Raw genomic sequence first — 102,472 nt, 5'->3', positions numbered from 1 at the left:
TCCAAGAGACAGAAACCAGAAGCCCAGGAAGTGCTGGATCATTATAAACTTGGCCATCCTATGCCTCTCATTCTACCTATTCGATGACTTAAAAAAAAAAATCGAGTTGTAGTGGCACCAAGTCAAGATCTAAGAGGGTCCTTAAAACGTGTGTGCATATGATTACATCGCACGAGACGAGCCATGGGCAGCAGGCCTCCCCCGCAGAGGTCACGGCCCGGACCAGCAGAAACACTGTGGGGGTGACAACTCCCGTTGGCTTCAGTCAAGCCTCTTTCCAGCAAAGAAAGGCTTTGCCACCCATCTGCCGACACCCAACAGTTACCTGGGTTGGAATCCGAGTTCCCAGCCTGGCACCCCTAAACAACCGGAGCCGTGTTGGGAGTTCTCCTTGTCTTAGATCACTTTCTTCAGCCGAGCCTTTCCAGAAACACATTTCCAGAAAGAAATGAGTCATGCTGATGTGATATGCAATATTTTAGCTGTGCGAGAATTCCCTGGACTCTTTCCATTTAGTTGCTTAGAACTCAGGCTGAGGGAGGAACCAGCTTCCACTTACCATAAGATGAAGTCAGATCAAGCGGAGACTTGAAACTCTGGAAATGTGGGATGATCTGAACGGCGTTCAGGAAGGCGGGGGGAAGCTGCCGAGATTCGGATCGCCGGCCCCACTGCTCATTAGAAACACACAAAAAACCCAAATTCATATGATCTCATGTCTCTTCACGGAAACAGATCAATAAAAACCCAGAAGCCCGAACAGAAAAGATCCCACTGAAATCTCAGTGGGGTCCCACTGAGAAAGGCTGGATGTTACGGAATGATACGCCGTCTATCATCTCCCTGCCTCCCAAGGGCCTGCAGACTGAAGCTGGGTGTTGAGCAGCACCGAGCTTTGCAAGGAGAGAGGATTCCTCCTGCTTCCAGAACTGGGTGGAGCTACTCCTTGTCACAGCCAACTGCAGAAGCTTCTAGGTGGTAAGCAGCCTCCCCTAATTCCAAGCCTCCTGCTTCACCTCTTGCAGGAGGGAGAGTTTTCTCTTGCTGGGCTGCCGAAGGAAGGGCTTTCTGCACAGAGGAGTTTCTAACCGCAGCTAGCAGAGGGGAAACAAAAAGTTTGTTTTTTTTTTTTTTAATTTTAGTGGGAAAAACATTCTTCTAGTGCATAAAAAGCTGTTTTCCTTCCATATCGTTCCGGAGCATATATGCAAGAGCGGTTTATAAAGGTGCTAATTAGGCTGCAGGAGCTGTGTGGTGAGAAGTCAGGAAGAGTCCGGGGCTCTGGCCCAGTTTGCATCTTGTCTCTGCCCCTCGTTGTGACTTTGGAGAAACCGCCACGCCTGTGCAGGCCTCTGGAATGTTCAGCTGTGTAGTGAGAACAGTAGGATCGTCGTGAGCACGAAGTCCCGAGGCCCGGAGCGGAGAAGCTCTCAGCAGATGGCACCCACAATCATTTCCGTGGTTAACTTTCCGCGGTGCAGTTGCTGGTGAGCCCGGAAGCATCCGCGACCAGCCGGCAGAGGAGGAGCGCAGGGGCTCCCGCAGGGTATCTGTCAGCTGAGCCTTCTTCCACACCCCCACCCCATGAAGGATTTTCCTAAATCATCTTCTGGTCCTCGAGGTCCCTGGCAGCTTTGGGGGTCCATTATGCCAGCCGGGGAATTTACCTGGTTGCTTTGCCGGTCACGTCTGCAGCTCAGCACTGGGCCCGCTGGCCTGATGCCTGGGCTATGTCAGGGCCTATACGCTCATAGGGCACATTACTGCTCTCTTCCAGAACAAGAACCAGGACAGGACTTGTATGGCAATTCGAAGGTTTTAGAACTTTAGGAAAATGGACGATTTCCTATACTGTCATGTTAACATCAGTTCTTTTATCGAGCTAGAATACGGGTTCCGAGAAAGGGTGCACGTAGTAAGAGTGCCGCGTTATGAGTTATCCCAAAGTGAAGAAACCTGTATAACCATCATCCTAAGACTAAGCCATGACCAGAATCTTGGAACCTCACCCCCCACCCCTTCTCTCTCCAAATGACCAGTCCTCCCTCCCCTTTGGCTCAGAGGCAACCCCAGTACTGACTGCTAACACCATAAATTAGCCTTGCTGGGTCTGACGCTTAGATACATGGAATAACAGAGCACGAATGTTCAACTTTGGCTCTTTCATAGTAGAATGATAATAATCAGGTGTGCTGTTGCACGTAGCTTGCTCTAAACATTGATTTCAATGTCATTTGGTGCACTTACGTGAGCATTTTTCTTTTTTTTTCAGATTTTATTTGTTTATTTGAGGGAGAGAAAGTGAGCACAAGCTGGGGGAGGGGCAGAGGGAGAAGCAGGCGCCCCGCTGAGCAGGGAGCCCGACAGGCTGGATCCTAGGACCCTGAGATCAGGACCTGAGCTGCAGGCAGATCCTCAACTGGGAGCCCCGGGGCTCCCACGGAGGCATCTCTGATGAGTATATACCTAGTGGGGGAGATGATGCATCACCAGCTATGTGCGTGCTCAACATTAACAGATAACGGCAAACAATTTTACACAGTATTTGTAGCAAAGCGCACTCAGGCTCAACATGCATGAGTTTCAGTTGCTCCATATCCTTACCAAAACTGAGTATTGTCAGTCGTTTTATTTTTAATGTTAGCCATTTTAGGGTGAGAATAGAACAGTTTCACTGGGATTCTAATTTGCATTTCTCAGATGATTAACCGTGTGAATCATCAGATGCTTAATGAATCTCAGATGCTTATTTGCATGCAACCCTTTAAGATTATTGTACGTATTATATCATTTGTTCTTATTTTATAAATACAGCAGATCACATTGATTTTCAAAAGTGAAGCTGACTTCTCAATTTAGTGACCTTTATATTTTTGCTCAACTTGATAATTTAGGATTTTTTTTTTTAGGCACCAAAATTTTTATTTACCCACCTTCCCACTCTCTTTGAACATTATAAACATTAACTAAACATTATAAATAAAACTAATCTTTTTGATCCAGGGTTGTGATAAGAACCATCATGTTACAAAAAGGTGCCCAGATCTATGTCTGCTTTTATGATTCTCTGGCCCTTCTCAACCTCTGGCTGTCACTTCTCTCATCCTTTTTTGGCTGTCCCTTAGCCGTCTTTTTTAAACTCTGTAAAATAGAAACTGCAAGTACTAACCTCATTGTTCTGTGAAACCTCTTCAAGAGAATGCCCAGCACTAAGCCAGGCTCTCTGGGGCAAACTCTCAAAAGCTCCTCCCTTCCTTTTTTTTTTTTTTTTTAGATTTTATTTATTTATTCATGAGAGACACAGAGAGTAGAGAGAGAGAGACAGAGAGGTAGGGACACAGGCAGAGGGAGAAGCAGGCTCCATGCAGGGAGCCCAATGTGGGACTCGATCCCGGGTCTCCAGGATCAGGCCCTGGGCTGAAGGCAGCACTAAACCGCTGAGCCACCCAGGCTGCTTGTCCTCCCTTCCTTTTGATATAATCCATTCTCATCTCTCATGGGCTGAGGGACCAGTGAACCAGTAAACTAAGGACATGGGTACAAAGTTCATAGGCCAAGTGAGGGCCTAGAAGGTGATGTGTATGGGCTTTGGACCTTGACCACTGCTGACTTCCAACCTAAGTAAGGACTGACTGGGTGAGCAGTTCCCAAACCCCTGAGCTCAGGGTTCCTTGTGGGTTCCTCCTGGGTACCTCTATTATGACCAGGGCTTGAGAAGGGGCTTCTCAATTCCCTCTGCCACACCGAGAACAGTACGAGGGATGCAGCAGAGGCCAAAGACTGAGTGATCAGCCCTGGGGAGTCAGTGGGGGACATTAACAAACCTATCTCAAAGTTGGCGCCATTTGCTCTTGGGGAAGAGAGGTGGGACCCCAGCAAGGCCAGCAGTTATAAGGCAAATAGTAGGCCTGGTTCTCAGTAGAGGTAACGATTGGGCTTGAAGGGGCCATCACGGGACAAGCCCAGGTACTGGGCCTGCTTCTCAGTCAGCCTGGTCAGCTTCACATTCAGCTTACCCAGGTGAGCTTCAGCCACTGCTTCATCCAGCTTCTTGGGCAGGAAGTGAACCCCAACAGAGAACTTGTCTGGGTGGGTCCACAATTCAATCTGTGCCAGCACTTGATTGGTGAATGAGTTGCTCATCGCAAAGCTGGGATGGCCCATGGCGCAGCCCAGGTTGACCAGCCGGCCCTCAGCCAAAAGGAGGATAAGGCGCCCATTTTTCAGCCGGTAGCGGTCCACCTGGGGCTTGATGTTCACCTTCTCTACAGCATTTTCGTGCAGCCATTTGATGCCAATCTCCACGTCAAAGTGTCCAATGTTACACACAATGGCATCATCTTTCATTTGTTCAAAATGCCAGCCAAGGATGATGTCAACACAAACTGTGGTGGTGACAAATGTATTGCCATCCTGACAGGCCTCATCCATAGTGGTCACCTCATAGCCCTCCATGGCAGCCTACAGTGCATTGATGGGGTCGATCTCTGTGATGATGACGCGGGCCTCAAAACCCTGCAGGGCCTGGGCACAACCTTTGCCCACATCACCCTAGTCTGCTACCACTGTCACCTTGCCTGCAATCATCACATCCATAGTCTGCTTGATGCATCTATAAAAGACTCCTGGCAGCCATACAGGTTGTCAAACTTGCTTTCGGTGACAGTCATTCACATTGATGGCAGGCACCTTCAGCTTCCTGTCGGCCATCCCCTTGTATAGGTCATGAACCCCTGTTATGGTCTCTTCAGAAATGCCTGATAGGAGCTGTGGGTACTTGGTGTGGATGAGATTGGTAAGGTCACCTCCGTCATCCAGAATCATATTGAGGGGCCCGTCCTTGAAGTACAGTGTCTGCTCAAGGCACCACAGGTGCTCCTCGTCCGATTCCCCCTTCCAGGAATACACTGGAATGCCAGCCTTGGCAATGGCAGCAGCTGCATGGTCCTGGGTGGAGAAGATGTTGCAGCTGGACCACTGCACCTCAGCACCCAGAGCCAGATGCGGGCACCCTTCAGTGGCTTGGAGGCCGAGTACATCTCCCTCATGCGCATCAGGCCCGGCATCTCATTCTCCACAATGTCCAGGGCCTTGTGTCCCCAGGAGGCCAGCCTGACGTCAGTGACTTTGTAGGGCAGTTTGTCCAACATACTGGCAGCGCTTCCGCACAGCGTGATGGACACCAGCAAAGGGAGCTGGCCTTAGGGGGTAGGACCTGACACGGGAAGGGTGGTGGTGGACAGATAGTGATAACTTAGGATTTTTAAAGATTATTTATTTATTCCTGAGAGATACAGAGAGAGAGGCAGAGACACAGGCAGAGGGAGAAGCAGGCTCCCTGCAGGGAACCTGATGCAGGACTGGTCCTGGGGTCACAACCCGAGCCAAAGGCAGATGCTCAACCCTCTGAGCCACATAGGCATCTCAATAATTTAGGGTTTTTGTACCTATGTCATTAAAGAAATCGACCTCCAGTACTTTTTCTTGGAAAGCTCCTAGGGCACGATGATATTATAAAACAAGATCCAAAGACTTAGTGCATCTCTTCCTTAAATGTTTGGAAGAACTCATTGGTAGGGACATCTAGGCTTGAAGTTTTGCTTTCTTTTGCTTTGTAGGAAGTTTTTGCTACTTAACTTCTTAAGCAGAACATCAGGAAAGTGCACATCAGTAGACTGCAGTACATTTTCACAAGCTGAGTACATAGCCATGTGGCCAGCACTCAGATTGAGAAACATAATCAGCACATAATCAGCACATAATCAGCCTTCCAGATGCCTGTTTCTGGCCTTCTTCCAGCCATTATCCCCCTTCCCGAGGGTGATTGCTATCCTGAATTCCGAGACCATTATTTAGGTTTGCTGTTTGGGTACTTGATTGGAAATCTGTTGAGACTTACTTTTGATCCAGTATATGGTTAGTTTGGGTATTGTTTTGTGTTCACTTAAAAAAAAAAAAAACCAAAACCTGCCTATTTTGAAGTTGTTGAAAAGAGCACGCTATAGAAGTCAATTTAGTCAACTTTGAGAATTGTGTCATTCAAATGTTGGATATTCTATTTGTCGGCCCGTTCTATCCGTCAGTGAGAGAGATGGGATAAAACCTCCAACTATGTCAGATTTGTCAGTTTCTTCTTTTGGTTCTGTTACTTTTGGCTTCTTATGTTTTGAAGTCATGTTATTAGGTTCATAAGATTGAGAATTGCTGTACTTTCTTGATGGATTGAACATTTACAGTTATATAATATCCCTCCTGATAATTGCCTTGAAACCCACTAGGCCTAGTGTTAGAATTGCTTTAGCAGCCATGTCTTTGTTAATGTTTGTAATGACCCATCTTTATCTACCCTATTATTTAAATACTTTGGTATTTAAGATTTGCCTCTGGTAGGCAGCATATAGTTAGGGTGGTGGTGTCATTGTTCTGAAGACCTTTGTCTTTTACTTAGTGTAATTCATCCATTTGCAATGAATCTAATTATTAATTATTTGGGTTTACTTGTACCATCTTACTCTTTGTATTATATTATGTATCCTACATTTATGTCTTTTCTTTTTTTTTTTTTTTGGTTATCTCTTTTCTTCATTTTAATTAATTAGATTACTCCACTGCTTCTCTTTTATTAATTTGTCCTACATTCTTTACCATTTATATCTGATAGGATTTCAGTTCAGTCTGAACAGTTTCCTTTAATATTTCTCATACTACAAAACTGGGTAGTTGGGAACATATTTTCTTGATTTTCAGTTATCTGAAATTATCTTTGCCTTTATTCTTGACGGATTTTTCACTGAGTGTACACTGGAGGTATTGGTCCAAGGTCTTTTCAACTTCATTGTGTTTGATGAAGAGTGATGGCTACTGAAATGGTTGTTCTCCCCTATACAGTGTTTTGTTTTTTCACTCTGCTACTTCTGTGACTTTCTCTTTTCTTTGATTTTCAGCAGTTTGACTACAATGGGCGTAGGTATGGTCTTCTTCATATTTATCTTGTTTCAGGTTTCCTGAACTTCTTAAATCTGTAAATGTATGTGTTACACTAAATTTGGGGAAATTCCAGCCTTTGTTTCTTTGTGGGTTTTTTTCTTTTTGTCTCATTTTCCCTCTTTTTTCCATCTGAAATTCCAGTCATTTGTATGTTAGGTCTTTGCTGTTGTCCCATAGGTGCATGATCTTCTATTCATTTAAAATGTTTTTCCTGGTTCTCCATATTGGATTAATATCCATTACCTATCTTCATTTGCATTGAATCTTTCTCTTGTGAATTTTAAAAAATATTTATTTATTCATGAGAGAGACAGAGACAGAGACATAGGCAGAGGGAGAAGCAGGCTCCCTGTGGGATCCCTGGGATCAGTACCTTGGCCAAAGGCAGAGGCTCAATCACTGAGCCACCCAGGTGCCCCTCTCTTGTGAATTTTTAATTTCAGTAAAAGATACTCCTAGAATTCCCATTTGGTTGTATTTTATAGTTCCTTTTTTCTCTTGAGATCTTCCACCTTTTCCCTTATAATGATCATGTTTTCCTTTATGTTTTTGACCCAATTATAATATCCACTTTAAAATTCTTATCTAATTCTAACATCTGGATCACCTCAGGACCAGTCTCCACTGATAGTCTTCTCTTTTGAGATTTGGTTAGATGTTGCTGATTCTTCATAAGTTAAGTTAGTTGGGATTGTATCCTGGATATTGTGATTCTTTTGTTGTGGGAACTCTGGGTTCTGTTAAATTCCTCCAAAGAGTATTGATTAATTTGCTTAGATTCAAATAGCCAATTCTGTCTATTGTGTAGCACCTCAAAATGCACTTCAGTAGTTTTATCTTTAGCTCGGCTACTTGCAGACCACCCTGCAGACACATGGTTCAGGGATTAGTTTCAAGTTTGGGCACAGTTTATACTTAGAATTTGGGATTTCTCCCTTCTGGCTCTATTTCTGGGATCTCTTCTCACTTTCTAGAGGCTGTGGTTGCCCTAAAATCTGTCTTCTGGTTGAAAGGCTGTAGGTTTTCTATGAAAGTTTTACTCACCCCATGTGATGCAGACTGCGGCATAACTAAAAGCTAAAAAGCTAAACTAAAAGCTAAAAACAAAACAAAACAACAACAACAACAACAAACCCACCTTTTTCTGTCTCATTCTCTTAATCCAGGTGTCAACTAATCTTCAGACTCTGCCTGGTTTTGCTTACTCTCCTGTGCTTTCAGGTCATTATCTGCTTTTAATTTATCTACAGTATTTTATAATTTCTACCTATACATGTGGCTGCTTTTTAAGATTTTCTGTCTTTGTTGTTGTTTTTTTTTCAGAGGTTTTACTTGTATGTTGGTTTGCCTTTGTCCTGCTTGAGTGTTTGCAGCACTCTTGAACTGGGACTTCTTATCTTTCACTAGTGTAGGAAAATTCTTAAACATTGTTTTTAAAATATTGCCTTTGCCACGTTCTCTGTCCTCTTTTTCCAGGACTAAACTTGTTTGTATCTTAGACCTTTTCACTCTGCTGTAAATCTCTTGACTTATCTCTGTATTTTCCACTTTTAAAAAATTTTATTTTTAGTTTCTCTGTGCTTCAGTCTAGATTCTTTCTGACATATTTTTTATTCGTTAACTCTGTCTTTGTTGGGCTTAATTTTCTGCTAAATCCTATCCACTGAGTTACTAATTTCATTTATTAATTTTTCAGTTCTAGAATTTCCATTGGATTCCTTTTTTTATAGTCTCCACTTCTCTGCTGAAATTCTCTCCCATAAATGTAATTTAGAGTTATTTAAAGTCCACATCAGATAACTCTAATATCTAAATTTCCTATCAGTCATTTTTTCTATTGGTTTTCTTCTTTCTTAAAAAAAAGTTTAAAAAAAAAAGTCTTGTCCTGGGGCACCTGGGTGGCTCAGCGGTTGAGAGTCCCAGAGTCCTGGGACTGAGTCCCACATCAGGCTCTGAACAGGGAGCCTACTTCTCCCTCGCCTGTGCCTCTGCCTCTCTCTCTGTGTCTCTCATAAATAAATAAATAAATAAATAAATAAATAAATAAATAAATAAATAAAATCTTAAAAAAAAGAGGTCTTGTCATTTTTGTAGACTTGGTTATTTTTGAATGATTAACATTAAATAACATTGTGTACAAGAAATTACAGACATAGTAAAACGTTCTGTGTGATATTTCTTTAATAAATGAAAGATTAAAAAAAAAAGATTATTTCAAGGTTTCAATAGTCTTACAGACATTTAAAAATAGACATTAAAAAGTAGAGCAAAGCCAGCTGGGAAAATGGGTTCTGGTCTTGGAACTTTGAGGACTAAAAGCTGCTCCATCTGTCTTTCAGGGAACTGCACATCTCATAGCTGCTGCTTACTGCTGCTCTGTGCCAATCAGCTTTTTATTTCTGACTTATTGAAATATAAAATGGCAATCTACCCCAAATCTTCATGACATTATAGATCTCATACCCATCTATCTCCTCCTGATTTAGTATATTTTAGTTCAAATTCCTGAAGAAAAGAACACGGGGGGCTCAGTGAAGTCTATGGATTGGTACCCATTGGGACAGGTGTGCACGTCCCTGGCCTAGTTGGCCATAGCCATAGGTGTGAACTCACATATTCACAAAGGGCAGCAAGAGCAGGAAGTAAGTCTCAGCAGGGGTGCCTGGGTGGGTCAGCTAGTTGGGCGTCTGACTCTTGATTTTGGCTCATGTCTTGATCTCAGGGTCATGAGATGAAGCCCTCCATTGGGCTCTGTGCTGAGCATGGCGTCTTCTTAAGATTCTCTCCCTCTCCCACTGCGCCTCCCCCACTAAAAAAGATATCTGCAGCAGAAACCAAAGACGATCCTGTCTAGTATAGTCTGAAGGCATTCATGTCAATATCATTAAATTTTGTGTTATTTTCTTCATTTATTAGCTTTGCTGAAGATACATTACCTCTCACTGTTTTAAATTTGAATTCTTTTCCTATGAGCGAATAGTGTTTTATTTCATATATGTGTAACCCATGGATGGTCTATTTTTTTTTTTCCAGATTAGAATTTACTTCTGGTTCTGTCAGGCAGTTAGACTCAGGACATTCACTGCAATCACATCAGGGATTGGACTGATTTGAAACTGAGCTTTAGTCCTTGTGCTGGTCTATTTCTAGCTCATCCTTATTTGTAAAACCTTTCAGCTTCTCAGTGTCCTAACCATAAGTCTAGGGGTTTACCAGAACCCTTCCTCCTTGGCAGACTAAACTCACCCCAGTGAGACCTTCAAAAGATCTTCTGAGCTCCTCAGCCTCTGCTTTCACTCTCGAATGGACTACATCCTAAAGGAAAAAAGTAGCCTTGAATACTAGCTCATCAATCTTGGCTTCTTTCTTCCTCTAGATCTTTGCCCAACAAACGTTCACTTTCTTAGTAGCTTTTCAATTCCTTCAAACAGATTCTAAAACCATTTTGCCTAACTTTTTAAAGCTATCCTATTGAGGAGGTTGTCCAAGACAGCCACCGTAGGAAGCAAACTTCAGATGCTATCCACATACTTCCCAAGAATGTCACCAACTTAGAATAATTGGTCTTACTTCTCAAGACCTTTGATCCCTCCATACTATGGAAGACTTTATAGCTAACCTTTACATTAATTGTTGCATCTGATGATTTTTCTCAAGAGTTTTCTGAAAACATAGGCCATTATGGCACATCCTCTGCTCTTGCCCCATTGCCTCAGAGAGACCCCAAGTTCAGCCTAAGGAACTCATGAAAGTGGAAAAGAGCTACATGGTGTGATATATACATGTCCTCATCTACTCCAGCCATCACTTTTGTTTTTGATGAGGGTTGTGATTTCTTCCACTTTGCCTGGCATATGGGTAATGACAGATATTAAGCTAATGGGATATTTGGGACAAAGAGAGATGTTGAGTGGACCCTATCCACCACCACAGCATGGGTCTTTATATAATAAAAAAACTATCAACTCTCCTCTTGTTTCCTAATATGTACACAGAGCATGATGGCTGGTCTCCTACAATCACTACCACCAATGGCCAGCTTTTCAAGGACTCTTGGCTCTTACATGAGGTGTTCTTTAGCTCCCTCAGCAAATAGGAGACACATTTGGAAAGTGACAGGGGTTACCTGGTTATCATTTGATTTCTCGTACTGAGGGAACTTTCAGAATGTTTTCCAACCCTTCACTTCACTATCACATTGAGGTACAGCCTCCCATCTTCTGATGGATTTGGGTATTAGGACCACATAGATCCATGGAATTATTCCACCTCGTCTCCAAAGCTTGGGTTTGGGGAGTACCGGGTTGGAAAATGATGTGGAAAGTCAACCTCTGCTTATCTATATCTTAAATATAGTGTTGCAATGCCAATGATGTCATAGTATTGGGGTAAGGCCCACCCAAATCCATTCTTCAGCTTCCTCCCACTCACCATCAGTTCCATTTCTAGATTGTTCCCTATAGGAGTGATTGTCTCCTGCCTAGTTGACTCTTGGTCTCCTACTTCCATCCTCCAGAACATCCTTCAACATCTTCTGTATGTCAGGGGGGAAATCTTTTTTTTTTTTAATAAATTAATTTTTTATTGGTGTTCAATTTACCAACATACAGAATAACACCCAGGGCTCATCCCGTCAAGTGTCCCCCTCAGTGCCCATCACCCATTCACCCCCACTCCCCGCCCTCCTCCTCTTCCACCACCCCTAGTTCGTTTCCCAGAGTTAGGAGTATTTATGTTCTGTCTCCCTTTCTGATATTTCCCACACATTTCTTCTCCCTTCCCTTATATTCCCTTTCACTATTATTTATATTCCCCAAATGAATGAGAACATACATTGTTTGTCCTTCTCTGATTGACTTACTTCACTCTGCATAATACCCTCCAGTTCCATCCACGTTGAAGCAAATGGTGGGTATTTGTCGTTTCTAATGGCTGAGGAATATTCCATTGTATACATAAACCACATCTTCTTTATCCATTCATCTTTCGATGGACACCGAGGCTCCTTCCACAGTTTGGCTATTGTGGACATTGCTGCTAGAAACATCGGGGTGCAGGTGTCCCAGCGTTTCATTGCATCTGAATCTTTGGGGTAAATCCCCAACAGTGCAATTTCTGGGTCGTAGGGCAGGTCTATTTTTAACTCTTTGAGGAACCTCCACAGTTTTCCAGAGTGGCTGCACCAGTTCACATTCCCACCAACAGTGTAAGAGGGTTCCCTTTTCTCCGCATCCTCTCCAACATTTGTTGTTTCCTGCCTTGTTAATTTTCCCCATTCTCACTGGTGTGAGGTGGGATCTCATTGTGGTTTTGATTTGTATTTCCCTGATGGCAAGTGATGCAGAGCATTTTCTCATGTGCGTGTTGGCCATGTCTATGTCTTCCTCTGTGAGATTTCTCTTCATGTCTTTTGCCCATTTCATGATTGGATTGTTTGTTTCTTTGGTGTTGAGTTTAAGAAGTTCTTTATAGATCTTGGAAACTAGCCCTTTATCTGATACGTCATTTGCAAATCTCTTCTCCCATTCTGTAGGTTGTCTTTTAGTTTTGTTGACTGTATCCTTTGCTGTGCAAAAGCTTCTTATCTTGATGAAGTTCCAATAGTTCATTTTTGCTTTTGTTTCTTTTGCCTTCATGGATGTATCTTGCAAGAAGTTACTGTGGCCGAGTTCAAAAGGGTGTTGCCTGTATTCTTCTCTAGGATTTTGATGGAATCTTGTCTCACATTTAGATCTTTCATCCATTTTGAGTTCATCTTTGTGTATGGTGCAAGAGAGTGGTCTGGTTTCATTCTTCTGCATGTGGATGTCCAATTTTCCCAGCACCATTTATTGAAGAGACTGTCTTTCTTTCAATGGATAGTCTTTCCTCCTTTATCGAATATTAATTGACCATAAAGTTCAGGGTCCACTTCTGGGTTCTCTATTCTGTTCCATTGATCTGTGTCTGTTTTTGTGCCAGGACCACACTGTCTTGATGACCACAGCTTTGTAGTACAACCTGATATCTGGCATTGTGATGCCCCCAGATATGGTTTTCTTTTTTAAAATTCCCCTGGCTATTCGGGGTCTTTTCTGATTCCCCACAAATCTTAAAATAATTTGTTCTAACTCTCTGAAGAAAGTCCATGGTATTTTGATAGGGATTGCATTAAACGTGTATATTGCCCTGGGTAACATTGACATTTTCACAATATTAATTCTGCCAATCCATGAGCATGGAATATTTTTCCATCTCTTTGTGTCTTCCTCAATTTCTTTCAGAAGTGTTCTATAGTTTTTAGGGTATAGATCCTTTACCTCTTTGGTTAGGTTTATTCCTAGGTATCTTATGCTTTTGGGTGCAATTGTAAATGGGATTGACTCCTTAATTTCTCTTTCTTCAGTCTCATTGTTAGTGTATAGAAATGCCATTGATTTCTGGGCATTGATTTTGTATCCTGCCACGCTACCAAATTGCTGTATGAGTTCTAGCAATCTTGGGGTGGAGGCTTTTGGGTTTTCTATGTAGAGTATCATGTCATCGGTGAAGAGGGAGAGTTTGACTTCTTTGTCAGGGGGGAAATCTAACTCCGGAGACAGTCCATAGGAAGAAACTAGAGCACCACTGGATGAATCCTCTTTACTTAAGGGGTCATAAACTGTCCTTCAACCTTAGCAGCTTACTCTCTGTAGGGCTTACTGTATTATTCCTGGGAAAAACTGACCTCCTCTGATGTTTGTTCCAAATTAGTAAGGAGCAGTCTGATATTCCTCATATTGCAACTCTGAGGCACAATGTGCCCCCTTGTCCCATTTTTGCTTTTAATCCACCAGATGACCCACTCCAGCATCCCAGAGTAATCACATGTATGTCATCATCCAGTGTGCCTGCAGCTCGAAAGTCACAGAAAACCCCTGGCTGGATGGCACCACTCTAATAACTAGGCAGTTTCTCATGTTTGTCTTAGTCTTTCTCTGCTCTCTTCTCACACATGAGGTCATTCTGCCCGAGTCTGTTGGCCATTTACAGGGACAGGGCTGACCACAGGGCTGGTCTGGATTTGAAGACTAGTAGGAATGGCACAGCAACTCAACTATGGAAACTTCCACTTTGTTTCACCATCTCTTCACCCAGAAAACAATGCAAAGTATATGCAAGCATTCAAGGACCCATGGTAGTTTCAAGCCAGTGGACATGGTGTCACTGGGTTTCCCTTATTTTTCAAAAGGTATCTCTGCAGGCTGGAAAGAGAGGAGTTTCCTAGGTCCGAGGAGCCCAAAGCCCAAATCCTGCTGTCTTCTATATCAATTTTGGCTAGGGGCCGGAGCCCGTCAGCCGTGTCACCTAGACCTCATGTCAAGGTCCTGGATTCACAACTTCTTGCTGTGCCACAGTTACATAACCTAAACTTATTCTTATTTTTCTTGGGACAATGAGACTCACTCGTTAATCATCTTTTCTTATTCTCCTCTTGGACTCTTCCACACTTCCATCTCTTTGAACCCACTACCTCTCCCTTCTCTTGGTAGAAATCTTTGAATCAGTTCCTGAGAAAACCAAGGCCATAAGGTTAGACCTCTTAACCACCTCCTACTCATTTACAGACGACTCCCCTCTTGTCTCAGGGGAAAACTGGTCCCTTGCCCTAAACCTCCACTTGGCTGTAGGGTCCCTCCTCCTGCTTCCTCCAGTTCTTCATTCCACCACCATCTCCATTCCCCTGCTTTTATCTTGAGGATGAAAAGTTCCTAGCCCTCTCTTCAAGAAAGGAGGGAAAAGCAACAGGATCATTGGCCATAGTAACATGTCAGTCACTACTAGAACTGGTTTTAAACTTGGCTCTGTTGATCAATGACAGCTTTGTATCATCAGTACCCACATGTGATATTGTGATTGATGATAAGAAATATATATTTGGTCTTGGTCCCAGATCCTGGTAGAGTTCCTAAACCCCTCAGAAATTTCCTAAGTGATAAAAGAATTAAGATGCCTTTGTGATGTTAATGAGGTGACTTAGAAAGTCCCTAGGTAACCTGAGGATGGGGTTGGCTTCCTGGGGAGCCCATCCTGTGATTACAGGATTGCCTGATTAACTGCCAGAGGCGGAGACATCCACCTGGGTTTAATCCTCACTCTTGCACCTTCCAGCTGTGGGAATTAGCACATGTTACATACACGTTCTGAACCTCAGTTTCTTCTAGTTCCCATGATTGTTGAAAGGTGTCTCGGGAGACCAGTGTAGAACACACTGCCTCACTGGCCTTCTTCTCTTCTGAAAGGAGCTAAGTAGTGTCAGTAAGCCACCAACTGGCCTTCCCGTCCACATCCCTTGAATCCATGACAGCTTGCTGGCAGTCAGCTCTCAAAATCCATGAATACACACATGACATCAGTGTATAAAGTACCAAAGATGATGGCATTGAACCAGAAAGTCTGATTTTTTTTTTTCTTGCTCACTACCATGAGTCTGTCACCTGCAATGTCATCTCATTGTGGTCAGAATTCAAAAAGTACTTGGCCTAAAAGACCCATCAACGTCTGCTCCTTTATATCCCCAAATTTCCACGCAGAGCACGAGGGAGATGGTTGCAGGTGCCTTCTAGCAAGTTACTCTTTCCGCAAGGAGGGTGGTGGTGGGATAGGGCGACACCTAGGTCACACAACCGCTTCGCTGCAAAGATTTTGACGGTCAGACTGCACAGAAAAAACATGCTGTTTGGAGGCTGGATGGATTCGGAGCCAGTGGGGAGGGCGCAGGGTCTCTGCTAACCCGCACATCCTCCCTGCAACTGAGAGTTGTCAGCAGGTGAACTCCCTGCTTTCTGAGCCCTGTCCACACCTCGGCCAGCCTGCTCCCCATGGAGGTTCCCCTCCCCTAAATCTCTCCCCCACACTGCCTGACCCTTCTCACTTCCCAGCACCTCAGCTTCCCATTCCCCTTGCACAACCTTGGGCGGGGGTGGGGGGGGGTGGGGGGGCGGTCTTCCTCCCATGGGTCTCCTCCCTTCTACAAAAATGACCAGAGGCTGGGCCTGGGAAGGACACTCCTGAACAACTGATCTTCCTGTGTCCCTCCTGTGAGGAGAAGGCTGGGGTGCTCTGCACCCCTTACTATCATCAGGTGAGTGGGCAGGCTTAGGGCCAGAGGACATCAGAGGGGTACGCCCTCTGGGAGAGGGCCAAGAGGCATCTCACACTTGCTAGAAGCCTCACGCTGTGTGGGGGTTTTCAACCATAGTTGGACAGCCCAAGTGCACTTTGGGGATCTGGAACCATCTCCTGCTTGAGGTAGCTGCCTCAATACATCCCATATCTTTTTTTCCTGAGACATTTCTCCTCATCAGTTTTACTGTTCTCTCTTGATGGCAACTACAAACTCCTCTGTCCTGAAAAGCCCAACTTCTGTGCTGCCACCACAAGCTTTGTGTACACTGTTAGGCACCCCTGAGAGTCATCCATGCTCAGTTCCCATCTACCCCAGTAATGCCCTACTCTCCAGAGGAACTCTTGGCACCCAGTGTCCTTCTGGTCTACCACTTACTAAGTGGCTGACGCCACTTACACCCAATGGGCATGAGACCCCACACCCAGGGGTCCTTCCAAATTTTTCAATCTGTTGATTTTCTCTTTATCCCAGTCCCCACTCTGCACACTTACAAATTTTAATGCCCGTGTTCCCAATTTCACATAATGGTTCTGCCTAACAGACAACTGAAGTTTGCTGATAAATGATTACACTGAGAATTTGAAAATCCACCTCGATTAGTTACATAAAGGAGGAACAAAAATTTGGAGCACTTATGAGACATGCCGAATAGGGTGCTAAAAGGCACGTGTTATTCGATTGGGATCATCTGTGGTGGGGTCATAACGCTTGTCCAAGTCCCACTCTCAAGGTGGTGCAAGTAGGAGCGCCACAGGTAATGGAGCCAAAATCAGTAATAAGCAAGTAGATATGAAATGCGGTGGCTTTTTTTTTTTTTTGAGAAGGGGGAGAGAGGGAGGGTGAGACAGAAGTGGGGAGAGGTAGAGGGAGAGAGAGAATCTTAAGCAGACTCCAGGCCCAGCATGGATGGAGCCCACCATGGGGCTCACTCTCAGGACCCCAAGATGATGACCTGAGTCAAAACAAAATCAAGAGTTGGACGTTTAAGCAATGGAGCCACTTGAAAGCAGTGACTTTCAAGGCACTACCGGAAGTTGGCCAAAACTTTTAGGTTAGTCCACTGGTTGGGAGTACAGCTGCAGCTCTCCTGATCATCACATTCATCCCAAGATTTCTAGAGAACACTAGTTTGAATTTCAGATATTCAAATTTAGGCAATTCTGAGAAATCTCTGCTAGAAAGTGCTGGAGGAAAAACAAAACGAAACAAACCCTCCTCAGCTTACTTTCTTATTGCCCTGGTTCTTCACAACCCTCAGGCTTCAGAGTGATTGCAAAGGAATTTTTTCCAAAGGACTGAGCGCATTTCTTCAGGAGAGGAGATTACATTTGAAATGATGCTTTAAAAAAAATTTCCATTTAATGACTATAGACAATTTGCATCTTTCAGTTTCCAATTATTATTCTCAGCATAGCTACTCACTCGCTCTAGTTTCTAAGCAAGTACTTGTACACACTTTTTTTTTTTTTTATAATGGCAATTGAAGATAAATGTCAGGAGTGAGTTCCGGGGGCGGGGGGGGGGGTGGACACCAAACTATCTTCTGCTGAATGTGTCCACCGTGGTGAACGTGCTCTATTTCAGGTTACCTTGCACTACAAGCTTAGGGGAGTAGACAGGGCCAGAAAGCTCATGTATTATTTCCTCCCGTGTTAGGCTTTTTCCCCTTTCTAGCTGTAACTAAGTTCCGTGGGCAACTCTTTTCTAGAAGGATCATAGAAGCTTTTCTCTCATCTTGTGGCTGGAAGTTACTCTTCACACGGAGATACGCGGTTAACGTTCAAGCGAGTCATACAGGCCATGAGGCCCACGGCACCGTGGAGAACAGGTCCTGCCTCCCTGGGGGGCTCACACAGGCCAAGAGAGGTGTTGTCCAGAAGCAGCTCTCGTCTTCACTGCTGTGGCCCTGGGACGGACTCAGGAACCTTCCATCTTTTCCTGTGGGTGATGTTGTTCATTTTCAGTTCACTTTCCTTTCTGTCCCATTATTTAAAAAGCTGCTTATTAGAAATGCCCTTCCTTTGGGGCAACCTTCCTGGAACCTTCTCCCTTCACTGGTCTGCCTGCCATGCACCTCGAGTTGGCTTTTTTTTTTTTGGTCTGAGACAGGCATCAGTGATTTATTCTGTCCCCAGTCTACCCTGCTCGTTACACTGCTGGAGAACTCGATTTCAACTCACTTTCCTATTTTGTAGCATCGGATGAAGTGCCTCATGCCTCCCCATTGGCTGTAGCCCAGGCTGGGTGCCCTGTCCCGACACTGGCCATCCCCCATTGCCTGCCATCCACGTGCAATTAAGCTTTTCCTTCACCTCCGCCTACTATCTTTGGAGGAGTCTGCAAGAGTATTTTCTTGAGTCCATCCTCAGCTTTGGGTCCAAAGTAAGAGTCGGAAGACCATCTACATCACCAATTTAAACGGAGTGTTTGGATTCTGTGTTGTAGGAATCTTGTCTTCTCCCTCCTGTCGAGCTTCTGGGAGTCTTAAAGTCTAGATCTTCAATCTTCAGGTCTACGTGGGTCCTTGTGGGTTCTCTAATCTTTACGTGGTTTCTCAGGTCCTGATAATCCATCGTCAAGCACGAGCTCCGTGACTTGCTTCCTCCCACATACATTTCCTGGGCACCCACTCGTGCCAGATGTCCTGCCATCGGGGGGGGCTGAGGTTCTAGTGTAAGACAATTTCAGAGAGGGGGTGACCGGGGCTGATACACACTAGAGGTAACCAGATGGCAGCGTTGGACGTAGTAAAAATGGGCATCTCTGCCCGACGCTGGCACATGGTAACCACTCAGTTATTAGCTCAGTCTTTTGGAAACATAAAATGTGGTTGTTTATCCTTTTAACTCACTGTTCGGCTGAGGCGTGTATTCCATCTGGAACTGTTCCAGATTAAAAGAGACTGAAGAGACAGGACAGCTCAGTGCAATGCTTTCCCCCAGATTACGAATAAAATCGCCGTCAAGGCCAATACTGGTACAAACGGAGAGGTTTTAATCTAGACTGTGTATCAGGTAATACAACTGTTATCAATGTTAAATTTCTGGAGTGTGATCATTGTAGTGTTGTTACAAAGATGTCCTTGTTTCGACACACTAAGTAAGAAGCATCATAATGTGATTTACTCTCAGTTCGGGGGAAAAATGTATCTATCTGCAGGGAGAAGTGTACCTGCACACACATGCACACACACACATGCACACACACACACACACGCACACTCAGAGTGGCATGGAGAAGGTGGCAAAATGGTAACAGGCAGAAAGTCTAGGTGAGAGGTACACGGATGGGTGCTCAATATACTACTCTTGCATTTTTTTTCTGTAGCTTTGAAATTCTTCAATATAAAGAGCGGGGTGTGGGGGTGGGGGTGGGGAGGGAGCCAATAAATAAAAGATAAAATACTTTAAAACTATCTTAACTGGTTTTTTGAAGCACAATCCTGAGAACAAAGAAGTCACCAATCAGTTCTGAAACCAAACACAAATACTTTTTATTTATGGGATATCATTTTACATCAATTCCATTAAAACCTAAAACCAGTTTGCTGTACTCAAGTTAGGTGGCATAACAGTGTTTTAGTTAAGCTGGAGTCACAGGTTTATGGACGTAATGCAGATACCGACGACACGAAGCGTTCACAGTTACAGGTTGGCTGCTGTCCGTTTAACAGTAACCCCCAGGGGAAAGGTTTTTTTATGATAAAAAGCAACCCACGTTTTGGTCTCATTTACAGACACCCAACATTTAGTTGGTCAATGGATTCTATACATTTATTATACAACATATGAAAGAATAAAAGATAAGGCTTACAGAGGTATTTTAGCAGTTTTAAGAATAAAAACCAAGGGCACAAACTAACTTGGAAAGCTTTCTGGATAAACTTCAAAAGCACTGTTAAAATGGAGCCGGAGAGGCAGCAGACGTGTGTCGTGAAATGAGAAGCTACAGGTTTGTCAAGTCAGATCTGTACGAACTTAATTCAGAGTTCATGCTTCGGGAAAGCTGCGCGCTACGTTACCGTGGGTGTTTACGGCAAATCAAATCATGGACTTTCTGACCTACCAGTAAACACCGAAAGGCTGTATTCCATGACGACAGAGTATTGCAATGGGTAGTTCAAGACACAGTGGCAGGAGAGAAGGGGTGTAGACAGGTAAGAAACAAAAACCAGAAGAAGGCACCCTAATTTCTTTAACATTAGCCAGTAAGTGTCTGATGACTGACTGCTCAATTTTATGTAACTTAGGGACATTTTTAAGAGAAAAGTATCTTATTACTATGCGTTTGGCCCCTTTTCCTCTCCCTAAAAATAGCTGCATAAAATCAAGAACCAAGGGCAAGCTCTCCACAGTCACAGAGGTTTATTTTTCAAGGCAGCTTAAAAATTATTTGGAGTCTTCTAAATATGCAAGATTATCGACACCTTGGAATACTTACTTTCATATTCTAATTCACGCATAGTTTTTCCCCCTATTATCAAAATGTTCGCTGTGGATGAAATGTAACAGCTCCCCGTAACAATCCTTTTATGTTAGGATTAACTGTGCTTAGTGTTTTAAAAACATTCTCCAGTTCCTAACCCTAACTTTTAAAATAATTTCATCTATGATTTCTTTAAGCAAAAACCATAGTTGACCGAATCTAAGAACTGTTGCCTTTAAAGTGTGATTTTTTTCTTCTTTTTTAACTTTACCAGATACTTCTGAAAATGAATCACGTCTTTCACAAATTCAAACCTGCCTCTGGCCCATCGCCACTGGAATACCAGGCACCTGTGGGAATGGAACCCCTTGCAACACATCGGTCCCAAGAGCTGTGCTTTGCCATCAACATCTTCTATTCTCTTCAGATATTAATTTGTGCAAACTGGTATGAAGTTGTAAGGTAGAGGCGAGTCTACAGTTCCTAAGCAAGGAATGATTAAGTCTGCTTAATCACTACAGAGTTTTCCACACTTCTGGTTTATTTCACAGCAAACCACACCTTTCTATTTGGTAGAAAAAGGAAGTGATTTCCTTCTACCATTATCATGATCTTGTATATGCACACACACCGTATATACATACAAAATTTTCTGTCTTTGGTGGTTCAGTTAGGGGAAAAAAATAATATGAAAATCTGAACACTGTTTGCAAAGAAACTGTGAAATAGTGGTCAGGAGTAGCATTGTCTGTGTGCTTTACTCATTTAATGCCATTTAAAGGTTCACATTTAATCCGAAAGATTTTTTTGGCCAGATTTTGCAGTAAGCCGAACCTCTTCCAATCATTATTCCATCATGGGTCTTGCTCACACCTACAGCATTCACTTGTTCAAATGCACCATTAGCTTTTTACTTGGTTTAAATCATTAGACTTTTATGTTTTCACAAAACTTTAGGGACTAAATTAGTCATTCAATAGCACCAGATAGTTGAGGGGAAAACATGTTATCTAGACATTTCCTCAAGAAGGGTAAGGCAAGGAAAAAAAAAAAAAAGACACAAAATACAAACCTAAAAATACCGTCCTGTTTACTCTTGTTTCCTCATCCACATAAATAATGGCTATCACCTTTCTGTACAAATTACTCGGGTAATGAATGACGAGTGGCCCCTCCAGGAAAGGTCCTACTGTGTAATAAAGTTAGCTCAATGCTGGTGGTTTCGTGTCCACTGCCTGCAATGGACATCCTGCCAGGAAAAGCCTAGCATGAAAGAAAGAAAACAAAAGAAAACACCTCTCACTTACAGTATAGTTCTTTTTTCCGAAAAATTAGAAAATTAGACACCATGAAAGCTTAACTAAAAATCCAAACCACAACTGAAAGTGCTCTGCGGTTACAAACTGCCAGCAAACCATTAGGTTTCCGCGGAGGAGGCAAAATCAATGTTACTTGAATGGCACGGGAAGCATCGGCAGACCCAACACTGACTAGGAGAATGCAAAAGGAAAAAGAAGACCGTAAAGGAAGTTTACGAGAGTTTCAAACTCATTTAAAAAAAGGTGCAATTTTAATTTGTTCATTTGTACCTATATTCAAACTACTACGGCTTTAACATCAGAGAATAGAAACCTACACCTTGCGTGGTGAAAATCATTTGTGGCATGTGGGACAAGTCTATATGCTCAAATAATTGTAACTTTCATCATTTAAAAAACGCTCATATTTAAGGAAATCAAATTATATTTGGCATATGCCTCTGGAAAAGTTCTGATTCCCACCTCCTTCCAAAAGTTGGCCTCTTTAACAATGAGGTTAATTCTGGCAACATTTGCTTATGGTAACAGCTGTTCTCTCTTGTGTTCTGAAATGCTACATTTGAGACCAAATAAAGTATAATCGGTTCATCTGAAAAAAGGGACTAGAAATATGCCACAAAAATTATTTTTACAATACAGTTTTGCAGAAATAATCTCTAGGTGAAGCTTTTTCTTTTTATACACATATACAAAATTTAAACAGCAATATACACATCATCACAGTGAGGACGTTGGCAAATTCACCAATCTGTAGTGTAAATACAAACTGCAAAGCAGCCTTCCAAGAGAACAATGCTACACAGCAAGCAGAGCTGGCCCATTCAATAGCAAACACCAAAACGTCCCTGCAAAAGGGAGACAGTGCAAGAAAAGCAGCATGCGCTTTGATACAAACAGCAATTTATGGCTAATGGTTGACATATCTGTGGTAACAGTGACTCTCTCGCTGCTATGCATAAAGTCCTAGGACATCTGTTTGTCTTTATACCACTCCACAAACTCGTCCAACAAAACTGGCCCTAAAGAGAGAGAGAGAGAAAAAAAAACACGGCTATAAGGCTCTTCCCAGTGAGGAGGGTGTGCGAATGTATAGCGATGGGGGTGGGGTGGGGGTGGGGGTGCGTGTGCGAGAGCGCCCAGCGCCGGTACTTACACGCTCCATCTTCGTCGTAGTTGCTGAGGTCAAGGTTAATTGTCCTGCTAAACTCTAGCACATTGCACCACTGGTCTTTGTTAATAACTTTATATTTTGATTGCTGATGGGAGGGAAAAGTAATATGAATTACTGACACAATTAACAAATGGCACGGTTTCAACTGCTGTATGAATCAACTTAATAAAGTTCATGAAGGTTAACTCTTTCCATTTGAGGTATGCTAAGCACCAATCTGGGAGAAGGATGAGAGAGAGCAAGAGTAGAACTTAAGATGACAATTTCCATTAGAAAAATACCATGAGGGCTCAACACAAAATGACAAGCACATCAAAGAAACATGATTTTTATCCCTAGAAGTGAAATTTCTAGACTGCCAAAGCCCTTTTATTAAAAGGAGACACAGAGAGAGAGATAATTAGCCTACTTCATAGAGATCTTGTAAGAATTAAAAGAGATAATTTATGTAAAGTACTTCATTCAGTGTTTGGCAGAAAGCAGGTGCTAAATAAAGAGTAGCTCCCACTAATAACCCCTGCCCTGATCAGCACGCTCCCTGTCAAGCTGTCAGCGTCAAGCACACCCAGCAGCGAGGCACCCTTCGGGAACTCACCAAGGGCTCCCGGCGGTCTCAGCACTAGGTGCTCTGGCCGTTGGAAAAAAGTTACTGTTCTAATCACTCAGAACCTGAATCTCATCTTCAAAGTAATAAATTAGAAGACCCATGAAGTAGTTTTCCTATTCCTCTTAGACAAGAAATATGCCAGAGGCATTACTTTTTTTAAAGTACACAATTCCTGTATAAAGACTGAAAAATAAAACCCAGATTCAACAGTTTTTATATCCTATCCATGAAAACTCAGCAACACCGGGGAATAGCACGAGTAGGTAAAAAAACTAAGAGAGCTGAGCCCCTGGTTTGGGGACACAGACGCAAGAGAAGCTCAAACCAAAGGACTGCGGTGTCCTTTGAAAAGAAAAAAAGCAAACTAACGTAAAAGAGAGAACAAAGCCCGGACTACAAGTTTGACTCTAAGCAACTCAAAGCAAACACCAGTCAGAGACAGCCGAAGATGCTCCTGCAATTGTGCAAAGTCGGACTTGCTCACAGCAAGGTCTTTCAGCTAAAAAAAAAATTCCTCCTCTCGCTGGGGCTCAGATTTCTGCTATCCCCTGAGAACAAGGACCTATTTCTACTCATTTTCCAAAGAAAGCTGATGTTTCATGGGATAACCAGAGAAATCAGAACAGATCATCTGTAGACGTGGATTGGCGTGTAAACACCTCGTACAGTAAAACTAGTTTCCAGACTTGTCTTGAGGAGTCCTGGTTAGTGACGCTAAAAGCAATTTTTAGTGACAGTCCTCAAAGAATCCGGTCAGCTGGAAGTTCTTCTGGACCAGTGTGTCAAGTGAATTGTAAGAAAGAGGGTGGCAAGAGGGAGGCCGGAGTCAGGGTAGGGCCCAAGCTTTTCTCAAAGACCCAGCACCTTCATCCTTCTGGGCAGAGGGTGCTTTGTAAGGGGTTTGGGTCTGGAGGGCAAGAAAGATGCCAAGATACGAGACAAGCCAAGCAGCTCAAACTCCCATCTCAGACATTTCCAGGTCCTACAGTATCACCTGGCATCAAAACCAGCTCCTGATAAACCAGCAGCTCAAAACTTTGGATCATTAATAGTTAGAGCAAGCAACAACAGTGAAGTGCTGGATTTTCTTCTATCGCAAACATGAAGGAAAACTGAAACTGAGGGAGATATTGCCAGTTTGCCTCACACTTAGGTTGACCTAGGTCCCCATGTTCTCGGGGACAAGAGTGGATAACAACACATGACAAGCTTCTTTTAGTAAGAAGGCAGATGGCTGTTCTTTTAACGAAAGTGGAAGTTCATCGTTGTATAGAGCAGGAAATCCTAACGGAGGGAAAGCTGTTAAAGTGGGGTGACAGAGAGGAAAGGACAGAGCTGTGGCTGTCTCGGATGCGCCTGCACTGGGAAGCCATGTGGCACATACACCCCCCGCCCCAGACACACCCAGAGAAAACCGGTGACTGCTAACGGACAGCGATTACGTCACCATCATTCCTACGGGCAGAAGGGGACAACACACAGAAAGTTACGTGAAATGGTTAAATAAAAGTATACTTGGTAGTTCTAAGCAAGCAAACATACATTCCATAAAATAACAATTTGGTACCTCTAAGAATTGGTGAAAAACTGGAAAAAGGGGCCAGATTTTTCCTAATAACAGTCCCAACATGCACTTGGCAGTGTTTATGTCTAGGCTGCGCTGGTCCTTTTCCTGTTTAACAAACAAAAACAAGGATGAGCCAGGTGCCCCCAAATAATAATTTCCAATCATCCAAATTTCTATTTCACTTCGACACAAAATTAGTAAACAGCTCATTTATCATACACCATAAAAACCCTGAACCAAGCCTGAGGTGGGGGAGGGGAGGCGGGCAAATGCAATGGAAGGGCTTAATCGGTTGAGTGCTGTGTCAATTTACCATGGGAGAGATTCACGTCAACTGAGTGATCGCCCTGATGCAAAACCAATTAGTTATGTAGTAACAGTAGCTATGATTATTTCATGGGATAAAGAAAAATCTCCAACTCAATCACTTGCTGTGATGTTTATGATAATTGTCCATATCATGATCATTGACCCCAAAGCCCACATCTTAACTAAATGGAATGTTAAAGGTTTCAATTTCCATGCCTAGAAATCAGGTTTCCTTAAGAAAAATCATGTTTTTCCAATCATTTTATTTCACTAAGTGTTTTTCTTGAACCTAACGTTGGAATTAAATTCAACTCCTAGTAAATGCTGGGGCTCTGGAGACTCTGAGAGGATGAACTCTTCCACCCACCACTGGGGGGAACAGGGTCTGGCCTACTGCAATCCTCCTTACCTTGGATTTACTAGTTGTGGAATCTCTTAGCGGAATACCCCTACCCAGTAGCCAAGTGAAAGACAACATCTTATAAGGAAACCAGAAAGGCAATAGTACATAAGCCTGAATACGGGCAGATTAAGTTCTATTCACTTCTACTTGCAATTCAAGATCCTACTTTCTCCTTCTCACCTTTCGTACAAGTTCCCATTCCAGAACTACAAGCAGGCCGCTTCAAGGTAAGGGGACAGCACCTGGGACCATAAGCGGTGGCCTCACATATCCAACGCTAGCCTCCTGGTGGTATTTTAACTACAGTGGAAATGTGCAACAGTAGTTTTCTACAAAAGAGAGAGTGCCTGGCTAGCCCACTCGGGGTGGAATCTAAATGTTCGCCAAACTCAGGCATGATGCTGTGACCACCACCGTCGGCCACGTGTGCAGCCACACATAAATGACCTTCCGATAAAATTGACTGTTACCTCAAGGACTCCGACCCTGGAGTGCTCTTTAGCACACACCGAATTTCTGGTCATGACACTGGATTTAAAAGTGAAGGACTTAAACAATACAGCAAATGTGAGGGCCTCACTCGACAACAGCAAACAAGGTAGATGCAGATTCGGGAACCTATGCAGTAGGTCCGTCCTTCTGGTCCCAGTCATATAAAGCGTTAACGACCGTTCACGGACAGACCAGGGCAGAGGGCTCCATGTCACCCCTTCTCTGTTACAGGCCACACAACTGAGTCTGCTGATGGCGGGGGCCCGATTCCACGGTTCCGTGCAAACAGGTGGGACCTCCCTTCCACCGCTTTCTCTGCCTGTCTCCTGGCCACATCTACGGTCTTGCTCAGGGCTTGTAGGACTCTCCCATGGAGAGGAGGACAGCAGAAAAGGTGCTCCCGAGATTGCCCACCTTTTGCCAACCACCTCACCGGTTTGTACATTTCAGGGGCTCATCCTCCTGTGATGCACCCTGCAAGCAGAGGGGAACCTCCTCTTACCCGGTAACATAGGTGTGGCACACAGCAACAGCACACCACACTATAAAGCAATCCACAAGAAAATTTAAAAAATAATAATAATAAAATAACGAGTATTGAAAACACACGCGGCACCACAGGACCGGGCCCAAAATTCATTTGTTGCACAATAGCTCCAGTAGCACAGGGCCGACGCCACCAGCGCTCAGCCAAAGCTGCCCCTCTGAGGGGTTTGTAGTCGTTCACTACACTTGAAATCACTAGTCTTGCCTTGATAACGTTTGTGCCTTCTTCCAACATCAATGCCTCTGTCCCCATCACAATGGACATACACTAAGGTGACAAAAAAAAAAAAAGAAAAAAAAGAAAAGAAAAGATACAAAGGACCTGGACAGACTCTTTGCAACAATATAATCATCTGACAAACTGATGATCATGAAGGATTTCAATGCATGTGTTTGGCAGTGAGGCCAAAACATGGAGGAAAGGCATCAGACTCACAGGACCGGAAGCTGAACAGCACTCACTTACTCCTGCTTTGCAAGGGTGCCAGCCGGTGGCTCGCAATCACTAACACCATCTTCTGCCTAGCAAATAAGAGAAAGATATTATGGATGCACTCATGGTCTGAATGGTGGCATCTCACTGATAACCAACATTGCCGGTGGGTGGACACAACTAAGTGCAAATGACCATGACTGGAGACACTCAAAATTCCTGCGAACAGCACAGTTGAGCTATCCCACAGCAAACATCTCCTAAACAGGAAAACTGGAGACACACCCAGGGAGTTCTTGGACAATGCTCCTAATGGCAGTCTCTGCAAAAGGGATCCCAATCAAAAAGGAAATGAATCTTCTAGGATGCTAGGAGGTAGCCGTCAACATCATGGGCAGTGAAGAAGAAAAAAAAAATCACCTTAATGAATTCAAGGAGTATGGTGAAGACATACAGAAGCTCCTTGAAAGAAATTAAACAGTACACTGTCAACACCGACCCTATGATCCTCCGCTCCTGGAGCACCAAGGAGCAAGGGACAGACTTCTGCATCTCAAGGTCAGAATCTACGCAGGAAGGACCTTGAGACAGACGGTCAAGAGTCGATCGGCGTCCCCCGAATGCCCATCAAGGTTAAAGAAGAAGAAATGAAACTTCCCTTCCTGACTACTCCTGACCCAAGATGTGGGGGGTATGTATTTCATGAACTTTCATTTTCTAGGATAACAACTTAAAAAACAATTTTATTTTTCAAATAATAGGAACTGACACCAAAGATGTACTAACTCCCCACAATACACAACTAGACTGCCTTGTTGTCTTCCTTAAACAGAGATTTTAAAAGAGCAGCTACAGATGAATCAGGCCTCTCGGTGATGGTACAACCGTAAAACCAGAGGAATGTACTCTGAAGATCTGAGGACGTTACCTGTTGTACCTGGAATAAAAGGATTCCTCAATCTAAAGTCTAACAACAGCTAATACAGAAAGGGATGACATTTTTATTAAGGTCTGATTTAAAGCTTCTAATATATACATATATAGATATACGTGCATTTACTATATCTCATATATGTATGTATAGGTGTGTAAAGCACCTTTGTTCATGTAAGACTATTCCAGTATAAACCTTCTTATAAAATGTCAAAATGAAGCATTTTTTTCTTAAATCGCTCAAATGACTTAAGTAACAAGAACAGAAACAAAGCAACTTAAATATATAAATATTGTATTAGAAAATTAATCTTCCAACATCCAGGTATCCAGATATGCTGTATCAGAGGTGCCCAACTGGCTCCAGATGATTTCTAGTTTTCATAAAGTGTTAATAGCTTAAGACTTTGTATGTGAAAAGGGGAACCTTGAATTATTAAGATTATAAAGAAAATAAAATTCCAAAAAAAAATCCCAAACATTTTCAAAAGAGACTAGATCAACTCAAGAAACAATATATGTGACCACAATTCACAAACATAAACGGCAAAAACCAGTCCGAAGTTGGTACATGAAATCAAAAGGCCTAAACTGAAGACCTATGATACACGTTCTGCAATTCTCCCTTGATACCACAGGGATTACAAAAGATAAAGAGAAAACGCGGTCCTCCTTAACACAGCTCCCTACGGAAACAAATATAAGGTAAAAATAGTGCTAAAGAACTTATGAATCCTAATCTGGTTCAGTTTCTAAAACTGAAAACACAGTAAAATCAGTTTTTGGAGTGGGAGTCCTTTTTTTTAAAAGAAAAAAAAAAAAACAACCTCATTAAAAACAAGTAAAAAACCCAAGACTGCCCTCTCATTGGGAAAAATAGAACTAAATAATCTGCTCTTAGAACTTACCCAGCATTCAGTTACAGGTAACAATGTTTGCAAGGCAATTACTTAAATTAAGTGAGACTATTGACACTTCTTTTAAAACAAAAGAAAAAAAAATCTGCCCACAGGAGTCTTTCCTTGTCATCTTATTTGGCAAAGATTCTATTACTGTAAGCACGACTCTTGGAAAACAAGTCATTATTTGAAACCTGAGGTTTGCAGACAACCTACATAATGTCAGCACAGAATAATTCAACCACTATTCCTAAATCTATGGGCAACATTTCTGGAGAGCTCGATCTGCACCAAAATCTCTTAAAGGTGCCTTATACTTAGACTCATTTCATACAATAACCCTGTTAGGTCACGCATTACGATAACCCCACTTTATAAATAAGGAAACTGAGGCCCAGGGAGCTGACTTGAGCCGGCAAGTACCATGGCGCTCTCCCGAGAAGGGGTGGGGGCGGAGGCTGCCGGCCAATCCCTTCCACGAAGAGCTGCGTGACCCCATACCCTATGAGTCATCCCCGAAGACAACACTGACAAGATGTTCGGGGTCATGACCTCGGGGTTGGAAGGCGCCACATTCTTCCTACTTTTGTCCTCACCCAGGACCATTTTCTGTTTTCTTCCTAATCCACCATGAAAACAGGAGAAAAAAGGGGAGAAAAAAGGGAGGGTTGGTGCGTGTTGGGAAGGGAGGCTGTGGGGGGAAACTAGATAGCCGTGTGCTTGAGAAGGGAGACTCGGCCGCGGGAGAAGAGGAAGTGGCCCCGACGACGGGGGCACGGGCTGAGGTCAGTCAGGGCACACTCTCTGCCAGCATGGTTGCTGAGGAAGGCCTGGAAAATTTTCCTGAGCAAATCCTACGGGTAACCCTCATCGTCGTTTCTGGTCGCGTGGGATGACTCAGTGGCCCTTCCACTCAGAGGAAGGTGACACAGAGGCTTCCTCAGGCTCTTGGGCCTCCACGGAACCTTCCGGCACATCCTCCTAAAGCTGGACTTGAGGGCCCCCGCCCACTCTAGGAGGACCCCCCACACCTGGCTCCGCACCCAGTCCACGCCCTGTCTCTCCTCGGCACCCAGGCCCGGCGCCCCCCACAGCCCGACACCTGTCCCCCGCCCAACGCCCAGTGTCTACTCACTCCATGACCTCAGCTCGCTACCTGCCTCAGCACTGAGCATGGAGAAAAACCAGTCTAACAGATTTAACTATTCCCAGATCCACAGCAATCACTAATCTTTTACCTCATTCCATTTCTCCACTTTGATGCTCCCTAGGTCCTTTAAAAAAAAAAAAAAAGGAATCAAGAAAAAAATGACCATTTTATTTTAAATGAGTTCATAAAAGATACTTGTTTATATAATATTATTTACGTTGTGGGGGGATTCTCTCTGCATAAATCCCACTTGTATGAAGGAACTGGCCATTTCCGCCCTTGAATGTGTACCCCACTCTCTTCCTCCCCCAAGACATCATGGGACGGGGGCAGCTTCAAGTCAGGGAAGGCAGTGTGGCTCTGTGAGGGCCCCGTGCTGTCCTGCCGTTGTCCCCTCCTCTCTGGCTCTCCCGTCTCATCATCTGCAAAATGGCAACACTGGACCAAGTGGCCTCTATGGTTTCTTTCAGCTCTCAAGTTTCACAATTCTATGGCATCTGTAAGACTATAAATAAGTTCTAGTCAAAATAAAATTAGAAGAAAAATAATGTAACTTTACAGCCTACCAGTATTTTAAATTGGCTACAAATTTGAAAGTGAAGGATAAAAAAAAAAGAAACACACCCACTGGACTATAATCTGGGTGGAGAGATGTCAAAGAGGTCATCTTACCGTTTTCCGGTACTGTATCATAGTTTTTTTTCCCTCCTATATTAAAGCATAATTGAAAATATTTAACTTATGCTATTGTTACGACAGGGAATATTTAGGATATTTAAACTATTAAGAAAGCTTAATTTCCATTAAAAGTTTGGTTATAAAAGGTCTGCTGCATTAATTATATGTTATTACCTCTAGGAGTCCTTTGTTAGTAGGGAAAAAATAAATACTACAGGGAGAAAAGAGGAGATGGAGTTCTGCTTCCAACCAAGATGGAGTTGGAGAAATCAGATTTCCCCTTTCACTTCGAACAATCAGAAAACTGGACCAATGATCTGAAAGAATGGCCGTCACACAGCGGACAGCAGGCATCTGGAAGCCCTACAGTGATCTCTGCTCACTGTTCAGAGGTGGTTTCCAGGCCAGAGCACGGGAGGGAGAACCCAAACCGAGCCCAGCAGTCTTGCTGAGTTGGAAAGGACAGAGTCTGGAGATCAAGGAGGCAAAGGTGACTATAATTTGTGGGACAAAATATCAGCAAGGTGGGAGCTACACAGGGAGAGATCTGGAGATACAGAAAGTGTCTCCCTCGCTGTGGGCCAAGGACTTATCTGTGTTAAGTGCGAGAGGAGCCTGAGTTCAGGGAAGTAGCCACTCACTGCAAAGGAGTAAGCAGAAATTCCCAGACCTCCCACAGGGCTGGGGAAGACCTTGTGTTCCACCGGCTGCAGTGGAAAGACCCAGACTGCAGGCTGCTCCAGACCAGTCCTTTCAAAGGATCAATCTGGTTCCAAGTAACTGTAACTATACACCAGGAAAATTTTTAAATTGATTCTTATTTAAAGGAACATAACAAGACCCAGGAGCCAACAACATAAAATTCACAATACTCAGCATCCAATCAAAAAACAAACAAACCCAGAAACTACTAGGAATGCAAAGAACTTATCAAATATGACCCATAATCAAGATTAGAAATTTAAAAAAAGGAAAGAGACCCTGAAGTGACAGATGTTACAGTACCAGAGGACAAAGCTGTTAAAACACCTGTTATAACCATGTTCTAGATGTTCAAGAAGATAGAGGAAGATACTATCACATAATGAAGAGAGAAATGGGTATTAAAAAACCTCAAATAGAACATCTACAGCTGAAAAATACAGCACCTAAAATGAAAAACATACAGGCTAGGATTACCAGCAGAATTAGACACTGTAGAAGAAAAGATTAAAATTAGCAGATGTAGTAAGAAATATAACAAAGGGTAGGGGGGTGGAAACGCCAAAACCCTAAACATGGCATCACTGGCTTGTGGGACAATACCAAGCATCCAACATAGGTGTAACTGCAGTCCCAGAAAGATGGAAAGGGAGAACAAAAGTAATATGGAAGAAACAACAGCTGACAAACTTCCTAACTTCGTACCAAGTATAAGTCCACAGATTCAAAAAACTGAACGAACCCTAACCAGAATACACACAAGGAAAATTATGCCAAGGCGTATCACAACGTGCCAAAAAGCAGCGAAAAAGAATAGAAGCTGTTAGAAAACAAGACACCGTGTTCAAAGGAAAAATGAACATCAGACTTATCGTCAGAAACTACACAAGACAGAAGACAAGGGAGACAGATTAAAGTACTGAAAGAATGTTAATAGTCAATCTATACTCTTTAACCCAGAAAAGCGCCTTCTAAATGGAAGGCAAATTAAAAGCTTAAGAGAACTCATCACCAGAAAATCTTCACTAGGAGAAATGTTAAAGGGAATTTTTTAGGCAGAAGGCAAACAACACCAGGAAGAAAGGTGGATCTATGCAAAAGAAATAAAAAGTACAAAAGTGGCATACAAAAGATATTTTTGCCTATGTAAAGCAAAAATGGGAACGGTTTATGGTATGGTCTGACGTTTGTGGCTCCCCCTAAATTCGTATGTTGAAATCCTAACCCCCACGGTGACGGCTATTAGGAGGTGCGGCCTTTGGGAAGTGGTTAGGTCCTGAGGCTGGAGAGGGGTGCCCTTATAAAAGGAGACCCCCGGGGGAGCTCCCTCCTCCCTCTGCCACCTGAAGTTACAACAAAGACAGCCATCCGAGGGCCAGGCTTTCGGGCAATCACCAGAGACCTAGCCTGCTGGTCACCTTGATGCTGGACTTTCCAGCCTCCAGAACTCCGAGAAACAGGTTTCTGTAACTTATGAGCTACTTAGTCTCTGGTACCTTGTTACAGCAGTCTGGAAAGACTGAGACAATATACTGTGAGATTTTCCTTTTTAAGGTTTTATTTATTAGAGAGATTCTGAAAGAGGGAGAGAAAGAGCACAAGCGGGGGGGGGAGAGGCAGAGGGAGAGGGAAAGCAGACCCCCCACTGAGCAGGGAGCCTGACACTGGGCTCCATCCCAGGACCCTACAATCATGACCTCAGCTGAAGGCAGATGCTTCACCGGCTGAGCCACCCAGGTGCCCCACTCTGTGAGGTTTCATAGTGTGTGTTTAAGAAAAATGTACAACGGCAGCAGCAGTAAAGTATGGAGGGGCAAAATCAGAGTCTACTGCTGTAAAGGTTCTTGCATTATCCATAAAGTGGTGTCACATTATTGGAAGACTGTGAACAGTTAAAGATGTATGTGTAAAGCCTAGAGCAACCACAAGGAAAATGAAACACAGAGGCAGCTATTAGGGCAATAGTGGAATGGAATGGCTAAAATGGAATCATTAAAAAAAAAAAAATACCCCAATCCAAGTAAGTCATGATAAAAGGGGAAAAGGAATGAAACAGATGAGACATATAGGGGGGGAAAAATACTAAGGGGGAGGTGTAAATTTAACCATACCAGTAACTACATTAAATGTACACGGTTTAAGCATCTCAAGACAAATACTGTCAGACTGTCTATATGCTAGTCATATGAAGCTATATCGTACCTACAGAAACCCACTTTAAAAATAAAGACATGGAAAAAAGAAAAAGACACGAATGGGTTGATGTTAAAAGGATGGAAAAAGACGTTATCATGTAGGCTTTAATCAAAAGAAAGCAGGAATGGCTCCACTGGTATCAAGGTAAATTTCAGAGCACGGAATACTAAGGCAAAGAGACGTTTCATGATGCTAAAGAGTCAATTCTTTAAGAGGACGTAACAAAATGAAGTGTATCTAATCCTAGTGTCTGCACTTCAAACCCCTTGACAGAAATGACAGGAGGGATACATGTTGCTGGAGACCTCCACATTCCTCTCTCCGTAATGGACAGAATCTGGCAGGCAGGCCCTGGGAAGGATACAGAAGACCCGACAGCACCATCAACCAATGTGACCTAATGGACAGCCATGGAACGCCTCGCCGAACAGCAGCAGAATACCCATTCCTTTTATGTGTTTTACGCAGAAAACATTCATCACGGCAGATTGCATTCTGGAGCACGGACCAAGTCTCCATACGTTTAAGTCAACTCTAATTACACAGGGTATGTTCTCCGACCACAGCGGAATTAAACTGGGTATCAGTAATAGGATTATTAAGAAAGTCCTAAATACTCGGGAAATAACACCACAACACACTTCTAAATAACCAGTGGGTCAAAGGGGAAAATCACAGCGGAAGATGGGAGAATATTTTGAACTGAATGCAAATGCAAATATGTACAATATCTCAAAACTTGTGAGATCCAGCTAAACAAACCAAACCAAGGGATTCGATAACGAATCCATCTGAGAGCACAGGTCGGCCCGGCGAGCCTATCTGGCAGTGACTGAATGTGGGTGGCAGTTATTCATCCTACATACAAGGGCTCATTAACTCACTGGTAACGCTCACTAAAAGCAAAGAACTCTGCTGGCCGTTACTGGGGCTGCAAAGAAAGAAAACACACAGTCCCTTGGTCTGTCAGAGAAAAAACGAGGGCCTGCACCCAAACCACAGCCCCGCCAGGGCAGGTGGCAGGGCCCCGCAGGGAAGGCGCACGACCCCCTCCGGGCCGGGAAGGCGGGGTGCGGGGGACCTGTGGGCGGGGTGGACGCGGGAGGGGGCTGTGCTGCGGAGCGCCGGCGGCTCCGGGTGGCCGTCCGGCATGACGGCTGGCAGAGAGCAGGAAGGCCGAGAGGGCGGGCAGTGGACAGCCGCCCGGACTTCCCCACAACACAGGCGTCCTGCGAGAAAGGAAGCCCGGGGCTGCCCGCGGCCTAGACTTGGGGCCAGAACTTGGGTCTGGGTCCTGGATCTCCCCCTGATGAACAGCAGACCCGGGAGAACGTCTCTACTTCTCTGAGGACCACTCTCCTCCACTGCGAAGTAACTGAAACCACCCTGGCCTGTCCCTCAGACAGTGGGGGGCGGGCAGCTGCACCCCACACGTGGGGAGGCACGGAGGCACCGGGGCTGAAGGCCTTGGTGAGCTGGAAGGTGGCCCAGCGACCCTGGGGCTGAAGGCAGACGAGGGACACCCTGCTGACGGGACGCTGGACGAGAAGGGACGGAATGTGGAGATCAGGTGACTGAGGCAGCAGAGGCAGGGAGTGACAGGGGCCTCGGTCGGCCAGGCTGTGGTGGAAGCACCGAGAAAGAGGCAAGCCCAGGAGCCCTTCGGAGGCAGGCCCCACTGACCGACCCGGGGTCGGCGGGGAAAGGCCGGAGGAGCAAACGGAACCTGGGGTGAAGCAGCAGGTACGTGGCCAGCTCTGGCCCCAAACAGAAAAGCTAGAAAACGGGGCTTATCTTGGTGAGGAGATGGAATGCTGCTCAACAAACCTCACCCGCACAGTCAGAAACAGCTGACTTTGGAGGAAAGCAGTCCCGTGTAATAAAACATTTAAGCCTAGAAACCGCGTATCTACTCTAAAAGCATCTGGCAAATAACTCCTATTTACACTTCTACAAGCACCATTTAGTAGAACATCGTATCTGAACGTCACCATAGCATCTCTGACGTCCATAAACTTTCACGTGTCGTGATTTGAAGGTTCTGAAAATGCAAAACTTCACAAATGAGGACACCAGAGAGAATGAGCGCTGTTATCACAGGTGCACCAGAATTCACCATCAAGTCAACCTTCAGTGCTGAACCAGCAGAGCCAAAGCACGTAGAAAGTGAAAAAGATCAGCGTGGTGGTAAGAAGAAAAAAAAAAAAAGGTCTCTGCCACTGAACTCTCTAAAAACAATCAATCAAGGAAGCCTACTCACCTGAATCGACCAAACACGCTAACCTAACAGAAAACACCCCACCCTTCCTGACTAACGTAGAACTGCGTAGGCCGTGGACTGTGTGCGAATGAATACAAGCCAACTGGTGCCTCGAACTCGCTACCAGTGGTGACCGGGCTGAAAAAACAAGGCTTTATTTCACTCCAGTGGAACCACTGTCACACACTCGGGCGGGCCTCACTAGGTGACGAACAAGATGCTCAACTTTTCAAAACGATGACTGGAAACTATGTTTGAGTAACGTTCACTGAAATTAGCTTGGGTTTTGAAATTCAAACGATTTCCAAACACAACACAGCACCCAAAGTGAAACTGGATTGGATCTGAGTAGTTTATTGCAGTAACTCAATGGGTGAAGGTTTGTTGTTCCATGAGAATGAAAAGCTTTACCAAGCCTATCTAAAAGACATTTAGCCCATTTATTCACGACTTCTGAGCCAATCGCAAGAGCTATGAAGGTCGGCCACCACGGCTTTTCGCTAACATCCTATATTTCTTTGCCCAGAATCAGTTAGTTTAGAAAGCATACATGTAGAAGGAGATTCTAACTAGCACCCTGGGAGTAACTTACTCAACTTCTTTGCTTGCAGCATGTAAAAACAAATCTCAAAAGGAAATAAAAAGTGGGGGGAGAGGAAGGGGAGGGAGGAGAGGGAAACATCTGGATAGGCTCCAGAGAACTCACCCGTGCAAAGTCAAACGCGTATCTGTAAATAAGTTTAAAGTTTGTAGAATCATTTAATAATGATCTTAAGTAATCCAAAGTATTTCTGAGTTTTTCTGTTGTATCACATCTAGAAAAACAGAATAAAGACAAATTACAACCTGAGGTTTTTTTTTTTTTTTTTTTTTCTCTTTTTTCTTATTTGGGGCACTAAGATAAAACATATTACCAAAAGACAGAATAAAAACCCTAGAGCCGGAATGCATTCATGATGATATATTTTTTCCTACATTTTTGATTTTGAAAAAATTTCAAATGTACAGAAAAATAGGAAAGAACAGTAAATAAGCACCTGTACACCCATCCCCTCGGCTCAAAACAACTCCTGTCATATTTGTGCTCTCTCACATACATGCATTTCCTGTACCATTTGAAAGTAACGTGCCAGCGCTATGGCACTTCACTCCCGAACATTTAAACACCATCATCCCTCGTAATGTGTTATCAATGTGAACTTTCTTAGCTAATATACAACCCATTTACAAGGTTCCCAACTGTTCCCTCAATTTTCTTTATAGATGCTTTTTCTTGATGCGGGATCCCATCAAGGCTCAAGCACTGCTTTTAACTATCTCCTTAGGCCCTAGAAGGATATCCCGCCCTTTCTTCCATCTTTCTTGACCATGTCATCTTTGAAAAAAGTTGTTTTGTAGGATCCCACTTTGTCAGATAAGTTCACTGTATCCCATGAGGAGGCTCGTGATGTCGGTCTGTCCCATTACGAGTGACACTAAATTGATTCTTTCAATTAAGAGTAACATCCCCCCGCCCCCATTCTCCACTCACAGGCACTTTCCTTCCTCTGAAATAGTATGTAATCTATGGGATGCTACCTAGAGACTGTGAATCCTGTTCCTCAACAACCTTTCATCTGGTGGTTACAGCATCCATTGGTGGTACCTGCCTGCATCGACTTTACATTTGAAGACACAAAACGGTGACTCTTCTGACTCTATCTTGCTATTACCCTACTGCCTGGAGTTCTTCTGTAAAGCAAAGTTCTACTCACCACCTTTCTTCTTTTCTGGACTTAAGGCTTTTTGCTTCTTGACATTCAGTGTTATTAATCTTTAGCTGCCTTTATTCTTTTCGATGCACAAACTGTCCTCATTTGGGCAGTCGCCCCTTCAAGCTGGTGCTAGTGTCCTTCTGACGTGTCCCTGTCAGTCTCTGAGAGCATGTCCTTGCTTCTGGCACAACATATTCTAGCTCACCTTGTACTTTCTCTACCCTAGACTTGAAATCAGCCATTTCTCCAGGGAGCTTTGGTAGTGATAAAGCCCTATTTTTATAGGTAAGTGACATAACTGTTTATTTTTCCTGAGGAAGTAGACTAATTGGCTATTTCTACAAACTGATTTTCTGTTCCTAATATCTAGCCCTTAAAAATGAGAACTAAGAGTCACCATTTCCACCAGAGATATTAATGTTTTTCAAAGCTGGATGTGCTTCCTTATATTCCTCTGTAGAGCATTTACCTACTGCTACTAAGTATAAATAATACATATTATAAGTATCATCAATGTAAATATTTTATACAGTTTATAAACTAAAATATGGTTCATAGGAGAGCACACTGATCTATTTTTTAGCAATAAATTTGTGAAATTTGTGAAGGCTTTTTTGTTTTTTGCAGCTAACTACAAAACAGTCCCCATAATCTACTGAGATAATAAAATATCTAAAACCCCAAAACTAGAATAAATGCTTCATTTCTATGAATCTACAATAATTTAGAAGGTCTTTTATTTCTTCCTGATGTTTGTAAACTAAAAAAGATAACAATTCAACTATTTTAGAGAAGGCTTCTTTGAGGAATTGAAATGTTAGTTGACAACTAAAAGCAGAAGCTAGGTATTTTTAGCAGGGAGGTTTTCCTGATAACGGGAACAGCATGTGCAAAGGCCCAGTGGCAGAAGGAGGCATGCCAAAGACAGAAAGGAAACCACAGTGACTAGACAGGGTAGATGAAGAGGGGAAGTGGCTCTAAGATAAGGCTGAAAGGGAGGTGGGGCCAGGCCTTAAAGAGGTTTGTGGTCCATACTGTTTTGTTTTGTTTTGTTTTTAAGTTAAATCCTAGAAACAGTGGAAGCCACCTCCTGGGAGAGACCACAACCGCTGAACTTGCATCTCGAAAAGCTCACTCTGGATCTCTGTGGAGAAAGGCTGGGAAGAAAAAAAAAGATGCTGACAGCCTTGTTAGAGATCTAGTACCAGACTCCAAGTGAGGGGTGATGGAGGCTAAAAGGACACACAAGAAACAGGAGTGGAGGAGGCAGGAGGGGAGCAGGACTTACTCTGCATTGGACATTCTTCTGTATGATTTTTTAAATAGTATAAATAACTAATAATATTTTATTAATAATATGGGGGAGGGTCAAAGAAAACAGACACCAAAATATTTAAGGCCAAGGTCTCTGCTCTTCACTGGAAAGGAAGGTTAAGGACCAAAACCACAGGAAATTGGCCAGGTTTTGGCAGGTGGTTTAGTGTACTCCTGCCCAACGAGAGGAAGAACGGATGTTTGTCTCAACAGATTCAAGGGCAGGGACTCCTCACCTAGACAAGTGTTACTGCTACCCAGCTAAGAAAACGAGATAGCTGTGACTCTTTGGGTAGAACCGCAAGGCCACATGTGAAGTTCTGTAGCAAGCCCGGGAGTCCAGCTACCACCCTGGTCACAGATGTCCTTATGTTTGAAAGACACTCAGAGATCCTGTCCGGAGCGCAAAGCATAAAATGCCCAAAGTGAATTTTTCACTTCACGTATGTACTAAAGACAGTTAGCTACACAGGCTGGAGCTAATATCATCATTAAAGAGTTTCATCTGCTTTGAAAGGGGCCCGACCCCACAGAAGCCTCTGGCCTGACCCCACCAGGGAACAGGCCGCTGAGTCACCCGGCCCGGACCACACACTGCCACCTAGTGGTCGCTCAACGAGATCAAGTGCAGACGGAGTCCCTCCTAACCCGGCCTGGGAAGAAACTGGCAGGGGAAAAGCAGCCCCGTAAAGCAGCCCCGTCTTCAGCCCGTTCCCCTGCTTTTCCGTGCACCACACGTAAGGAAGCCCGTGGTAGCCTTAGAGGGGCAGACCGTGCCACACCACTCAGGGACTGTCCTTTCCCAAAACAAAACGTGCACATACCGTGGGGCCATTTCTTATGTGAGTTTTGCTCCTGCAACAGATTCAGAAGCACCAGGAATCCGGACAACAAGCCTCAGGTTATAAAACGGAAAGCAGTTCTCATGACCCACGGAGAGGCCTTCTTCACCCCTTCACTTAGCCAAAGGTCTTTTTCCAGCCCATCATCAGTTCTATGCAAAGTCAGCCACATCTCTAACACGCTTTTGTTCTGTTCTGCGTACACATCTCTATAAGCTTAATTCATCAGAAGCAACCAAGGCGATGAGTAAAACAAGTAGTCAACTGAAACGAGCTGGGCCTTCTCCGGACTGAGAATAATCTACGGAGCCTGGGGACGACTGCTCCCCACCAGCTGCTGTCAGCTGCTGTGGCTGCTCCCCGGCCCGGGTCAAAGAGGGGGAGTTCTCAGAGCCCAGGTGTGAGCCCCAGTGCATCACCGGCCCTTCATGGCTTTGGAACTGCGGCCAGACCCGCAGAAAGTGGTGGAGCAGATTCAAACCTCTGGTTCGAAAACCCGTGGCCCTTCCGTTTCTAGCACACACGCCCACTGTACAGGAGCCATTTCTTCAAACTTCGCATTTTAATCAAATAGGTATCGTATATACAGACACTCTCATGCACACTTTAATTCCATTTTGAGTTCAAAACACTTCACTGGACAGGTTTAATAAAACCAGAAAGAGATCAAACAAGAACAAAAATCCCAAACAGAAGACAAAATCGGTAACCCAGAAGATGGACTACTTCCCATCTTTACAGCACGTCAGTGATCACTTCTAAGCATTCTTACTTACAGAGCATGCACACCTTACACACACACACACACACTACTTAATTCAAGAAGTCAAAAGACTTTTGAGTCTTTTGATTGGACTTTGCTTCCAAGTCCCTGCCCTGAATGGACTGTCTAATTTGTGGATTTTATTTCCCCAGGATGTAGAACAGTGTGGTTGGCACCTCCCAGCTTCTTAAATACTTGCTGAACAAATGATGAATCTAGGGAGGTCAGAGGGAGGGGGAGCGGACGTTCTTAAAACTTGACATTGGACTATTCCGAACTACACAGAACCTTAAAGGTTATTCTAATGATGTCTTCCTCACTGATTAGGAAAGCAATCTCAGAGTTTCAGACCAAGAAAACAAAGCAAGCTCCTCAATGTCCCTAGAGGGGGTCGGGCTTGTCATTCCACCCTGAAGGGCGAGGACCAAGGGGCAGTCTCCTACAGGAACCCATCTGCCACCAAATGTGTCACACCAAGTGTTAAGCGGAGTTCCCAACAAAGACCCGGCAGGGTCCCTGCAATCCCCTTCTGACTGCCCCCTCCCCCCAAAAATACACAGACCTCCTCCAGGAAACTGCATACCTCCCAGGCAGCGTGACCCTCAAAACACAGGGGAAAAGGCCTGGCACTGTGTAACACTCTTTTGTAAAGACAAATATGAAAAAGAATGTAGAAGTACATAAAAATGGGTATTATCCCCTCCCTCTTAAGACAAATGAAAATGTGCCTGAAAAATATTAATGGTGCTTCCTCTGAAGCCTTGAAATAAAATCTTGATATGGCCACACGTTCATCATCTCCAGGGACCCTTCAAAAGGAGCAGCCATCCTGTGCTGTGTTTGGAAGGCAGTGAGGAAAACAATCAAAGTTAGCATGTTCCCAACACCAAAAAACACAATTTTTAAAGAGACTTCAGAGGGCTTAACTCTAAAATTCTAGAGCATGCTGTCAGGAAGGCGTATCAAGGGTGACTTGACTTTTACCTAACACTCGTTTGCCATCAGACGGTAACTGTCAGAGGAAGAACATGACTTAGGAATCAGAAGTTTGGGGTTTTCTTCCCAATCCTGCCACTTAGTTTAACGTTTCCTGTATCCCTGCTAAGCTTCAGTTTCCTCATTTGCAAAATGTGCAGGATAAAGCCTGATCTGTCTTCCTTAGCAGGCAGCCATGAGGCTCACACGGGAGAGCAGTGAAAAGTGCAATAAGACTACTACAACCAAGTGCAAAGAAAGCACTCTCATCAATAACAAATGGACAATGCTAGCAAGTTGACAAATTCCAAAATTGTTTAAATAAAACCATAAATCCATTTCCACTCCAATTTCAATCCAGTAAATATCAAAGTCTGTTATTCCAAGTTAAAGTGAAAAGGAAAAGAGCCATCCCCCAGCACTTTAGACCAAACTTCTCATGCGAAGAATCAGCACTTCGTCTTCCAGTACCACGAAAACACTGACTCACCCATCCCCACTGTATCCTTCAATGCGGAGTACAGAGTAGCAACTGTTTTCCTGAGTGAAACTCAAGTGCATGTACACCCTCACACATACACGCGTGTGCAAAGTGGACACATAAAAAAAAAAAACACTATTTCTTTTTTCTTATTCTGGCTCAGGTAACACAAGTAGAAGCTATTACTACTTTTTAATCACTCGAGTAATCAAGCTCCAATTTTGCCAAAGCTAAAATCAGAATATATAAAATAGAAGACATCAAATAACTCATCTGAAAGTCAAAGTTTCTAGTCAACTTTTTCTCCCTACATGTAAACCAGATGCTGGTAATTTGCCTTTGCTATTTTTTAAGCTCTGCAAGTGTGCTAATATGGTAGTCACTGGACACATGTGGCTACCAAGCACTTCAAATACAGTTAATGCAAAATGAGACAGATCAGAAATATAAAATACACACCAGATTTTGAAGATTTAATATGAAGAAAGAACAGCTCATTAATTTTTAAAATACTGATTATATGTTGGAATAATAACATTTTTGGATACTAAATAAAATACGTTAAAATTAATTTTACCTTTAGTTTAACTTTTTTTTTTAATGCAACTGTTAGGAAATTTAAAATTAAACATATGGCTGACATCTACGAGGAGAGGCTGGTCTATTTCTACAGGGCAGATCTGTTCTAGAAGAATACTAAAATAAACAATATACGTTGTATAAAAATTTTAATTGCTAAAATTCATGCATAATGTCCTCTCTTCACCATATAAAAATAGGATTTGGTCTTTATACCTATGGCCACAGGGAAGTCGGCCAGAGCACGTGGCTTCCTCCAGTCACCTAATCCAGGCTCCCTGACATCCCGGGGAGGAAGCAGCCAGCTGGGGAGTGCGTGGAAGCCTCCCCCCAACCTCCAGCCCAGGGCAGCCTCCGGACTTACTGTAGAGAAGTCATTCCTTTTAACCATTCCTGTAGAGTAAAATAACCCATGTTTTGTGCATCCAGTTTCCAAGCTAGGACAAGCATAACTACCTGTATAAAAACAAACAAAAAAATAGACTGATCAAATCAGAATGACAGATCTTAGGAAATGAGACATATCAACAACTTCCCAAATGCTTCTGTTCAGTCACTGAAATATGAACAGGGTAACTTCAAAAACGAGTTCTAGTTTGGAAAACATCTAAAAAGGTTGATAATTAGTCTGCTGACAAGACCTTAGGGAAACATGAACTCTTATGATGCATGATGGTGGAAGTGTAAAGCCATTAACCTCTCCAGAGGGCAGTTCTGCAATATTTATCAAAATTCAAAATGAGTTATTGACTCAGCAATTCCAGGACTTAAGGAAAGTTCTCCTATAGATATACCTGCACATACACACGAAGATGTATATGCAACAATGTTCTCTGTGGTATTATTTATAGCAGCCAAAGACTGAAACAACCAAACATCTATTAATAAGGGACTAATTAAACATTTCCTTGCTGAATACTCTCCACACAAAGGAATACGATGCTGCCATTAAGACAAACCAAGGAGAGCTATCAGCAGAAACAGGGAACAATCTCCAAGGTTTATTAAGTGAAAAGAACAGGAGCAGAGGGCTAAAAAATAAAAAGGTGGGTGGCAGGACAATTGTAATAGTGGAGTTGTATCACAAACACATTAATGTTGGTGAACGGAACCATATACACTGGAGGAATAGGATATAAAATGGCTCAACATTCCCCTAAAGAGGCTGTGCCTGGACCGAGCACAGGCTGAGGCGCACGGCCCAATCACTCCTCAGAGGGGCACCGCTCTTGCTTTGAGTGAATCTTCTGAGACCCTGCAGGTATCAGGAACCGTGATGACTCTAGTTTACGGCACTGCTTACCACTTAGCTGCTTTAGGGAAGAAATGGCCCAGAGATCCTGATGGTGAGTTTAATAAACACCGAAGGTGTAAACACAAAGTTACATTTCAAAAGTACATCAGCTTCCAGCTGTCCGGGACCCTGCACAGGGACACAGCCGGGTCTACCCATCCATGATTGGGGAAGAAGTGGAAGCCTTCCCATCTCACCTACCTCAAAGACCCAAGATTAGAGGAGGAGTAACTAAAAAAGAAAGTAGGTCAGCCCTAGACAGGTAAAGAAGAGGGGCAGGGATTTCCTAGGACCTTCCAGACACTCTGTAGGACTGAGTATCCTGGACGGCTGTCCATACCTAAGGGACACCCAAGTCCTGACCTGGGGACCACATACACACTGCTGAATGGCTACATCTCCATTTGTTGTAACAAAAACCAATGGGGGAAATAAAAACAATGGGGAAAAAAAATAGATGTTTCTGCAAAAGGTGGCCAGGGACTAGCATATTCCACATTTGGAAGTTAATCTGATTTCTTTACACAGGACCTGAAGGCTCACGTCAACTACCAGAAGAACTGCCCTAAAACATTAGTCCTCAGCCCCACTGGGTCAGGTGGTGATGGTGGTAAGAGGATGATATAACATGAAAAAATTAAGGCAAGCAGTCAATTAGAAATCACTTTAGATGATTTAATTAGACTCTGAGAGCCAACACACACATTAAGTACTCCAGAATAGTCATTTAGGAGGTTCAGAACGTCTGTCCTTTTATTTGCCAACAAGTTAGTTTGTAGACTAAAAATGTCCAGCTTTGTCTAATTTATAACTGCAAGATTAATGAAAGGCTTTCTCTCGATGCTGACTTCAAGATTGATGCAAGATTAATGAAAGGCTTTCTCTTGATGCTGACTTCAGCATCAGTTTTCCACCTTGGAAATTATTATCAACGAGAACCCACTGAATCTAAGCCCTTTCATCAAATCTCAATTAAATCAGTACATAACCAGTTTTTAAAGTCACTAGGTTTTTTAGGTTAAAAAATCCAGACTAGTAGGTAGATTACTAGTACTGATTAGCAAACCAATGCATATCATCACAAGATATGATTGCTTAATAGGTTTAAAAAACTTTAACTTAAGAGGCCAGGATCTACTCAGAACTTCCCAAAAAGAGCTTACATGTTCTTCCAATTTACACATTTCTCCTCATGCCTCAGCTTTTCTTGGAATTCTGACTCCAGAATATCAATTTACCTAGGTAAAATAACCCACATTTTTCTAATTCAAACTCAGTATGTTCTCAAACAAAATCTATATTATATATTAAATCCTCTATCAGAAAGGTTTACAGTTCCACATTAACACTTGTTAAGTAAAAAAAAAAAAAATGGTTAGGGCACAGACACACACACACACACACACACACACACACACACAAAGTATGCAAGAAATGTGCCTAAAAAGCCAAGTTGATATTTACAGTGAGTGTTTCTTTACACAAAATGGACCTTTTCTTATGGTAGCTAATCAGGATGTTAATTACTTAAATAAAGGATTTTGCTGTTGCCTTCGTATATGACAGATTTGAATTTTACAAGCCTGCTTAAATTTCATAAGCTGTAAAGGCAAGGTGAGGGTTTTTAAAACCTTTAAAGTGCTTTAAAGCGTTAAGGCAACAGTGAAGACAAGCCTTTAAAAAATTATTTTATTGCTTATTTTTCAGATGTTAACATTTCTGAAATTGGGATGCATTCACAATTGATGCATATCAGAGTTTACTTAGCAACATTTTTTCTTAGTGATTATAAAAAATACAGCCTCTATCAGTGGCATCTTAGAACTGAAGCACGGTAATAAATACTTTGGAAAAATATTCTAAATTCGGTCTCCTAGTCTAGTCTTCAATGTGACTCGACATTTCAAGACTCTTTTCCTACAGAAACTGACAACGAGAGGCCTCATGACTGCTCCCCAAAAGGATAACAACGGCATCTCTCCATTATGGAGTACTGGTATTTGAAGAACTAGAATCAACACCAGCACTCCCTCCACCCAACAGGTCCTTCTAGGCTGCTGAGAGTAAATGCTCACACAATGCCTCTCACCCTGGAGGCCTGAGCCTGGCCTCTGGATCCCTCCCCTTGGGCCCCACTGGCGTCCTCCAGCCCCCTCTGGCCGAGTGCTGATGACTATGCTCTGGGTAGAACCTTTAGGTCCTCTCTCAGGCCCAAGTCACTCTCACTCCTTACTACTCAGTCCAGAAAACAAACACTCTGCTAACCTTGGCCCAGGCCATCAGGAAACTTCCTTTCATACAGCCAGTAAAATGTTCTTTCCTAGGTCTATGACTAGTCTATGGACCACATCAGGCAAATACTATTGGCCCAGTTGTCCCCAAACCTTTATAGCAAGCTGAATAATTTATTAAGATACCTAAACTGGATCACATTAAAATAAAAAAATACAAGACAAAAATCCATGTAGCGAGCTAAAGGCTCTTTAGAAAATGTAAAGTGTTGGGGGGATTTGGGAGGAGGACAGAGGCACACAAACATTAAGAGTAGAGAAAAGTTTTAACAAAAAAGTGTGGTCTTAATTCCTAGTTTTGTTTTTTTTTTGTTTTTTGGTTTTTTTTGATTTCTAGTTTTCTTTAAAAACATGATATATGCATGGGCACCAGCTAACGAGCCAAGAAGAGTCTGAATGAGGGGGATGATCTCTTAAGATCCCTCCTAGATCATAAATTCATTTAGAATCTGAGACATATTTGTTAAACTGGAGGCTAATACAATATTAAACTGCACAGTTAATGAGCCAGGACACTTGTATGAGCATCATTTTTCATTTTAGTTTGAGAGAGATGATGTAGGAACAGGGAAAGATATTCAACAATAACATGATGATAAGAAGTAGGAAAAAAATCATTAAGCATATAAACTTAACTTCTAATGTAATTTTTTTCTAACGTAATTTTTTAAGGAAATACTTAAGACCTTTATACTAAAAAGCAATCCCAGAGTTAAATTCAATCAGAAGCAAAAGAACTATGAAAAATTCTTGATAATTACAATCTACGCAAAACTCTTACAAGTTATTAATTATTCAAAGATGTGGACAGGGCAGCCTTGGTGGCTCAGCAGTTTAGAGCCACCTTCGGCCCAGGGCGTGATCCTGGAGACCCCATGTCAGACTCCCTGCATGGAGTCTGCTTCTCCCTCTGCCTGTGTCTCTGCCTCTCTCTCAATCTCTCTGTTTCTCATGAATAAATAAATAAATAAATCTTAAAAAAAAAAAAAAAAAAAAAAGATGTGGATAAACTACATTAGCCCGCACAAATACAGAATAGACCGTGACTCAGTCTCCCGGCTGATCTCTTACTGGAGGTACACAGATCCACATCACTTTTTAAACATCTAATTACTTTATTATCATATCTTTTAGATACAAGAAATGAAACAAGAGAAAAAAAGTGACTAGTTACACCATACCAGTTACAACAAAAAATTTTGCTTAGAAATCAAATTAGAATTGGAACTTATTTCTTAGATTGCCTCATAAAACTAACCCACCGTTACGTCTCTACTGTTGCTTCATTTGTCAAAGGACAAAAGAGTTAAGGAAAATAATCAATTGATTTGTCCAACTTAATAGGTTAGACTTACATTTTCTGGTTCAACACCAATGTCTTCACAAAATTTCTCCATTCCTTCAGGACCTACAACATCATCAGTACCTGTGATGAAATGCAATCTTAGATAAATTAAATCTACCCATGTAAACTATTACTACTAGAGTAGTAACATATTGTTAAAATATTATTAAAGTAAACTAAAATCAAACACTTACAGGCCATAAGCCTTCCTGAAAGAAGAAATCACTGAGTGATAAGTTGAAAACCATTCTGAATTTCTGTTACTTCCTTTTAAAGGATTCGGCTTTACACCGTCATTTAAGTCAATTTATTGCCATGCCTTTCAACCTAGGGACACAGGCTACAAATAATTTATGTTTAAAGATAAGGCTACCTTAGTCCAACTCCTCTGCTCTTTAGCTTAAAGCTCTGACTTATTTTGGTAATAATTTCAATACATACAATCATCTCTGGAAATCTAGCAGGGAACCACACGATCTTCTTTACAAAATTAACTGGGAAACAACATAATTGCTTCTCTTACGTGGGAAAAAAGCAAGGAGTCTTTCTGTTCTTGATAAGGCAGTAAAGCCTCTTTCTTCCCACTCTGGCTTCCGCTCGGTTTCTTCCTGAAAGCACTGCCTACATGTTCCATCTCTACTTCATCTCCCATTCATCCTTCAACCACTGCAATTTGGTTTCTGCTCTCTCTCTACTGAAACTTTTCTTGTCAAGGTCACCAATAACACCTCCCCTGCCAAATCTGATAGGTAGTTGGTTTTTATTTGATCTGACCTTTCTGTGGTATCAGAAACTTTGAAGCAGTTTTTTCTTCCCAAATCTGCCTCCTCCCACAGCGCCTAGAAGTACCCTATTCTCATCTGGTCTTCCTCCTACTTCTCTTTTGGCTCCTTAGCATGTTCCTTTGCTTCTCCCCACTTGTTAAAGCTGATGCACAGAACTCCAGCCTGAAGCCTCCCCTAGTCCATTCGCTACCCTCTCCCAAGCAAGTTTCATCGATGCTCCAGCTCCCGGGCCCATGCTTTTCCCCTTAGTTTGGGGCTGTCTAGCACGCCACTGCCTGGCCGCCCTACCTCCTGTTTAACTGCCACAGCTAAACCCATCTTCTGCCCCCAGCCGCCTCCTGCATTTCACATTTTCAGCCACCACCTCACTGAGTGGATCGTCCTTTCCCTCCTATATCGTCTCACTTGGTGGCGCCACCAGAAATAGAACCCCGGGAGTCATCCTGGACTCTTCCTTCTCCTACACTTTCTACGGCCACTTAGCAACTGCACTGCCAGTTTTTCCTTCCAAATATTTCTTAACTGTACCTCTCCTGTGCCGGCCTGTTCAGGCTTTAGACTCACATTACCACAGCAGGCTCCTCAGGGCCTCCCCAGCTTCACAGCCCCGTACCCTCCAACCCATCCTGCACGCTACCACCTAAAGGAGCCATCCCAAACACAGAAGCCATGCTGGCTTAAAGGCCTTCAATGGCTCCCCACTACCTGGAGATAAAGTCCAAAGTGTGGCATATCAAGTAAGGTTCCCCATGATCTAGTGCCTCCCTTCCTTTGCATCCTTCCAGTCTTTCCACCTCCACATCAAGTTTCTTGAAAATAAATCAACAAACAGTACTCAGCGAATAAAAGCCAAGACCCAGAAACACTTACCTGTGGTTTGCTCCGCACATACGTCCTGACACACACCCAACACCAGATGTACTTTGCGGCCTCAGCCTATCTTCCTCTCCCTTCCCCGTGTTAGCTGGCTGCCTCATTCAGTTTTTAAGACCGAGAGCAGACAGGGGGTCCTCCACTCCTCCCCACCCCCACCTGTGGAGGCTGGGAGGGCCAGTCCCCTGGGCCCCCAGCAATGCCAGGAGAGGTTCTCACATTTGGCACATCTGTGCTAGGTCCCAGCTCAGCCGTCTTTCCAAGTTCCTCAAAAGTAAGAGCTATCGTGTTTCTTGTGTAACCTCAGCAGACCACCTGGCATGGAGTAGTTGCTTTTATAAAGTTTATTAAATGAATGAATGAATGCCAGCATACAGGAGTCACTCTACAGTCTTTGCACAGGACATGCCTCTAGATCTAGCACGCTCTGCAGAATCCACCATCTTCATGTGTCTCCATGTCATCCGGGCAACATTTACTGGACACTGTGTCCCCAGGAAGGGCGACAGAGCAGAGAATTCCTTTTTTTCTTTTTTGGGGGGAAGATTTTATTTTTTTAAGTAATCTCTACACCCAACATAGAGCTTGAACCCACAACCCCAAGATCAAGAGTCACATGCTTACTGAGCCAACCAGGCACTCCAGGAGTAATTTCAACACAAAATAATAATAAAGAGATGCTTGACTGGCATGGTCAGTAGAGCATGCAACTCTTGATCTCTGAGTTATGAGGCCAAGCTCCACGTTGGATGTAGAGATTACTCAAAAAAAATAAAATCTTAAATAATAATAATAAGCCACAATGAATGTATAAAGGTGGTTGCCCTCAACAAAGGATGAATATTAAAATCACCTAGAGGGCTTGTCAGAAATTCTTAGCTCCCCTAAAGTCAAACTCTGCCCTTCCCTTATAGTGCGGCCATGGCAAATATTTTTTCTGCACGCTGTTATTTTCCTTTTGATCACAAATGTGCTGTTTTGTTACAAGATGTTTTGTTTCATATATCCAAATCTGTTACCCTTTTATGGGATTTTCTTTTTTCTCCTTTTATTCTACATGTTTTTCTATGTATTCCTAATTCTTTTATCTTGATTACTAGGGGAAGGGAGCTATTCTTCAAACAAAAGTTTAAAAACTGAAATCTTTAAGTAATAAATACTTAAATATTAAGACAATAATAAAAGTTACTATCCAAATAAAAGATTACTGTATTTTTAATTCAGTTATTTTTTTGCTACATTAATAAACATCATACAAGTTTTCATTTAAAAGTGAAAAAAATTAGAAAGCAAGTTTCCCTTCCAACCTCTCCCTACTCCTCGGAGACAATAATTTATTAAAAATGCCTTTAAGTAACCTTCCCAAAATAAATTGTTTATAGAATTCTATGTGCATGGAATAGGTATCTATTTATTTGCTGTTTGTTTATCTATGAAATTCTCTGTGGCTTTCCGGGCATAATTTGATCATTTCATCTCCAACAAGTGACCATTTTTGCCTCCTCCTTTCCATTTATCCCCCATTCTTTCTACCTCTCCTCTAACAGCACTGGCTCCTCATTTCCAAAACAAAGGCGAATAAGTGGCACAAAGGTAAGCATCCTTATCTCCTTCTTCACTCAAATGAAAATACATTTACCCATCTGATCGACTGCTAGCTTTGGCTTTGAGAGTGCATATGCCGACATGTGTGCAGTCATGGGTATGTTATACAAATGACACATGAATACATCCACAAAGGAAAATAAAATACTCAGACAAAAGTCAGGGCAAAATAGACTAAAGAGAAAAGCTGTTTTCTCCCTTTCTTTACCAATCGGGCACATCTCCTCTCAAGATTTTTATGCTCATATATGTGCAAATATACAATGAAATCACTTTTAAGTTTGTTTCTCTACACACAAGGGTTCATGCTACACCTATAAATCCTTCACCGAGCTTTTGTCACTGTGTATGCCTGGTGACCCCCTGGAGAGCACCCCCGCCACCACTGCCAGCGGAGGCGGCACTCATGGGGACCCTGTGCATGGCTCACTGTTCTTTACATCGTTCATCGTTACATCACTGTTCTTTACATCGTTCTGCTACTGTAAAGAATTTCGGCCATGAGATCAAAGAATAACTTCTCATAAGGAAATAGCCACATATTCCTATTTCGCTAAGTGGCTTTGTTTCTAGGAACAGACGTCTGTTTTTTTGGTATATACTGAGAGGATTCCTCGGGAGGTAGTTGCAGATCTGAAAACATTACTTTATAATTCTGTTAAAATTCCTGCCCCTTTTGGTTTCCATTCCTCCTGATTTAAAAGCTCTTTTGCCATAATGTGTTCTTTAGCCTGGCGAGCCGCCCATCTTCCCCAGGCCTGTGCACAAGGCCTCGGCGGGTCCTGGCTTCCTCCCCACCCCGTCCGCCCTCCCACCTGGCCACTGACACTTCTCTCGCCAGCATGCATCCCAAAGGCGATGCTTCTCAGTTTGTCTGTTCGTTGCACTAGAAAATCAGGTGAGTGCACCCCAGGGCCTGGCAAACAGCAAATACCTCAAAGGAGGTTTGCCGAGGTATATGGTGCAGTGGTTAAGTTCTCCAGTGTTTTTTCCTTTCTTCCAGATTTTATGCAATGCCACTGTCATGTTACCTGTATATACTTGCATCTGGGTTTGGGGTTTTGTTTTTTGGTTTCTTTTTTTGAGATTTTATTTATTTATTTGAGCGAGAGAGAGCACAAGCAGGGGTGGGGAGGGACAGAGGGAGAAGGAGACACAGAGCCCAACACAGAACTCGATCCCAGGACCCTGGGATCATGACCTGAGCTGAAAGCAGACACTTAACCTACTGAGCCACCCAGGAGCCCCGCATCTGTTGTTTTTAAACAGCAAGGTTTTAACCACATGACTTGCAGTGCAGGACTCTGCCAAAAGTAGTATTTTATCCTAAAAATAGTAAACTATAGCTTGTTAACATTATGTAAAAGATACCCAAAATCCGGATATCTAAAACAACTGTTCTCTTTTTGTGATTATCTCTCTCGTGCACACATTTAGATTCAGTTATAATCACACTGTTGGGATTAGGATCGTATTTACACTAAATTTATGAATCCACTTGTAGAATTCAGCCATCTTAATTCTAACATTAAGAACTGAGAATTCTTAATTCTGAATATGCAACTGGATAACACAAAGTGGGTTAGAAGTGAAGCATGAAGGAGATTATTTTTAAAAGTTGTATCTAAAATCATTAAGTTGTGGAATGCCCTAACAAGAGAGCGGAGATACATCTGGAAAGCAGATGTACAGACATTAATCTGAAAAGAGTAGTTTCTCCCACTGTCCCAACCATTTTAGGCACTGCCCCTAAAAAAATATATTTGACCTTTTGAATGATGGCCCAGGGCCCTCATAGTGAAGTTTCCATAATGCCACCATGCTGCATCCCTGAGGCAAACAAGGCCACGCTGCCCCCTACGGCTGTTTTTGCCCTCTGCTCCCTTGCTGACAGGCCACTGGGTCACTGAGCACCTGCTCCTCCTGGTCCCTGATCTTACTGCAGTAAACCAAAACATAAGCCTGTCCTAGAACTTAATCCAAAATAGAAACTAAGGGGCTTCCATTCAGGACCTGGGAGTATGTCTATGATCTGCTTGTGGGAGCTTCCCGATAACTCTGAATTCAGCATTGGCATGTGCATATTTGGCTGAATGCCTTACTCTTAGATATATTTCAGAAAATGGAAATTATTAGGTAAATTTTTGATGCAAAACTGGTTCTTTTCAAGCTATTGGAAAGAAATGGGACTCCAGTTTCAGATGGAGGTTAAATAGCACTCGTCCACCTTCCTTTCTCAAGTCACAAAGACGTAAGGACCAAAGTCCAAAAGGGAGGAAACCTACGACCACAGCGCCCGGGAGGAAGAGCCTCCAGTGGAGTGGGTTTCATTAATTACATGTCTGAGAATCAGAAATGGAGCTGATAGGGATATTAAAAGGGGAGAGGCTACATCCCAGAATGTGTAAAGCAGTGCTGGGGTTAACAGGCCAGTAAGGAGCTAGGCTCAGGATGCAGGAGCCTCAGGCAGCAGAGGGCAGGGCAAGAAGTGGAACCGAGAACTCTGGGTAGATGTTGGAAGAACTAAAGGGGCACCCCTATGAAACAACTCCTCCACCAAGGCCTGTATGATCCACTCCAGATTAAAGTGCAGGGAGTCCACCCAAACCGGCTAGCTCTTTCCTAAGGACACAGAACTCAGCATGGGTGTTAAAGCCTTCCTCGTGCTAGCTAGCTCATCCCATAGCACAACCTGACAGTCACCCTGGTCATCTCACCATTCGTTATTATTATTATTCACCATTGAATAATGATCTACAGCTCACATCCATGTGCTTGAGATCATTAAAAGTGAAAACTTTAATTGGGGCTCTGAATGATTCCCCAATTTTAAGCCATTTTCCCTTATAAAATGAGAATGGTGGATAAAAATAGGGATAGCCATACCTACAAAACTTTTGCAAGGATGAACTGCAAGGAGCCATCTGACAGGGATCTCAAGGAACCTAAAGAATGTGGCTTAAACTTTATCCCAAATGTCACCGTCCTGAGCCAGAAGAAAGCAAACAAGAAGGAAAACTGTAGCCTGTTCTCTTCTTAAAGGAAACAGAAGTGTGGTCATACCATGGAAAAATTATGTTTGCTTGTAAAGGAAGACACACACACACACAAATCAAAAGAGCTGTGCTCTGACGGTAGAAGTGTACTTTTTGTCTGTTTAAAACATCCTTTTCTTAACTCACTTCATAAAAATCGCTATGAACCAAGATACAAAAGCAAAAAACCTTCATAATCAAAGTGATACAAATATGAGAAAACTCTTCATCCAGCACCCATCTATCAAACGCCTGGCAGAGTGCCAACCACTTTTCTTAGGAATACAAAATGTCTTCAAGAGATTCATTTCTTCATGATGTGACATGGAAATACATATGTTCAAATACTATGTAAGCATTTGTATGAATGTCCATGCCCTGCAAACACAATCCAGCTCAAACCTGTTCAAATTACGAAGGAGAATTCATTAGAAAGATACTGAGGTGGTTAACAAAAAATCCAAAGACCTCCAGGAATCAGAATCATGCCCTTTCAAGTCTACCACCCGAAGAGAAAGATACTCTTCTCCTAGCTTCAATCTGAAAATCTCAGGAAATGTTATCTGATTGGTCTGGCCTGAGTCATCTGCCAGCCCCATGGCACAACATCTGTGGCCAAAGGGGCCAGGCTCTTACGAGAAAATGGATAGGTACACAAAGATAAATGCAAAATGGATGAAAGATCTAAATGTGAGACAGAAATCCATCAAAATCCTAGAGGAGAACACAGGCAGCAACATCTTTGAACTTGGCCACGGCAACTTCTTGCAAGACACGTCTATAAAGGCAAGGGAAACAAAAGCAATAATGAACTATTGGGACTTCATCAAGATAAAAAGCTCTGCACAGCAAAGGAAACAATCACCAAACTAAAAGGCAACCTACAGAATGGCAGAAGATATTCACAAATGACCTATCAGATAAAGGGCTAGTATCCAAGATCTATAAAAAACTTATCAAACTCAACACCCAAAAACCAAACCATCTATTCAAGAAATGGGCAAAAGACATGAACAGACATTTCTCCAAAGAAGACCTACACATGGCCAACAAGCACAGGAAAAAATGCTCCACATCACTAATCATCACGGAAATACAAATCGAAATCACAATGATACCACTTTAGACCAGTGAGAATGGCTAAAATTAACAACACAGGAAACAATAAATGTTGGTGAGGACGTGGAGAAAGGGGAGCCCTCTTGCACTGTTGGTGGGAATGCAGGCTAGTGCAGTCACAATGGAAGACTATGTGGAGGTTCCTCAAGCAGTTAAAAATAGAGCTACCCTACGACCCAGCAATTGTACCACTAGGTATTCACCCAAAGAAACAGATGCAAAAAAAATAAAAAAAATTAAAAAAAACAAAAAAATTAAAAAAAAAAGAAACAGATGCAGTGGAACGCCGGAACACCTGCACCCCAATGTTCACAGCAGCAAGGTCCACAATAGCTGAACTGTGGGAGGAGCCACAACGTCCTTTGGCAGATGAATGGATAAAGAAGATGTGGTCTATACAGACAGTGGAATATTACTCAGCCATCAGAAAGGACGAGTACCCACCATTTGCTTCAATGTGGATGGAACTGGAGGGTATTACACTGAATGAAATAAGTCAATCAGAGAAAGACAATTATCATATGCTTTCATTCATATGTGGAATATAATAGTGAAAAGGACCAAAAGGGAAACCGAGTGGGGAAAAAATTAGAGGAAGACAAACTATGAGAGACTCCTAACTCTGGGAAACAAAGGGTTGCAGAAGGGGGGGTGATGGGTAACTGGGTGAAGGGCATTAAGGAGGATAAGTGATGTGATGAGCACTGAGTGTTATACTATATGCTGGCAAATTTAATTTTAATTAAAAAATAATCATTTTAAAAATCACCATAACATCCCCCCCCAAAAAAAATCACCATAACAAATGATGAAAAAATTTGAAATATTGTGAAAATTGGGATCCCTGGGTGGCGCAGCAGTTTGGTGCCTGCCTTTGGCCCAGGGTGCGATCCTGGGGATCCAGGATCGAATCCCACGTCGGGTTTCCGGTGCATGGAGCTTGCTTCTTCCTCTGCCTGTGTCTCTGCCTCTCTCTCTCTCTGTGTGACTATCATAAATAAATAAAAATTAAAAAAAAAAGAAATATTGTGAAAATTGCTAAAACATGACATAGAGACACCAAGTAAGCAAATGCTGTCCGAAAAATGGTGTAGGAAGATTAGCTTCATGCAGGGCCACCCCAAATCATCAAGCTGTAAAAAACACAGTACCTGAATGCTTAATAAAGTGAAGCACATCAAAACGAAAGACAAATAAAAAACAAAAACAAAAGAAACCTACACATGCTGGGGGCGCTTGGTTGGTTCAGTTGGTGGTGTGTGCAATTCGTGATCTCAGGGTCATGAGTTCAAGCCTCACGCTGGGTGGAGAGATTACTTAAAAATAAAATCTTAAAAAAAGAAAAAGAAAGAAAGAAAACGAAAAGGGTGAGGCAGGGAGCGGGGGGAACAGCAAGATCAGACCACAGGAGGCACCCTCGCTTTGACACCTAATGAAAGGGTAGGAGAACTAGTTATGAAAAATGTCCCGTAAAGTACAAAGAAGGCTATTAGGCTAATTAAGGGGCTTCGAAGATGTACAACGAGGGCTGTCAGATGGAAAAGCAGAGAGAAAACACTCCAGGTGGAGGAATGGCAGTGAGTCAGGTCTTCCAACCTGTAGGTTGCAGGGAGTTTTCAACAAGAGGCGAAAAAAAAAAAAAAAAAAAAAAAACAAGAGGCGAAGCTGGAGGGGACTGCTAGGGAATCACATGTACAATCTATTCAGTTTTCTTGTTTTTGTTTTTGTTTTGTTTTTTTAAATAAGACAACGGGAGGCCCGTGAAACCTAGCTGGGAGCAGAGACAGATATGACAGGAAAATCGGTTTGCAAGGGGCTGAAATCATCAAATTTATAGGCTATGAAAAGGCCAGAAACACGGCAAAGAGGAAAGGGAGAGGAGCCTTTGGCTCAAACTTGTCTGGAAACACTCCTTTTCTTTTTGCACTGCACACAGCCACAGTGACAAACCACCCCTGGATTTCAGTATGATATTACCCAACCAGTTATTGTAAGTTGCAAAAATAGGACTGAATTTAAGACATTTTAAATGACAAAACAAACATTTTCTGCCAAATGATCTTTCAAAATAGACACTTAATATAAGAGATTCCATTGCACATAAGGGTTCAAAGCAGCAAAGCTTATTTTAACTTTGATGTACAAACCAAACAGTCACCCACTCCCAGCATTCTAAATAGGTTTCCTAGCAATCCCGAGTATTTCTCCCAAGTGCATTCATCTTTTCAGTTCCCTTCTAGTGTTCTGAATTCTTTGGCTTAGCTGCTGTCTATAAATAGGACATTTGGTGATTTGTTTCGACGATGTTCCCTCCCTCAAACAGGAAGAGACAGCACACAAACCACATCAGAAAAGTGCACATTTTTAAATCCTTTAATCCTCCCTGAGATAGTCCTTATTTTCACGAGGTTCAGTCTGAGATCATCTAAATGAGGACCTACCTGCATATTCGTAGAACCACTCTAAGCATCTCTTACTTGAAAAGGCTTCTTCTTCCGTCTTTATTCTGGTTGAATCATATTTCCTATACATGCTAGAAATCGAGAAAGGAGTCTGAAGTTATTTTAAAAGGCTGAGTTTCTCCTAAGTAGTAGATCGTTTTCATTCTTTCACCCAAACCAGACATCTATTCAGTATTTCCAGTTTATGTTAAACATTCTACTTCCTGCATTTGAAAGTTTCAGTTTTTTTAACTACAGGCAGACCCAAAACAGAACTGAATGGTAAATTCGTGATATACGTCTTTGCTCTGATTAAGAAGTCCTCAGTTAAGAACTGATCTGATGTATTCCCCTCTGCCTCATGAGCGAGAATGACTACAGAATGATAGAATGAGACACAGCCAGAAATGGCTACGGTGTCTTCTTCAAGGGTTGACCCTAGAACTCATTCACAGGACATGGCTCTGCATTAAATTCTCCGGACTTTCATGTCTTATGAGTCAGGGCGGGCACAGAACACAGTCTAAAGAAGAACCTGTCAGTATTAGACAGGTCAAGGGAACACTAAGCAAATAAAAAGAAACACTAAATTATGCGCAAGCCTCCGGGGGGGGGAAACCTCAGGACAGAGAGGTGCAGAGGAACCCTGGCTTCCACCAGCCCCCCGTAATGCCCCATTGTGGTAGAAATACCCAGCATGAGCTGGAGGACGGAGTCAGGAAGCCCAGTGGCCTCCTCCTGCCAGCAGTGTGACTTTCTGCAGGAATTCTTTATTTCACAATGACCTGGGGCTAAGAACCAAGATTTTCCCTACCTGGGGAGGGGAGAGATGGCAGGATCTTTAAAATAGTCATTTTAATAGAAAAATTTTGAGTATATAATTTTTCTTTCCCTCATTTATATATAAATTGCCTCAATAGGTGTGGTGTATACATATTTATGATTATTTACGAATACGGTTTTAATTTATATATTATATGTTGCAAAGATCATACATAACTACTTTTTAGTAAGTTTTTAGTCGTGACCTAGACATTCACCCGAGTATCTATCTATACCTCTGATTAGAGATTCGGGTTTTAATAGTGAACATGGCTGTAGAGTATTAAGATACTGAAACTGCAAACCACTCGTTTTGTATTTCTTCTACAAGAGACAGCCATGGTACCCAGAAAAAACAGTGGGTACCGGCCAAGGGTTCAAACATACAGGTTCCAATCTTGGGCCTAGACATTCTCAACTCACAGGATATAACTGGTCAACAATACAGAGACCTACATATGACACTGCAATATTTGAATTGCCTAAAAATACTCTACATAAAAAAAGGACAATTGGATAGCATTCAGTAGATAAAAGAAAAATACTGACACATGCTTATTACATGGATGAACCTCAAAAACATCATGCTAAGTGAAAGAAGCATGACACAAAAAGACCACTCCACGTGAAATGTCCAGAAAAGGCAAACCTGTAGATGGAAGCTGGACTGGTGGTTGTGGGGGGCTTGGGGGTGGGAACAAGGGGTGACTGTGAATGGCATCAGGGATCTCATTGGGGGGAAAGAGGGCGGAGACGTTCTAAACCTGGTTTGTAGTGATGGTCACCTAACTTTTAACTACTTAGTAAAAATCACTGAATCGTATACTTAACGTATATGGTATGTAAATAAAATTGTATGGTAAATAAATAAATTTGTTTTTTTAAAAAGCCCAAGAAAGAAACTCAGCTAAAGCTATAGACCCCTATGCCTCTGGTGGCCAATGAAATGCTATCAGTAAGGGTATTTCACACCCTTCTGCAACACAGCTACTAGTTTTTAAACTAGCTTTTTCACACTAAATTGTATCAGACTGTGGTGAGAAAAAACAAGTGCCACATATTAGAGTCACAAAATGCTGTGTGGTGATTAGAATTCAACAGTTCCGTGACAATAACATCTACACTACCAAAGAAGTATTAAGTGACCTGGCTTCCCAAAGCTACTGAAAATCACTAGACATTGCTGGGGATGGTCTTCTCAGTCACTGCTATCTTCCTATAGATGGTATTTTCTACTCATCTGGGATATGAAGAGTTGACACCACTTTCACATTGTCGGAGTCCATCTTATCCTTCCAACCTAGCTGGGGCAGATTAGGTATCACAGCAAGAAAGAAACAGAAAAATCTTATCTCATCCCTTTGATTTTTAGATGTGAATATTCAGGCCCATTAGTGAGGTAACCTACAGAGCCAGAATGGAGGAAAATGGAAAAAAGGCAGAAAAGATTGAAGTTACGATGTCTGTTTATTGTCTTAAAAAAAAAAAAAAAAAAAAAAAAAGAGAGAGAGAGAAGAGAAAAAATGACTCATGAAAATCAAGGTGATCTAATAAAGATACCTAAAATAAATAAGTCAAATGACTTTTAGAGTCACCAAAATTAAGCAGTTCCCTTGTCTGAAAGAGAAGTGGTTTACACAGTCTCCTTTTTCACCGTTTCTAGCAAAGTCTCACTCATCTGAGCCTCAAGCTCTGCTCGGCTAACACTCCAAGCAGACTGAGAGCTTCCAGCTGCCGCAGTGCTCCCCAGCCTCTCGGCCCAGGTCCCCTGCGGAAGCAAGCACTCGGCCCTGTGGTTGTGTGTGGTAAGTGAGACCCTCGTAGAGAACAGATACGTACCGACCCGGTGGTCCTCAACAGGCACAGACGACAAGCCCTTAAAAGGAAAGAAAGAAACTCTACACCAGTTTTGGTGGATCAACGGACTGAGAGAAAACTTCAATTTCTAAGAACTCGACTTACCTAATTTGGTTTTTGTTTTATAAACCCACACGTAAAAGAAACATCACAAGGTAACTACACTTTGAAAATGTTAATTCAAATTCTTTGATACACGTCACCGAGTTTGATCTACTGTCTCTGCGACATACCCATCGTGTCTACTTTTCTTGGCGGATAAGTCATCTCCGGAGGCAGGTCTCCTCTTTTTCCTCGGCGGCATCACTTTACTAAAGCAGTCTGAAGAGCTGCAAGACCGCAGGCTTCCTGGGGACAGAGAGCCATGGGGCACAACGGCAGGGTTAGCCACAGCCCAGCATTCCCAGAGCATCCCACCCGCCAAATTAAAAAATGTTCATGGCCTGTAGTGTTAAGGGGTTAGATGGTCTCCGTAAATGTTCTAAGGTAAAAAAAAAAAAAAAAAAAAAAAGGGGGGGGTTTAGTTCCTCTTTGAGAAAATGTTACAGTCAAGAAATAAACCTTGCAACGACACAAGTCAATACTCCCCCCACTAAAACCACATGAGAAACGGAAGTAATCACAATTTCCATTTACTCTCCAAAAACACTAATATAAATCATCAGAGCTTCCAGTGTCTTTTACGTGGCAATGTTCCTTCCAAAGGAACCGCACCGCTATCTCCTTTGTGTATGTCATCAGGCAAGGCCAGGTCAGCCAGTCACCCTGACTCTAAAATACAAACAAGCACATCAGCCCCAATACTCTTCTCTAAGTTTCGAGAGATATCTGATCTTAAAAAACAAAAAACAACAACAAAAAGAAAAACAGGATTTAGATTTTTTTGCACAGCAGTCTGCTATGATCTTGAACAAAATTTCCATAATAATTTTTCATCCATTTCTGCCACTTTCCGCCAGGATTTTCAGAAGCATGACTTTCATTGGGTGAAAGATGTTCACGTGTAGTAACAACCGACAATCCCAGCAAGGAGCACTTACAGAGACCTCCCTGGGAGCCAGGCCCATTCCCAACACTTATACCATGTCGTCACTTGTTAACCTCCTACCAGGCTTATGAAAAGAGAAGCATTGGGACTGCCTATGCCGATCAGAGAATAGGGGCAGGGCAGGGAGAGGTTAGGCAAAACTTTAATTCAAACCCAGGTAGTCCCTGCTTCCGACGGTCTAAAACCCTTACAAATTACGAAACAATTATAAGATCATTAAAATGTGCCCATCCTGGCACAGGCGTTATCACATATGCCATTTGGGTCCCACAATAACCCCGAAAGCCAGGCAGGACAGGGATAATTATCTGTACGGGACAGATGGGGAAAACCAAAGCCTGGGCATCCAAGTGATTTTCCAAAGGCCCCAAAAGTGTCTAGGGACGAATTCTGGACCCCCGTCTCTCTCCTCCTTCCAGCAGCCCGTTCCCGGAAGGCCCTGGGCTCTCAGGGAGTCAGAGGACGAGAGAGCAAAAGGGTGCTGGTGTCTGAACGATCCGCATTCAATGCATCAGCTCTAGCCCTTCACCCAACTAGGGGGCTTGGTCAGTCACCGACCGGGTCTAGTTCATCATTTAAAGAGTAAGAACTGGGATACCTCCTTCTCAGGGTTTTTTTTTGTAAGCTTTTATTTATTTACTCATGAGACACACACAGAGAGAGGCCGAGACCCAGGCAGAGGTGAGCAGGCTCCCCGCGGGGAGCCCGAAGTGGGACTCGATCCCGGGACCCCGGGGTCGCGCCCTCCACCACTGATGTGTCCCCCGCTCAGGAGTTTTACGGAGACAAACACCCGATAAGAGCTTGGGCGCCAAGCCCTGCGTGAGGACCAACGCTGGGGATGGGGCAGGGGGGAGGCAGGGTGCGGCCAGGGCCAGGCCGGACCCCACGGTGGTGGCATCCCCATGCTGCCGGGCCGAGAGCCGGGAGAGGAAGGCTGGGGAGGGCGGCGAGCGGCAACAGATGGTGACGGAGCAGGAGCAGAGGCCTGAGGCCCATGCCCCGACGGCCCTTCTGGAAGTCTGCTCCGAGGCCGGGGACGGCAGTCAGTAGCTCACGGTCAGGACCCCGGGAAGGGCCACCATCGGGTGCCCGGGGTGACCGACGAACTTCAGGAGCCAGGAATGTGCAGCCGCACCTTTCGGGCCACAGACCAGGGCCAGAGCCCGACCTGGGCAGGTGCCCTGCACCGCGTGATGGAGCCTGTGCCGCCACCGTCCCGCCTCCCCCCTCAGCACAGAAGCGACCCTCGGCCGCCCCTCTCCAGGTCCCCACCAGGCCCCATCCTGCCGAGGATGGGAGACACAGGCCCAAGGCACCCGCAGCCCCACGGCGGCAGAAGTGACCGGGAGAGGAAGGGGGGGAAGCACTGCCCACACCACATGCGCCCCATCTTCCCTGCAAAACAGTCCTATTCAGGGGACCCCTGGGGGGCTCAGCGGTTTAGCACCTGCCTTCGGCCCAGAGCGTGATCCTGGGGTCCCGGGATTGAGTCCCACGTCGGGATCCCTGCGTGGAGCCTGCTTCTCCCTCTGCCTGTGTCTCTGCCTCTCTCTCTGTCTCTCATGGATAAATAAATAAATCTTTAAAAAAAAAGAAAAATGGGCCTGTTTATAAACAACCCTAAAGCATACAAAACGGTCCAAAGAGTGTCAGAGTGACTCAAGCTTTTGCAAAAAAAAAAAAAAAAAAAAAAAATTCTTGTCCCTGGATGCTGCGGGGTGGGGTGTGCACGATGCAGCAGCAGGGCCCCCAGCCGGCAGGCCCCCACCACCACCCCCCCGCTGTCCACGAGGAGACCAGGTGCCGGCGAGGACGTGGGACCCGGGAGCCCTCGCGCACCACGGGCGGGAGCCCAAACTGGTGCAGCCACCCTGGAAGACCGTACAGGGGTGCCTCAAAAAAAAAAAATGGAAACTGGTGATACCCGATGATCCAGTAAACCCAAGGAGGACAAAAACACGAACTGGGAAATAATATTTGCATTTCTACGTGTGTTCGACTTTACTTACAACAGCTGATAAGGAAGCAACCTAAGCGGCCGTCAACGGACGAATGGATAAAGATGCGGTGCATACACCTCGTGGAGTATTAGCCACGAAAAAACATTTGCAACAACATGGAGGGAACTGGAGAGTATTATACTAAGTGAAGTCAGAAAAAGACACTGTATGATTTTACTTATATGTGTAGAATCTAAAAAACACAAATGAAAAAAAAAATAGAAAGGAATTAAGAGGATAAATGAGTCACAGGGATACAAAGTATAGCCCAGTCAGCAATACTGTAATAACTCCGTATGGTGTGAGAGGGTAACTACACTTACCCTGGTGAACACTGTGTAATGCACAGAAATGTCAAATCAGTATGTCTTATACTTGAAACTAACAGGGATCCCTGGGTGGCGCAGCGGTTTGGCGCCCGCCTTTGGCCCAGGGCGCGATCCTGGAGACCCGGGATCGAATCCCACATCGGGCTCCCGGTGCATGGAGCCTGCTTCTCCCTCGGCCTGTGTCTCTGCCTCTCTCTCTCTCTCTGTGACAATCATAAATAAATAAAAATTGAAAAAAAAAAATTAAAAAAAAGAAACAGAACATTGATGTCAACTATAATTTAAGAGGGAGGAGGGAAGGAGGAAAGAGTGGTCTGTCTTAAACCCAAAGCTCATTTTGCCCTCCTTGGGTTTGTATGCATGAGGAACAGTCGGTGGCTCCTGGGTGGCAGAGGCGATTAAGCATCCAACTCTTGATTTTAGCTGAGGTCATGACCTCAGGGTCGTGAGATCAAGCCCCACATCAGGCTCTGGGCTGGGCAGACACTCCCCCTCTCCCCTGCCCCTCCCTGCCCCCTTGCACACCGCTCACTCTCACTCTTAAACAACAACAACAACAACAAAAAAAAAAGGTCATTTCCTTCCAGTACTGGCCATGGCTTGGCTCTGAGCACCTCGTGTGGCAATAACCATTCCCTTACACCAGTGTTTGCAGAACGTGGAGGAAAATGCACTATCTCCTCAGCGCATCAAACAATGCACACACTAAGATCATGTCTTCACCAATATTTGCCCATAAAGGTTAATCCACTAGCTCCTCTCCTATCTGCTTCCTTGGAGGCAAACTGGTGTGATGTCTGGCTTCACTGAGTCCTACACACCAAGAGTATCATATTTTTGGTAAACGTACATGCATCATCAATTAACTAACTTTTTCAACTTTCTCTTATTTTCTTCCTTATTGACCCATGTTTTCTGTGAAAAGTTTCACAAATCATTTTTTCTTGTGTTTGTGTAAAATGAACTCATACTTAAGCCCAAATTTGGCATTTTTTTATATTTTTAAATTTTTTATCTTCTAAGAACCATGGTTTTAGCTTAGATTTTCCTCTGCTCCAGTGATCAGCATAAGCAAGTAGCTATTAGGGGGCCATCTTTTGCAAAAAAAATGATGTCTGCTCACCGTCCTGGTGCCCACCAGAGTTCAGGCATTCACTGGCTCACTGACCCTTTCACCCCTGCCTCAGAGGAAAGATGTGTCCAACTCATCCCCCAGGGAAGATACAAAGGACTACACGGCATAACTCCAGAGGCAGAAGCCTAGAACCCACAATGACAGTGAGGAGTGTCAGGCTACCTAAAACGCGATTTTTTAATATTGAGGCAAATAAGTTTACTTAAAATACTTTGCCAACATGAATCAAGTCAATAAAATATACAGAGGACGCAACTCAAGACTAATATGCCCCAAACCTGGTCCCCTTCTCCCTAGCATAGCTCCAGGGATCCTTCCTGAGTGAGAGCAACAGCTAGAGATTTTAAGTACACATACATAGGTACACGTTGGTTTGCAGGGCCCCATCTGGTTCACCTGTGCATACACAGCAGCTAATACAGTACCTTAGTACAACAATAGTAAGATCCATACATTATTGAGAATCCTACAGGAGACTCTCAATAAGTATTGTGAAATAAATGTGTTTCTGAAACATGTGTAAATCAAATTCTACTTGAAAAGTCAGTACATTTCCTCAGTATCTTCTCAGATATTTAAATTACCTATGCATAGATAAAATATCATTTCAGATTTTCTTCCTGTCAGTAAAATAAGGACTTGATTTTAGGTCTCCTGGCAAGCAGGATTTTCTTAAACAAAAATATTTGGGAATGTTGGCTTCTTAAAATAACCTTGTGATAAGCCTTTTTATAATAAAAATTATATTCATTTAAATGAATGTTTTACAAATTTGTATTTAGTTGTATCATTAGATTTAAATTTAGGCTTTACTAGCTCAGAACTTATATCACTTCATCTACTACAACTCAACTTTATCTCTAAACTAAAAGAACAATTTATGAAAATGTTTGTCTCCTAAAAGTATCTACTTAAGTACAATCAATCTGACATTACAGATCGAGGCAAAATATTAAGGCCGACACTTTGAAGAATAACTCTGAAGTACTCCCAAAGTTATCCTCACAAATCTGAGTGGCATTATTAGGTTCCAATTCCACAGATGAGAAAATGGCCGATAAAGCTGAGCCCCCAAAAGTTCCTAGATCAATAAATACTTAACAAAGATAAACAAATTCAAATAGATGCATTTTAAGAAACTCAAATTCAGTTGAAATGATGCAAGTTTTTATTCTCTGACAATCACCTGAGCAAAAGGCGTGATGAAAAAGATTTTAAAGATCCATCTTACATCATGAAAAATATTTGGCAGATACACATGAAAGAAAAAGCCTTTTGATAATAATAATAAAGGAGGAAGAGGAGGAGAAGAATCTCAACTAGTAATCCCGATAACTCACACTCCTTAATATTATTTTGATGTTCTGGTGTTCAGTGTTGGTATTTCAACACTAGATGAACAGTCTGAAATCGACCCCGACGCTGGGGTGTGTATACATGGTCCTTCAGGAGGCAATAAAAATTGCTATTTTTTACCCAAGGGTTATAATTTGAGTTCAGGTTCATTTCTTTTTGGTTTAGCGTTAAAAGAACTTCAGATCGGGCAGCCCGGGTGGCTCAGCGGTTTAGCGCCGCCTTCGGCCCAGGGCATGAGCCTGGGGACCCAGGGTCAAGTCCCACATCGAGCTCCCTGCATGGAGCCTGCTTCTCCCTCTGCCTGTGTCTCTGCCTCTCTCTCTCTCCTCTCTGTGTATTCTCATGAATAAATAAATAAAATCTTTAAAAAAAAAAAAAAAAAAAGAACTTCAGATCACTAAAGTAGATCCAAAATAGTTCTAAAGTGATCAAGCTGCTAAAGAGAACAAGGAAATATTCTATTAACTGCCTATATTTTCAAATAAATCAAGTAGTCAGTGAATTCTTCCCACATTAAACAATTAAAACTATTGCCAACGTCTTTCAGCATGTTTATTTTAATATTTGGTCTCACAAAACCTATTTCAAAGAGCAAATCGAACTCGTCTCGATCAGACTAAAGGCCCTTTAGTGACTACCCAGCTTTGTTTTGACAATTCAATTAAACCTGTTATTTTTAATAAACAGTATCTAAGTAGGTGTTCCAATGCCTTTTCTTTTTTAATCTTTTTGTTTTGGGGGCTCAAGAGATCTAAAATTAGAGAATTTGTCTGATTTTTCCTGTAAGTGTCAATGCACATTCTAATACAAAAATCTCACTAACTTTTCGTTTGAGTTTGTTGTATCATAACCTTGTTTCACTTAATAACATTTTACACGGTTCCTTCTGCTGCTTCAGTACTTATCTAGCTATTTCACCTCACTATTCACTGAACAATGTCACAAAGACATAGTGATTACAGTTGATAAATAAATCGCATTTGAAAACATCTTTCCAGTACCTAATATTTTCTTTCATTTCCTTTAACAGATCATTGAACTACTTGTCTGCTTGAGTGAAACTGTTAACGTCTAAATGTGCAATTTTTATCCTATTTAAGAAAAAACTTTTTTCCATTCCTTTCTCTCTAAATACTCACTTCTGACATCTAGCATCTTCTTCCTTACTCTTTTTTTTTTTTTTTTTTTGCCCTCTCCATTTGGCTTTTTTTATATTCATTCCCTGTAATTTAGATTTGGGGCTACTTGTCCAAGATTAACTCTCTCTCTCTCTCTTTTTTTTTTTTTGTAGGAGAAAGACTGAGAGCACCAAAGAAAAGTGTTAGAAGAGACACAGGAGGAAGACAGCAGCCTCTCTCACACTTGGGTTTGGCTCTTCCACATAATTTCTTACAGATATTGCTGAGGTCACGGCACGGCTGGGCCAAAGATTCAAAGCAGCATTAGGGTTATCAATGTTGTCAGATCGCTAAACATCATGGATTTTATGTTGTTCAGGTTCTTAAAGCATACTCTGTCAAGTATGGTCCCCTCACAGGTGATGCTATAACCAAATGGGGAAATGTTAGAGAAAGAGATATTCTAAGAAATGACTAATGCGGGATCCCTGGGTGGCGCAGCGGTTTAGCGCCTGCCTTTGGCCCAGGGCACCATCCTGGAGACCTGGGATCGAATCCCACGTCAGGATCCTGGTGCATGGAGCCTGCTTCTCCCTCTGCCTGTGTCTCTGCCTCTCTCTCTCACTGTGTGCCTATCATAAATAAATTAAAAAAAAAAAAATGACTAATGCTAATTGCCACCAACCGGCATATACGAGGGACCAGGCACTGCACCAGCATGTTACACACCAAACAGCACACACAGGCACCAGGCCCCCAAGGGTGAAAAGAGGAGGCATGAGGCCAAATACATTTTCTACTTTCATTTTCTTAATTACAGCTTCCAGTTATTAAATCACCACATTTGGGTTAAATATTTAGATATAACATTACTATAGTAACAATATTCATTTGAATCCAAAGTTCAAAGTTAACTATACAACGTACAAGATTCAGAACTTAGAGGTTTTACTACCTCAGCTAAAGAAGAGACAAGACAACCTCAAGGCTGTACCAACACAACATTCAGTTTTAAATCAAGACTGCAAATCCTCAGAGCCCACCAACGTTCTGGTTCAGAACTGGAGACGAATATGCTTTACTTCTGAACTATTAAAAGAAGCCCTGAAAATTTTATTTCAGCATTATTGGTAGCAGCCAAGTTAAACACACTTAAATGCATATCAGTAGGAGGCTGCAGATATATTATGATATACCCATGAACTTGAAAAATGCGGAGACTTTAAAATATAAAGCAGATGCTTTATAAATGTGCTACTATAAAAAGATCAAGATACACAGAGTGACAAATACAAGAGGCACATACAAACATATACTTTTGTGGGAGGAATATCCCCATCGGCAGGGAAACAAACGTAAGAATAGAAGAGTTACCTCTACAGAATCAAATGTGGAGTACTGATGGGGTGTGGAAGCTGGGGGCAATAAATTGGAACAGAAATTTTCATTTTTTATTTTATACCTTTCCAATATTTCTTTTCAAACCATGTGCATACACTGTTTTCAAAATGTATTAAGTAAATTGTTTTTGATTGTCCTTGAGTTGATTCACTGACACAGAAAGATCAGGTGAAGGGAGCCTCTGTGGCCTGGCCTTCTGGAACACTCCGGGCACAGACTTTGCCCCCCCCCCCCACCACCACCCCCTTTTCTCACTCCTTACCCTGGAAGGAGGAGTGTCTGTCTGATCTAATTAGTGATCCAGGGAGAAGGAGCTGAGCAGAAGGGCCCACAGCCCTTCCTGAACTCCCTTTCAGACTGGCCAGCCAGCAGCAGCTCAGACTCCTCCGCCGGAGGGGGGACAGCAGTGTGCTGGCCTGTGCATACCTCGTCGTGGCAGTGACTAGGTGTAGGGCTGTCTAATTCAGGTGAATACAGGAAAGCCTCCGCATTCTTGCTATACATCTAGGCTGTGTTTTCCAACCAAACTGTTACTTCGATCTCCATCTTGCATCTAATTTTCAACTGATTCTGAACCAATCTAGAGGAGAGGGTGAGACAGCTCTAAATCCCCCAAGCCCCAAGATATACCATTAAATGAAAAAAGAAAGATGCTGTGTAATATGTACAGCATGATCTCACCGATGCTGAATTTCTAAAAGTACTATAAAACGGAAAGAACGGACATGAAACAGCATACTGGGGGAAGGCTGGATGGGAGAGGAGGAGGAGGACTGTCACTTTTTACTCCATTCACTTTTGTGCTGGTCAAAATTCACCAGCAAGCACGTATCCCTGTACCACTGCAGTAATTTTCAAAACCGTTTAAAAATATTTTAATAATTTTTGCTGGAAGACGTAATAACCACAGATCAAGCACACATTTCTGAACTTCAGGACTGTCAACAGTTTAGACAAGCAGTTCTCAAAGTGTGGTCTCCTGCCCGGCTGCTGCATCGGCATCATGTGAGAGCTTGTTAGAAATGCAAACTCTGGGGCCCCAGCCCAAGTCTACAGAATCAGAGACTCTGGGGGTGGAGCCCAGCAATCTGTTTTAACAAGCCCTCCCCAGCTGATTATAGGCTAGCTGAAGTTGAAGAACCACAGGACTAGAGAACGGTTTATAATAATTGTTTCAATTGTTTCAATTTTCCAATTCGTAAATCCCTAAGACCTACACAACACATACATGCACTCCCCTACCCACTTATCAAATCATGGTTCATCTCAATCCAGCAAGCATTTGTGGAATACCTTTCAAACTGCACCACTGGAGTTTTTAGTGTAAACTAAAATACTTTAGTGAAGAAACAGTACCGTGAGACTGCTAGGGAATATTCCCAGCCAATGTAAAGGGACTGAAGTACTCTGACATAAACCAGGGCCCCACGACAGAGACACGCCACCGCGAAGGAGCTAGAACATGGCTTCCTTCCTACACCCCGAAAAACATCCTCAACCAAGTAACAACTTGTTGGTGTATTACAACACAGATCACTCTCAGCTAGTACTTCTCCTTCATAACTTTCTATTACAAAGCTTATTTAAAAGTAAGTAGTGTAAGCATTAAAGATACCTGTTGGGTGATCGTCTTGGCCAACGTCTTCTGTTAGATTCTGCAAGAAATGGGTTCATTAATACCAAGAAATCACGTACCATATAGCAAGTTTTAAGATTCGTCAACATTTCCATAAACAGACGATATCTTAGTATCTGTGATCTAAACTTCTACCAAATACACTTAAAACAACTACTTTAAACGGCTGGTAGTTTTGTCTTTAAAAGGATGACTTACTAGCTTATTAAGAGTGTGGTAGATCTTATGAATATTTGCCAGTGTTGAGAGATGAGAGTTCAGCTGGAAGTCTTTAAAAGAAAAAGAAGAAAATTCAGTGTCATTTATTTCCCATGCTGCCAGAAGACTGTAAAAGAAGAAAACTCAGAAGTGAAGAAAAACAAGTGTTTTGCTACCATTGAATAGTATCTCCATTAATTTGACACTTATTAAATGAAATACAACATGCAACTACTGACCTCTTAGAAATAAAGTCTGGCAATAAAAGTTAAATTCCCAACCCGAATGTTTAAGTTCATGAAACTTTCATGGGAGCCATTAGGCAAAACAAAAATCCCTCAGTAGTTGTAAAATCCTACCAGCAATGAACCTGAACATAAGAGAAAAATGTCAATAACGTTAGCAAATTAAACAAGTCACACAAATAGAAGAAAGATCTCAAAAGAAACGTGTTCACTTTCTCTTTCTCTTTCCCTTTCTCTTCCCCAGAATTACTAATACAGTATCAAATCAAGCTCCTGGCAAGAAAAGAATAGAAAAGCATCTCAACCATTTGGCATTTCTTGCAATATATTTATTTTGTTGGCTCTTATACAAGAGAGCGAGCAAAAATGGAACCTAAGTCCCTCCCCTCCCATCAAGCAAACACAGACAAATCAAAGGATTACACTGCAAGCTGAGTCCACGAGCCCAGAGCCCAGTGATGGAGTCTATAGTTACTTGCATTGCCATATTAAAAAGTGCCACAAACCCAGGAACACAGAAGCAGAAAATCATGCTCATAAACCTGTCCAAATCAAAGAACGTATCCCCCATCATCCCTAATAATTTCAGGATTACATGCTAAATCATACACACATCTTAGAATCCCACACAACATAAAACTCTCAACTGTTAGGCTTTTGCATCTCTAATTTCCAACATTTCTTACGGCCTGCATGCGTGTTAGGCTACATAAATGGAAGTTAAAATTTTACAAACAATTTTATATTTGAATAAACAAGTATTTTTGTAAAATATCAAGATTTACACTAGGCTCCTTTTCTTTACTATCATAAAGGTTAGTCTGAAAGTAACCTTGAAAAGATACTGTAACTCCGTGAGTTAGGCCGTTCGGATAAAAAAGAGGAAAAAAAAGTCGCCTTTCACTGGAATGGTTTATGTGGGACATGTATTAGGTGCAAAGAACAGACCAAAGAGCAGACACTACAATACAAGTTTTCTGCACTAGGCTGGACTCGGCTGCTGCTCTGAGTCTGGAAAGCGAGCTGACTTCCCTGCCAGTGTTTAGAAAGCTTTACTTTGCAAAATTGTGCCAGGAATCCAGTTCTGGGCTGGCCCGCAGAGCAGAGGGGCTGGCAGGCAGCAGAGCCTCTGGCATTTATATGTCACTGTCAGGAGCAGCAAACGCACGCTTGCACACACACACACACACACACACACATGCACGGCTCTGACCCACCTGGCGGCAGATGCTCCTGTCACAGCCATTGAGAACTGCCCAACTAACCAAAATTAGAGGCTGAGAGACAACCAGAGCAGGGCCTCCGACTCTAAATGAGCTTCTAAATGGGCTTCCAATATAGACAATTGTTGCTTGTTTAGCATCTGAATGGTTTAGCCATACTTAAGGTAAATGATGGCATAATGTGGCCCAGAATCCTGATTTTTCATCTTAATTAGCACAGTTGCACAGAAAAGGTTTAGGAAAGCATGTGGAGTAGGTGTGTGCTTGTTTATTTACTTATGTTTATAATTAATAAACATTGAGTGGGGTCTCTAAAGCTAAAATCAACAGTGCTCTCCTGATCCACGAGAGGCTTTGGGGATCCACACACAGCCCTCCTGACCCACATTTACCACCACACCACAACCGCCCCTTTTTTGTACTCTCTCAATTTAAAAATCGGAAGACAAATTATACATTCCATCATCATCTCTAAATTAAACCCTGAAATATAATTCTGGCCCCACCCAAAAAAACACAAAAACTGTCTAGATTCTCTCTTCCCTGAGGCCACATGGTGTGGGACAGAAAAAGGGGCTTGCCAAAGACCTTTCAACCACTGAGGTTGCCAGATGCTCCCCCTATGCTGTACTTTCTCACAACCCTGATGTTAATTCAACTGTCAAAATTCATATAAAAGAATCTAAATGAGGGGCGCCTAGGTGGCTCAGTTGGTTAAGCATCTGACTCTTCGATTTCAGCGCAGGTCACGGTCTCAGGGTTATGAAATTAAGCCCCGTGCAGGGCTGGGTGTGGAGCCTGCTTAAGATTCCCTCCCTCTCCCTCTAGCCCCTCCTTCAGAAAAAAATCAATCTAAATGAATTAAAATTTCTAACTCCTTCTACATACAGAGACACACAGAGTCCCCCCCTCCCCAAACAAAAATCACAGCCAAAATACACTTTGATTTACAACCTCTCTGTGGAGTCTGAAAGCTGATTTGAATCTCAGGTCTACCAGTTATTTAACCTAAATCTCGATGTTCTCATCTATAAAATGAGATTATAATGCCAAGATGTGGCAAACATCCATTATAATGTCTGGACCATATTAAGTGTTCAATAAAAGAGACCAATTATCACATTTCGCTTATATCATTCTCCATACCACGCTGCTATCTAAAATGCTCACTGAAAAAAACAATAAATAAAAAATAAAATAAAATAAAATAAAATAAATAAAATAAAATAAAATAAAATAAATAAAATAAAATAAAATAAAATAAAATAAAATAAAATAAAATAAAATAAAAAAATAAAATAAATAAAATGCTAACTCCCAGAGGTCCAAGTCAAGTCCCATAACAAAAACTCCAAGGATGGGGTTCCTTCTGTGACTGAAGCAGGTGGCCTGCCTGGGACGTTTTTACAGCCTATGATGGCATTCCTGTGTTCATACACCACAAACTGATATTCACAATGATGGTCAAAGATAATTTCAGCACAGAGGGAAAAACAGACAAGAGCGTTTAAGACCAGGTTCTACATATGAACTTTCACTTCCCAGGCAATGCAGATAACGAGGCTTGTATCGCAAATCACACAATGCACTCAGCGATTCTCCATTTCCACAGCCACTGTCATCACCACCTACCTCATTATCGCTTTGCCCAAAGGAAAAAGAAAAGGGGAAAGAAAAGAAACCAGCGACATGAATAATTTCTCTTTAGCTTCACCAAGGTAAGGAGCAGCTAAGGAAGGCACACAAATTCAGACCAAAAAAAAAGACAAAAATGGCATTAAAAGATAAATCCACAAAGGTTAACACATATTGAATTTATGGTTCATGTGTTCAGTGCTCAGGGCAAGTAATAGACCTTGAAATCTAAAATAGATTTCACATCCTTAAGGAATAGATGTTAAGGGTAAAGATCAAATACTTTACAGAGAACGTATTTAGGAAAGCACTAACTGATTCATAAAAATCTCCTTCTGCTCATATTTCAATTCCAAAGGATAAATGCTAGGTTAAGTCACCTTTATTCCATGATCAAATGACTCTCCACAGTAAAGCAGTGACTGGGTTTCACTCTCCTGTGTGACATGCAAACTCTATATCCTATATTGAAAGCAAAAACTAGCTTTGCAAAAAAGTAAGGCCTGTTTAATACACAGCTTGCCTAAATTATACTCTGGGTATTCTTAAAACAATCGACAAATGTTGACTAGACATAAAGCTTCCTGGGTTTTTGTTTGTTTTTTTGTTTTGAAATTACCATTTGCTGTGACCTACATAGAATAAAAGAAATCCCACACACCCCCCATGACACTGGGGCGGGGGGGGGGGGGGGGGCGGGAAGGCCCAAAGTCCATGTCCCTAAACTACCCTAGCATAGGGTTCCACAATATAGACAGACACAAATATTAGGAATGAAATAATTCTGCAAGTTCAGACAATGACCATCAACCAAAAGAATCAAATTTAAAAATTAGCAGTCCTAAATAGGAGTTTACTTCCAGAAGAAGGTCAGAAACAATTTAAACTCTTAAAAATCAAATCCTTTCCTTCATACCATAGTCACTTGTAAAATAGAGCTGGAGGATGATCTCAACTGTAACAGGAACAAAAAGCAATTAAACACACACAGGAATAAATATGTAACATACACATAAAAAACAAAAATTTTCTTAAAGACATAAATGTAGGGATATCAGAGATATTACAGCGCTGGAGTGGAAAGACCTGGTATTGTAAAGCAATCACTTCCCCTTTCCACCAAACTACAAATTAAATGCAATCAAATTCCTATTCTTCCTGCCTCCCAGATCTCCACCCCAAAAGAGGTGGAGAAAAGGAAGGGAGGCTGGCAGATTGATTCTAAAGTTCATCTGAAAGAATAAACATGCTGGCCCTGCCAAGAAATTGTTGAAAAAGAAGAATGAGGAAGGACGTGCCCTATCAGATAGCGATCCATAGTATAAAGCAGAGGTCGGTAAATTCTTTGTAGAGGACCAGGGCGTAAACATTTTTTAGCTTTGTGGGCCTTGCCATCTCTGCTGCAATTACTGGGCCATTATAGCTCAAAGCAGCCATAAACAATAGATAAACAAATGAGGATAGCTGTGTTCCAATAAAACTTTATTTATAAAACCTAAGTGGTAGGCCAAATTTGGCCTGTGGACCATAATTTGCCAATGTTTGGTATAAAGGCACGATAATTTCAACAAAATGGTACAAGTGCAAGAAGACAAATCAATGGAAGAGAGTTGATAAGCACGTGCATAGGTATAAACACACGTGCAATTAATATATGATATGGCATTTCCAATCAACAAGAGACGACCATTCGGTAAACAGAGGGGCAACTAGCTCGCATGTGCAACAGATTAAAGTTAATTCCAACCTCAACCAAGTTACAGATGGAAGGGGAAGGCATTCAAGGCAAAAGAAAATCCCTTATCTTTGGTACAGGGCCCTGGAGGCTCTGCCTTTACCCAACACTCCCATCTCACCTCCTACCCATCCTCCTTGCTTACTCTCCTCAACCACAGTGAGCCTCCCGCTGTTGTGTGAATATTCCAAGCACACTCCTACCTCAGGACCTTGACACGTGCTTTGCCTTGAGCCCTTTCTCTCTGGTGGTAACATGGCTTGCTCTCCCATTTTACCAGGTTGCCATTCAAGTATCACCTTCTTACACACCGTTGCCAGAACAACAAACAGGACCCCTTCTTTGACCTCTATCACCTTCCCATGCTTTCCTTTCCTTTTTCTTTTCTTTATATCACAGATTTGTCACCTTCCTGTCCCATCGAAGTGTAAGCTTCATGGAAGCCAGGACCTGGCTTTGTCCACTACTGTATCCCTTGTACCTAGAACAATACCTGGCACATAACAGGTGCTCAATAAACGCCCAATGAATGGATGCAAACACAAAGGCACCAAATCGTAATTTTGATAGTTCAGGGCATTTCAAGTGCATCCACATCATGTGAGCTTCAAATGTTGAGGAGCGGCATGATCAAAGAGGAAACTTATAAGGAAGACAAAGGTCAAAAAATGAAGAACCTGCCAACTCTGCTTACCAGTTTAATCTCCGGAAGGGCTTGTACCTCCAACTGGGCCACCCGAGGGTATGCAAATCAACCAGATAAACGTGGCACACTCAAGCAGCATCAACTCTACTCAATAGTAACTCCCCTGTAATGTGTTACACGAACACAAAAAACATGATTATAGAACAAGACACCCCGAGCTATGCCTGCTGGGACCCCATGAGTACAATTTAATTCACTGAAACTCCGCTACGGCGCAACACTGGTGGGGAACTTTGAGAAGTACTGCTGTGAGGCTGGGTGTTGCACAATTGTTGAAGTCGGGCATTTTTTTTAGGATTTCTCCGAGGCCAACATATGGTGGGGAGATGGTGAGTGGCCTGGCTTGGGAAGGAAAGGCCTCTTGCAAAGACTACTGGAAACGACTGAGGCCGGGAAGGGTTAGGGCCTTAATGAGTCAGTGGCAGTACAAGCAGAGAGGACCTACACTGTGGGCAGTGGGGCAGCAGAATATCCACACTGAACTCACTCAAGGTCAACTTTATTCAGTCCCCCCCCCGCAAAAAAAAGAGAAAAGGAGGGGAGAAGACAAGATATTTCAGTTGTACCATACCGGCCCTTCATTCTACTTCATGAGCTGGAGACAGGCACGCAAATCAGTTTCCACGTGCCCATCATACTTTGTGCATCTCACAACACTGTATGAGTCTAGTATTTAAAAAACGTATTTTCCATAAAACACGGTCCCTAAATTTGCAAGCCAGCTGCTTCAGCTGGTGCGCCACCGAAGAGCCAGAGATCCATTCCAGTGCTGGAGGAAAGAACTGGCTGTGCTGGATTGATCTGAGACAACCCGCAGCAGGGCACCTTCTGACAGTGATATTCCTAAGACAGGGGATTTTGACCTTACAGATGGACTTAGGAACTAACCTCTATACAAAATATGATTGTACTCGGAGGAAAAAAACCACTATTACTGTCTGTATTTAGGAGATGAGAAAGAGGAGTTCAGTGTTTCAGGTCCGTTTGTCCAATTCTTTTACTGGCTCAGGCAGGATCACACAACTCGCTGTGGCCAGGCTGGGAATGATTCACTTCTAATTCCTAATCCAAAGCCCATTCCTCCCTTCTAGCTTATTTCTTATTGGAGCAAAAACTGATCAATCTTCATGCTCCATAAAAGGAAAAAAAGCAACACCATTTCCCACCCAAAGTTAATAATGAAGTACACAAACTTAGAGTAAAATTTTCTTAAAAGTTACTAAAACTGGCTAAATCTAAAACAACCTACCGATTTAAAAAAAAAAAAAAAGATTTATTTATTTTTGCAGGGGGTGGGGGGAGGGGAGCAGAGGGAAATGGAGAAACTTTAAGCAGACTTCACACTGAGCTTACGTGGGGCTCAATCCCAGGACTCTGAGATCTGAGATCATGACCTGAGCTGAAAACAAGAGTCAGACACTCAACCCACTGTGCCACCCAGGCTCCCCCACCACCTTTTTTTTTTTTAAGGGAAAAAAATGTGCAGAGGTGATACAACCAACACCACCAATGTTATTTTGATTTCAAGTACACTTCTTTCTTCTGAGCACTAACAATCATTGAAAGTATTTTATTTTTTAAGATTTATTTATTTTAGAGAAAAAGAAGAGCGTGCGCACATGCTTGCAGGAAAAGGAGAGGATGAGCACAGAGCCTGACACGAGGTTCCAACCAAGGACCCCGAGATCATGTCCTGAGCCGGTATCAAGAGTGAGATGCTTAACCGACAGAGCCACCCTGGTGCCCCTACAAGGATTTTATTATTAGCTAAGCTCTAGTTGGCCCGTCGGTGAGCAATGCTCTTAGGTGTAAAGGTTTGTTGTTGTGTTTTTTTTTTTTTTAAGATTTTATTTATTTATTCATGAGAGACACAGAGAAGCAGAGACATAGGCAGAGGGAGAAGCAAGCTCCATGCAGGAAGCTTGATGTGGGACTCCAGGATCGTGTTCTGGGCCAAAGGCAGGCACCAAACCGCTGAGCCACAGGCACCCCACCCCGGTGTAAAGGTTTTTAATGCAGCACTGTGCACAGGTATGTACTCAGTAAATGCTTCTTGATTACAATGAAAATGATGAACTAAAGCAGTAGAGGCTCTTGGGGAGGGGAGGGACAGAATAATGACCAGGTTATTGACAAAAAAGTGAAGCCAAATCAGACAAAAATTAAAGGTTATCAAAATCAGCATCTGTCCTGAATGCTTCTGGGCCAGAACCAGAACATGATCTAGCAGAGCAGGGCTAGGGTCTCTCACACTGGGGTTCAGCATGTAATGCTCAGGGGCTAAGGTACAGGTCACGGGGCCCATTCCCCTGAAATGTCAACTTTACTCAGTGATAAGAAAAAAGGAAAAAACTCTTGTCGTCAGAGTCAAGGGTATAGGATAGCTGAAACGTATTCTTTAGGTTTGCCTTGACTCCTCCTTTCCTCAAACAGGAGCCCTCCTTCCCGTGGCTTTCAGACAGAAGGAGGCCAATGATGTCAAGAGGAAACCTCTGCCAGCTTACAAAGAACATGTAACAACGTTTAATTTCAATCAACAAGAGTTTGGATTTGTTGCTGCAGCATAAAAGAAAAAAGGAAAAAAAAAAAAAAAAAAACAAGTACTAAACAAGTCCTTACAAGGCCATACATGATCTGACCTAAGTCATCTCATTCCATTATCCTTGCTCACTCCATTCCAGCCCCCTCTTCCTTGAATACTCACGTGAATTCCTACCTCAGGGCCTTTGCGTCTTCTATGCCCTCTGCCTCCCTGACTCCTGGTGTTCACAAAGCCTCATCGCTGACTTCACTAGCTATTCAAATGTCACCTCATCAGCCAGGTCTCTCCTGACTCCCTATCCAAAGCAGCACCTCCACCCCCCAGCAGCTTTAGATTTCATTGCTCTAATGTGTGTGCTAGGTTTGTGGGTCAGCTTCAGACGACATGTGCCCTTCTTTGTGAGAAGTAGGAATTTCTTTATAAAATGGGTAACAGCGCCTGCCCCACAGGGACACCATGAGAACTGAAGGAGTCCGTGATGGGACCAGCTGGGAACAGCGCCCGGCACAAGGTAAGCACAGCCTGGGTGCTGGCTGGGGTGCCGGCTGGGAGGCCGGAGTGAGCAAATGGCCTGCCGGCTGCCCAGCATCCTCTTCCCCACTGTCCACACCAGAACCCTGCTCGCTAATTTAGCTTCTTAAAATTAATCCAGTGGCTGCACATCAGAATCACCCGGGAGGCTTGAGAAAGGCGGCCAGGGCCCCAGTGCAGGCCAATTAAATAAAAGTGGGAGTGGGGTCATTGATTTCTCACTCAGTGGCCCAGATGGTTCTATATGCAGCCAGAGAGGGGAGTCCCAGCCCCACCCCAGACTCGGTCCCCAACCCACTGGGGCAGGCAACCTACTAAGGAATGGAACAAGCTTGGCACAGAACATACCAGAATCCAACTCATTCACCGGTACCCCATCAGCACGTGGGAAAATAAAAAAAGCTCAAGATCCAGGGAAAAGATCGTAAAACTGAAAAGCCAGGTGAAAACGAGAAGACCCCGAGCAGCAGGGGCAAGGCCTTCAAGTCATTCTCCGCCTCAGCAGGTGCTGGCCACTCGGGCACACAAGCCAGAAGGGGAGGCCCAGAGAGGGGGCGCTGATCGCGGTGGGAAGCAGGGCACTGTAGGTGACTCAGCGTTTTCACGGAGCACAAGATCCAAAATCGAAGCCGTCCGAGCAAACCGCCGCTGGCTTTCTCCTTCTAACTCTCCCAGGCCCCATAAAAGAGGCTGCGAGGAGATGCCACCTGCCTGTCCGGCAGAGGCGGCCTACACCCAGCCCCTCCCCCACAGCCTGCACCTGTGGGGGCCCTCTCAGGAGCCGGCCACTGCAGGGCACCCTGTGTGCTGCCCTCCAGCTGTGACAAGGTGCAAGGGGCCCTAGACCCACCCTGTGCCCCGCCCCACGCACCCAGGAGCACAGATCACTCGACAGTTCAGAGTGAAAACCGTCCTCTGGTCTCACTAATGTCACCAGAGTCCTGATGCTCTGGCATTGGAAGGGCGTGGGCTACAGTCACAGCTCTGGGACATTCCAGCTGAGCGACCCTGCCTGTTGCCCCAGCTGCCTGTGCCTCAGCGTCCTCATCCGGAGGGCTGCAGCAATGGGCCCCCCCTTCGCATGGACTGAACATGGACTGAAGCGCTGCCTGCCAAGCCGTGAGCACGGGGTGGGCCCACACCCAGGCGCCCCTGAGGGTTCACTGCTTCACCTCCCGGTAGTATTAGCACCTAGAAGAGGCTAAGACACGCCGAACCCAGAAGATGAAAAGTAAAGACAAGGCAGAGGGGATGACAAGGTGACGGGTCTTTAAAAGTTATGACATCAGGGCACCTGGGGGGCTCAGAGGTTGAGCACCTACCTTCAGCTCAGGGCCGAAGAAATCAGTTTTTAAATGCCCGGGACTCGATCCAGGGACCCCAGGTCCCACGTCGGGCTCCCCGCAGGGAGCCTGCTTCTCCCTCTGCCTGTGTCTCTGCCTCTCCCTCTGTGTGTCTCATGAATAAATAAATAAAATCTTTAAAATAAAATAAAAAACTACGAGTATGACATCGAGAGCCAGTTGTCTGGACTTGAATGTACAACCATCCTTCTCAGCTTCCTGTTTAATTAATAGCAAATAATTTGTGGTCTAATTGTTGGGAATGGCATTAAAGGGGTTGAGAAAGACAATCTCAACTATGGGGGCGGAAAAAAGAAGAAAATAACTTCATGGGGCAGCCCCAGTGGCCCAGCGGTTTAGCGCCCGCCTTCAGCCCAGGGCGTGACCCCGGAGACCCGGGATTGAGTCCCACGTCGGGCTCCCTGCATAGAGTCTGCTGCTCCCTCTGCCTGTGTCTCTCCCTCTCCCTTTCTCCCTCTCTCTCTGTGTGTGTATGTTTCCCATGAATAAGTAAATAAAATCTTTAAAAAAGAAAAGAAAAGAATTTCAAAGATGTTACACAAAACATGTTAGTAGCTCTACTATAAGGTAAAGGGGTTTTTTGTTTTTTTTTTGGGGTAAGATTATTTTATTTGAGAGAGTCAGAGAGAAAGGGAGTGAGCACGCACACGAGTGGGGAGAGCGCCAGGGGGAGAATCTTAAGGAGACTCCTGCTGAGCGCAGAGCTCAACACAGGGTTCGAGCTCACAACCCGAGATCGCCACCTGAGCCAAACCAAGAAGCAGGTCCCAACTGACTGCAGCCCCCAGGCACCCCAAGAGGTAACTTACATTTTCTCGCTTTTCTGCAACATTGTATGTCCCATATTTAAAAACAACGTGAAAAGCATATTTAGGAAGTAGTTAACACCTATCTATTTAGAATAAGATGTAAGAAGACTAAACTGACGGTTTCATTAGTGAGTTAAGAAAAGGTGTGCAATACTTTTCTTTGCCATAATCAGCTCCCCCGTCAGAATCAGTTTTTAAATGCCTGCTGTCATTGAGAGGAAGGCGGCAGAAATGAGGGGACAGGAGCGCTGGGAGAGGAGGAGTTCCTCCCACATCCTGATGCTGCTGGGCCCATTCCAAGAACAAAAGAACCAACAGCAAAGCGGAGCTGATCAGATCAGAAGCAGTGCCGTCCCAGTTCACGGGCCAAAGAGGAAACAGGGAATCCCGATGTACCTGCAGGGCCGCCCTAAGAACCAAGCCGAAGCGGCGCCACCCCCGGACCTGGAGTATGGAGGCCTGCGTGCAAGTCTCAATGCACCACGCAGAGGCTGCGTGACCTGGAGAAAAGGAGTTAACCTCTCCGCACCTCAACTTTCTCATCTGTAAAATGGAGGTGCTGACAGCCCAGTCATCAGCAATCCTCAGCCCCTTCCCACCCTTGCTCCTCCTCTCTCCCCGGGTCCCACCTTCTCGGACCTCCTGCTCCCGTCCTCCCCTTCCAGGCCAACTCACAAGCTCTCCCTGGTCCCCCCTCGCCACCCAGCCCTGCCCCGTCCCCCACACCCCAGGCCTACAGAACTCCCATCCTCCATGCTTTCACCCATGCTGTCCCCTGGGTCTCCTCCACCCCCTGATCTGGGAAAGCACCCTCCCACCGCAGGCCCCTCCAAACCAGGCACACCTAGACCTTTTTCTTCACACGGGACGACTTGAAAAGTGAACCCCACGGGGTGCACACTAACCCTTCCATGAAGTCGAATTTTAACGGCTTCCCCTTTGTTTCCAGAGCACCCAGGGCATCCAATGGACGTAGCTGCCGTGGTGCCACGTCACCTGTCCGGTACCTCTGGGCCTGCACCACTACACCTAAGGAAGAAGCCCCCACCTGGCAACAAGAACCCCTCAAATGTTTGGTGACTGGCTAAGTGAGGGAAAGCCCCACTTGGTTCTTTCTGATAACCTCTCTTCCTCTCCAGGGTTTCCTTTCAGGGGACCCCGGTGGGGGCTCAGTGGTTGAGTGTCTGCCTTCGGCTCAAGTTGTGCTCCCAGGGTCCTGGGATCGAGTCCCACGTCGGGCTCCCCACAGGGAGCCTGTTTCTCCCTCTGCCTGTGTCTCTGCCTCTCTGAGTGTCTCATGAACAAATAAAATCTTAAAAAAAAAAAAAAAAGAGGGGTCTCCTTTCAAAGCCTAATGAGGACAACATCGTTACACAGCAACTGTTAGCCATAAAATCAGAAGAAAGGGCCAAGCACCTCTCCAAACTATGTTTTATGTCATTTAATCAGTGGGATGGCTCCGATCTTGCCTCCTGCTTCTTTCTCCCTGCCCAGCCCCCACCTCCACCCCAAGCACACCAGCGTCTTTGCAATTCCTATTCCAGGCCTGCTCCCGCTCAGAGCCTCTGCTTTCACCTTCCCGCAGCCTGGAATGCCCCTCAGTCCCAGCAGGTCTTAAAACCTGACCCCCGCTATTCAAATCCACAGCACCCTCCACTGCTCTCCCCTGGCCCACACGTCTGCGTGCCCCACCCCCTGCTGTATTTCTTACCTACGGAACTCACAACCATCTGACACACTATCCGGTCTACCTGTTTATTTGCCTCCCTGCCCTTTGCTGGAATCAGAACTGCATGTGAGACGAGGAAGGGCCTAGGACGTGGTAAATGCTCAATCACCACTGTGGACCGAACAAGTCCTACTCTGCGGTCGGTATGCCTTATGCGGGAGGACCACTGAAGTGCACATGGTAGCTGAGGAGTAATTTGCCCACTGTCACACAGCTAATACCTACCAGAGCAAGGATCTGAATCTAGGCACTCTGACTCGAAGGCCCACACTTACCTCTCATGCCTTCCTGTCTCCCAACCTGACCTAGATAACAATTAAAAGACATCATCACATCCATGGAGCAAATCCTAGCACTAGGTACCTTTGGGCCATACAGAACAGCCATCCACTGGAAAACTTCAAAAGAACAAGTCATTTCAGTCTAGATAGTCCCATGTGGTAAATCATTACCAGATTTATAATTTATATAGCACTGATAGTTTTTCTTTGGATTTAATAATTCAGTTTTTAAAAAGGGGGGGGGGAGATTCATCACACCTTTTTATACTGCAATATCCCCCACGAACAGCAAAATGACAAATCATCAACTAACGTGGACACGGTCCAAGGTGACATGTATTAAAAGCCAAAGGTTGTGGTAGGAGGTGGTGAAATACGGCCTGCGAGGGGGCACAAGGGAACTTTTGGGGGAAATGAAAATGTTCTGTGTCTTAATTTTAGTAGTGGTTACACCACTAGAGATATGTATCCAAACTGATCAAGTTATACACTTAAAAAAGGTACAATTTTATATTATATATATGATTATAAATAACTAAAAAAGCAATAAAGAATATCAGATAGGAATTTTAACTAGTCTACCCCAAAACAGCCACAAATAACATTTCCATAGCAAATACTCCCAAATTAGATCCAAAAAGACGCAATAGAAGTTATGCATTAGCTCCTGAGCATCACCTTTCTCTCTCTCTATCTCTTTTTAAGACAAAGAGGTGACTGGAAAGACAAGCAGTGAAGAGCTCTAACGAGGTCCAGCAGGGTGGCTGCTGTAGGGCTCAGAGCCCACCTGACCACCGGCAAGGCAGCGCCCACAAGTGACACCGACGATGTGCCCCTTCCGTCCTTTGGGTAACCTCCGGCCGGGACTCTAGAGTCAGGTCAGGCCCATCACTGCCCTTCTCCACACGGGCCTCTACACGTACTGACCAGTGCCAGGTATGGATGCTGTACTGATCAGAACTCTTAGTTTCCAGCCTCAGAAACCAACTAGCCAATGTAAAAGAACAGGGATTTCGTTTTTAAAGGGCCATCAGGTAATTCACAGGTCTAGGCCACCCAGAAAACCAAGCCACACAACTCGAGGGCTTGAAGCAGAGCACACTGACACAGCCTGAACTGTCCTGGCCCCTGGGACCACAGCTGGCAGCTGCCCCCACCATCCACCCTCCCCAGTGGCCTCCGGGTACCCCCGGCTTCTGTCCAACACTCACCTCCAGCTTCAGAGTCACACTCCGGTGGGTGTCTCTGAGCGGCCCTGCCTGCAAAGGTGGGCATTTCCCATGCAGAGAAAGAGCCAGGGCCCTTGAAGACTGACAATGCCCATCATAAAAACAAACGGATGACACGCCACCTCCGGGAATACTAGTGATACAGGCCAGCAGGTAATAAAAGGGTTCCCAAAAAAAAATTTACAAAAAAAAAAAAATCCTCAAAGAGAGACATAAAGAATCCTAATCAGGGGTAACACTATTTGGGGAAGGTGGGGGTCTTTTTCATACCATTTAGTGTTGTACTTAGTATATCACTTAATTCCAAAGACCTACCTTCCTAAATTGAAAATGACTCATTAAGAGTGTTTTCTAATTAAAAGAAAAGTAATTCAAACCCAGAATAGCAAATACTTCTCTAGAATAAAGGACACAAATCCTTAGATCTGAAACAGTAATACAACGATTGCTAAAAGACAGGATTCTATCTAATGCATTTCAATATCTTTTTCTACTTAAAGCATATTTTTTAAATGTATGTTTGCTTAAAAGAATAATTCTCAAGAGGTCCTTCTCCTAACCTGAATCTCAGAATAAGAAAAAAGAACAAGCTATGAAAAGCTATTAACACTAATTCAAGATGACCAACTATAAAAAGATATCCGCATTAATGTCAGATAATCAGAAAATTCACCTCCAACTAACAACGTTTAATTTCTAAATGAAGAAAGCCTTCCAGTGATCTCAACGTATAGTTAACATTATGAAACAAACCCTAAGGACCAGAATCTGGTCATAAAACAAAAAGAGGGGTAATGTCAGACCTGTCAAGTCCTGCCTTAGCCTTATCTTCACAAGACTGACACACCAGATCTGAAATGGAAGCATGCATTTTCACACGCAGACTCCTGGCCCGTTAGCACATCACCAGCATTTTACTTTCTCCCAGACAATTTCTCCACGCCACAGTCTTCAGAACTGACATCTGCATGTATTTAAAGAGAAATATTATTTAAATTGGTTTGCTTATGGCTGACTTCGTCCAAAAACAAGACAGAATGAGTAAGAGGGAGTTTGTACTCCCTGAAGAAAAATCCCAAGACAATGAAAGATGACTCGGACGCACGCTGAATAGCAGGAGGGAGAATTAAAATTTTCCAGATAATTCACTATTTAACAGTTGACCATTTAAGTGCAATTCAATCCCTCTTTGAGGGCCTACTTTGTGTAGGCCATCATGGATGATAAAGTGGACACTAAATAAGACAGTCCCAGGTCTCAAGGGAGTAATAATCTAATTGGGGAGAGGACAAATAAGTCAACATGCAGCTATTGTTAAATTAGGCAGAACTGAGAACCGAGGCAAACCACAGTTCAGAGAGTCAACGGAGGGCAAGAGTGGGAAGAGAGGGAAGAGGAACCCAGAAGAGAACAATTCCCCAGAAATAGCACCGAGGCAGCGGGCAAGGAGGTAGTAGTCTGCGGGGCGGGGGGAACACACAAACTGAGCTTAAACCTCACTAGCTGACTCAACCCCATGTGTGGAGAAGTCTATATTTCCTTAAGCAAACGGGGCCCTCGAGGTTTTGTGTAAGGGAATCCTAAGGACAAAGATGATGTACCTGGTGACCAAGGGGACAAAGAGGAGGATGAGGCTGGCAAAAGCTCTGAATTTCATGACAACGTAAGAAAAGACAGGTCAGCCCCAGGACGATGGCAGTAGGTAGGAAAGAGTTCCATAAAGCATGGGAGGCGATGCAGTGTCTCTCTTACCACCAGCCAAGAAAAGAGAGGATGAGAAATGCTTAAGTTTCCACCTTGGGTTATTACATGAACTGAAGCTTCATTAACTAAATGAATAAAATTAATTAGCCTTTTTTTCCTCTTTGTTTTGACTACTACCAGGAAGCTCAGAGCCAAATATATGGCCTATTTGTAACCTATGGCAAGCATCTATGCGCAGCCTGCAAATCTACAATTTATTTTCCTTCTCTTATTTATTTGAGAGGGAGAGAGAGAATCCCAAGCAGACTCCCTGCTGAGTGTGGAGCCTGACCCTGGGCTCAACCGCAGGATCAGATCCAGAGATCATGACCTGAGCCGAAATCAAGGGTCACACACTTAACTGACTGAGCCACCCAGGTGCCCCTATTTCCCTTCTCTTCGCAGGCTTTTATCTATACTTAGCACGTCACCTTTAATTATTTTCAAAGGAGAAAAAAATAAATCAACAGATTTAAAAAAGATTGAGACCAAGCCAGAGATAGCTGGACAAAGTAGCTGGCTCAGGAATACAACCTGTGGGTTGCCAACTCAGAGCATTCTCCTCACTGTTCCACCCTAGCAAAGACCACATCTCATAAAAGAAGCTGAAAAATGCCAGACTTTCACTTTTTCAACCTTCCTTACAAGGAGCAGTGCCATGAAATCAGTTCTACCCAAGACACTGATGGGGAAGTCTCCAAGGTGACCTTCTAGAAGACTCCTCCCTGCTAAGAGGGAATTACAAGAAAACATCTTCCTTCCCTAACACAGGCTTGATGTCTGGGGCCGCAGCAACCACACTGCCAACATGAAGCAATGAGCCTGAGGCTTTCCATAAGCCAAACACTAAAAACAGAGGAATAAAAGGATGCAAAGAGCCTAGAGTCTTCAAACACTGAATGAAACACAGTCTGAATGATTTCAGACACTGCACGAGCCTTACAAACCATCTACTCTCTATACTTCTTGCTACTGGACAATAAGAAGTTCTATTATTTATGCCATTTTTAGTTGTGTATTGTTAACTTGCCAATAATTGATACTATACTGGTCAAATCATGAGGTCAGTTTCTGACAGGTAGTTTTTTATCCTGCTGAGTTAACAAGATCATTATTATTGAGATGAGAAAATGCAAACACATATTATTAGTCAGAAAGAAAGCAATACGCTTTAAGAGCTGCTGGGAGCAGCTAAAGATAAAAACATAAAGGGATGTAATGATAAACAACATTTGAAAAAAAAAAGTATGATCAAGTATCGATGGGGCACTTCTTGGAGGCAGGAACAGAGGAAGGAAAGAGTAAATGTACAGATGTCCTCTGAGGCAGAGAAAATGAGGGAGACTCTCTTTTCTGGCAATATTATGTTATAGACAAGATAAGTTAAAAATCCTTTCCAATACAGAACAGAGAAAAAGGGGCATCTGGGTGGCTCAGTGGTTGAGCATCTGCCTTTGGCTCAGGGTGTGATCCCAGGGTCCTGGGATCGAGTCCCACATTGGGCTCCCTATGTGGAGAGCCTGCTTCTCCCTCTGCCTGTGCCTCTGCCCCTCTCTCTGTATTTCTCATGAATAAATAAATAAATAAATAAATAAATAAATAAAGCTTCAAAAAAATACAAAAACTCTTAATTAAAAAAAAAAAAGAAAAAAGACCACTCCAAGGTCAAAAATCAGAGGAACCTAAAATCCACAGCATAAAGTCTAAACTGATCATGTTTAGAAACCTAGGGTTGGGGGAGGGCCTGGAGGAGAGGGGCTCTGTGTGTAAAGGGCACCTGCCCTTTGGGATGTAACAAAAATAAAAAAGGGAAAGAAATGACTAGCCTAATATTTTAAAACACTGTCTTGAAGCCAATCATAACTCTTGTTTCCAACCTCGTACACTTTACCCTTCATGTGAACAAATTCTAGCATTAAGCATGTATTTTAAAAAACATGTCCGTATTACATATTCACATATCACAAAGGGCTTCCTGAACATTTCATCGTAAGATCAATGAAATGTAAGAGAAATTTTTTCCTGCCCCCCCCCAAAAAAAAAAAATCCATTGCCCGATTTTTGAGCCATTATTTAACCATCAACCACTTAATCAAGTATGCAAGTTCAGTGTGTGTGTGTGTGTGTGTGTGTGTGTGTGTGTATATGTAACCATACTAAAAGCTTCCAAATCTTAGGCCCTTTTGGTAAAACAGCATCATTAGGATCCTTAGAATATCGTCCTTGGGACTATGCAACCGACAGCCACAAGTTTCATTAAGACCTTAGAGATCACATACAACCAGTCTGTCATCCCCGAGCTCATCTTACTGCCCTCACATTACACGTTCTGTCAGGCACAGACTCAGCACTCAAACGGGAGGGGACGGCAATGGCCTGGGAGGAGGCGCTGGGGCTCTACAGCCGAGACGGTGGGCTCCAATGTTAGAGAGGCAAAGGGAAAGAAAGGCATTACAGCTGCAGCTAAGAGCAAAAAAAAAAACAAAAAAACCAAAACCAAACAAACAAAAGAACCAGGAAAACCTCTCCAGGTCCCCCCCACCCCGGTTTACCTTCTGCTACCCTCATTTGCCTCCCACGTTCCCCTGAAAACTCAAGGCCTCTTCTCTCCCTCCGCTCCTTCACGCGGGCTTTCCGAATGGGCACGGGTCCACCCTCCACCCCCCAGGCCGCCGCCGCCGCCGCCGCCTCCGCCACTCACTTCTAGACCATCTTCTCCCAAAGAGTCCCAGCGCTGGGCGGTCCGCACGGCCCAGGAAACACACGCGCACACCATCTAGACGGTCTTCACGGGGGCGTGCACGGGAGTCCCCTGCGCCCCCAGCCCGTACCCCGGGGGTCACGGACGCCGGAGCCACCCGACACCCGGCGTCCGAATCTGTGCCCGGGCCGCGCCGCGCCTCCGCGCCCGCAAACCGCTGCGCCAGACGGTGGAGGACCGAGCATTTACCCTGCGGACGCGGCCACCGCCGCAGGCAGGCGGGGCGAGCCCCTCGAGAGGCAAGAGCCCCGGCGCGGAAGCGCCGCGCTGGGCTCGGTCCTCCCCGCCCGCCGACGCGGGAGGAGGTCCGGGGAACCGCCCCGGCCCGGGGGACCAGAGGGGCTCCCGGGGGACCAGAGGGGCTCCCGGGGCTCGCGCGGTCCGCCGGGGAGAACGCACGAGTTCGCGGCGCCGGGAGGCTGCGAGCGGCGCGCGGCATTCTGGGACTCGTTTCCACAGTTACCCACGTGCACCCAACCCAACCGCGGCCCCGCGCGGCGCGGACTACAAGTCCCAGAATGCCGCGCGGCCGCCTTTCCCCTTCACACCCGGCCACCGGAGCCAGACCCTAAAGGAAACCCCTAAAGCGTCCTCCCCGCAAGCCTGGCCGAGGTCGCGCCCCGCGGCCGCGGCGCGGGGCTTCGGGCCCGGCCCTCCCTGCAGGGAAGCGGGTCCCCAAGCACCAGCGTCCACACCTGACGACCAGAAATTAGACAACTGCGTCACAGGCTGCCAAACCCACGGACTGCCTGGGACCCCAACACCTCCCCTGCGCAAGCCTCCCCCCCCCGCGCACACACGCACACCCCCGGTCTGCAGGGCCCGACCCCTCCGGACCCCGCCGCGGCGAACCCGCAGCCCGCGCCCCGGCCCCGCCTCCCGGTCCCGCAGCCGGAGCCCGCGCCAGCGCTGACCTCGCTTCCCGCCGCTCTGGGGGAACCGCGGCCAGCGCCAACCTCAGGGCACCTCCCCGCCCCCTCCGCCGCGCCCCGCCCCCTCCGCGCCCCACACCCCGAAGCTCGGGGCTCCCCCTTCCAAGGACCCCGTCTGGATCGGGGGCAGGGACCACCTCCCAGGAAACAGAGTCTCACACCTTCCCCCCCACGAGCCCCGCGCGGACCGAATCCGGACTTGACAGTCCTCCCCCCGCCCTGGCCCCTCCCCACCCCCCTCTCCTCCCAACTAGCTCTGCACCCCCACCGCACCTCCCCTACCCCTGCCCCCATCCTGCACCCCAGAGCCTCCCCGCCTCCCTCTCCCCTCACTCCCGACCCCCCTCTCTCCCCAACACCTGCTCAATCCTATTAAACCCCGACGCCTGCCCCCTCTCACCACTCCCAGTTACCCCCCCCCACCCTCCCGACGCCTCTCCCGCCCGCCGGACTCCCCAACTATCCCATCGCACCCCGAGCCCTCCCGTTACATCAGCCCTCGCCTCGGTGCCCGCCCCCCGCCCGCCCTGCCCCGCTCGGCCGCTGCCCCCGTTCCCCCACCGCATTGTTCCCCCCGCCCCCGCCATCCAGCCCTTCTTCCCATTGTCCCCGCCCCCGCGCTCCCCTCGCACTCACCCGCCTTTCTCACGGAGCCGCCCGCACCGCTCAGCCCCTAGGAAATCCTCACCCCTGCGCCCCGCCGCTCGCTCCCTCTCCCCCTGCCCGCGCCGGTGCCACCCCCGGCCCTGCCCGCCAGCGCCCGCCGCCGCCTCCACCTCCATTCACCCCGGGCACTCCGGTCCCAGCCCTGCATCGCACGTCCCGCCCCCCCCTGCCCCCAACACTGAAAGGGAGCCAGTCCCCACCCCCTCCCCTCCGCCCTCCCCGGCAGGCCGGCCCCTTCCCCCCCCGCCCGCCCCCGCCCCCGCCCCGCGCCGCCCGCAGCGTCACCGCCCGCCCCGGCCCCGGGAGGGGAAGGGGTGGCTCCCGGGCAGGGGCTCCGGGCGCGTTTCGGGACAGGAGGCGCGGGGCGGGGACTGCGGGAGCGGAGCGGAGAGTGGCGGCCACGCCGGCCGCGGCCCGCTCGCCCCCCGTTACTCACTGACAGCGGCGGCATCCGAGTGCATTTTCGGGCAGCTCACACCCCGCTCGCCGCCCCGGCTCCCGCGCTCGCCTCGCGGTCCCCCCACCGGCTCGCCGCACCTCGGCTCGGAGCGGAGGACCAGCCGCCAGCACTCCGGGCCCGCCCCCCTCGGCTCCAGCCATTGGCCGAGCTCCGGCCGGGGGCCCGCCCCCCCGCGCTTCCCATTGGGCGAAGGGCGAGCGGAGGGCGCCGGTCCGGGCCCGGCAGGGAGGCCCCGCCCCCGGAGGGCCCCGGCGATTGGCCCGGGCGCCGCGTCCGCGCACCGCCCCCGGCGGAGGCCACGGGCTGGGGCCGCGGGTTGGGCCCGGCTGCTGTCACTCAGCCCCGGGGGTCCGGGAGCGCGTGTAGGGGCGAGGCTGGGGAACTGGTCCACCTTGACCCTGAAGCCCCGCCCCGCCGCGGGCGGGATTGGTGGAGCCGCAGACCAACCGAGAGGGATGGGTCGGCTTCTGAAACAAAGCACGCGTGGTGTTCCGCGGGGAGCCGCGGGGCGCCAGCGCGGTCGGGGCAGCGCGTGTCCCGCTGCGAGGACGGGGGGCGGGGCGCGCCCCGACCTGGGGCCCCCACTCGCCTCGCGCGCCCCGCGGGCCCCGCGGCGCTTCTCAGCAGGAGCCCGGTCCGCGCCCAACTTGGGCTGGGACGTCTCCCGCTGGGTGTTTCCTACCGCGGGAAACTGGACGAGGAATCGCCGCGTCCTCGTTTCCTGCAAACCCTCGGGTGGGGAGCAGATCCCCGTGCCTCGTGCAACTACAGCAGACCCTCCTCTCCCCGTTTGCGAAATGCACGTCCCTTCCAGGATGCACACACTTCTTCCCCCGCCCCGGGTCACAAGTGAGCTGTTGTGCAGGCTTCGGACGCTGCGAGGCACCGTCGGGCACACGCACCTCGGTGGACGCCCCGCCCACGGCGAGTTAGGGCCGCGCTCTGAGCGTGGGGCTCAGGCTGGCGCATTGGCAAGTCCAGAGGGGAGGTGCCGAGGCCTCAAGGACACTCAGCCTGAACCTGATTCACCGACTCTGCGGGGGGCCTCGGTTGGGCTGCAACGTGAAGGTGTTAATTTAAGGGAATTCTTAGGACCTAAGGCAAGAATTCGCACCATTTTCACCAGTTGCAACCATTTTTCTCAACGCCTTCCAACCGACTCAACACACTCTAACCATAATGCAGCAGAGTAACACTTTGAGATACTGGGGAGGATAGTCCCCAATCACAGGACACCTACCTTATTACCCTGTATCCCTAGGCCCTGCCCCAGCCTACAGCCAGGGCATTACACCCTCTCAAGGAATGGGTTACACCACAAACAACTGGTAACAAAACATTAGTCGCTTTGGTTTTAGGTTTCATCAGCCCAAGGCTTTTGAGTTTCAGCGTTCTGAAATTTAGGTTTCAAATCAAAGGGATAAGTGTCAAGCCAAAACCAAGATATTCTGAAAGAACAGGACCAAACCAGTTCCTCTGTCCCACACCACTTCTATTGTAGTCCACTCTTATCCCCCTTAATCCCTAATGTCTCAGGGGTAAATTATATCCTTATAATTTTATGTCTATCATATTTCTATCATCCAAGTGTTTATGAATCCCTTCACCTAATCATAGAATCTCAGAACTGACCTTAGGTTTCTCCTCGAAAATCTCATCCATATGGGTGACCTTTAACCTGCTAGGCCTCACAGAGATGGGTAATTACCTCTGGACTCTGAAATAGACCATTCCTTGTTGGACAGATCTACTTTTTTTTTCTTTTCTTTTCTTTTCTTCTTTTTTTCTTTTTTCTTTTTTTTTTTTTTTTTTTTCTTTTTTTCTTGAGAGAGAGAGCAATCCCACAAGGTAGGGAAGGTGGGGGTGGGCAGAGGGCGAGGGAGAAGCAGGCTCCCCGCTGAGCAGGAAGCCTGATGATGCCTGATGCCTGATACCTGCAGGCTAATCCCAAAACCCTGAGATCACCACCCAGCCTTTGGCTATCTGCTTAACCAACTGAGCCACCCAGGTGCCCCAGGGCAGATCTAATTCTAAGAGAGCCTGCCCTTACTTCGAACAGAAGAGCTGCTCCTGCATTCTTTATCCCATTGATGCTTTCAACCTATCCTCTATCTAGGAGATAATAAATTATATATATCCTACACAAATTCATATTATTTTATATGCATAATATTTGTATGTTTTTTATTGATCATGGTACTTCAAGGGCTGAGACACATTGCTGTTTTGCACAGAAATGAGTTTGCTTCCTAACACCTCTAAATTTAAAATAAGCCCAAATTAAAATTAATTTGTTTTAGGTACCAGTTTACTATATTGATTCATTTGCAGGAAACCTGATAATAATGTATGTAATGGCTAAGCTACTGAGCTGTCTGCCCGCGGCTCTGTCCCTAGCACTCATCTCTTTCCTGGCTCATGGTGTCCACAAAAACTATACAGAATGTTTAACCTTTGTTATTTCTCAGCATCACTTTCAGTTAGATCAGTATGGTTATTTTCAAATAAAAACACACTTAAAAGAGTAATTTATACAGATCTTTTTGATAGTCAACTGCAGCCTCAAGCTTGAGGGGCTAAGCTCATCCTTAGTCTCACATGTAGTATGAATAGTAAAACAGGTATAATTAGGTGATTACATAATATTCTGCAGCTATCACCCCGTCATTTTAATAATCCACAAGACTATGAACCTTTGAGGGCAGGAATCTTCTTATATTTATCTTTAAGTCCCTAGCATCTAGCACGGTGCTTTCAAATAGTAGGCACTACTAAACTGTTCCTTAAAATGAGCCGAATCTTGACTGTAAAGTGAAATTTTAGATCTGAGAGAAGTCTTGGGAAGATCCAACTTCCTCATTTTAAGAATATGAGAGTTGAGGTCCAAAGGAGTTCGATGTCTAATCCAAGTTCCCCAAATAGTTAATGACAAAGCAGTAACTAAATTAGGTTTCTCCACTCCTAGACCAGGTCTTTTCTCCTGTACCGATATCAAAGCTTCAAACTCCAAAGATGGGTAAATCACTCTTCCTTCCCCTTAGAAAGTTATTAGAGCAATCTAATACAAATTCTATACTTCATAGCTGAAATACTGCCTTCTTTTTTATGAAATTCAACAGGGAATGTTTTCAATCTGTAATAGAACATTTAACTTTTTTCTCATTGGTACCGGCTCCAAATAACTTGATCCCTGTGGGGACGTTTACTGAGATAATAATGTCACATTTCTGTGCCTTTATATTCAAATCCTTGGGAGGGGGTTAGAAATTAGTAAGTGTTTGGGACTGTGATGGTAAAGTTAAACTTTTTCCCAAATTCTACACTCCACAGCATGCTTTTCTGCATGTGTTGGGGATGAGGATACAGAGTGGAGAAGGGCGTAGTCCTAAGACTGAAACTTGGGCCTGCTCAGACAAATAGATAAATGTGCCCCTGATAAAATTGGAGGACAATCGGAAAGAACACATGTCAGGGAGGAGTTAATTTAGCCTCAGATCACAGTGAAAGAGTATGTAGAACTCCACTAGTTATCAAAAGTCAGGCTACATGGGTTTACATGGAAACAAACAAACAAACAAAATAAATCAATCTGTAGAGGTCAGGATGCTTTACTTCTCCAAACTCATAACCAACTGACAGTTTGCTAATCCCAATGATAACAACTTGTTTTTTTAGTTGCTACCCATGTGATAGGCACTACTCTCGATAGTGCTTTGCTTGTTAAAGTAGTCCACCTAACCTTGCAACACTCCAGTGGGGCACTAATATTATCCCCAATTTACAGATAAGTTAACTGAGGTTTAGATCGGTCAGTAACTTGCCCCCTAGCTAATAAGGAATAGTGTTCCTAAGTGGTCAAATTCCCTGTGTTATAATGTACCCTCTCTTTAAAAAAAAAAAAAAAAATTATTTATTCATGAGAGGCACAGAGAGAGAGGCAGAGACACAGGCAGAGGGAGAAGCAGGCTTCATGCAGGGACCCCAATGTGGGACTCGATCCCGGGTTCCCAGGATCATGCCCTGAGCCGAAGGCAGTTGCTCAACCACTGAGTCACCCAGGGGCCGCAATGTACCCTCTCTTCTTAATCAGATTAATATATGCCCTCCATACCTGAGAGATTCATTTAAAAGGATACAATGATATAGAGGTGAATGTGTTTCTAGAAGTGAAACCTAGCCTTTTTCTAGAATATGTAGACACTCAGGCTGCCTTTGTAGATATATATTACAAAAAATATGAGTCAGAAAGATTATTTCCAGGTTATTCCATCCTTCTTATCTATTTCATCTTTTTGACCTTATTTCAATAACAGCTATCGACTTCCTGGTATATTATGAATGAGATTATTTATCTAGGGTATCTAATGAGGCTCTGCTGAACGTAATACACTCCCTATTCTGATAGATCAGTGGGACGGGGGACAGCCCCTTCAGCCTCCTGGAATTAACCTTTTAACCATTGAGGTCTGTGCTATGGAGAACAGTTTCAGCTTTTAATTTCATAAGTATGCTGTACTTAATGCTGCTTTTCACAGCATACATAGAACAGTTTTGCACTTGCCAGATGCAAATAGGGTAATAAAAATGTAGGTTTTGTTTTTCAATACCTATACATAGTCATGTCCCAATTATTAGGTTCATGGAAAAAGCTTAGAAGTAAACATTTTCTTCCATTGTCACCAAGAGGGACAGTTTCTCCTCAAAACTGACCATAGTCGGGGCACCTTCTTTAAATTTTCTAACCTGTTAGGCTATTATCCTATTAACATCACCACTTCACACCAAAGATAAACCTATCAATGAGCCAAAATTCAGCATCAATACTCTTAGACACTATCTGACTAGAAAATGTCCTACCCAAATCAATCTCTTATTTCCAAATAAAATCTTCTACCTTAATTTCTAACCAAAAAGACCTAATTAAACTATATTTTCTTTCCTTTATAATTACTATAGCTCTCAGCCTATTAATCCTTAGTTACCACGAGTAACCTCTATAATTACTAAAACACCAGTCAATAACGATCAACCAGTAACAATCACCAATCAAGTCCCATAACTCTATTACGCTGCAATTCCCATAGCTTCCTCGCTAAGAAATCCTGCGTCTCCCGTATCATAATCTCCCCCTGCCTGTGTCTCCGCCTCTCTCTCTGTGTCTCTCATGAATAAATAAATAAATCTTAAAAAAAAAAAAAGTGGTCATGATTGACAATCTGAAAAGATGGCATTGTTTGCCACGTATCTTGTCCACTACACTTTTCCTTTTATCAGCTTCCTTCTCCCTTGCTCTTCTTATGCTGACAATGACACACAAGCAAGTGACCTCTTTATATATTTTTTTAAGTGACCTCTTTATAATCACGACAGGTTACTTTGTAGAACTGATATCCTGTCAGGTGGGTTTATAATGTACATTAAAGGGATTTCCATTTTTTCATCAGCCTCTGTTGGGGCGATAATGTAACTCCCCAAATTAAAAAAAAAAAAAGAGAGAGACTTTAAGAGATGGAACTTTCTGGAACCACCTCTACACTGGGCATTTTTAGCTGCACTTTTGATGTTTTTTCTGAAGCAGAACATAGAACATAGGCTTAATCCAGACGGCCTGGATTAAAAACCCATTGGTTTAAGAAGACACTGTACCACTTAAGACGATGAGTTACCTCACATTTCTGTGTGGTTTTCTCATCTGCAAAATAGTGAAAATAATAGGACCTACCTCATGGGTATGTTGTGAGAAATGAGTAAGTATAAGTAAAGCACATAAAACTACGTGGCTTAATACCTGTTAGCTGCAGCACTCAGCATATTCTGGAATAAACCTTTCCCCCTCCCAGCCAGCTCGTCATCCCAAACCTTTCTTTCCCTCTAAGCTGGTCCCTGACTCCACAGTCACGATGTCTTATTAACTCGGCTTCCTTTCTCCTTTCTAGAGTTTACGGGAACATTGAGTTGGGGTACGGAAGCGTTCTTCACCAAGACACCCCACCAACGTGAAATCCGTCTAGTTTGAAACTGAAATTCAAGACTCTGAACAATAAAGGGGAAAAAATGAGTCCCTCGTATCAATGCTGTGTCATTCAAACTCTTTGAAAACTAGCTTAATGAAAATTGATTGATCTTGCAAGTTCAGATGTACATAGGAAATTCCTAAACAATCACACAGATTGTAGTAAATTACCGGGGAGCCTACATAAATAGAAGCCCATATTATGTTCCCATAGCGACTAATATCTCTTCCTCGTCCTTTGAAGTAATATTACCCTTCCCCGAGTGCCACAGTTACGGGTGTAAAAGATTTTTAGTCTGCTATACCAGAGGCAAAGTGTCTTCGAGTATCACCCCTGGGCCAGACTCCCCCACCTAAACCCTTGAGCAGGAATTCAACTTGTCTGGGCCTCACTTCCTCCCTCCATGAAAATGGGGCTGAAATCTTCAAGGGATAAATAGGATAAAATATGTGCAAGCACTTGTAAAAGTAAGAGAGAGAAGCAGGAATAAATGCATGAGCACCAATTCTGCGATGCTTTGACATACTTCCTTGTGAACTTCATGCGGTCTTGTGAGGTGCAGTTGGCTAATTTTTATGCTTGGGGCTATTGCAAGTAAAAATGAGTCTGTGTTTTTAAGTTATCTGGAAAAGCCTGGTTTCCTCCTTTACGAAGCTGCCATTTTAAGGCTCTCTCAGAAAAGCTAAGGATTTTCCAATTCTGCTGAGATTTGACATCAGTGTTTCAGTTTCAATTTCAATTTCTTTTTCTGATCTTTTTCTCCAGCCCAACCATAGAATGCTTAAACTGCCACTTTTCTTTTCTTTTTTTTACCCAGGACCTTTTATTTTTCGGAAATCCCACCTGCCTAGGGATTTAACAGACTATTTGAACAAAACTGTGTTCATTACCACACGTTCTTCTCTGAATTGGGTCTTTTCACCTTATTCGCATTGGGCTAATCAGGTCCTTAATGATGTTGCATGAAATTCGATCTCCGCAGGTATCATTTTCCAACTGAATCTAAACAGGGCATGACGTTTAGGGTGACTGTCACAAACACAGCATCACTTCAGTTAGGCCAGCTAGCAGGGCATGGGCAGGAGGAGTGACCATTTTCCTCGCACAGTGGCTTCTGTGTGTCGCCAGGCTCCCCATTCCCCCTGGCCTTCTCTAGCCTGCTTCCATGAACACAATGTCGTTTTAACATCCCTCTCAGGGCAGTACAGGAGGCCCCATCCATCTCCAGACGTCGGGGCTGCACAGCAGCCGAGCATCTCATTATGGCAACGTGAAGCATTCTGGGAGAGTGGATGGAGCCGGCAGGCAGCAGGGGAAGTGGGGGAGGGAGGAAGGGGCCGGCAGGAGCTGAGGAAAATATATGCTCACTTCCTTGGTGATAACCTGCTATGGAAGTAGGAACTTCCTGTTCTGGAAAGGAAGAGGATGGAGGAGGCCGCAACCTGGTGACTAAGCAGATTCCAGCCCCTACCACGTGGTGGGTCTGTCTCCACTACCCCAAGACCCCAACACTCACACCTGAACCCCCCAATTGAAGTCACCCCAGAAGCCAAGTCATGGGAAGAAAGTAATGAATCCACGTATTTAAGAAAAATACTGATGGTTCCCAGATAGAGAAAAGAACTTGGAGGGGCAGGCCTGCATGCACACACATGTGCAAGCACACATACGGACGCACGTACAAATCATTTCAGTGGGTCCTGTGGCTCCCAAAACGTTACAGGCATTTGCTTTAACCACTTTGGGCCAAGGCAGTGTAAGCAAGTAAAGCGTAAGCATCCGGGGTTAGTTGAAAGAAAATATTGTCCAATTGGGTAAATCGGTGATTTGCGTGTGTGTGTGTGTGTGTGTGTGTATGTGTGTCCTAGATAGACATTCAGTTGAGTTTACAAGTATTTCCCTTTGAAAATCCCAACACTCTAGGGATGAGCCAGTGGCCATCAGTCGTGTGCTGGTGACAGAGGGGTCCACCTGACGTGGGGCCTGCGCTGGGGCGACAGTGCGCGTGACAAGGTGAGCAGGTGCAGGCCGTGCGGTGGCAGGAGGGGAGGGAAGCTTGGCTGGGGGTGGGGGAGCAACATTTTCAAGGCCATCGGGAGGATTTTGGACTCCTGGACAAAGGGCAAGAGAGAAGCAGTGCTCTTTGGAGAGGAGACGCTGAAAATAAACTTCTGTTCCCAAATTTTGCTCACCTCCAGTTCCAAACTGGGTTGTGGTCAAAACTGCCTTTTCTGCAGCCGCGCACCCCCGGAGTCTGGGTCCTCCCCTGCCCCCTGTGACTCTCTGCCATCCCTGTGGCCTAGCGGTTCCATCCTCTGACCCCCTGGCCCCAGGCCCTGATCAGCACCCCTGCACCTGGCCCCCCAGGCCCTGTGCCCCCCACAGTCTGGTCCATTTGCTGGGCAAGCCTGCTCTTGAGCCCCTGCACCTGCTTCTGCGCCGCTCTCTGCCTCCCCGTCCCCCCCACCTCACAGCCACCCATCCTGGCCTCAAAGCTCCTGCACTACAACCGTCGTCTGTTCTGAACCTCCAAATTTTATCTAACTGGAGCTTTGGGAAACATTTCAAATTCAGATAATAGGCTAGGGGGATATAAATACTGGATTGGCGGCCACTTACATACCCCCCACTTGGCACCAGGCACCGTGCTAGGGTTTGTGGCAACTCATTGAATCCTCTCAACGATCCCAAGGGGTAGAAACTTCTGTTTAAACTCATTTGACAGGCGAGGCAACTGAGGCACAGATCAGATGAACTGACTACCCCAAAGCCACACAACTCGTAAGTGGCAAAACTGGGAGAATTAAGGCCAAGTACCTTCAGATCTGCATGTTGCCTCACTTTGCTCTCTGGCTCCTCTGTGTAGCACTGTACGGAGGGCCACTTGCCCACCCTCTGCAAACCACCCCCCCAGCCCCGCCGCCCCCAACGCACCCTCCAAGTCCTTTATTACAGAGGCTGTACCTATTTTTCTAGCACCTGCAGGCAGTCCCACCTAACATAAGTCTAGGGGGCCGGGGCCAATGTCCCGTGTCCTCTCTGCCCATCATTAGCGGGAGCATGAAACACAATTTCCCCAATTCCAGGGAATGGGACTTGATTCTCTTCCTCGTTAAAATGCTTTGGGGATCTGACAACAGAGCTACATGGGGGGTGTGCACCAGTAGGGCTCAGGGTGCCTCGGTTGGTTAAGTGTCCGGTTCTTGATCTCAGCTCAGGTCTTGATCTCAGGGTGGTGGGTTCAAGCCCCATAGTGGGCTCCATGCTGGGCGTGAAGCCTACTTAAAAAAATAAAATAAAATAAAAAGAGTAGGGCTCAAAGTAGCAGAGTATTGTTACCGGCCATTCGGCTTTAAAGGGCAGCCACTGCATGTGGATCAAAACTGTGCCACTTGCCCCCTTGGCCAGCCCTCCGGATAGACGGCTGCTGTTTTCAGGACGAAGTCCCTCCTTTGTGAGTGAAGGCAAACCTCTGTGCCCCCTAATGTGAGCAAGACTGAGCTTGGACGACATCCTGGAGGACAGACCCAGGGGGTTGCCTGAGAATCAGAGGGAGGCCAGGCCAGTGCTGAGAGGTTGCGGTGCTCAGTGGGCACAGGAAGGGTCTAGGGCCAATTCCTCTTGCCATATTGGGGTCAGCAAATGGAGACACCACTTTCTTCCCCACCTCCGAGTCACTGTGCCACCGTGGGAGCAAATAAACGACGCCTGGCTCCCCACAGCACCCAGGAAAGTCTAGATCCCAGGGGCCAACAGCCCCCTTCATGCCCCCTAGAGATGCTTGCATGTGCCTGGGACCTACGGGGATGATCACAACTTACCTGTCCAATGTCTCATTCCCTCAGCTCCTCGTGCGTGCCTGGCTCGCTGTTCCCGGATAAGCTAATGCAGGGGAAACACAGATGTGTTAACCCCGCACCCCCAGCAAAGATATTTACACTCAAAATAAAAGACTCCTAACAACTGGCTCAACACCAACAACATACTTCCCCCAGCCTCTCCTCCTCCCCGTCTCCAGTACAGCTCGGCTTCAGGCTCACCTCCATCAGGCCTCCTTTGACTGAGGTTACCCACAGTCATGTCTTTTTCCACTTCACACCTGCAGCACTGGAACGGAACTTGGCGGGAGGGAACAGAACCAGAACAAACAGGAATAGAATGTAGGGCCAAGGTAATGAGCTGGACACATTCCCTCATCTCACAGGTGAGGACACAAAGACACAGGAGAGTCTGGTCAGACAAGGCCCATGGCAAGTTGATGGCTCCGTGGGGCCACTTGGACTTTTTTTGGCCTGGCCTTTCCCTCTTTTGCTAGAAGGAGCCCTGCTTCTTTTCGGGGATCTGCTCATCCCACCCTTCATCAGAGTTTTGATAGCTGATCCCCCCCCAACATTCCCAATGAGCACGTGATCTCTTGTTGGCTCATTCCTCTCTTCACGAAACAACCATTATCAAGGGCCTTCTGTGTGCCCGACACTGCTGGGCTCTTCGAATAACATGTTGAGCAAAAACCAGACCCAACTGCTGCCTTCCTGGGGCTTACGAGCTTGCAGAGGAGGCATTCCTTAATTAGTCATGCAAGCAAGATAAAATTGCTATTTTGACAAGTAATAAGGAGAAAAGGGACACAGTTTTTGCGAGCCTGTGATAGGGGAGCTGGCTCAGTTACTTTGTACAGGTGTACAGTTTGTGCACTGTGCAAAAAAGCACAGCCAAGGGGGCAAGGGGGCTGGGGTACCACTTGTACTCTGTTCAACCCATGGGCTCGGTGTGAAGCTGTGTTTGCTCAGAGGAAGGGGCACCTTGTTCTTCACACACCTCTCATAACATTACATTCCCTATTTATAGTCCAAATTTCGTTTCTGTTACTTGCAACTGGGGGGTCCTGGCTCACAGAGCAAAGCTGGTTCAGCTCTCCTTTCTCCCAAGTCCGTTGGGCCTCCTCCCTCCACCAGGCCCCATCCCTCCATATTAGAAACCTCTGCCCTGTCAGGCCACCTCACCTCCAGCGCAGGAACTCTGTCTTTGATGATCTAGTTTTGTCTCCAGCACGTAACAAAAACTCAATAAACATTTAATGAATCAAGACTTGATTAACTCCCTACTGGCAGTCATTTTGTCCACTGGGATTGCATGAAGTGTGAGTACTGGAGTTTGGAGCAGCTTTCCTGAACATCTCTCATCTCCATCAGTTCCCCCATGGTTTCCACTGGCCCTGAACAAATGCAGACTCCGGCTTATGC

At 44.5% G+C, this 102,472-nt stretch overlaps 1 protein-coding gene and 1 pseudogene across 18 annotated transcripts; both read right to left on the bottom strand.

Annotated features, from left to right (window-relative positions):
- Positions 1-3,762: 3,762 nt before the first annotated feature.
- Positions 3,763-5,150, bottom strand: LOC140603469 (adenosylhomocysteinase-like; annotated as a pseudogene).
- Positions 5,151-19,603: 14,453 nt separating this feature from the next.
- DCUN1D4 (defective in cullin neddylation 1 domain containing 4) lies at positions 19,604-101,371 on the bottom strand. Of its 18 annotated transcripts, none has more exons than XM_072775010.1 (14): positions 101,270-101,371; positions 101,051-101,111; positions 70,625-70,695; positions 70,406-70,445; positions 60,634-60,748; positions 57,722-57,813; positions 47,874-47,944; positions 43,298-43,389; positions 36,932-37,040; positions 31,062-31,097; positions 30,478-30,513; positions 25,225-25,329; positions 23,033-23,135; positions 19,604-22,898 (listed from the first exon to the last, which is right to left on the bottom strand). In XM_072775010.1, exons 1-14 carry the CDS (start codon positions 101,273-101,275, stop codon positions 22,843-22,845), a joined length of 993 nt encoding a protein of 330 aa, XP_072631111.1. In that variant the 5' UTR covers positions 101,276-101,371; the 3' UTR covers positions 19,604-22,842. The 18 variants fall into 18 exon arrangements, 17 of the variants coding, with proteins under 17 accessions (XP_072631111.1, XP_072631118.1, XP_072631119.1 ...); XM_072775017.1 differs by lacking the exons at positions 101,051-101,111; positions 101,270-101,371 and adding exons at positions 76,157-76,271; positions 90,726-90,913; XM_072775018.1 differs by lacking the exons at positions 101,051-101,111; positions 101,270-101,371 and adding exons at positions 76,157-76,271; positions 89,098-89,195.
- Between the last annotated feature and the right edge of the window lie 1,101 nt (positions 101,372-102,472).

Source organism: Canis lupus, chromosome 14, assembly GCF_048164855.1.
Source record: "Canis lupus baileyi chromosome 14, mCanLup2.hap1, whole genome shotgun sequence".
Taxonomy (NCBI): domain Eukaryota; kingdom Metazoa; phylum Chordata; class Mammalia; order Carnivora; family Canidae; genus Canis; species Canis lupus.
This window is presented reverse-complemented; position numbering and strand designations above follow the sequence as displayed.

Bases quoted from the DNA above. Each gene is read 5' to 3' on its own strand.
- DCUN1D4 (XM_072775010.1), bottom strand. The intron at 57,814-60,633 runs GTATGTCGCAGA...CTCGATTTCTAG, and splicing joins AAGAAAAGTAGACACGATGG to CATGTATAGGAAATATGATT. The intron at 30,514-31,061 runs GTAAGATGACCT...TTTTTTTTAAAG, and splicing joins TGATACAGTACCGGAAAACG to GACCTAGGGAGCATCAAAGT.